General features: G+C 51.9%; 1 protein-coding gene across 1 annotated transcript; it reads left to right on the top strand.

The window, feature by feature from the left end:
* Positions 1–33,480: 33,480 nt before the first annotated feature.
* Positions 33,481–136,235, top strand: GALNT15 (polypeptide N-acetylgalactosaminyltransferase 15). Its single transcript, XM_086939921.1, has 6 exons — positions 33,481–33,676; positions 67,295–67,499; positions 99,132–99,299; positions 107,254–107,371; positions 109,566–109,760; positions 136,110–136,235. The coding sequence occupies exons 1-6, from the start codon at positions 33,481–33,483 to the stop codon at positions 136,233–136,235; spliced, it is 1,008 nt and encodes a 335-aa protein (XP_086796047.1).
* The last annotated feature ends 7,944 nt before the right edge of the window (positions 136,236–144,179 follow it).

Below are 144,179 nucleotides of genomic sequence, written 5' to 3'. Positions count from 1 at the left end.
GTGACACCAGGGCACTTGTGCAGGAGATGAAGCTGTGACACCAGGTCACTTGTGCAGGAGATGAGGCTGTGATACCAGGGTACTTGTGCAGGAGATGAGGCAGTGACACCAGGGCACTTGTGCAGGAGATGAAGCTGTGACACCTGAGCACTTGTACAGAAGATGAGGCTGTGACACCAGGGCACTTGTGCAGGAGATGAGGCTGTGACACCAGGGCACTTGTGCAGGAGATGAAGCTGTGACACCAGGGCACTTGTGCAGGAGATGAGGCTGTGATACCAGGGTACTTGTGCAGGAGATGAGGCAGTGACACCAGGGCACTTGTGCAGGAGATGAAGCTGTGACACCTGAGGACTTGTGCAGAAGATGAGGCTGTGACACCAGAGCACTTGTGCAGGAGATGAAGCTGTGACACCTGAGCACTTGTGCAGGAGATGAAGCTGTGACACCTGAGCACTTGTGCAGGAGATGAAGCTGTGACACCTGAGCACTTGTGCAGGAGATGAAGCTGTGACACCTGAGCACTTGTGCAGAAGATGAGGCTGTGACACCAGGGCACTTGTGCAGGAGATGAAGCTGTGACACCTGAGCACTTGTGCAGGAGATGAAGCTGTGACACCTGAGCACTTGTGCAGAAGATGGGGCTGTGACACCTGAGCACTTGTGCAGAAGATGAGGCTGTGACATCAGAGCACTTGTGCAGGAGATGAAGCTGTGACACCTGAGCACTTGTGCAGGAGATGAAGCTGTGACACCTGAGCACTTGTGCAGGAGATGAGGCTGTGACACCTGAGCACTTGTGCAGGAGATGAGGCTGTGACACCTGAGCACTTGTGCAGGAGATAAAGCTGTGACACCAGGGCACTTGTGCAGGAGATGAGGCTGTGACACCAGAGCATTTGTGCAGGAGATGAAGCTGTGACACCAGGGCACTTGTGCAGAAGATGAGGCTGTGACACCTGAGCACTTGTGCAGGAGATGAAGCTGTGACACCTGAGCACTTGTGCAGGAGATGAGGCTGTGACACCTGAGCACTTGTGCAGGAGATGAGGCTGTGACACCTGAGCACTTGTGCAGGAGATGAAGCTGTGACACCAGGGCACTTGTGCAGGAGATGAGGCTGTGACACCAGAGCATTTGTGCAGGAGATGAAGCTGTGACACCAGGGCACTTGTGCAGAAGATGAGGCTGTGACACCAGGGCACTTGTGCAGGAGATGAAGCTGTGACACCTGAGCACTTGTGCAGGAGATGAGGCTGTGACACCTGAGCACTTGTGCAGGAGATGAAGCTGTGACACCAGGGCACTTGTGCAGGAGATGAAGCTGTGACACCTGAGCACTTGTGCAGGAGAAGAAGCTGTGCCACCTGAGCACTTGTGCAGAAGATGAGGCTGTGACATCAGAGCACTTGTGCAGGAGATGATGCTGTGACACCAGGGCACTTGTGCAGGAGATGAAGCTGTGACACCTGAGCACTTGTGCAGAAGATGAGGCTGTGACACCAGGGCACTTGTGCAGGAGATGAAGCTGTGACACCTGAGCACTTGTGCAGGAGATGAAGCTGTGACACCTGAGCACTTGTGCAGAAGATGGGGCTGTGACACCTGAGCACTTGTGCAGAAGATGAGGCTGTGACATCAGAGCACTTGTGCAGGAGATGAAGCTGTGACACCAGGGCACTTGTGCAGAAGATGAGGCTGTGACACCTGAGCACTTGTGCAGGAGATGAGGCTGTGACACCTGAGCACTTGTGCAGGAGATGTAGCTGTGACACCAGGGCGCTTGTGCAGGAGATGAGGCTGTGACACCAGAGCATTTGTGCAGGAGATGAAGCTGTGACACCAGGGCACTTGTGCAGAAGATGAGGCTGTGACACCTGAGCACTTGTGCAGGAGATAAAGCTGTGACACCAGGGCACTTGTGCAGGAGATGAAGCTGTGACACCTGAGCACTTGTGCAGGAGATGAAGCTGTGACACCTGAGCACTTGTGCAGGAGATGAGGCTATGACACCAGGGCACTTGTGCAGGAGATGAGGCTGTGACACCAGGGCACTTGTGCAGGAGATGAGGCTGTGACAACAGGGCACTTTTGCAAAGATGAAGCTGTGACACCTGAGCACTTGTGCAGGAGATGAAGCTGTGACACCTGAGCACTTGTGCAGGAGATGAAGCTGTGACACCTGAGCACTTGTGCGGGAGATGAGGCTGTGACACCAGGGCACTTGTGCAGGAGATGAAGCTGTGACACCTGAGCACTTGTGCAGGAGATGAAGCTGTGACACCAGGGCACTTGTGCGGGAGATGAGGCTGTGACACCAGGGCACTTGTGCAGAAAATGAGGCTGTGACACCAGGGCACTTGTGCAGGAGATGAGGCTGTGACACCTGAGCACTTGTGCAGGAGATGAGGCTGTGACACCTGAGCACTTGTGCAGAAAATGAGGCTGTGACATCTGAGCACTTGTGCAGAAGATGAAGCTGTGACACCAGGGCACTTGTGCAGGAGATGAGGCTGTGACACCAGGGCACTTGTGCAGGAGATGAGGCTGTGACAACAGGGCACTTTTGCAAAGATGAAGCTGTGACACCTGAGCACTTGTGCAGAAGATGAGGCTGTGACACCAGGGCACTTGTGCAGGAGATGAAGCTGTGACACCTGAGCACTTGTGCAGGAGATGAAGCTGTGACACCTGAGCACTTGTGCAGGAGATGAGGCTGTGACACCTGAGCACTTGTGCAGGAGATGAAGCTGTGACACCAGGGCACTTGTGCAGGAGATGAAGCTGTGACACCTGAGCACTTGTGCAGGAGAAGAAGCTGTGCCACCTGAGCACTTGTGCAGAAGATGAGGCTGTGACATCAGAGCACTTGTGCAGGAGATGAAGCTGTGACACCAGGGCACTTGTGCAGGAGATGAAGCTGTGACACCTGAGCACTTGTGCAGAAGATGAGGCTGTGACACCAGGGCACTTGTGCAGGAGATGAAGCTGTGACACCTGAGCACTTGTGCAGGAGATGAAGCTGTGACACCTGAGCACTTGTGCAGAAGATGGGGCTGTGACACCTGAGCACTTGTGCAGAAGATGAGGCTGTGACATCAGAGCACTTGTGCAGGAGATGAAGCTGTGACACCAGGGCACTTGTGCAGGAGATGAAGCTGTGACACCAGGGCACTTGTGCAGGAGATGAGGCTGTGACACCTGAGCACTTGTGCAGGAGATGAAGCTGTGACACCAGGGCACTTGTGCAGGAGATGAGGCTGTGACACCAGAGCATTTGTGCAGGAGATGAGGCTGGGACACCTGAGCACTTGTGCAGGAGATGAGGCTGTGACAACAGGGCACTTTTGCAAAGATGAAGCTGTGACACCTGAGCACTTGTGCATAAGATGAGGCTGTGACACCAGGGCACTTGTGCAGGAGATGAAGCTGTGACACCTGAGCACTTGTGCAGGAGATGAAGCTGTGACACCTGAGCACTTGTGCAGAAGATGGGGCTGTGACACCTGAGCACTTGTGCAGAAGATGAGGCTGTGACATCAGAGCACTTGTGCAGGAGATGAAGCTGTGACACCTGAGCACTTGTGCAGGAGATGAAACTGTGACACCTGAGCACTTGTGCAGGAGATGAGGCTGTGACACCTGAGCACTTGTGCAGGAGATGAGGCTGTGACACCTGAGCACTTGTGCAGGAGATAAAGCTGTGACACCAGGGCACTTGTGCAGGTGATGAGGCTGTGACACCAGAGCATTTGTGCAGGAGATGAAGCTGTGACACCAGGGCACTTGTGCAGAAGATGAGGCTGTGACACCTGAGTACTTGTGCAGGAGATGAAGCTGTGACACCAGGGCACTTGTGCAGAAGATGGGGCTGTGACACCTGAGCACTTGTGCAGGAGATAAAGCTGTGACACCAGGGCACTTGTGCAGGAGATGAGGCTGTGACACCAGAGCATTTGTGCAGGAGATGAAGCTGTGACACCAGGGCACTTGTGCAGGAGATGGGGCTGTGACACCTGAGCACTTGTGCAGGAGATGAAGCTGTGACACCTGAGCACTTGTGCAGGAGATGAGGCTGTGACACCTGAGCACTTGTGCAGGAGATGAGGCTGTGACACCTGAGCACTTGTGCAGGAGATGAAGCTGTGACACCAGGGCACTTGTGCAGGAGATGAGGCTGTGACACCAGAGCATTTGTGCAGGAGATGAAGCTGTGACACCAGGGCACTTGTGCAGAAGATGAGGCTGTGACACCTGAGCACTTGTGCAGGAGATGAAGCTGTGACACCTGAGCACTTGTGCAGGAGATGAGGCTGTGACACCAGAGCATTTGTGCAGGAGATGAAGCTGTGACACCAGGGCACTTGTGCAGAAGATGAGGCTGTGACACCTGAGCACTTGTGCAGGAGATGAAGCTGTGACACCTGAGCACTTGTGCAGGAGATGAGGCTGTGACACCTGAGCACTTGTGCAGGAGATGAAGCTGTGACACCAGGGCACTTGTGCAGGAGATGAGGCTGTGACACCAGAGTGTAGGAAATGAGACCCCCGGCCGGCCAGGACTTGCACCCCAGCCAGTCAGAGACCACCACTCCTATGTAAAATCGACCCCTGCTCGCCCTCTAGGTAACGCGGCGCGGGCAGCCAGGCCTAACTCGGAGGACATGTGAAGCATTTGCGCACGCACCCACCAACAACAACATCCCCGGCCTCCCACAAAAGGGACTCCACACAATATATATATAAAAATAGTTTCTGTATTAAGCAGGACACATAGGAACATACATTGTACAAGGTGCCAGGGGCACGGGTAGGGGCTACAGGGAAGAAGGTACAGCGCAGGGCCAAGGGACCACTGCTATGAATCACATACAGGGGACATCTGGTATTCAGAGGGGGGGCGAAGGAGGTCAAGGTACACAACATACAGGAGCACCGGTAGAGGTGCAACATAGAATACTTGTAGGGATCACTTTAGTCTTAGTCCATAGCCATCCACAGGCCAGCGGACCTTTCTGGGGCAAGGGGCCCAGAGTCTCGATGTTCATGGCAGGGAGCCCAGGGCAAACCTAAACGTAGCAGTTGCCCACTAAGTGCTGGGCAACTGAGGGACGTCGTGTGGGCCTCGCCGACCCTGGGGACAAGGAGTGCCAACTGGAGGAGCCACTCGGGCTCGAGGACGAGGGGGGCATTGGCACGGTGGAGCCTCTCGGGCTCTGGGGTTGAGAGGGGACCACAGGTGGAGCCTCGCAGGGCTTGGAAGTAAAGGGGGGCCACAGGGGGAACCTCGCCGGGCTCAGAGATGAAGGGGGCCCAAGGCGGAGCCTCGCCGGGCTCAGAGATGAGGGGGGGCCCCAGGCGGAGCCTCGCCGGGCTCGGAAGTAAAGGGGGGGCCAAAGGGGGAGCCTCGCCGGGCTCAGGGATGAGGGGGGCCCCAGGCGGAGCCTCGCCGGGCTCGGAAGTAAAGGGGGCCAAAGGGGGAGCCTCGCCGGGCTCAGAGATGAGGGGGGCCAAGAGGGAGCCTCTCTGGGGCTCAAGGAAGGAGGAGCCGTATGCGGAGCATCGTGGGAGTCCTTCCGGACTCTGGGGCCCAGGGAGGAGGCCTCGCGGACCCACAACACTCCCCCTGGCAGAGGAGCGTCCGCACTCACCGGCTGATAGAGGCGGCGGCTTCACGGGGCCTCAGCTCCTTGGCGTGGCGATGGCGGCGCTCCCTCCTCCGGGAGAGCCATAGACTGCCGGGTGCGCCTGGGGAAGCCCTCCAAGGTCGGGCCAATCCCTGCGCGGCCCCGCAATGACGCGGTAGGAGTCCCGGCGGCCAGGACCAATGGCGGGGCGGCAATGCTTTCTCCGGGGCCGCCAATGGCAGCGCGGCCCTGGATAGGGAGGCGGGCACAGCGCCTCCACAGCCGACTCCGGGCTGCAGCGGTGAACTCGGGGAGGTAGCGAGGAGTAGGCTCCCTCGTAAACATGCCACGCAAGGGGGTAGGCGAGGTAGGCACTCGCTGGGCGTCTGGCAACTCCGTGGGGCAGGGCAAATGCCGGGTGGCACCGGCTCGATGAATCCAGCGCTCCCAAGCGCTAGGGTATAGATGCCGCGCTCTCAGCGCTAGGGATCAGGAGAAAAGCGCTCCCCAGAGGCCAGATGAAAGTAGCAAAGTCCATAGGGAGTCTAGGACCTCAGGTGGAGCGGAGCCGCTCCTAGGAGGGGGAAAACCATCAGGAGTCCAGGAGTAGGGCAGGGCCCAGGGAGGCAAACCAACCCTGAGCCCAAGCAGCAGCAGCTCCTGGTAGATTCAAGTTGAGAACAAGAACAAGTCCAGAGTGTCACAGCACCCTTTTTATACACACATTCTTGGTCTGAAGGGGCAGGCAGGGGGAGAACCAGCTGGAACTGGTTATGGGGGGATTCTTTACACTGGCCAGGCTAGGAACATCAGCCGCACCCCAGGGGGTGGAGCCAGCATTGTCTGGGGAAAACCCAGCCTCATTCATGACACTCAAACCAGACAGTCAATCCACAAGCAGACCCAGGCTCACTCCTCCCCTCACATCAGTATGCTAAACACTCCATTCACCACCGGGGCAGACCCTCCCAGATCCTGGGAGCCAGGCTCACCAGCCAGCCCCGGCCAATCATACGCCAGGCACATATTCCACAAATATGCCAACTTCCAAAAGGGGGACTTCTACACTAGACACACTCATACCTCATATACCGTTGCGCAGCATTCAATCTCACGAGTTCATACATACCAGACTTGACCCTGCACACCCTACGCATCGGGAACTACCGAGGACTCATCCATTCCCCATGCATTCCTATGGAAGGGTAGGTCGCTCTCTCCTCACACTCACTCAGAGGGGAAATCATCCTCCCCAGGTTACATATACCATAAAAACTTCAGGGGCGGACCTGCCAGATGGGCCACGTCCAACACATGCCCCTCCCAGCCCAAACGCGGGGTAGACCAATCACTACCGTGATGGACTTCCCTGCTGCAGGGCGGTAGAACATGGACGTGGCTCGCGCTACCGAGACACCCTCCAGTTCGACGCCTACTTGGGCCGATAGACACACACAGGCTAAAAATCAAGAAAAAAAAAAAAAAAAAAAAAATAATAAAGACATAGGTCCAACCAGGCCACCCCCCTGGCACGCCTTAGTTGTCCGTGACTAGGACCAGGCCCTAGGCCACCCAGATACCACTGGTCCCTGCAAATCCGAAGTGGGGGGTGGTAACCCCGGGCCCACAATAGCCCTTCTCCACTCCCTTTCTCAGGGTAGCCACGACTACCACTGTTCCTTCCACCTAGGGTCCACACCCTCAGGCTTGCCAGAGGTCACGGGCAAGAATGCCCCACCCTACCTCTACTTCTGAGGTTCCGCGTTCTCCCAGGAGAAACACCCTCAGAACACACTTTCCTAACAGTCTTGGAACTTCCTTCCTCCACTGGTCTTCCACCTGGGAACTAAGCGTTCAGCTCTCCCCAAGGCAAGCCGCGGCCGAGCCAGCAGGTCTTCCTTGTCCGGGATACAACTCAACATAAATTCGACAAAACGAGCCGTGGCAGTACTAGCCGGTCTCAAGGTTCAGCTCTCCCCAAGGCAAGCCGCGGCCGAGCCAGCAGGTCTTCCTTGTCTGGAATACAACTAACATGAATTCAACAAAACGAGCCGCGGCAGTGCCAGCAGGTCTCGAGGTTCAGCTTTCCCCAAGGCAAGCCGCGGCCGAGCCAGCAGGTCTTCCTTGTCCGGGATACAACTTAACATAAATTCAGCCAGGGCGACACCTGACGCCTAAACCACATTCAGTGGGGTACGGAACGCATGATGCATCAAACACAATTAGCAGGGCAAAAAGGGGGGGGGACACCTGACGCATCAACCACATTCAGCGGGGCACGGAACACATGCTGCCTCCAACACATTCATCAGGATAAGGAAGGACAAGATTAACGTTGATTCAGCAAGCTCCCCATCCCAGAGAACTTATACTCCATTACTCAGCATACCTCAACATTCATGCACATACCGTTCCCTAGACTGGTAGGACAGTTTTCCACCGCCCCTGATTCCTCAGCCTGACCCTCGGGGCACAGGTACCATTACTCTAGGGCAGGGACAAGGACCATACATATTTGAACACAATTTTGCAACCACCACTGGATCCCACCCTTCTGGTGAATCCAAAAAAAAACCATATTACACTAGGGAGATGATTTACCCTCCCAAGCTAGGGACACCTAACTCTCAGCATACATGTACATTTTTTTTCTACAGAACAGATATTTAAGTAACCCTTAAAACTTTCCACAGGACGGGTATTTCTAACAATCTTTAACATTTTTCACAGCCATTTTTTAGCAACCTGACCTGACCCTATGTGGCACAGGTATCATTATTCTAAGGAATGGACAGGGACCATATACGTTGAACATAATTATGCTGCCACCACTGGATCCCACCCTTCCGGTGAGTCCAGAAAACACATTGTACTAGGGAGTTGATCTACCCTCCCTAGCTAGGGCCATCTAACCAGAACACATCTTTCATAGGACGGACATTTACGTAAACTCTTAAAACAATAATCTCTTTTCTTTGCGACCATTTACAATACAGAGTTTTGTAGGGAGGCCAGTTATCATTGTGGTACTGCGCAAACACAAGTCCGGATCCCACCGCTAGCCACCAGTGTAGGAAATGAGACCCCCGGCCGGCCAGGACTTGCACCCCAGCCAGTCAGAGACCACCACTCCTATGTAAAATCGACCCCTGCTCGCCCTCTAGGTAACGCGGCGCGGGCAGCCAGGCCTAACTCGGAGGACATGTGAAGCATTTGCGCACGCACCCACCAACAACAACATCCCCGGCCTCCCACAAAAGGGACTCCACACAATATATATATAAAAATAGTTTCTGTATTAAGCAGGACACATAGGAACATACATTGTACAAGGTGCCAGGGGCACGGGTAGGGGCTACAGGGAAGAAGGTACAGCGCAGGGCCAAGGGACCACTGCTATGAATCACATACAGGGGACATCTGGTATTCAGAGGGGGGGCGAAGGAGGTCAAGGTACACAACATACAGGAGCACCGGTAGAGGTGCAACATAGAATACTTGTAGGGATCACTTTAGTCTTAGTCCATAGCCATCCACAGGCCAGCGGACCTTTCTGGGGCAAGGGGCCCAGAGTCTCGATGTTCATGGCAGGGAGCCCAGGGCAAACCTAAACGTAGCAGTTGCCCACTAAGTGCTGGGCAACTGAGGGACGTCGTGTGGGCCTCGCCGACCCTGGGGACAAGGAGTGCCAACTGGAGGAGCCACTCGGGCTCGAGGACGAGGGGGGCATTGGCACGGTGGAGCCTCTCGGGCTCTGGGGTTGAGAGGGGACCACAGGTGGAGCCTCGCAGGGCTTGGAAGTAAAGGGGGGCCACAGGGGGAACCTCGCCGGGCTCAGAGATGAAGGGGGCCCAAGGCGGAGCCTCGCCGGGCTCAGAGATGAGGGGGGGCCCCAGGCGGAGCCTCGCCGGGCTCGGAAGTAAAGGGGGGGCCAAAGGGGGAGCCTCGCCGGGCTCAGGGATGAGGGGGGCCCCAGGCGGAGCCTCGCCGGGCTCGGAAGTAAAGGGGGCCAAAGGGGGAGCCTCGCCGGGCTCAGAGATGAGGGGGGCCAAGAGGGAGCCTCTCTGGGGCTCAAGGAAGGAGGAGCCGTATGCGGAGCATCGTGGGAGTCCTTCCGGACTCTGGGGCCCAGGGAGGAGGCCTCGCGGACCCACAACACTCCCCCTGGCAGAGGAGCGTCCGCACTCACCGGCTGATAGAGGCGGCGGCTTCACGGGGCCTCAGCTCCTTGGCGTGGCGATGGCGGCGCTCCCTCCTCCGGGAGAGCCATAGACTGCCGGGTGCGCCTGGGGAAGCCCTCCAAGGTCGGGCCAATCCCTGCGCGGCCCCGCAATGACGCGGTAGGAGTCCCGGCGGCCAGGACCAATGGCGGGGCGGCAATGCTTTCTCCGGGGCCGCCAATGGCAGCGCGGCCCTGGATAGGGAGGCGGGCACAGCGCCTCCACAGCCGACTCCGGGCTGCAGCGGTGAACTCGGGGAGGTAGCGAGGAGTAGGCTCCCTCGTAAACATGCCACGCAAGGGGGTAGGCGAGGTAGGCACTCGCTGGGCGTCTGGCAACTCCGTGGGGCAGGGCAAATGCCGGGTGGCACCGGCTCGATGAATCCAGCGCTCCCAAGCGCTAGGGTATAGATGCCGCGCTCTCAGCGCTAGGGATCAGGAGAAAAGCGCTCCCCAGAGGCCAGATGAAAGTAGCAAAGTCCATAGGGAGTCTAGGACCTCAGGTGGAGCGGAGCCGCTCCTAGGAGGGGGAAAACCATCAGGAGTCCAGGAGTAGGGCAGGGCCCAGGGAGGCAAACCAACCCTGAGCCCAAGCAGCAGCAGCTCCTGGTAGATTCAAGTTGAGAACAAGAACAAGTCCAGAGTGTCACAGCACCCTTTTTATACACACATTCTTGGTCTGAAGGGGCAGGCAGGGGGAGAACCAGCTGGAACTGGTTATGGGGGGATTCTTTACACTGGCCAGGCTAGGAACATCAGCCGCACCCCAGGGGGTGGAGCCAGCATTGTCTGGGGAAAACCCAGCCTCATTCATGACACTCAAACCAGACAGTCAATCCACAAGCAGACCCAGGCTCACTCCTCCCCTCACATCAGTATGCTAAACACTCCATTCACCACCGGGGCAGACCCTCCCAGATCCTGGGAGCCAGGCTCACCAGCCAGCCCCGGCCAATCATACGCCAGGCACATATTCCACAAATATGCCAACTTCCAAAAGGGGGACTTCTACACTAGACACACTCATACCTCATATACCGTTGCGCAGCATTCAATCTCACGAGTTCATACATACCAGACTTGACCCTGCACACCCTACGCATCGGGAACTACCGAGGACTCATCCATTCCCCATGCATTCCTATGGAAGGGTAGGTCGCTCTCTCCTCACACTCACTCAGAGGGGAAATCATCCTCCCCAGGTTACATATACCATAAAAACTTCAGGGGCGGACCTGCCAGATGGGCCACGTCCAACACAGAGCATTTGTGCAGGAGATGAAGCTGTGACACCAGGGCACTTGTGCAGAAGATGAGGCTGTGACACCTGAGCACTTGTGCAGGAGATGAAGCTGTGACACCTGAGCACTTGTGCAGGAGATGAGGCTGTGACACCAGGGCACTTGTGTAGGAGATGAAGCTGTGACACCAGGGCACTTTTGCAGGAGATGAGGCTGTGACACCAGGGCACTTGTGCAGGAGATGAGGCTGTGACACCAGGGCTCTTGTGCAGAAGATGAGGCTGTGACACCAGGGCACTTGTGCAGAAGATGAAGCTGTGACACCTGAGCACTTGCGCAGGAGATGAAGCTGTGACACCTGACCACTTGTTCAGAACATGAGGCTGTGACACCAGGGCACTTGTGCAGGAGATGAGGCTGTGACACCTGAGCACTTGTGCAGGAGATGAAGCTGTGACACCAGGGCACTTGTGCAAGAGATGAGGCTGTGACACCAGGGCACTTGTGCAGGAGATGGAGCTGTGACACCAGGGCACTTGTGCAGAAGATGAGGCTGTGACACCTGAGCACTTGTGCAGGAGATGAAGCTGTGACACCTGAGCACTTGTGCAGGAGATGAGGCTGTGACACCAGGGCACTTGTGCAGGAGATGAAGCTGTGACACCAGGGCACTTGTGCAGGAGATGAGGCTGTGACACCAAGGCACTTGTGCAGGAGATGAAGCTGTGACACCCGAGCACTTGTGCAGGAGATAAAGCTGTGACACATGAGCACTTGTGCAGGAGATGAGGCTGTGACACCAGGGCACTTGTGCAGGAGATGAAGCTGTGACACCAGGGCACTTGTGCGGGAGATGAAGCTGTGACACCAGGGCACTTGTGCAGGAGATGAAGCTGTGACACCAGGGCACTTGTGCAGGAGATGAGGCTGTGACACCAGGGCACTTGTGCAGGAGATGAAGCTGTGACACCAGGTCACTTGTGCAGGAGATGAGGCTGTGATACCAGGGTACTTGTGCAGGAGATGAGGCAGTGACACCAGGGCACTTGTGCAGGAGATGAAGCTGTGACACCTGAGCACTTGTACAGAAGATGAGGCTGTGACACCAGGGCACTTGTGCAGGAGATGAGGCTGTGACACCAGGGCACTTGTGCAGGAGATGAAGCTGTGACACCAGGGCACTTGTGCAGGAGATGAGGCTGTGATACCAGGGTACTTGTGCAGGAGATGAGGCAGTGACACCAGGGCACTTGTGCAGGAGATGAAGCTGTGACACCTGAGGACTTGTGCAGAAGATGAGGCTGTGACACCACAGCACTTGTGCAGGAGATGAAGCTGTGACACCTGAGCACTTGTGCAGGGGATGAAGCTGTGACACCTGAGCACTTGTGCAGGAGATGAAGCTGTGACACCTGAGCACTTGTGCAGGAGATGAAGCTGTGACACCTGAGCACTTGTGCAGAAGATGAGGCTGTGACACCAGGGCACTTGTGCAGGAGATGAAGCTGTGACACCTGAGCACTTGTGCAGGAGATGAAGCTGTGACACCTGAGCACTTGTGCAGAAGATGGGGCTGTGACACCTGAGCACTTGTGCAGAAGATGAGGCTGTGACATCAGAGCACTTGTGCAGGAGATGAAGCTGTGACACCTGAGCACTTGTGCAAGAGATGAAGCTGTGACACCTGAGCACTTGTGCAGGAGATGAGGCTGTGACACCTGAGCACTTGTGCAGGAGATGAGGCTGTGACACCTGAGCACTTGTGCAGGAGATAAAGCTGTGACACCAGGGCACTTGTGCAGGAGATGAGGCTGTGACACCAGAGCATTTGTGCAGGAGATGAAGCTGTGACACCAGGGCACTTGTGCAGAAGATTAGGCTGTGACACCTGAGCACTTGTGCAGGAGATGAAGCTGTGACACCTGAGCACTTGTGCAGGACATGAGGCTGTGACACCTGAGCACTTGTGCAGGAGATGAGGCTGTGACACCTGAGCACTTGTGCAGGAGATGAAGCTGTGACACCAGGGCACTTGTGCAGGAGATGAGGCTGTGACACCAGAGCATTTGTGCAGGAGATGAAGCTGTGACACCAGGGCACTTGTGCAGAAGATGAGGCTGTGACACCTGAGCACTTGTGCAGGAGATGAAGCTGTGACACCTGAGCACTTGTGCAGGAGATGAGGCTGTGACACCAGAGCATTTGTGCAGGAGATGAAGCTGTGACACCGGGGCACGTGTGCAGAAGATGAGGCTGTGACACCTGAGCACTTGTGCAGGAGATGAAGCTGTGACACCTGAGCACTTGTGCAGGAGATGAGGCTGTGACACCTGAGCACTTGTGCAGGAGATGAAGCTGTGACACCAGGGCACTTGTGCAGGAGATGAGGCTGTGACACCAGAGCATTTGTGCAGGAGATGAAGCTGTGACACCGGGGCACTTGTGCAGAAGATGAGGCTGTGACACCTGAGCACTTGTGCAGGAGATGAAGCTGTGACACCTGAGCACTTGTGCAGGAGATGAGGCTGTGACACCAGGGCACTTGTGTAGGAGATGAAGCTGTGACACCAGGGCACTTTTGCAGGAGATGAGGCTGTGACACCAGGGCACTTGTGCAGGAGATGAGGCTGTGACACCAGGGCTCTTGTGCAGAAGATGAGGCTGTGACACCAGGGCACTTGTGCAGAAGATGAAGCTGTGACACCTGAGCACTTGCGCAGGAGATGAAGCTGTGACACCTGACCACTTGTGCAGAACATGAGGCTGTGACACCAGGGCACTTGTGCAGGAGATGAGGCTGTGACACCTGAGCACTTGTGCAGGAGATGAAGCTGTGACACCAGGGCACTTGTGCAAGAGATGAGGCTGTGACACCAGGGCACTTGTGCAGGAGATGGAGCTGTGACACCAGGGCACTTGTGCAGAAGATGAGGCTGTGACACCTGAGCACTTGTGCAGGAGATGAAGCTGTGACACCTGAGCACTTGTGCAGGAGATGAGGCTGTGACACCAGGGCACTTGTGCAGGAGATGAAGCTGTGACACCAGGGCACTTGTGCAGAAGATGAGGCTGTGACACCTGAGCACTTGTGCAGGAGATGACGCTGTGACACCTGAGCACTTGTGCAGGAGATGAAGCTGTGACACCTGAGCACTTGTGCAGGAGATGAAGCTGTGACACCTGAGCACTTGTGCAGAAGATGAGGCTGTGACACCTGAGCACTTGTGCAGGAGATGGGGCTGTGACACCTAAGCACTTGTGCAGGAGATGAGGCTGTGACTCCAGGGCACTTGTGCAGGAGATGAGGCTGTGACACCTGAGCACTTGTGCAGAAGATGAGGCTGTGACACCAGGGCACTTGTGCAGGAGATGAGGCTGTGACACCAGGGCACTTGTGCAGGAGATGAGGCTGTGACTCCAGGGCACTTGTGCAGGAGATGAGGCTGTGACACCTGAGCACTTGTGCAGAAGATGAGGCTGTGACACCAGGGCACTTGTGCAGGAGATGAAGCTGTGACACCTGAGCACTTGTGCAGGAGATGAGGCTGTGACACCTGAGCACTTGTGCAGGAGATGAGGCTGTGACACCTGAGCACTTGTGCAGGAGATGAGGCTGTGACACCAGGGCACTTGTGCAGGAGATGAAGCTGTGACACCTGAGCACTTGTGCAGGAGATGAAGCTGTGACACCTGAGCACTTGTGCAGGAGATGAAGCTGTGACACCAGGGCACTTGTGCAGTAGATGAGGCTGTGACACCAGGGCACTTGTGCAGGAGATGAAGCTGTGACACCTGAGCACTTGTGCAGGAGATGAGGCTGTGACACCAGAGCATTTGTGCAGGAGATGAAGCTGTGACACCAGGGCACTTGTGCAGGAGATGAGGCTGTGGCACCAGGGCACTTGTGCAGAAGATGAGGCTGTGACATCAGGGCCCTTGTGCAGGAGATGAGGCTGTGACACATGAGCACTTGTGCAGAAGATGAGGCTGTGACACCAGGGCACTTGTGCAGGAGATGAAGCTGTAACACCAAGGCACTTGTGCAGGAGATGAGGCTGTGACACCTGAGCACTTGTGCAGGAGATGAGGCTGTGACACCTGAGCACGTGTGCAGGAGATGAAGCTGTGACACCAGGGCACTTGTGCAGGAGATGAGGCTGTGACACCAGAGCATTTGTGCAGGAGATGAGGCTGTGACACCTGAGCACTTGTGCAGGAGATGAGGCTGTGACAACAGGGCACTTTTGCAAAGATGAAGCTGTGACACCTGAGCACTTGTGCAGAAGATGAGGCTGTGACACCAGGGCACTTGTGCAGGAGATGAAGCTGTGACACCTGAGCACTTGTGCAGGAGATGAAGCTGTGACACCTGAGCACTTGTGCAGAAGATGGGGCTGTGACACCTGAGCACTTGTGCAGAAGATGAGGCTGTGACATCAGAGCACTTGTGCAGGAGATGAAGCTGTGACACCTGAGCACTTGTGCAGGAGATGAAGCTGTGACACCTGAGCACTTGTGCAGGAGATGAGGCTGTGACACCTGAGCACTTGTGCAGGAGATGAGGCTGTGACAACTGAGCACTTGTGCAGGAGATAAAGCTGTGACACCAGGGCACTTGTGCAGGAGATGAGGCTGTGACACCAGAGCATTTGTGCAGGAGATGAAGCTGTGACACCAGGGCACTTGTGCAGAAGATGAGGCTGTGACACCTGAGCACTTGTGCAGGAGATGAAGCTGTGACACCAGGGCACTTGTGCAGAAGATGGGGCTGTGACACCTGAGCACTTGTGCAGGAGATAAAGCTGTGACACCAGGGCACTTGTGCAGGAGATGAGGCTGTGACACCAGAGCATTTGTGCAGGAGATGAAGCTGTGACACCAGGGCACTTGTGCAGAAGATGGGGCTGTGACACCTTGGCACTTGTGCAGGAGATGAAGCTGTGACACCTGAGCACTTGTGCAGGAGATGAGGCTGTGACACCTGAGCAGTTGTGCAGGAGATGAGGCTGTGACACCTGGGCACTTGTGCAGGAGATGAAGCTGTGACACCAGGGCACTTGTGCAGGAGATGAGGCTGTGACACCAGAGCATTTGTGCAGGAGATGAAGCTGTGACACCAGGGCACTTGTGCAGAAGATGAGGCTGTGACACCTGAGCACTTGTGCAGGAGATGAAGCTGTGACACCTGAGCACTTGTGCAGGAGATGAGGCTGTGACACCAGAGCATTTGTGCAGGAGATGAAGCTGTGACACCAGGGCACTTGTGCAGAAGATGAGGCTGTGACACCTGAGCACTTGTGCAGGAGATGAAGCTGTGACACCTGAGCACTTGTGCAGGAGATGAGGCTGTGACACCTGAGCACTTGTGCAGGAGATGAAGCTGTGACACCAGGGCACTTGTGCAGGAGATGAGGCTGTGACACCAGAGCATTTGTGCAGGAGATGAAGCTGTGACACCAGGGCACTTGTGCAGAAGATGAGGCTGTGACACCTGAGCACTTGTGCAGGAGATGAAGCTGTGACACCTGAGCACTTGTGCAGGAGATGAGGCTGTGACACCAGGGCACTTGTGTAGGAGATGAAGCTGTGACACCAGGGCACTTTTGCAGGAGATGAGGCTGTGACACCAGGGCACTTGTGCAGGAGATGAGGCTGTGACACCAGGGCTCTTGTGCAGAAGATGAGGCTGTGACACCAGGGCACTTGTGCAGAAGATGAAGCTGTGACACCTGAGCACTTGCGCAGGAGATGAAGCTGTGACACCTGACCACTTGTGCAGAACATGAGGCTGTGACACCAGGGCACTTGTGCAGGAGATGAGGCTGTGACACCTGAGCACTTGTGCAGGAGATGAAGCTGTGACACCAGGGCACTTGTGCAAGAGATGAGGCTGTGACACCAGGGCACTTGTGCAGGAGATGGAGCTGTGACACCAGGGCACTTGTGCAGAAGATGAGGCTCTGACACCTGAGCACTTGTGCAGGAGATGAAGCTGTGACACCTGAGCACTTGTGCAGGAGATGAGGCTGTGACACCAGGGCACTTGTGCAGGAGATGAAGCTGTGACACCAGGGCACTTGTGCAGGAGATGTGGCTGTGACACCAAGGCACTTGTGCAGGAGATGAAGCTGTGACACCCGAGCACTTGTGCAGGAGATAAAGCTGTGACACATGAGCACTCGTGCAGGAGATGAGGCTGTGACACCAGGGCACTTGTGCAGGAGATGAAGCTGTGACACCAGGGCACTTGTGCGGGAGATGAAGCTGTGACACCAGGGCACTTGTGCAGGAGATGAAGCTGTGACACCAGGGCACTTGTGCAGGAGATGAGGCTGTGACACCAGGGCACTTGTGCAGGAGATGAAGCTGTGACACCAGGTCACTTGTGCAGGAGATGAGGCTGTGATACCAGGGTACTTGTGCAGGAGATGAGGCAGTGACACCAGGGCACTTGTGCAGGAGATGAAGCTGTGACACCTGAGCACTTGTACAGAAGATGAGGCTGTGACACCAGGGCACTTGTGCAGGAGATGAGGCTGTGACACCAGGGCACTTGTGCAGGAGATGAAGCTGTGACACCAGGGCACTTGTGCAGGAGATGAGGCTGTGATACCAGGGTACTTGTGCAGGAGATGAGGCAGTGACACCAGGGCACTTGTGCAGGAGATGAAGCTGTGACACCTGAGGACTTGTGCAGAAGATGAGGCTGTGACACCAGAGCACTTGTGCAGGAGATGAAGCTGTGACACCTGAGCACTTGTGCAGGAGATGAAGCTGTGACACCTGAGCACTTGTGCTGGAGATGAAGCTGTGACACCTGAGCACTTGTGCAGGAGATGAAGCTTTGACACCTGAGCACTTGTGCAGGAGATGAAGCTGTGACACCTGAGCACTTGTGCAGAAGATGAGGCTGTGACACCAGGGCACTTGTGCAGGAGATGAAGCTGTGACACCTGAGCACTTGTGCAGGAGATGAAGCTGTGACACCAGGGCACTTGTGCAGGAGATGAGGCTGTGACACCAGAGCATTTGTGCAGGAGATGAAGCTGTGACACCAGGGCACTTGTGCAGAAGATGAGGCTGTGACACCTGAGCACTTGTGCAGGAGATGAAGCTGTGACACCTGAGCACTTGTGCAGGAGATGAGGCTGTGACACCAGGGCACTTGTGTAGGAGATGAAGCTGTGACACCAGGGCACTTTTGCAGGAGATGAGGCTGTGACACCAGGGCACTTGTGCAGGAGATGAGGCTGTGACACCAGGGCTCTTGTGCAGAAGATGAGGCTGTGACACCAGGGCACTTGTGCAGAAGATGAAGCTGTGACACCTGAGCACTTGCGCAGGAGATGAAGCTGTGACACCTGACCACTTGTGCAGAACATGAGGCTGTGACACCAGGGCACTTGTGCAGGAGATGAGGCTGTGACACCTGAGCACTTGTGCAGGAGATGAAGCTGTGACACCAGGGCACTTGTGCAAGAGATGAGGCTGTGACACCAGGGCACTTGTGCAGGAGATGGAGCTGTGACACCAGGGCACTTGTGCAGAAGATGAGGCTCTGACACCTGAGCACTTGTGCAGGAGATGAAGCTGTGACACCTGAGCACTTGTGCAGGAGATGAGGCTGTGACACCAGGGCACTTGTGCAGGAGATGAAGCTGTGACACCAGGGCACTTGTGCAGGAGATGTGGCTGTGACACCAAGGCACTTGTGCAGGAGATGAAGCTGTGACACCCGAGCACTTGTGCAGGAGATAAAGCTGTGACACATGAGCACTCGTGCAGGAGATGAGGCTGTGACACCAGGGCACTTGTGCAGGAGATGAAGCTGTGACACCAGGGCACTTGTGCGGGAGATGAAGCTGTGACACCAGGGCACTTGTGCAGGAGATGAAGCTGTGACACCAGGGCACTTGTGCAGGAGATGAGGCTGTGACACCAGGGCACTTGTGCAGGAGATGAAGCTGTGACACCAGGTCACTTGTGCAGGAGATGAGGCTGTGATACCAGGGTACTTGTGCAGGAGATGAGGCAGTGACACCAGGGCACTTGTGCAGGAGATGAAGCTGTGACACCTGAGCACTTGTACAGAAGATGAGGCTGTGACACCAGGGCACTTGTGCAGGAGATGAGGCTGTGACACCAGGGCACTTGTGCAGGAGATGAAGCTGTGACACCAGGGCACTTGTGCAGGAGATGAGGCTGTGATACCAGGGTACTTGTGCAGGAGATGAGGCAGTGACACCAGGGCACTTGTGCAGGAGATGAAGCTGTGACACCTGAGGACTTGTGCAGAAGATGAGGCTGTGACACCAGAGCACTTGTGCAGGAGATGAAGCTGTGACACCTGAGCACTTGTGCAGGAGATGAAGCTGTGACACCTGAGCACTTGTGCTGGAGATGAAGCTGTGACACCTGGGCACTTGTGCAGGAGATGAAGCTTTGACACCTGAGCACTTGTGCAGGAGATGAAGCTGTGACACCTGAGCACTTGTGCAGAAGATGAGGCTGTGACACCAGGGCACTTGTGCAGGAGATGAAGCTGTGACACCTGAGCACTTGTGCAGGAGATGAAGCTGTGACACCTGAGCACTTGTGCAGAAGATGGGGCTGTGACACCTGAGCACTTGTGCAGAAGATGAGGCTGTGACATCAGAGCACTTGTGCAGGAGATGAAGCTGTGACACCTGAGCACTTGTGCAGGAGATGAAGCTGTGACACCTGAGCACTTGTGCAGGAGATGAAGCTGTGACACCTGACCACTTGTGCAGAACATGAGGCTGTGACACCAGGGCACTTGTGCAGGAGATGAGGCTGTGACACCTGAGCACTTGTGCAGGAGATGAAGCTGTGACACCAGGGCACTTGTGCAAGAGATGAGGCTGTGACACCAGGGCACTTGTGCAGGAGATGGAGCTGTGACACCAGGGCACTTGTGCAGAAGATGAGGCTCTGACACCTGAGCACTTGTGCAGGAGATGAAGCTGTGACACCTGAGCACTTGTGCAGGAGATGAGGCTGTGACACCAGGGCACTTGTGCAGGAGATGAAGCTGTGACACCAGGGCACTTGTGCAGGAGATGTGGCTGTGACACCAAGAAACTTGTGCAGGAGATGAAGCTGTGACACCCGAGCACTTGTGCAGGAGATAAAGCTGTGACACATGAGCACTCGTGCAGGAGATGAGGCTGTGACACCAGGGCACTTGTGCAGGAGATGAAGCTGTGACACCAGGGCACTTGTGCGGGAGATGAAGCTGTGACACCAGGGCACTTGTGCAGGAGATGAAGCTGTGACACCAGGGCACTTGTGCAGGAGATGAGGCTGTGACACCAGGGCACTTGTGCAGGAGATGAAGCTGTGACACCAGGTCACTTGTGCAGGAGATGAGGCTGTGATACCAGGGTACTTGTGCAGGAGATGAGGCAGTGACACCAGGGCACTTGTGCAGGAGATGAAGCTGTGACACCTGAGCACTTGTACAGAAGATGAGGCTGTGACACCAGGGCACCTGTGCAGGAGATGAGGCTGTGACACCAGGGCACTTGTGCAGGAGATGAAGCTGTGACACCAGGGCACTTGTGCAGGAGATGAGGCTGTGATACCAGGGTACTTGTGCAGGAGATGAGGCAGTGACACCAGGGCACTTGTGCAGGAGATGAAGCTGTGACACCTGAGGACTTGTGCAGAAGATGAGGCTGTGAAACCAGAGCACTTGTGCAGGAGATGAAGCTGTGACACCTGAGCACTTGTGCAGGAGATGAAGCTGTGACACCTGAGCACTTGTGCTGGAGATGAAGCTGTGACACCTGAGCACTTGTGCAGGAGATGAAGCTGTGACACCTGAGCACTTGTGCAGGAGATGAAGCTGTGACACCTGAGCACTTGTGCAGAAGATGAGGCTGTGACACCAGGGCACTTGTGCAGGAGATGAAGCTGTGACACCTGAGCACTTGTGCAGGAGATGAAGCTGTGACACCTGAGCACTTGTGCAGAAGATGGGGCTGTGACACCTGAGCACTTGTGCAGAAGATGAGGCTGTGACATCAGAGCACTTGTGCAGGAGATGAAGCTGTGACACCTGAGCACTTGTGCAGGAGATGAAGCTGTGACACCTGAGCACTTGTGCAGGAGATGAGGCTGTGACACCTGAGCACTTCTGCAGGAGATGAGGCTGTGACACCTGAGCACTTGTGCAGGAGATAAAGCTGTGACACCAGGGCACTTGTGCAGGAGATGAGGCTGTGACACCAGAGCATTTGTGCAGGAGATGAAGCTGTGACACCAGGGCACTTGTGCAGAAGATGAGGCTGTGACACCTGAGCACTTGTGCAGGAGATGAAGCTGTGACACCTGAGCACTTGTGCAGGAGATGAGGCTGTGACACCTGAGCACTTGTGCAGGAGATGAGGCTGTGACACCTGAGCACTTGTGCAGGAGATGAAGCTGTGACACCAGGGCACTTGTGCAGGAGATGAGGCTGTGACACCAGAGCATTTGTGCAGGAGATGAAGCTGTGACACCAGGGCACTTGTGCAGAAGATGAGGCTGTGACACCAGAGCACTTGTGCAGGAGATGAAGCTGTGACACCTGAGCACTTGTGCAGGAGATGAAGCTGTGACACCTGAGCACTTGTGCTGGAGATGAAGCTGTGACACCTGAGCACTTGTGCAGGAGATGAAGCTGTGACACCTGAGCACTTGTGCAGGAGATGAAGCTGTGACACCTGAGCACTTGTGCAGAAGATGAGGCTGTGACACCAGGGCACTTGTGCAGGAGATGAAGCTGTGACACCTGAGCACTTGTGCAGGAGATGAGGCTGTGACACCAGAGCATTTGTGCAGGAGATGAAGCTGTGACACCAGGGCACTTGTGCAGAAGATGAGGCTGTGACACCTGAGCACTTGTGCAGGAGATGAAGCTGTGACACCTGAGCACTTGTGCAGGAGATGAGGCTGTGACACCTGAGCACTTGTGCAGGAGATGAAGCTGTGACACCAGGGCACTTGTGCAGGAGATGAAGCTGTGACACCAGAGCATTTGTGCAGGAGATGAAGCTGTGACACCGGGGCACTTGTGCAGAAGATGAGGCTGTGACACCTGAGCACTTGTGCAGGAGATGAAGCTGTGACACCTGAGCACTTGTGCAGGAGATGAGGCTGTGACACCAGGGCACTTGTGTAGGAGATGAAGCTGTGACACCAGGGCACTTTTGCAGGAGATGAGGCTGTGACACCAGGGCACTTGTGCAGGAGATGAGGCTGTGACACCAGGGCTCTTGTGCAGAAGATGAGGCTGTGACACCAGGGCACTTGTGCAGAAGATGAAGCTGTGACACCTGAGCACTTGCGCAGGAGATGAAGCTGTGACACCTGACCACTTGTGCAGAACATGAGGCTGTGACACCAGGGCACTTGTGCAGGAGATGAGGCTGTGACACCTGAGCACTTGTGCAGGAGATGAAGCTGTGACACCAGGGCACTTGTGCAAGAGATGAGGCTGTGACACCAGGCACTTGTGCAGGAGATGGAGCTGTGACACCAGGGCACTTGTGCAGAAGATGAGGCTATGACACCTGAGCACTTGTGCAGGAGATGAAGCTGTGACACCTGAGCACTTGTGCAGGAGATGAGGCTGTGACACCAGGGCACTTGTGCAGGAGATGAAGCTGTGACACCAGGGCACTTGTGCAGAAGATGAGGCTGTGACACCTGAGCACTTGTGCAGGAGATGACGCTGTGACACCTGAGCACTTGTGCAGGAGATGAAGCTGTGACACCTGAGCACTTGTGCAGGAGATGAAGCTGTGACACCTGAGCACTTGTGCAGAAGATGAGGCTGTGACACCTGAGCACTTGTGCAGGAGATGGGGCTGTGACACCTGAGCACTTGTGCAGGAGATGAAGCTGTGACACCAGGGCACTTGTGCAGGAGATGAGGCTGTGACACCAGAGCATTTGTGCAGGAGATGAAGCTGTGACACCAGGGCACTTGTGCAGGAGATGAAGCTGTGACACCTGAGCACTTGTGCAAAAGATGAGGCTGTGACACCTGAGCACTTGTGCAGGAGATGAGGCTGTGACACCAGGGCACTTGTGCAGAAGATGAGGCTGTGACACCAGAGCACTTGTGCAGGAGATGACGCTGTGACACCTGAGCACTTGTGCAGGAGATGAAGCTGTGACACCTGAGCACTTGTGCAGGAGATGAAGCTGTGACACCTGAGCACTTGTGCAGAAGATGAGGCTGTGACACCTGAGCACTTGTGCAGGAGATGGAGCTGTGACACCTGAGCACTTGTGCAGGAGATGAAGCTGTGACACCAGGGCACTTGTGCAGGAGATGAGGCTGTGACACCAGAGCACTTGTGCAGGAGATGAAGCTGTGACACCAGGGCACTTGTGCAGGAGATGAGGCTGTGACACCAGGGCACTTGTGCAGGAGATGAGGCTGTGACTCCAGGGCACTTGTGCAGGAGATGAGGCTGTGACACCTGAGCACTTGTGCAGAAGATGAGGCTGTGACACCAGGGCACTTGTGCAGGAGATGAAGCTGTGACACCTGAGCACTTGTGCAGGAGATGAGGCTGTGACACCTGAGCACTTGTGCAGGAGATGAGGCTGTGACACCAGGGCACTTGTGCAGGAGATGAAGCTGTGACACCTGAGCACTTGTGCAGGAGATGAAGCTGTGACACCTGAGCACTTGTGCAGGAGATGAAGCTGTGACACCAGGGCACTTGTGCAGGAGATGAGGCTGTGACACCAGGGCACTTGTGCAGGAGATGAAGCTGTGACACCTGAGCACTTGTGCAGGAGATGAGGCTGTGACACCAGAGCATTTGTGCAGGAGATGAAGCTGTGACACCAGGGCACTTGTGCAGGAGATGAGGCTGTGGCACCAGGGCACTTGTGCAGAAGATGAGGCTGTGACATCAGGGCCCTTATGCAGGAGATGAGGCTGTGACACATGAGCACTTGTGCAGAAGATGAGGCTGTGACACCAGGGCACTTGTGCAGGAGATGAAGCTGTAACACCAAGGCACTTGTGCAGGAGATGAGGCTGTGACACTAGGGCACTTGTGCAGGAGATGAGGCTGTGACACCAGGGCACTTGTGCAGGAGATGAAGCTGTGACACCTGAGCACTTGTGCAGAAGACGAGGCTGTGACACCAGGGCACTTGTGCAGGAGATGAAGCTGTGACACCAGGGCACTTGTGCAGGAGATGAGGCTTTGACACCAGGGCACTTGTGCAGGAGATGAAGCTGTGACACCTGAGCACTTGTGCAGAAGATGAGGCTGTGACACCTGAGCACTTGTGCAGGAGATGAGGCTGTGACATCCGTGCTCTTGTGCAGAAGATGAAGCTGTGACACCAGGGCACTTGTGCAGAAGATGAGGCTGTGACACCAGGGCTCTTGTGCATTTGAGCCTGGGCCGTGACACCTGAGCCCCAAGCTCCATCCGAGCATTGCTATGAAGACACTGAGGAATGACCGGGCTGTAGGCCTCGGGCCTGCTCCCTTTCCTCGCAGGCGGTCCCCCATCAGACCCTCCCTGCAACATGTTTGAATGCCTGAAGACCGCCCCTCTTACACAGCCCCTGGACCAGGAGCGTCCCCCGTCTCATCACCCCTGAGGCCTGCCTGTAGGGCGCCGCCGCTGCTGAGTGATGAGACGAGAGAGATGTCAGCCTCCAGGTCAGTGGAGGGACCCCAGGCCTGGCGGACTCCGCCTTTCATCCTTGTTAAGTCCCCTGTCTCATCACCCCTGGGCCCTACCTGTAGGGCACCGCCGCTGCTGAGTGATGAGACGAGAGAGATGTCAGCCTCCAGGTCAGTGGAGGGACCCCGGCCTGGCGGACTCCGCCTTTCATCCTTGTTAAGTCCCCTGTCTCATCACCCCTGAGGCCTGCCTGTAGGGCACCGCCGCTGCTGAGTGATGAGACGAGAGAGATGTCAGCCTCCAGGTCAGTGGAGGGACCCCTGGCCTGGCGGACTCCGCCTTTCATCCTTGTTAAGTCCCCTGTCTCATCACCCCTGAGCCCTGCCTGTAGGGCACCGCCGCTGCTGAGTGATGAGACGGGAGAGAGCTCAGCCTCCAGATCAGTGGAGGGACCCCAGGCCTGGCGGACTCCGCCTTTCATCCTTGTTAAGTCCCCTGTCTCATCACCCCTGGGCCCTACCTGTAGGGCACCGCCGCTGCTGAGTGATGAGACGAGAGAGATGTCAGCCTCCAGGTCAGTGGAGGGACCCCAGGCCTGGCGGACTCCGCCTTTCATCCTTGTTAAGTCCCCTGTCTCATCACCCCTGAGCCCTGCCTGTGGGGCACCGCCGCTGCTGAGTGATGAGACGAGAGAGATGTCAGCCTCCAGGTCAGTGGGGGGACCCCAGGCCTGGCGGACTCCGCCTTTCATCCTATTTAAGTCCCCTGTCTCATCACCCCTGAGCCCTGCCTGTGGGGCACCGCCGCTGCTGAGTGATGAGACGAGAGAGATGTCAGCCTCCAGGTCAGTGGAGGGACCCCAGGCCTGGCGGACTCCGCCTTTCATCCTTGTTAAGTCCCCTGTCTCATCACCCCTGAGCCCTGCCTGTAGGGCACCGCCGCTGCTGAGTGATGAGACGGGAGAGAGCTCAGCCTCCAGATCAGTGGAGGGACCCCAGGCCTGGCGGACTCCGCCTTTCATCCTTGTTAAGTCCCCTGTCTCGTCACCCCTGGGCCCTACCTGTAGGGCACCGCCGCTGCTGAGTGATGAGACGAGAGAGATGTCAGCCTCCAGGTCAGTGGAGGGACCCCAGGCCTGGCGGACTCCGCCTTTCATCCTTGTTAAGTCCCCTGTCTCATCACCCCTGAGCCCTGCCTGTGGGGCACCGCCGCTGCTGAGTGATGAGACGAGAGAGATGTCAGCCTCCAGGTCAGTGGAGGGACCCTAGGCCTGGCGGACTCCGCCTTTCATCCTTGTTAAGTCCCCTGTCTCATCACCCCTGGGCCCTACCTGTAGGGCACCGCCGCTGCTGAGTGATGAGACGAGAGAGATGTCAGCCTCCAGGTCAGTGGAGGGACCCCGGCCTTTCATCCTTGTTAAGTCCCCTGTCTCATCACCCCTGAGGCCTGCCTGTAGGGCACCGCCGCTGCTGAGTGATGAGACGAGAGAGATGTCAGCCTCCAGGTCAGTGGAGGGACCCCAGGCCTGGCGGACTCCGCCTTTCATCCTTGTTAAGTCCCCTGTCTCATCACCCCTGAGCCCTGCCTGTAGGGCACCGCCGCTGCTGAGTGATGAGACGAGAGAGATGTCAGCCTCCAGGTCAGTGGAGGGACCCCAGGCCCGGCGGACTCCGCCTTTCATCCTTGTTAAGTCCCCTGTCTCATCACCCCTGAGCCCTGCCTGTGGGGCACCGCCACTGCTGAGTGATGAGACGAGAGAGATGTCAGCCTCCAGGTCAGTGGAGGGACCCCAGGCCTGGCGGACTCCGCCTTTCATCCTTGTTAAGTCCCCTGTCTCATCACCCCTGGGCCCTACCTGTAGGGCACCGCCGCTGCTGAGTGATGAGACGAGAGAGATGTCAGCCTCCAGGTCAGTGGAGGGACCCCAGGCCTGGCGGACTCCGCCTTTCATCCTTGTTAAGTCCCCTGTCTCATCACCCCTGAGCCCTGCCTGTGGGGCACCGCCGCTGCTGAGTGATGAGACGAGAGAGATGTCAGCCTCCAGGTCAGTGGGGGGACCCCAGGCCTGGCGGACTCCGCCTTTCATCCTTGTTAAGTCCCCTGTCTCATCACCCCTGAGCCCTGCCTGTGGGGCACCGCCGCTGCTGAGTGATGAGACGAGAGAGATGTCAGCCTCCAGGTCAGTGGGGGGACCCCAGGCCTGGCGGACTCCGCCTTTCATCCTTGTTAAGTCCCCTGTCTCATCACCCTTGAGCCCTGCCTGTAGGGCACCGCCGCTGCTGAGTGATGAGACGAGAGAGATGTCAGCCTCCAGATCAGTGGAGGGACCCCAGGCCTGGCGGACTCCGCCTTTCATCCTTGTTAAGTGCCTGGACACTCACGAAGGAGCTTGGGATATAACTGACTCTGGCCCTACTGTCCCCTCTTTGTGACTAGCTCAACCCCAGCCCTGCCAGCCTGTCCGAAGCACTGGTTTGTTTGCTAGTTTCCTCTGGCCCTGGCCGCCTTTGCCTGCAGCCTGCGGGTACCAGCACCGCTGCCCCGGCCCAGTGACAGCGCCTGCGGTCTGGGGCAGATAGCATCACCCCTATCCGGCTGGAGCGGGGCCGCCCTCCTCTGGGATCCGATCTTTGAGGCGGGGGCATCTCCAGAGCGTGCTCTCTCCACCCTCCAGCGGGGCAGGGACCCAGGGCTCTTGGACAGACATCAAGCCAGCTGCTCATGGATAGAATACAGCCCAAGCACTCTCTCTGCAACAGCTGCACTCTGGGGTCTACGTTGAGTCCAGGGTAGTGCTTGGAAGGTCCGTGTGCGCAGAGTGGGCGCTCGATAGCACATCATTCAATGCAAGAAATCTGGCTTAGACTCTGCTGAGCACTGCATGGAGAACACACCTGAGCCCCGCTGCCTGATGGAGCGAGGACACTTCGAGGGGAGCGTCCGATTGGATGACTGCGCTCTCGGGTCTTCGGATCCGGTCTGAGGGTTTTCAGGTTTGGTTGCTCCTTACTGGTATTTGAACATGGATAGTTCAGAAGACCGTGTATGATTGGCTGACAGCGCTGTTGTGCCTTCTTTGGATCCAGTGTGAACGCTGTCAAGTCTGGTTGACCCGTGCTGTCGCTTGGACATGGATCTTTCGATAGACCGCTTTCCATTGGACGATGGGGCCGTTGTATCTCCTTCTGATCAAGTATGAGGCGCGTCAGGTCTGGCCTGCCCGTACACCCAATCGGACAAGGGTCATTTGATGGACACAGCGCAGTTGTGTCTTCTCCAGATGTTTGCACCTGGATAACTCAATGGGCAGCATGTTAGTGGATGATAGACCTGCCTGTGTTCTCTGGGCCGGGTGACCTCTACGGATGCTTGCAACCTTCGATGGACACCATATTCTTGGGTAACAGGATATTGCGTCTTCGGATCCAGGATGAGGGTCCTCAGGTCTGCTTTACTTCGTCGCACACTTAGACATGGATCATTCGATGGACAGTATATACTTGGATGACAGGGCTATTGTGTGTTTAGATCCAGCGTGAGGGTCCTCTGGTCTGGTTGACGTCTTAGGATAATAGAACATGGATCATTAGGTGGACAGCGTATCTTTGCGTCTTCAGATCTAGGATGAGGGTCCTCTGGTCTGGTTTAATTCTTCGGACACTTAGACATGGATCATTCGATGGACAGTTTATACTTGGATGACAGGGCTATTGTGTCTTTAGATCCAGTGTGAGGGTCTTCTGGTCTGGTTGACGTCTTAGGATAATAGAACATGGATCATTAGGTGGACAGTGTATCTTTGCGTCTTCGGATCCAGAATGAGGGTCTTTCGGTCTGGTTGACTTCTTTGGATGCTTGATGATGGATCGTTTGATGGACCGCCTTTTCTTGGATAAGTGGGATGTTGTGTCCGCTTGATATTTGATATTTGATATTTATTGGCTTTTGTAAAGCGCTGCTTTCGCTCCGGAGGGAGCATCTTGGCGCTGAGCCCACAGCAGATCTACTATGGATAGCATGGATCAAATAGCTGCGAGAACTGAGGAGTCGGATTGAGAGTAAATCCAAGTCTTCAGGGATTTCCTGAAAAGGCTTTCTGAGGGGGCATGCCTAAGATTGGGGGGGAGGCGATTCCATGCCTTGGCAGCAAGAAATGAAAAGGTCTTTCCGCCCTTGGTTTTTAATTTTATTCGAGGTTCAGAGATGAAATTAGCGCCTGATGACCTCAAGCAGCGGGTTGGAATATAACGCTGAAAGCGCTTGATCAGGTAGGATGGGCCCGTACACTTGTTGGCTTTGAAGACAGTGACTAGAAGTTTGAACAAGATTCTCTTATGGAGGGGCAGCCAATGGAGTGCGTTAAGGGCTGCAGAGGCCGAAGACCTGCGGGGGAGTTTCAGGACGAGCCTGGCCGCTGCGTGTTGAACACTTTGTAATTTTTTAAGAGAGGACTTCTTAATGCCTGCTAGGAGGCCATTACAATAATCCAGCCGGGAAAGGATGAGCGCAACCGCGACTGATTTCCTGGCTGAAATGGGCAAAAAATTAAAGAATTTCTTTAATTGCCTGATTAGGCTGAAACAGCGCCCTGCGGTGATACGCACATGTTCATCGATACGCCCAATTAGGATAGTTCGATGAACCTTAATTTCTCGAGGATGGCTTTGCACTGTCTCCAGGATGACGGATGGTTTCAGATGTATATTGATTTTGATCTGGAAATTTGGGTACAACAATGTTTTTGAACAATGTCTAATATGCAGGTTGTTAGGTCTAGCTGAGCTCTGTGGTTCTCTCTCTGCTGACCTGCAGGCAGTCACGAGAAAGGGACGATCAAGGGGGATTAGGGGGTGTCTTGTGCCCAGGAGCTTCTTTTTGATGGACTTGGCAGTGGCATCCCTGAAGACTGGTCCACAAGTAGCATGTTGCTGAGACGCAGGTGTAGGTGCCCGTGGGTGAGGATCAGGGGGCTGCTTCTCACCCCCCCTATGGTGGCGCTGGGGTTCCTCCTGTACACTGTGGTGATACCCGAACAACTTCCCTCAACGGAGGAGGGCCACCATGCGGGTACCCACCCAGAGGAGGGTGCCATGGGCTTGTCTGCGCCCAGGACTCTCACCATCTGGGCCAGAACGTTTGAGGCCCAGCAGGACCGGTTGGACCCACTGCTGCCTGGCAGTGCCCTTCCACTCAGCGAGGATGGCCTGTTAGCCATTTCTTGGCCCAGGATGGGTCTTGGTCAACGTAAGAGAACCAGGAGGGGCCACTACAGGGTGGTGAAGCGACGCCAGAGACAAGGAGGTCCAACAGCACCATCGGTTCAACAGGAAAACGTGCCATTGACCCCGTGGAAGGAGGCACCAGCACCGAGTGTTGAAACCTCAGTCCCGGGGGAGGTGCCGGAGTCGAGACATCCTCTGTAAGTACCACGAGCGACAGCTGAACTAGAGCCCTGGGTCCACCTAGAGAGGCTTCCTCCCTCCAAATCCCTGCTCATGGTGTCAGATGGGTCTTCCTTTGGGAGTCTCATCCTCCTCCTTCCCCTCAGCAGTCCAGTCCAGTCCTCCTCTTCCTCCAAGGTGGGCTCAATCTCCCTGTTCCTTGTGCCGATTTCATCCATCTCCTTCTTCCATCCATCTCCTCCTTTCATCCGTCTCCTTTCATCCGTCCCCTCCTTTCCTCTGTCTCCTTCTTACATCCTACTTCCTTGGAGGGTTTCATTCTCAGCTTCCACTGTGGTGGTTTCATGCCTCTCTTGAGCCGCAGCAGATTCTTAGGCTCTGGCAGCCAGAACAGTGGTGGGGGCGGGGGACAAGGGGGAGGGGGAAAGGCTTCACGTGGATTTGCTGGGATCCCACAACAGCTCAATCCAGTAGTTGACACATTGAGGCAACCGAATAGACATCTAGATGCACCCACGGCTCACCTCAGTGCATCATGGTAGATGCAGTGCATGCTAACACTTAATTCAGTGACAGTAGGAACACTTCGACAGGAGGAGGGTGGGAGCATGCAGACTCACATCCATCACTCAGCTGGCCCCAGTGCATCATGGTAAATGCAGTACAGTCCTTCAGTGACAGTAGGCACACTCCTCCCTGGCCTGAGCCTCTGGTCCTCAGTGGTGGCGGGGTCACGAGTTGGTGTGAATGTTGGCGATAGTGAACAGTGCCTGCCCCTGAGAATGGTGGGCTCTAGGCTCATGGCGGCCCTGGGCAGGGAGCGTAGGTAGGGGGCCCCGGAAGTGGGGGTATGCGGGGCGGAGCGCAGAGGCCAGTGAAGAGGGGGTGGGGGTCAGGGTGTTTGGAAGTGGAACAGAGCTGGAGGCCGCCAAATCCCTGCAGGGGCCACCAAGCAAATATGTATCCATCCTCAGAGGATTATTATATTAAGGATATATATTGGCGTGGCGACCCCTGGGGATTGGTGGCCCTGTGCAGGTGCACAGCTTGCACATGCCTAAGGCCGCCCCTGGTGCTCGGGGCTTGCAGTGCAGGTTTGGGGTTCTCTGCATGATCTCCATGTCCCTGCCTTCACGTGTCCTCCAGCACCGGTCAGAGAGCTGCTGCCTCTCTCCCCGGTGTAGTCATTCCTTGTTCTTGTGTTTATGGGGTGAGTTGTGGTGTGGGACCATATTTGCTGATATATCAGCACCCTTGGAGGGGTAGGGTGGGGAGGAGAGGGGCTCAGTTTTCGACGGTTCATCTCACAAATCTGAATGTTCTTCCTGGCACTCCCTCAGTTTTGGCCTTTTGGCCTTGCACATGTGTTGCCCTCACATTGCTTCGGTGGGATATTCATAATTGTCTGTCCTAGACCTTACAGGATGCCCTTTCGGCCCAGGGGTCATGCCAGCTGTGCCTGCCTCCGTAGGGGGAGTCACGTGGGACTTGAATCTAGAACTTCTATTGAACTAATGTTACATGTGTTTGTATGTCACACTATTGTGGGTAAAATATGGATGCGCAAAAATATCACCGCCTCCCACGGCATCGTGAGGGTGACCGCATAGACGAGAATACATGGAATATTCTTAACTTCACATCCAGGTACTTTGAAGATATATAAACTGCCAACAAACATTTATGAAGAGTGAAGTGTAGTAAACCTATCTTTCCTTGTGGATCCTTACACGACATTTTGGTCCTCAAATCTAAGCTGCAATATTTTAGCAGATCAGTATTTATCTTGACGTTCAGGCGGGATCCAGAGCATTCCACCTGCTGCAGGTACATCCGTTCCAGTTGGTTTGGACTCCTTGCTTCTGTTCTGGTCCATTATCATTCAGGCTTTTTTCGGTTTCATGTCATCTTCCATTTAAGTTTGCATAACCTGCTGCATGTATATTTGTTCACGTTGATATGGACTGGTGGCATTTGTTCCTTGGTTCTGTACTAGTCTTATATTATTCTGTTCTTTTTCAGCTTCAAGTCATCTTGAATTTAAGTTTTGTAACCCACTTTGGATAACAGCTCTAGAGTCAATAGATATATTAGCATCTCACATTAATTAACTAGAAGCCGCCAAAAGGACTGGAAATAGGAGCAATCAGAACTGAATTAGACCTAGCTACAATTAAAAAAAGATAAACTGTAGAAGAATCCACCGGCTTTAATAAACTTTAATTGGCTAAAGTGACCGGGGTGGGGGCGGGGGTCAGACTGCGGCCCTGGTTACAGGTTCGGGGTACATTTCAGATTCCGGTGCGAACAGGAGGTTGTACAGGGATTAAATGCATCCTTCGCACACAGCAGCATCCAATCTACTTAAAGCGGTTCCCGATAAGGGCTACGAACTACCCCTGCCCTGGAGAGCACGAAGGCCGGCCTCCTTCCATGGCCAGCTGACCCTCTGACACCCTGGACAGGGGTCATTGCACTGACCTTTGCCAGGACAGGGGGTGCAGAACCAGCACTGTCGAGGGAACCTCGGGGCACCTGATTGGCTTTCTCCCCTGGGTGCTCACATTGTGCTGGTAAAGATGTCTGTTTTATCCTGTCTTTTACAATATTTCTTTATTGTAATGTTGTTATAACGTGTTATTGATAGTTGCATGTCTGACAGTGAATGTGTCATCTGATGTCTTCACATTCCGCTGACCCTGCTGGGGCTCAGACCCTGGGGTGGGCTTGGGGGAGCACAGACTGCCCACCCTGCCCCCTGGCTGTCCCCTGGGGACAGGTCCCCAGGGGGGAGGGGGTGATAGGCAGATACAGAGGGCACATGCATCGAAGTGGGGGCAGTGAGAGGGGGTCTCCAGAGAGGCTTTGTGTGATGGATGAACAGAGAAGCAAAAAAGAATCACACAGCATATATATTATAGTTCACAGTAGATCTGTTTACAAGGTTGTTAAGTTCTGTGTCTGTGGCCAACTTTAAAGTTCTTATGTGAAGTTTAAAAATAAAGCTACATGTGCAGTCTATAGCAGACCCCTGAGAGCCTCATTCGCATTAAAGGGGGCTGCACCCCCACTGAAACAGAAATACATCAACATTGAGATAAAATACAGGCTTCTAAGCTCAATGGGGACCAAACCCCCCCCCCCCCCGATGCTCCAGATGAGAACAGATGTTTCCTACAGGGCTTGCAATCCTTCCATACACTGCTTTCCATTCTTCGATGGTGGGAGTTGGGTCTTAAGCGTGGTTTGTAAGCGCCAAGAGGAGGTTCACTTTGTGGTGAGCACTATTCCTGTGGCTCATAATGTAAGTGATATATGTCCAGGATGCCAAGATCTGGTCTCTGCCCCCACAGGTGCCTCCAGCTGTGGCATGGGACCCTCCTGCCCACCGCCAGCGTGGTCATCTCTTTCCGCGACGAGGCGTGGCCAGTGCTTCGAAGGACCATCCGCAGCGTGCTGGACACCGCGCCGCGACACCTACTGCAGGAGCTCGTGCTGGTCGATGACCTCAGCCAACCAGGTACACATGGAGGCCCTGCGACTAACAGGCATGCTTAAAACTGTGTTTACATGTACATGTAGAGCGTGCATGCGTACTAATACACTCTCAGAGCTCCATTTTAACATGGCCCAGCTGTCATACAGGCGCAAATGCACACAAGCCAGCATTACTGCGCACAGATCAAGTCAAGCATAAAGCAGAGGGCAGAATGACGTGCATTGAGGCAAACACGTGGCTTCGATGGAGAGGCACAGGATGGCGTGTGGCCAGGGCGGTCACCTGCGGCCAGGCCATCATCGACACTGCTTTCAGTCCTGGACTTTCATGTGATAACCTAATGCACTGCGGATGGTGATGAGAGGTTGTTTTCCTTCCTCTGACCTCGTCACACAGACACACCTGAGAATAAGAGTTTGTAGGTGAGAAGTTCAGGCCTGGACACAGTGCCCTAAATGACCCTGAGGTGGGTGCCCTCCGCGTGCCAGGGGGCACAGGGAGATGAGATCAGAGGAGCATGTATTTCAGTGCCCCAGGGCAGCAGACATGCCCTCATCAGAGACGTGTGTGATACAGCTCATCGAAGGCTAGAATAGCGTTTCCCAGACTGTGGGTCGACAGCCGATATTTGGGGGATCGCTAAAGTCAGCAGTAAATAAAGATGCCTTCCATTCTGTGTTTATCTTTCATATTTGGTGCTTTAAAGATAGAGGTCGAATGACGGGCTGTGTCCTCTGACAGATCCCAGCCTGTGGGACTGGTGTTTACCTTTCTTTCTCTGACTGCAAAGTGAGAGGAGTTTTTAACGTGAATTCTGTGACAATCTTGCTGGAGTACAGGAAAGTGTGATGTAATTTTCTGTGACATGCAACAAAATGTAGATGTCTATAAAAAATTGCATTGTTTCAGCAGTAAGAAAAAGCAAGAATGAAGCGCTTTTATTTTTGTAATTCTGAAGTATGCTAGAAACATGGGGCCTGATTCACAGAGGGCCACTACACTTGCAGTGGGGGCCCCACAGTCATGGGGGTGTCTCTGCCCTCGTGTAGGGGCCCCACAGTCATGGGGGTGTCTCTGCCCTTGTGTAGGGGCCCCGTAGTCATGGGGGAGTCTCTGCCCTGGTGTTGAGGCCTCGCAGTCGTGGGGGAGTCTCTGCTCTCATGGTGGAGGCCCCACAGACATGGGGGAGTCTCTGCCCTCGTGGCGGGAGCCCCACAGACATGGGGGAGTCTTTGCCCTCGTGGCGGGGGCCCCGCAGTCAAGGGGGAGTCTCTGCCCTCGTGGCGGGGCCCCCCGCAGTCATGGGGTAGTCTCCGTGTATTGAGAAGACTCCGCCGGAGTGAGGAGACTCCCCCATGACTGCGGCCCCCCCGCCGCGAGTGCGAAGGCCCTCTGTCAATCAGGCCCACAGATTTAGAAACAAAACAAATGAAGGCACTTTACTTGGTGATGCACAAATGATAAATATTCCCTGAACTCCGATTTCCCACAGTACCGTTTGCGTTGTGTAGTTTTATCAGTAAAGCCGCATCTGTGCAGTCAGGGGCCACTTCAAAATGTGCCCTCTGTAAAGGACCTCGGCTGCAACACGATGCTTCAGGTGCATTCAAATATCGCCGCCTGGTCCATTCAAGGGAGGCGGGTCGCAAACGTTGGTCTTTCTAAAAGGTAGGTAGTAGTTCATGAAAGTTTGGTCCCACTGAACTAGATGAATCTTCTCATGAAAGCCCTGGGCGTGGAGCTCAGGGGCCACCAAGGGATGTGCAGTTGAGGTACAAGCACTGTGTACACTCTGGAGGCATGGGGGGTGCTTACGAGGGGGTGTAAAGGGACGCACAATCTGGGCGCATGTCCATGTACAACACAGAGATGATACTGGAGGGGGCCATCTTTAAACAGTAATGGGGTTTCGGCCTCCAGCAAGATGCATGCTGGGATGTTAATCCCATTTATAATAGTAACAGCAAGACGACGAGGCCCAGAAAGGTGAACCCAATGACATAAGAAGTCAGAACTACTGGAAAGTGTCATGCATGAGAGGCCCCACTCGTCAGCCGTGATCTTGGGCACATTGGTCAAATGTAGGACTCGAACATTCGTTTTCTTTTTTTATGATGTTGACTATTAAACATATTTCGTTTTGTTGCTTTACAGTTTTTTTTCAATATCTCGAATTCAAACCAAAAAGTGTCTTAGGTAATAGTGATAATGATCAATTATAGTTGTGGGATGCACCCCTCTTAATCCAAAGGTTATCCATATGTATCCTCATCCTCCAAGAATGCCTGCTCACTGGAAACATGCCTCGCCCGAAGGACACGTCAATGAACAACCCCATGACGAGGGGCGATTTAACGCCCCGTCTCCAGTGCGCATGTTCGGCGCCTACTTATTTGTACAACCATTTAACTCCATGTATTCCATGTACTCCATATTTCTAATCCCACTTTTATTGCTCGATTCCTGTTCGGTCCACACGCAGGAATGTCATGCCATCGCCAAAGCTTCACATGTTTACGTTGTGCCCCTCATGACCTCTTACAAAAACACGCACTGATGCATGATTTGTCCAAGGCAGTGTTTATTAAAAAAAACAACGCATTTCAGGCTACCGGAGCCCGCCTTCAGGGGTCACTATAAACGACAATGAAACATTCACCATTATCTTGTTATTCATTATGATACAGCTTGCATAAATAAATCCTTGTTATTATGCCCTCTGCTTAATCAATCCTAAGGCTGCAGTGCTCAATTGGCCCACCCTTCATGTGTTTATTACTGCCCTATATATATATATCTCCACCCATAAGCCAATCCAAAAGCAGATCTAATGACAACCCGCCATTGCCATTTCAAAATGAACCACGCTGCCACTCCCTGCCCCCGGGTCCTGTATGAGACACACTCCCTGCTCCCAGGTCCTGTATGAGACACACTCCCTGCTCCCAGGTCCTGTATGAGACACACTCCCTGCTCCCAGGTCCTGTATGAGACACACTCCCTGCTCCCAGGTCCTGTATGAGACACACTCCCTGCTCCCAGGTCCTGTATGAGACACGCTCCCTACCCCCAGGTCCTGTATGAGACAGACCCCTGCCCCCAGGTCCTGTATGAGACACACTCCCTACCCCCAGGTCCTGTATGAGACAGACCCCTGCCCCCAGGTCCTGTATGAGACACACTCCCTACCCCCAGGTCCTGTATGAGACAGACCCCTGGCCCCAGGTCCTGTATGAGACACACCCCCTACCCCCAGGTCCTGTATGAGACACACTCCCTGCCCCAGGTCCTGTATGAGACAGACCCCTGGCCCCAGGTCCTGTATGAGACACACTCCCTGCTCCCAGGTCCTGTATGAGACACGCTCCCTACCCCCAGGTCCTGTATGAGACAGACCCCTGGCCCCAGGTCCTGTATGAGACACACTCCCTGCTCCCAGGTCCTGTATGAGACACGCTCCCTACCCCCAGGTCCTGTATGAGACAGACCCCTGGCCCCAGGTCCTGTATGAGACACACTCCCTGCTCCCAGGTCCTGTATGAGACACGCTCCCTACCCCCAGGTCCTGTATGAGACAGACCCCTGGCCCCAGGTCCTGTATGAGACACACTCCCTGCCCCCAGGTCCTGTATGAGACACACCCCCTGCTCCCGAGTCCTGTATGAGACACACTCCCTGCCCCCAGGTCCTGTATGAGACACACTCCCTGCCCCCAGGTCCTGTATGAAACACACTCCCTGCCCCCAGGTCCTGTATGAGAAACACTCCCTGCCCCCAGGTCCTGTATGAGACACAATCCCTGACCCTGGGTTCTGTATGAGACACACTCCCTGCCCCCAGGTCCTGTATGAGACACACTCCCTGACCCTGGGTTCTGTATGAGACACACTCCCTGCCCCCAGGTCCTGTATGAAACACACTCCCTGCCCCCAGGTCCCATATGAGAACCACTCCTTGCCCCCAGGTCCTGTATGAAACACACTCCGTGCTCCTAGGACCTGTATGAGACACTCTCCCTACCCCCAGGTCCTGTATGAGACAGACCCCTGGCCCCAGGTCCTGTATGAGACACACTCCCTGCCCCCAGGTCCTGTATGAAACCCACTCCCTGCTCCCAGGTCCTGTATGAGACACACTCCCTACCCCCAGGTCCTGTATGAGACAGACCCCTGGCCCCAGGTCCTGTATGAGACACACTACCTGCCGCCAGGTCCTGTATGAGACACACTCCCTGCCCCAGGTCCTGTATGAGAGACACTCTCTGCCCCCAGGTCCTGTATGAGACACACTCCCTGCCCCCAGGTCCTGTATGAGATACACTTCCTGCCCCCAGGTCCTGTATGAGACACACTCCCTTCCCCAGGTCCTGTATGAGACACACTCCCTGCCCCGGGGTCATGTATGAGACATACCCCCTGCCCCAGGGTCCTTTATGAGTCTCACACCCTGCCCCAGGTCCTGTATGAGACACACTCCCTGCCCCAGGTCCTGTAAGAGACAGACCCCTGCCCCCAGGTCCTGTATGAAACACACCCCCTGCCCCCAGGTCCTGTATGAGACACACTCCCTGCCCCAGGTCCTGTATGAGACACACTCCGTGCCCGCAGGTCCTGTATGAGACAGACCCCTGCCTCCAGGTCCTGTATGATACACACTCCTTGCCCCCAGGTCCTGTATGAGACACACTCCCTGCCCCCAGGTCCTGTATGAGACACTCTCCCTGCCCCCAGGTCCTGTATGAGACAGACCCCTGCCCCAGGTCCTGTGTGAGACGTACTCCCTGCCCCAGGTCCTGTATGAGACACACTCCCTGCCCCCAGGTCTTGTATGAGACACACTCCCTGCCCCCAGGTCCTGTATGAGACACACTCCCTGCCCCCAGGTCCTGTATGAGACACACTCCCTGCCCCCAGGCCCTGTATGAGACAGACCCCTGCCCCCAGGTCCTGTATGAAACACACCCCCTGCCCCCAGGTCCTGTATGAGACACACTCCCTGCCCCAGGTCCTGTATGAGACACACTCCGTGCCCTCAGGTCCTGTATGAGACAGACCCCTGCCCCCAGGTCCTGTATGAGACACACTCCCTGCCCCCATGTCCTGTATGAAACCCACTCCCTGCTCCCAGGTCCTGTATGGGACACACTCCCTACCCCCAGGTCCTGTATGAGACAGACCCCTGGCCCCAGGTCCTGTATGAGACACACTCCCTGCCCCCAGGTCCTGTATGAGACACACTCCCTGCCCCAGGTCCTGTATGAGACACACTCTCTGCCCCCAGGTCCTGTATGAGACACACTCCCTGCCCCCAGGTCCTGTATGAGACACACTTCCTGCCCCCAGGTCCTGTATGAGACACACTCCCTGCCCCCCGGGTCATGTATGAGACATACCCCCTGCCCCCGGGTCCTTTATGAGTCTCACACCCTGCCCCAGGTCCTATATGAGACACACTCCCTGCCTCAGGTCCTGTAAGAGACAGACCCCTGCCCCCAGGTCCTGTATGAAACACACCCCCTGCCCCCAGGTCCTGTATGAGACACACTCCCTGCCCCAGGTCCTGTATGAGACACACTCCGTGCCCGCAGGTCCTGTATGAGACAGACCCCTGCCCCCAGGTCCTGTATGATACACACTCCTTGCCCCCAGGTCCTGTATGAGACACACTCCCTGCCCCCAGGTCCTGTATGAGACACTCTCCCTGCCCCCAGGTCCTGTATGAGACAGACCCCTGCCCCAGGTCCTGTGTGAGACGTACTCCCTGCCCCAGGTCCTGTATGAGACACACTCTCTGCCCCCAGGTCTTGTATGAGACACACTCCCTGCCCCCAGGTCCTGTATGAGACACACTGCCTGCCCCTAGGTCCTGTATGAGACACACTCCCTGCCCCCAGGTCCTGTATGAAACCCACTCCCTACCCCCAGGCCCTGTATGAGACAGACCCCTGCCCCCAGGTCCTGTATGAAACACACCCCCTGCCCCCAGGTCCTGTATGAGACACACTCCCTGCCCCAGGTCCTGTATGAGACACACTCTGTGCCCGCAGGTCCTGTATGAGACAGACCCCTGCCCCCAGGTCCTGTATGATACACACTCCTTGCCCCCAGGTCCTGTATGAGACACACTCCCTGCCCCCAGGTCCTGTATGAGACACTCTCCCTGCCCCCAGGTCCTGTATGAGACAGACCCCTGCCCCAGGTGCTGTGTGAGACGTACTCCCTGCCCCAGGTCCTGTATGAGACACACTCCCTGCCCCCAGGTCTTGTATGAGACACACTCCCTGCCCCCAGGTCCTGTATGAGACACACTCCCTGCCCCCAGGTCCTGTATGAGACACACTCCCTGCCCCCAGGTCCTGTATGAAACCCACTCCCTACCCCCAGGCCCTGTATGAGACAGACCCCTGGCCCCAGGTCCTGTATGAGACACACTCCCTGCCCCCAGGTCCTGTATGAGACACACTCCCTGCCGCAGGTCCTGTATGAGACACACCCCCTGCCCCCGGGTGATGTATGAAACCCACTCCCTACCCCCAGGTCCTGTATGAGACAGACCCCTGGCCCCAGGTCCTGTATGAGACACAGTCCCTGCCCCCAGGTCCTGTATGAGACACACTCCCTGCCGCAGGTCCTGTATGAGACACACCCCCTGCCCCCGGGTGCTGTATGAGACACACTCCCTGCCCCCAGGTCTTGTATAAGAGACACTCCCTGACCCCAGGTCCTGTATGAGACACACTCCCTGACCCCAGGTCCTGTATGAGACACACTCCCTGCCCCCAGGTCCTGTATGAGACACACTCCCTGCCCCCAGGTCCTGTATGAGACACACTCCCTGCCCCCAGGTCCTGTATGAGACAGACCCCTGGCCCCAGGTCCTGTATGAGACACACTCCCTGCCCCCAGGTCCTGTATGAGACACACTCCCTGCCGCAGGTCCTGTATGAGACACACCCCCTGCCCCCGGGTGCTGTATGAGACACACTCCCTGCCCCCAGGTCTTGTATAAGAGACACTCCCTGCCCCCAGGTCCTGTATGAGACACACTCCCTGCCCCCAGGTCCTGTATGAGACACACTCCCTGCCCCCAGGTCCTGTATGAGACACACTTCCTGACCCTGGGTTCTGTATGAGACACACTCCCTGCCCCCAGGTCCTGTATGAGACACACTCCCTGACCCTGGGTTCTGTATGAGACACACTCCCTGCCCCCAGGTCCTGTATGAAACACACTCCCTGCCCCCAGGTCCCGTATGAGAACCACTCCTTGCCCCCAGGTCCTGTATGAGACACACTCCCTGCCCCCAGGTCCTGTATGAAACCCACTCCCTGCTCCCAGGTCCTGTATGAGACACGCTCCCTACCCCCAGGTCCTGTATGAGACAGACCCCTGGCCCCAGGTCCTGTATGAGACACACTCCCTGCCCCCAGGTCCTGTACGAGACACACTCCCTGCCCCAGGTCCTGTATGAGACACACTCCCTGCCCCCAGGTCCTGTATGAGACACACTCCCTGACCCTGGGTTCTGTATGAGACACACTCCCTGCCCCCAGGTCCTGTATGAGGCACACCCCCTGCCAGCGGGGCCCGTATGAGACACACTCCCTGCCCCCAGGTCCTGTATGAGACACACTCCCTGCCCCCAGGTCCTGTATGAAACACACTCCCTGCCCCGAGGTCCTGTATGAGACACACTCCCTGCCCCCAGGTCCTGTATGAGACACAATCCCTGACCCTGAGTTCTGTATGAGACACACTCCCTGCCCCCAGGTCCTGTATGAGACACACTCCCTGACCCTGGGTTCTGTATGAGACACACTCCCTGCCCCCAGGTCCTGTATGAAACACACTCCCTGCCCCCAGGTCCCGTATGAGAACCACTCCTTGCCCCCAGGTCCTGTATGAAACACACTCCCTGCTCCTAGGTCCTGTATGAGACACACTCCCTACCCCCAGGTCCTGTATGAGACAGACCCCTGGCCCCAGGTCCTGTATGAGACACACTCGCTGCCCCCAGGTCCTGTATGAAACCCACTCCCTGCTCCCAGGTCCTGTATGAGACACACTCCCTACCCCCAGGTCCTGTATGAGACAGACCCCTGGCCCCAGGTCCTGTCTGAGACACACTCCCTGCCCCCAGGTCCTGTATGAGACACACTCCCTGCCCCAGGTCCTGTATGAGACACACTCTCTGCCCCCAGGTCCTGTATGAGACACACTCCCTGCCCCCAGGTCCTGTATGAGACACACTTCCTGCCCCCAGGTCCTGTATGAGACACACTCCCTTCCCCAGGTCCTGTATGAGACACACTCCCTGCCCCCGGGTCATGTATGAGACATACCCCCTGTCCCCGGGTCCTTTATGAGTCACACACCCTGCCCCAGGTCCTGTATGAGACACACTCCCTGCCCCAGGTCCTGTAAGAGACAGACCCCTGCCCCCAGGTCCTGTATGAAACACACCCCCTGCCCCCAGGTCCTGTATGAGACACACTCCCTGCCCCAGGTCCTGTATGAGACACACTCCCTGCCCGCAGGTCCTGTATGAGACAGACCCCTGCCCCCAGGTCCTGTATGATACACACTCCTTGCCCCCAGGTCCTGTATGAGACACACTCCCTGCCCCCAGGTCCTGTATGAGACACTCTCCCTGCCCCCAGGTCCTGTATGAGACAGACCCCTGCCCCAGGTCCTGTGTGAGACACACTCCCTGCCCCAGGTCCTGTATGAGACACACTCCCTGCCCCCAGGTCCTGTATGAGACACACTCCCTGACCCTGGGTTCTGTATGAGACACACTCCCTGCCCCTGGGTCCTGTATGAGACACACTCCCTGCCCCCAGGTCCTGTATGAGGCACACTCCCTGCCCCCAGGTCCTGTATGAGACACACTCCCTGACCCCAGGTCCTGTATGAGACACACTCCCTGCCCCCAGGTCCTGTATGAGACACACTCCCTGCCCCCAGGTCCTGTATGAGACACACTCCCTGCCCCCAGGTCCTGTATGAGACACACTCCCTGCCCCCAGGTCCTGTATGAGACACACTCCCTGCCCCCAGGTCCTGTATGAAACACACTCCCTGCCCTCAGGTCCTTTATGAGACACACTCCCTGCCCCCAGGTCCTTTATGAAACACACTCCCTGCCCCCAGGTCCCGTATGAGAACCACTCCTTGCCCCCAGGTCCTGTATGAAACACACTCCCTGCCCCCAGGTCCTGTATGAGACACACTCCCTGCCCCCAGGTCCTGTATGAGACACACTCCCTGCCCTCGGTTCCTGTATGAGACACACTCCCTGCCCCCAGGTCCTGTATGAGACACACTCCCTGCCCCCAGGCCTGTATGAGACACACTCCCTGCAACCTGTATGAGACACACTCCCTGCACCCTGTATGAGACACACTTCCTGTCCCCTGGTCCTGTATGAGACACACTCCCTGCCCCCGTGTCCTGTATGAGACACACCCCCTGCCCCCGGGTCCTTCATGAGACACACTCCCTACCCCCAGGTCCTGTATGAGACACACTCCCTGCCCCCGGGTCCTGTATGAGACAGACCCCTGCCCCCTGGTCCTGTATGAAACACACTCCCTGCCCCAGGTCCTGTATGAGACACACTCCCTGCTCCCAGGTCCTGTATGAGACACACTCCCTGCTCCCAGGTCCTGTATGAGACACACTCCCAGCCCCCAAATCCTGTATGAGACACACTCCCTGCTCCCAGGTCCTGTATGAGACACACTCCCTGCTCCCAGGTCCTGTATGAGACACACTCCCTGGCCCCAGGTCCTGTATGAGACACACTCCCTGCCCCCAGGTCCTGAATGAGACACACTCTCTGCCCCTAGGTCCTGTATGAGATACACTCCATGCAACCTGTATGAGACACACTCCCTGCACCCTGTATGAGACACACTCCCTGTCCCCTGGTCCTGTATGAGACACACTCCCTGCCCCCGCGTCCTGTATGAGACACACTCCCTGCCCCTAGGTCCTGTATGAGACAGACCCCTGGCCCCTGGTCCTGTATGAGACACACTCCCTGCAACCTGTATGAGACACACTCCCTGCACCCTGTAGTGTGGCTCACTGGTTAGAGGCGGCAGACCCGAGAGCAGAGGACGGCCCGGGACCAGGGTTCGATTCCCGGCGCGGCAGGTTTCTGGACCAGGGTCAGCGGACTCGATAATTCTCTCGCCTCGGTGCCCACTCTGATCAGCGATCACACTCGGCAACTCTGGGCATTAGCTTGCCTCATCTTCACTAACGGCCCCACCAGACCGCCGGGGATGCCTGGTCTCACCCTGGAGATACCCATTAAGGGACCATCTCTCAGGGAAGCCAGGAAGGGTTTCGCAGCGGTCGAAGCGCCTTGGGACCCTCCGGGTAAGTAGTGCGCTATATAAATGCCTATACATTTACATTTACATTTACATTCGTATGAGACACACTCCCTGCCCCCGTGTCCTTTATGAGACACACCCCCTGCCCCCGGGTCCTTTATGAGACACACTCCCTGTCCTCGGTTCCTGTATGAGACACACTCCCTACTCCCAGGTCCTGTATGACACACACTCCCTGCCCCAGGTCCTGTATGAGACACACTCCCTGCCCCAGGTCCTGTATGAGACACACTCCCTGCTCCCAGGTCCTGTATGAGACACACTCCCTGCCCCCAGGTCCTGAATGAAACACACTCTCTGCCCCCAGGTCCTGTATGAGACACACTCCCTGCCCCCAGGTCCTGTGTGAGACACACTCCCTGTCCCCAGGTCCTGTATGAGACACACTCCCTGCCCCCCGGCCTGTATGAGACACACTCTGTGCCCCTAGGTCCTGTATGAGATACACTCCCTGCAACCTGTATTAGACACACTCCCTGCACCCTGTATGAGACACACTCCCTGTCCCCTGGTCCTGTATGAGACACACTCCCTACCCAAGGTCCTGTATGAGACACACCCCCTGCCCCCTAGTCCTGTATGAGACACACTCCCTGCCCCCGTGTTAGACGGGGACCTGGAGGGTCGGCCGAGGACAAGGGGAGAGGCCTCCGGTGAGGGCCGTCTCCAGCGATCGTCCAACAAGTAACTTCCCCCCCACAGATGGACACCACACAAGGATAAGGTTAACGCTTTTTATATGCAGTTCTTGCAGCAAAGATATCACGATACAGTGAGATCGGGACACGAGGGTCCTCTCAATTCTTGTCTCTGGAAGAGAAAGGGGGTAGCGGGACAGTCTTGGTACCGATCTGGTACTGAGGTGGTACGATGAATAGCTCACAATCCTCGAGCTCGGAGTTCTGGAAGGTCGGGCTGCGGCAGCGCCAGCAGGCTCGGATGATAAGTCTCACTTGAGGAGGGCCGCGGCAGCGCCAGCAGGTCCCGACGACGATGTGGGTTGCAGAGGGCCGCGGCAGGGCCAGCAGGTCCCGATGAGGATGAGGGTTGCAGGGGGTCGCGGCAGGGCTGCGGCAGCGCCAGCAGTCCGTCAAGGATGAGTTCTTCTAGGTGTCTCTCGACTCCAGGATACAACTGCCTTCCTGCTCTGGAGCTGCCCCAGTTATAGGTCTGGCCTCCTTTGATGTCCGGGCCCTCGCTCTGGGAGGTCGGGAGGTCCGGGAGGAGGGAGTCCAGACACCCAGCAGGGGGGTGGAGCCAGCGCCCGGGGAGGCTGGGGGCGATCGGCACCTTGCGGGGGAGAGCCATCGACACTCCTCTCTCCCATTGACCTGCCAAGTGGTCCGTTCACCTCCTGGGTGGATGGTGGTGCCGCGATGTCGGGGCCTGGCCAGGCCCAGGGTTGGGGTCAAGCTGAGGCCACGCGGCCTCGTGGTGCAGTGTCCAAGATGGCGGCTGGGTCGGGCAATGGTGCTGACGGGGGCCCGGGCCCGTGATACTGAGATGTTCGGGAGCAGGCGTCCCGTGGGGGACGGGTTGCGGGTTGCTTCTGTGGGTCATCGGGGTCGTTCTTTTGGTGACTCCGGGAGAGCCGGTGTTCGGGCTCTGTCATGTGCGGAGGGAGCGAGCCCTTCATGAGGCCTGTCCAACATGCGTCCCCCCCAGCTGAAGGCGGGGAGAGTCACCCATCCTCTTGTGGACTCTCCTCGTCGAGGCGGAAAAAGCGTGACAGGCCGTCCGCGTTGGCGTGGTCCTGGCCTGGACGATGCTCCACAGTGAAGTCCATCCCCTGCAGGGAGATGGACCCAACCATTGCAGGGGCCGATGATCTGTTTGTACCCGGAAGTAGGTACCGAAGAGGTAGGGCCGGAGCTTCTTGAGGGCCCACACTACGGCAAAGGCCTCCCGCTCGATGGTGCTCCAGCGCTGTTCTCGAGCTAGCAGGCGTCGGCTGATGAAGGCCACTGTCTTATCGACTCCCTCGGGGTTTAGTTGAGAGAGGACTGCCCCAATGCCATGATCTGAGGCGTCCGTCTGGATGATGAATTCCCGGCTGTAGTCGGGGGCCTGGAGTACAGGGGCGGTGCACATGGCGGCCTTCAGCTTCTCGAAGGCCGCTTGACAGTCCGGGGTCCAGTTGACTGTTTTGGGGTTTTTCTTGGATGTGAGTTCCGTGAGGGGCCCCACAATGCTGCCATAGTCTTTCACAAACCGCCGGTAGTATCCGGTGAGCCCCAAGAAGGCTCGGACCTCGGTTTGGGTGACGGGTGGCTGCCAGGACTGGATGGCAGCGATCTTGAGTTGGAGCGGGGCCACCAGACCGCTCCCCACTTGGTGCCCGAGGGAGGTCCCGGACCCCTGGCCAATCTGGCATTTGCTGGCCTTGATGGTGAGGCCGGCCTGTTGGAGGGCGTGCAGGACTTCTCGGAGGTGGTGAAGGTGTTCTGTCCAGTGGCGGCTGTACACAGCGATATCGTCCAGGTAGGCGGCGCTGAACTCTTCGAGGCCCGCCAATACCTGGTTCACGAGTCGCTGGAAAGTGGCGGGAGCGTTTTTCATGCCGAATGGCATCACTTTGAAATGGTAGTGACCATCCGGGGTAGAGAAGGCGGATCGTTCTTGGGCTCTGGGGGTGAGGCCGTTCTGCCAGTAGCCCGCTGTCAGATCGAAGATGCTCAGGTAGCGGGCAGCCCCCATACGGTCAACCAGTTCATCTGCCCGGGGAATGGGGTGAGCGTCGGTTCGGGTGACAGCGTTCAGGCCCCGATAGTCTACACAGAACCGGAGCTCGGGGGTGGTGCCCGGGGCAGCAGCTTTGGGGACCAGTACGACTGGGCTGGCCCAGGGGCTGTCGGATGGCTCGATGACTCCGAGTGTGAGCATTTTGGAGACTTCGTCTTGGATGCAGGCGCGCACCCGATCTGGCACTCGGTACGCCCGGTGTCGGATAGGGGGACTGTCCCCAGTATCCACGTCGTGAAGGCACCAGGGGGTGACCCCGGGGGTGAGGGAGAACAGGTTTGCAAATTGCAGCAGGAGAGCCCGACAGTCTTGGCGCTGCTCCGGGGTCAGGGCATCGGAGAGTCGGACCCCGTCCACCGAGCCATCTTTCTCACGGGTCCTCAGTAGGTCAGGGAGGGGCTCGGAGTCTTCTTCCGCCCCACTATCTGTGGCCATCAGTAGGCTGAGCTCCGAGCGTACGAAGTGTGGTTTGAGTCTGTTGGCGTGAAGGACCCGGAGGGGGTTCCGGGGGGACTCCATGTCTATTAGATAGGTGACAGGGCCCTTGCGCTCAATCACCTTGAAGGGCCCTGTCCATTTGTCCTGCAAGGCACAAGGTTCGACGGGAGACATCATCCATACTTGCTGACCGGGCTCGAACTCAATGGAGGAGGCATGTTGATCGTACCATTTCTTCATGTCCTCCTGACTGGCCTCGAGATTGGCTTTGGCGAGTTCCCTGAATCGCCGGGTCTGGTTGCGGAGGGTCAGGAGGTACTTATACACGTCCGGAGGGGTCTTCTGGGGGGCCATTTCCCATTCTTCTTTAACCAGGCTGAGGGGCCCCCGGACAGGATGTCCGTACAGGAGCTCGAAGGGGCTGAAACCGAGGGATTTCTGGGGAACTTCTGGGTAGGCGAAGAGGAGGCACGGGAGCAGCACGTCCCACTGGCGACGTAGGGGTTCCTCCAGCCCCATGATCATCCCCTTGAGAGTGCGGTTAAACCGTTCGACCAGTCCGTTTCCTTGCGGGTGATAGGGGGTCGTGAACCGGTACGTAACCCCGCACTGCTGCCAGAGAGATTTCATGTATTTGGAGATAAAGTTCGTGCCTCTGTCGCTGACGACTTCCCGGGGGAATCCCACTCGAGAGAAGATCCCATTAAGGCTCGGCCTACCACTGGTGCTGTTACGGTCCAAAGAGGAATGGCCTCGGGATAGCGGGTGTTGTGGTCCACCAGGACCAGGATGAATCGGTGCCCTTGTGCTGTTCGGGGGTCCAGGGGCCCCACAATGTCTATTCCCACCCGTTCGAACGGGGTGGTGACGACGGGGAATGGTTGCAAGGGTGCTTTGATTTTTCGGCCGCTCTTCCCGCTGGCCTGGCAGGTGGGGCAGGCCCGGCAGTGGTTGGAGACATCATTCCGCATTTTGGGCCAGTAAAAGTGGGTTACCAGGCGGTTGTACGTTTTATCTTGCCCCAAGTGCCCAGCAAGGGGGACATCGTGTGCCAAGTTCAAAAGGAAGTCTCTGAAGCGGAGGGGCACCACCAGCACCCGACTGGCCCCCAACTCCGCAATTCTTTGCTCGCTGTATAGTAGGTCATTGTCCCAATAGATCCAGTGGGCCCCTGCGGTGTCTCCTGCGCTCTGGGCGAGTGCTTGCTGTCGGAGTCCCTCGAGGGAGGGACAGGTCCTCTGCTCCTGCCGAAATTGTTCCTGGGGGGGTCCACCCTCTTGACGCCACTGGGCCAGTTCTGGAAGATCTTGGAGCTGAGTGGGCCCTTCTTGGTTTTGCTCTGGGGGATCAGTACTGAGGGTGTCTCCCTCTGGGATGATCGGGGGAGGAGGTGCTGGCCATTCGGGTTCTTCGGGTCTGGGGATGGCGCGGGTGGCCATGGACCGGGTCTTTACGCATGCCCAGTCCGGGAGGCCCAACATCCCCAGGTGCTCTCTTCTCTCAACGGCCGCCCACGGGAAATTCTCGAGGTCGTTTCCCAGGAGGCAGTCCACCGGGGCATCATCGCGGACAGTCACTTTTAGCATAACGGACACTCCTCCCCATTCGAAGGGGACGCAGGCCATCCGACACAGGGTCTCCGAATTGTCGGCTGATCGGACGGGGCAAAGAACGTTTGGCAAGATTTGTTCCGGGGTCACCAGGTGACAGCGGACTGCCGTCACACTGGCCCCGGTGTCACGCAGGGCTTCGGCCTTGCGCCCATTAATGTTCACCCACTGGCTGTATTTTCTGGTGTTGGCGGGTAGGGGAGCCCGTGGGATCATGTCTCTTTCCCCCAGGCAAGCCAGGATCATGGCGGCGGGTTCCCACCCGGGCTGCTCCTGCTCGTACTCTTCATAGTCTTCGGGGGTTTGCTCCTCCCCTAGGGCGGCGGCAGCGACCTGGCGGGGCACGGGACTCTGGTTCTTCGGGCAGCTAGGGTCGCTGGCATAGTGGCCGATCCGCTGGCACCGGTGGCAAGTAACGTTGGCTCTGAACCCTGAACGCATCGGGGGGTTTCCCCGACCGGCCGGGGGCGGGGTGTTGCTGGCGGGAGCTGCCGGGACGGCGTCTCTGCCCCGGCCCTGGCCTCCTCCTCCTCCTCGGGGGCGATGGGGACCTTGGTTGGTTCTGTTTTGTTCACTTGGCCCACTCCGGGCCACTCGAGTGCTTTCCCATCGGTCAGCTTCAGCGGCGAGCTGCCGAGGTTCAGTCAATTTACTGTCGAGGAGGTGCTGCCTGAGCTCGACGAAGCAATTGTTGGAGAGGTGCTCCCACACAATGAGGTTAAAGAGTTGCTCGTAGGTGGTTACGTGGCTGCCCTTGATCCACCCCTCGAAGGCTCGGCTGAAATAGTTCACATACTCCACCCAAGTTGTACCCGGGATCCGTTTGCAGTCGCGGAACCTCTGGCGGTACATCTCGGGCGTGAGTCCGTATCGAGTGAGGAGGGCGGCCTTCATGTGGTCATAGGATGTCATCTGATGGTCCGGGAGCTGTAGCAGGGCATTGCGGCCTTCATTGACGAACCTCCCCCATAGCCCGGCTCCCCAGTCACTTCGATCAATCCGGTGGGAGGTCATGGCGATCTCGTAGGCCTTGAACCACTGCTGGATGTCGTCGTTCCGATAATATTCTCTGACGACATCCTTGGGGATGTGGACCTTTGGTTCGGCAGTGCCCGGGGTGTGCGGGCGCTCGGGCACCCCTAGATCTTTGTTCTGTTTCCGCATTTCTATTTCTGCTAGCTTTCGCTCGTGTTCGTATGCCAGTTTTTTCTCTTCGAGTTCTCTCTGCCTTTGTTTCTCTTCCCGCTCCTCTCGGAGCTGTAAGTGTTCTAAGGTTATCTTTTGTTCCGCCAATTTCAGCTCTCCGTCCAGCCGGAGCCGTGCCAACTCTAATTCATGGAGTCTGCTTTTCTCTCGTTCTTGGATCTCTTCCAGGGAGAGACCCGCTCTCCTTCCTTCCGTCGGAGTGGTGTTTGTTTCTGGTGCCTCGAGGTTTTGGTTCCGGGGTACGGCCGCACCCGTTTCTGCCCAAGATTCTAGGGCGTGTTTGAAGTCCTCTTTCGTGCTCAGCCCGGTGGTAGCAATGCCTAGTTCCATGCAAAATTGCTTTAGCTCTCGGTGGTTGTACTCTTCTAGTTTCTCCATCTGGAATTTCTCTGTGGGTCCGCTCTCTTTTGTTGTCATTGTGGTTGAGTCGTGGGGAGAGTTACTCTCTGTACGATTACGCGTTGGTTCGGATCGCGCCGCTGGCCACCAATGTTAGACGGGGACCTGGAGGGTCGGCCGAGGACATGGGGAGAGGCCTCCGGTGAGGGCCGTCTCCAGCGATCGTACAGACAAGTAACTTCCCCCCCACAGATGGACACCACACAAGGATAAGGTTAACGCTTTTTATATGCAGTTCTTGCAGCAAAGATATCACGAAACAGTGAGATCGGGACACGAGGGTCCTCTCAATTCTAGTCTCTGGAAGAGAAAGGGGGTAGCGGGACAGTCTTGGTACCGATCTGGTACTGAGGTGGTACGATGAATAGCTCACAATCCTCGAGCTTGGAGTTCTGGAAGGTCAGGCTCGGATGATAAGTCTCACTTGAGGAGGGCCGCGGCAGCGCCAGCAGGTCCCGACGACGATGTGGGTTGCAGAGGGCTGCGGCAGCGCCAGCAGGTCCCGATGAGGATGAGGGTTGCAGGGGGCCACGGCAGCGCCAGCAGGTCCCGATGAGGATGAAGGTTGCAGAGGGCCGCGGCAGCGCCAGCAGGTCCCGATGAGGATGAAGGTAGCAGAGTGCCGCGGCAGCGCCAGCAGGCAGGACAATGGTTCACAAGGCAGGGCTGCGGCAGCGCCAGCAGTCCGTCAAGGATGAGTTCTTCTAGGTGTCTCTCGACTCCAGGATACAACTGCCTTCCTGCTCTGGAGCTGCCCCAGTTATAGGTCTGGCCTGCTTTCATGTCCGGGCCCTCGCTCTGGGAGGTCGGGAGGTCCGGGATGAGGGAGTCCAGACACCCAGCAGGGGGGTGGAGCCAGCGCCCGGGGAGGCTGGGGGCGATCGGCACCTGGCGGGGGAGAGCCATCGACACTCCTCTCTCCCATTGACCTGCCAAGTGGTCCGTTCACCTCCTGGGTGGATGGTGGTGCCGCGATGTCAGGGCCTGGCCTGGCCCAGGGTTGGGGTCGAGCTGAGGCCACGCGGCCTCATGGTGCAGTGTCCAAGATGGCGGCTGGGTCGGGCAATGGTGCTGACGGGGGCCCGGGCCCGTGATACTGAGATGTTCGGGAGCAGGCGTCCCGTGGGGGACGGGTTGCGGGTTGCTTCTGTGGGTCGTCGGGGTCGTTCTTCTGGTGACACCGGGAGAGCCGGTGTCCGGGCTCTGTCATGTGGGGAGGGAGCGAGCCCTTCATGAGGCCTGTCCAACACCCCGGGTCCTGTATGAGACACACTCCCTGCCCCCAGGTCCTGTATGAGACACACTCCCTGCCCACAGGTCCTGTATGAGACACACTCCCTGCCCCCAGGTCCTGTTTGAGACACACTCCCTGCCCCAGGTCCTGTATGAGACAGACCCTTGCCCCCAGGTCCTGTATGAGACACACTCCCTGCCCCCAGGTCCTGTATGAGACACGCTCCCTGCTCCCAGGTCCTGTATGAGACACACTCCCTGCTCCCAGGTCCTGTATGAGACACACTCCCTGCCCCAGGTCCTGTATGAGACACACTCCCTGCCCCAGGTCCTGTATGAGACACACTCCCTGCCCCCAGGTCCTGTATGAGACACACTCCCTGCCCCCAGGTCCTGTATGAGAAACACTCCCTGCCCCCAGGTCCTGTATGAGACAGACCCCTGCCCCCGGGTCCTGTATGAAACACACTCCCTGCTCCAAGGTCCTGCATGAGACACACTCCCTACCCCCAGGTCCTGTATGAGACACACTCCCTGCCCCCAGGCCTGTATGAGACACACTCTGTGCCCCAGGTCCTGTATGATAAACACTACCTGCAACCTGTATGAGACACACTCCCTGCACCCTGTATGAGACACACTCCCTGTCCCCTGGTCCTGTATGAGACACACTCCCTGCCCCCGGGTCCTGTATTAGACACACTCCCTGCCCATAGGTCCTGTATGAGACACACTCCCTGCCCCCAGGTCCTGTATGAGACACACCCCCTGCCCCCGGGTCCTGTATGAGACACACTCCCTGCCCCCAGGTCCTGTATGAGATAGAACCCTGCCCCAAGGGCTGTATGAGACACACTCCCTGCCCCAGGTCCTTTATGAGACACACCCCCTGCCCCCGGGTCCTTTATGAGACACACTCCCTGCCCTCGGTTCCTGTATGAGACACACTCCCTGCCCCCAGGTCCTGTATGAGACACACTCACTGCCCCCAGGTCCCGTATGAGACAGACCCCTGCCCCGGGTCCTTTATGAGACACACCCCCTGCCCCCGGGTCCTGTATGAGACACACTCCCTGCCCCCAGGTCCTGTATGAGACACACTCCCTGCCCCCTGGTCCTGTATGACACACACTCCCTACACCCTGTATGAGACACACTCCCTGCCCCAGGTCCTATATGAGACACACTCCCTGCCCCCAGGTCCTGTATGAGACACACCCCCTGCCCCCGGGTCCTGTATGAGACACACTCCCTGCCCCAGGTCCTGTATGAAACACACTCCCTGCCCCCAGGTCTTATATGAGACACACCCCCTGCCCCCAAGTCCTGCATGAGACACACTCCCTGCCCGCAGGTCCTGTATGAGACAGACCCCTGCCCCCAAGTCCTGTATGAGACACACTCCCTGCCCCCAGGTCCTGTATGAGACAGACCCCTGCCCCCAGGTCCTGTATGAAACACACTCCCTGCCCCCAGGTCCTGTATGAGACACACAGGTCCTTTATGAGACACACCCCCTGCCCCCAGGTCCAGTATGAGACACACTCCCTGCCCCCAGGTCCTGTATGAGACACACTCCCTTCCCCCAGGTCCTGTATGAGACACACTCCCTGCCCCCAGGTCCTGTATGAGACACGCTCCCTTCCCCCAGGCCTGTATGAGACACACTCTGTGCCCCAAGGTCCTCTATGAGACACACTCCCTACCCCCAGTCCTGTATGAGACACACTCCCTGCACCCTGTATGAGACACACTCCCTGCCGCAGGTCCTGTATGAGACACACTCCCTGCCCCCGGGTCCTGTATGAGACACACTCCCTGCCCCTAGGTCCTGTATGAGACAAACTCCCTGCCCCCGGGTCCTTTATGAGACACACCCCCTGCCCCCGGGTCCTATATGAGACACACTCCCTACCCCCAGTCATGTATGAGACACACTCCCTGCACCCTGTATGAGACACACTCCCTGCCCCAGGTCCTGTATGAGACACACTCCCTGCCCCTGGGTTCTGTATGAGACACACTCCCTGCCCCTGGGTTCTGTATGAGACACACTCACTGCTCCCAGGTCGTGTATGCGACACACTCCCTGCCCCAGGTCCTGTATGAGACACACTCCCTGCCCCCAGGTCCTGTATGAGACACGCTCCCTGCCCCCACGTCCTCTATGAGACACAGTCTCTGCCCCTAGGTCTTGTATGAGACACACTCCCTGACTTAGGTCCTGTATGAGACACACTCCCTGCCCCGGGTCCTGTATGAGACACACTCCCTGCCCCTAGGTCCTGTATGAGACAGACCCCTGCCGCCAGGTCCTGTATGAAACACACTCCCTGCCCTCGGGTCCTTTATGAGACACACCCCCTGCCCCCGGGTCCTGTATGAGACACACTCCCTACCCCCAGTCCTGTATGAGATACACTCCCTGCACCCTGTATGAGACACACTCCCTGTCCCCACGTCCTCTATGAGACACACTCCCTGCCCCTGGGTTCTGTATGAGACACACTCCCTGCCCCCGTGTCCTTTATGAGACAGACCCCTGCCCCAAGGTCCTGTATGAGACACACTCCCTGCCCCGGGTCCTTTATGAGACACACTCCCTGCCCCGGTTCCTGTATGAGACACACTCCCTGCCCCAGGTCCTGTATGAGACAGACCCCCTGGCCCCAGGGACTGTATGAGACACACTCCCTGCCCCCGGGTCCCGTATGAAACACACTCCCTGCCCCCGGGTCCTGTATGAGACACACTCCCTGCCCCCAGGTCTTGTATAAGAGACACTCCCTGCCCCCAGGTCCTGTATGAGACACACTCCCTGCCCCCAGGTCCTGTATGAGACACACTCTGTGCCCCCAGGTCCTCTATAAGACACACTCCCTGCCCCCAGATCCTGTATGAGACACACTCCCTGCCCCCAGGTCCTGTATGAGACACACTCCCTGCCCCCAGGTCCTGTATGAGACACACTCTGTGCCCCCAGGTCCTCTATAAGACACACTCTGTCACCTCCCCCTTTTGTACAGAGTCGCTTCATACCTCAGATTTCTTCAACCAGGAGTCTGGGTCTTCTTATTTGACGCTTGGGGCGGTTCTCTCGTTCCGGTACTTGGATGTGAAGATTGTCTCTGTCATTGACAATTCGCGGAGGGCTGTAACTGTCCTGATCAGCGTTTTCACTGTGACGCACCGAGTCACTTGAGGTCTGACTCGAGGAGACCCTCGGATAGTTGCGTGGGTGGTACTTTTTGAAGTATGACACGTTTCTCGTTATTTGCTTGTTGTCAGCTTTTGCGGTGATCATTGTTCCTTTCTTTTTGCTGACTTGTAGGGGAGTGTCGTGATATCGACTGTCTGCCTTCGTTCGCCGGTCCTTTCGAACTATCACCCAGTCTCCTTCTTGTATGTGAGAGTCCTTGGCATGCCTACGCCGATCAGCGTATGTCTTCATTCTGAGCTTTTTCTCTTGGTCTATGTTGACCAATGTGTCATGGTTGACGGTGATAGTCCGAGATTGTGAGGCGGTAGTCGCCATGGGTAGGCGAGTGCGAGGTGCTCTCCCTAGCATGAGGGTAGCTGGGCACTGATTTGTGGTATTATGTGGTGTGGTCCGGTATGCCCTTAATACCTCATTCAGAGTCTGTTGGATGTCTCGATGCATTAGTTCGGCTTGTTGAATGGCCTTTTTAAGAGTTCCCATAAATCGCTCCACCATGCCATTAGCTTGGGGCCATAGAGGTGTAATCTTTTGGTGCTTGAAATTGAGATGTGTCGCAAATTCTGTGAAGTCATGACTGTTGAACGGGGGTCCATTATCAGATTTGACTCGAGGGGGAATGCCCCATGCTGCAAATATTTCATCCAGAATTGGGATGACTGCTGTGGCCCTGGTTGACGATATTAGGTGTGCAAATGGGAATCTCGAGTATTCATCCATGACAACCATGATGTATTGTCCTGACTGTAGTGGTCCTAAGAAGTCGACTGCAACTTGTTGCCATACCCCATCGGGTAGTTCAGACATTCGGAGTGGGGCCGGCGGTTCATCTCGACTAACAAGTTGGCATGTCGTGCAGTCTCTTAGTGTTGTCTCTACCATTTGGTCCAAGGTGGGGAACCAGACGCGTTCCCTCAAAGCCTTCTTGGTGGCATTTATCCCTCTGTGGCCTTCGTGTGCCAAGTTGATGACTCCTTGACATAGCTTGTGTGGGATGACAATCCTCCCCCTCTCAGAAGGAGACCCGTGTCACTGATAGACAGTTCATCATGAACCCGTTGGAATGCGGTCAGGTCTCGAAGGAGTTGGTCAGACTCCTGAGCTGTGCTTTTCATGTGGCGCCAGGAGTTCGAGCGGACACGGGTTATGGCGGCTTGAATCAGAGGGTCACTAGCAGATGCGTCTTGTATGGCTTCCAGAGGAACAGTGGGGGGACATACCGCATCAATGACGAAATGGATGTAGTCGTCAGCCAAAGAGTGAGCAGGTTTCGTGGTGTCCAAGGGGTGGCGATACATATAGTCGGCCGGGTTTTCGGCCTTTCCAGGTTTGTGAACAATCGTGTATACATAGTCTTGAAGACGCAGTCCCCATCTCTCGATGCGAGGAGGCATCTTGGCGTTGGGATTTCCGAAGATCGTAATAAGTGCCTGGTGGTCGGTGACGATCGTGAAATGTTTGCCATACACGAACAGATGGAAGTGTTCGCATGCCCAAACTACAGCCAAGCATTCTTTCTCCAGCTGGGAGTAGGCTTTTTCAGTGTCTGTGAGGCTGCGGCTCGCATAGGCGATGATATGGCGTTGATCCGAGTTTTCACGATACTGTGCGAGAATGGCTCCCAGGCCTACTGGACTGGCGTCAACGGTGATTTCAGTCTTTTTGTTTGTGTCGAAGTAGGCAAGGTTTATGGCTGAGGTAACGGCTCGCTTGATGATGGTGAATGCCTGTTCGCATGCGTCTGTCCAGTTGAAAGGTTGACCTTGGTGTGTGAGTTCCCGTAGTGGATAGCTGATAGTGGCGTAGTCGCGGATATAACGCGCGCAGTAGCTCGCCATGCCGAGGAAGGAGCGAAGGTCGCTGACATCTCGGGGGGTTGGTGTGTCAACAAGCGCGACTACCTTTTCTGGGTCAGGCTTCATCCCTTCTCTGGAGAATATGTGCCCATAAAACTTCAGTGTGTCTTTGTGAAATTCGCATTTGGCTGCGTTGAGTGTTAAATTTGCATTCAGCAGGGCATGACATACTCTGTCCAGGGCTGTGTCGTGTTCGGTTTGATCTTTTCCAAAAACTAACAAATCATCACTGTAATTGAAGGCGTTTGGAATGCCTTGTATAACTCTCCGAATGGCCTCTTGGAAAATCTCGGCGGCCGACGAGATGCCAAAGTTTAGGCGCTTATAGCGGAAGAGGCCCTGATGTGTAGTGAATGTTGTGATGTACCTGGACTGTTCATGGAGTTCCAATTGATGATAGCCTTTATTGAGGTCAAGCTTGGAAAAGACGGTGGCACCATTGAGTCTTGTAATCATGTCGCTTATGTGCGGCCCAGGATGGCGTTCTCGCTCGATGGCGGTGTTGGGAGCACGCATGTCGACACACAGTCTAACTTTGTTGTCTTGTCCCTTTTTGGGGACAACTACCACCGGGGACACCCATGGGGTGGGTCCCGAGGTGCGTTCGATGATGTCGGTTTGTAAGAGTTCTTGTAATTCATCATCGACCGCTTGCTGTAGATGGAAAGGCACTTTCCGGTGATGTTGAGCGATGGGTGTCACACGTTCATCTATGTGTAGTTTCACCTTGAAGTGGTTCAACCTTCCGAGACCTTTAAAGAGTTTTGGAAATTTTGCCACGATGTCTGGGGCATCTTCGGTCATATATAGGAGTTCCACTAGTTTCAGCCTTTCCGCTGTGGGTAGACTGAGTAAACAGTCAGCTATGTCCGGTCCTTCTACGACATAAATGTAGGCTTGAATTTTCCGGTCCTTGAATGTTAGAGTCGTATGGAAACGACCGAGGCACGTGAGGGGTTTCCGCGCCATCCATGTGAAGATGCGAGCGGCCGCTGGCTCCAATTTGGGACGTTGCTTCATGCTGTTGTACTCCAACACGCATATGTAGTTTAATGACGCTCCTGAATCCAAGACGAACTTTGCTGGGTGTTCTCCTATCATAATGTCCAGTTTTGGATATCGTTTCAGGCGGTCTGGATCTGAGACCATGCAGATGAATTCATCACTGTCTTGTGATGTCGGTGTGTGTGATGAGGAATCACTGGACGTGGGTCTGTGTGATCTGTAGGAGCTCACAGTCTGATGTCGGGAGCGATGGGAGCTTACGGAGCGGCCTCTGATTTGGTATGGGCTCACTGATTGACAACTGGACCTTGAGGAGCTAGATGACTGATCTTCTCTTCCTCTGACAGCACGTGCATGATGTCGTGTGCTGCGGCGTGGAGGTGATGACTTGCGTGTAGATCGCCTGGCTTGACACGCCACCTCAAAGTGATTGTCTCTTCCGCAGCGATGGCATCACTGGCCAATGGCTGGGCATTGTCCTGAGTGTGGGTAGTCTTGTCCACACCTATAGCATGTGGGTGATGGCTTAGTTGACTTGTCCTGCCTCGAGTCTCGTCAGGACGGAGAGGCGCGAGAAGAGTGCTTTGACTTGTGGGACTTGTGTGAGCCTGTTGTGTGTCTTGTTGTTTGATGTGCCTGTATTCGAAGAGCGTGATCTTTCCGTTCAGATTTGTGTGTTCCCATTCGTTTGGCAAAGTTTTCAGCTTGGTCGTTAATCCTTGTCAGTTCCTCGATCTCTTCCAGGGTGTATGGTTTCTTTAAGAGTCTTCGACGCAGAGATTCGGATAAACAGCCATCAATGATGCGGAGACGTTAGAGCGTCTTCTGTTTTGAAATGTTCAAATTCGCAATACCGCGCCATTTTTTTGATGCGTATGATAAAGTCACTCATGCACTCATCCTTCTCTTGAGTTACCTGATTGAACGCATATCGTTCATAGTCGACGTTGCGTTTGTGAAGGAATCGTCTGTCGAGAGCTCCTTTGACCTCTTCATAGGTTGCAGTCGCTGCATTCGGTAGGTCTTTGATGAATTGCGCTATTTCTTGGCCTATTAGATTCCTCAAAGCCACCAGTTTTTGTTTAGGGTCTTGTACTGACGAGCCAATCATGTAATCTTCGAAAGCCTCGCTCCAATTTTTCCAGGCAGGTCCCATGGTGTTGCCCGGTGTTAGTACCAGAGGCTGTGGTTGTCTCATGAAGGGTGCCCCCAGGGACACATGAGGCGCCATGGTTGTGCCAGCTTGAAGTGCTGGACCTGCTGTAGTTGCTGGACTGGTTGTTGCGTTTCCGTCTGTCGTGCTGCTAGCAGAGGTGAGAGACATTTTCTGCGCTGTATTTTAAAGTTTTCCCGCTCTTTGTCACACACTTCGCTGTGTTCTTGGGGTTTGCCTGGTTTTAAGATGGCCGCCGCTCTTGTAACGTGGGTTAGCCAATGACCAGCGCCTGACTTTGCAATGGCCGCCGTGCGGGACGCTATGTCTTGGGTCTTGGTCGTACCACGTTTTCATTCACTCTTCGCTTTCACGCGGTCTCCACAGGACTCACCCCAACTTCTCCGCTATTCTTGATTCTCTTCTCGAGCGGATTTCCGGCGTCTCTCGTGGCACTGCTGCTCATGTATGTTCTCCGCCACATGTGCACACACGTTATATATTTCTCCTTGTTTTCTTCTTGTCGTCTGCTTCAGCGTTATACGCTCCGTATGTTTCGACAGGCTCGTGTGTTGGCTCCAGCAGTCACGGCGTCGGTTTCTGTTTCGCGCCTTTCACGCGCTGGTAGACGACGACGACTGCGGACTCGCTGGTCAGGCCGGCTGCATCCGGCTGGGCTGTGTGACCGTATGGGGATATTGTGATCCCACCCTCGTCGCCAATGTCACGCTGCGCCCGCATAAATAAGACACTGGAGTCGGAGCTGCACTGGTTCACGTCTTACTTTATTCCCTACCAGCACCTTACTGGCTTACAGACTAAAAACCTTTTCCTGTTCCTGTTTCCTGTTTCCTGTGTGGCTGCCTGTCCTGTCTGAACACAGGGTCAGGCGTTACGACACTACACACTCCCTGCCTCCAGGTCCTGTGTTAGACACACTCCCTGTCCCCAGGTCTTGTATAAGAGACACTCCCTGCCCCCAGATCCTGTATGAGACACACTCCCTGCCCCCAGGTCCTGTATGAGACACACTCCCTGCCCAAAGGTCCTGTATGAGACACACTCCCTGTCCCCAGGTCTTGTATAAGAGACACTCCCTGCCCCAGGTCCTGTATGAGACACACTCTGTCCCCCCAGGTCCTCTATAAGACACACTCCCTGCCCCCGGGTCCTGTATGAGACAGACCCCTGCCCCCGGGACCTGTATAAGACAGACCCCTGCCCCCAGGTCCTGTATGAAACACACTCCCTGCCCTCGGGTCCTTTATGAGACACACCCCCTGCCGCAGGTCCTGTATTTAATTTAAAGGAGTTTGTAGAGCGCCTGGTGACGCCTCCCGGCGTGTCCCCGCGCTGTGGAGAAAGTGTGAGATAGTGTAGAGAAAACCAATCACATGGTAAAGAGGCAGGTTTTCAACTTCTTCCTAAACATGATTTCATTATTCTCCATCCTGATATCCAAAGGAAGGAGGTTCCATTTCTTAGCAGCTAAAGTGCGGAATGTTCTGCCTCCCATTCTAGCTTTTTTGGGGCAGGTAGTTCTGAGTAGACCCGTTCCTTTAGATCTAAGCGACCTGCTAGGTTCATAAACAGATGCCAAATCCGACATATAAGCCGGTGCTCTGTGATGAATTATTTTATGGCACCATAGCATAGCTTTAAAAACAATCCTCTTCCTGATTGGTAACCAGTGGAGGGCTGCTAGAGAGGGACTTGATGGAGCTCGGCGGGGAAGCCTTAAGACCAGGCGAGCTGCCGAGTTTTGTAAAACCTGTAGCTTTTTGATGTTTTTCTCTGATGTCCCCATGAGCAGCACGTTTCCGTAATCAATACGGGACGTTATTAGTGCTTGCATCATGGTTCGCCTGGAATTGATGGGTAACAGGTCAAGGGTGCGGTTCAGAGTTTTCATCACCCCAAAGCATTTGCCTACAGTTTTCCTTATGTGGCTATCAAAGGACAGTTTATTATCCACCCATACACCCAAATTCTTCGCCTCTCGAGAGGGGGCGGGCAAAGGACCAAGGCAGCTGGGCCACCATTCTGTCGTCCATTTAACCTCATTGCCACCAATAATGAGGACCTCCGTCTTTGTCCCATTAAGTTTCAGGCAATGGTCATTCATCCATGTGGCAAGTTTGGTCATGCAGGCATTGAAGTTATCAGCTTCCTTAGAAGGGGCTTGGGTCAGAGATATAAGAAGTTGCGTGTCGTCGGCGTAGGAGACAAGCTCCACGCCGAACGACTGCACTACCTCTGCCAGTGGGGCCATGTATAGATTAAACAGGGTGGGACTCAGGGCAGAGCCCTGAGGAACCCCCTGCTCAAGCATCACCCTGTCGGAGAGAGAAGTCCCCCTTTGGACTTGGAAACTCCTGTTAAGCAAGAAAGCTTTCAGCCATCCCAGTGCCTTGTTGGTAACTCCCGCTTTATTTAGACACTGTAGCAAGATGGAGTGTGCTACAGTGTCAAAAGCGGCACTGAGATCAAGCATGATGAGGGCCATTGTCTTTCCCTCATCTGCTCCCTCACGTAAGGTTTCTGTGGCCCTCAGGAGAGCTGTCTCCGTAGAAAAACCAGATCTGAAACCCGACTGAGATTTATGGAAAACATTATGGGTCTCAAGATGTTCCATCAGTTGACTGTTAGCGATTTTCTCTGCTAACTTGGCCACATAGGGTAGCAAGGATATAGGTCGTAAGTTATCCATTATGTCCATACTGATGTTAGTTTTTTTCTTAATGGGTAGCACTATTGCCTGTTTCCATTCCTCCGGGAGGTAAGAGGTTGTAAAGGAGGTTTGTAGTAGGTGCCTCAGATGAGGTTCCAATACAGAAAAGGCTTCAGCTAAAACTTTTGGTGGTGCCGGGTCCCGGGGCGATCCTGATTTAATTTTATTGCACATTTTGGACAGAATCTCATGGGAGGGAACTACAAACGATTTGAGGCACACAGGAGTATTTACAATTTTATCATTTTCAGTAAAGTCCGTGGCCGGGGCAATCTGTTTAGAGAAACTAGTGTAGATTTTGTTAATTTTGCCTGCAAAAAACTGAGCAATGTTATTGCACGATTCCACAGAATCATTTTGGGTGGAGGAGGACACCTCCACTATGGATATCTCTTTGTATATTTGAAACAGTTCCCTAGAGGAGTTGCCTGCTTCCGTAATACGGGTGTGATAATGCTCAGCTTTGGCCAGGCGAACTGATTTGTAATATTCTCTCTGTGCTGTTTTATATTGTATTTTAGTGTCTGCACAGAAATTATGGCGCCAGGCTCTCTCAAGTTTCTTACAAGCCGTTTTCAAGGTCTGTAGTTCTTGGCTAAACCATGGAGCAGTTTTTTTCGGCCTCCTAACATTGGACATGGTACGGCTAGGGGCTGTGATGTCCAGGGCCTTAGTAATGATATTGTTTAGATTTTCATTAGCTGCCTCACAGTCAGCTCCTTTAGGAGGACCTTCGTCTTGAACAATTTGAGTGAAAGAATCTAAAGTAAAATTCTTCCATTTCCTGCGTTTGTATCGCAGGGATTGATGACGAAAGAGCTCCGCTTTGTCAAGTTGGACTGAAATGGGAATAATATAATGATCAGACCAGGGTATGGGTATAGGATCAGAAGTATGCACTCCCAGCCAGTTTCCAAAGACGGGGTCTAGCAAATGTCCTAGTTGGTGTGAGGGTTCTTTATTTTTTAGGTCAAGTTGAACCGATTGCAGTTCCATTCGAATATCAGCTGCATCTTTATCTAAATGATCCTCGAAATGAGCATTGAGATCTCCTAGAACTAACAATTTAGATTTCCTTAGTGCTAGATGAGTGACCGCCTCCATAAGGGTGGATGTGAAATCATATAATCTACCCGGTGGTCGGTATATCAAAATACCAGAGATCGAATGATTGGGACCAGTGTTGATTGTAAAGGTGCCAGCTTCACTATGATCAACCTGTATGAGACACACTCCCTGCCCCCAGGTTCTGTATGAGACACACTCCCTGCCCCCGTGTCCTTTATGAGACAGACCCCCTGCCCCCGGGTCCTGTATGAGACACACTCCCTGCCGCAGGTCCTGTATGAGACACACTCCCTGCCCCCTGGTCCTGTATGAGACACACTCCCTGCCCCCAGGTTCTGTATGAAACACACTCCCTGCCCCCGTGTCCTTTATGAGACAGACCCCTGCCCCAAGGTCCTGTATGAGACACACTCCCTTCCCTGGGTCCTTTATGAGACACACTCCCTGCCCCCAGGTCCTGTATGAAACATACTCCCTGCCCCAGGTCCTGTATGAGACACACTCCCTGACCCCAGGTCCTGTATGAGACAGACCCCCTGGCCCCAGGGACTGTATGAGACACACTCCCTGCCCCGGGTCCCGTATGAAACACACTCCCTGCCCCCAGGTCCCGTATGAAACACACTCCCTGCCCCCAGGTGCTGTATGAGACACACTCCCTGCACCCGGGTCCTGTATCAGACACACTCCCTGCCCCAGGTCCTGTATGAGACACACTCCCTGCCCCCAGGTCCTGTATGAGACAGACCCCCTGGCCCCAGGGACTGTATGAGACACACTCCCTGCCCCCGGGTCCCGTATGAAACACACTCCCTGCCCCCGGGTCCTGTATCAGACACACTCCCTGCCCCCGGGTCCTGTATGAGACACACTCCCTGCCCCCGGGTCCCGTATGAAACACACTCCCTGCCCCCGGGTCCTGTATCAGACACACTCCCTGCCCCAGGTCCTGTATGAGACACACTCCCTGCCCCCAGGTCCTGTATGAGACAGACCCCCTGGCCCCAGGGACTGTATGAGACACACTCCCTGCCCCCGGGTCCCGTATGAAACACACTCCCTGCCCCCAGGTCCTGTATGAGACACACTCCCTGCCCCCGGGTCCTGTATCAGACACACTCCCTGCCCCAGGTCCTGTATGAGACACACTCCCTGCCCCCAGGTCCTGTATGAGACAGACCCCCTGGCTCCAGGAACTGTATGAGACACACTCCCTGCCCCCGGGTCCCGTATGAAACACACTCCCTGCCCCCGGGTCCTGTATCAGACACACCCCCTGCCCCAAGGTCCTGTATGAGACACACTCCCTTCCCCGGGTCCTTTATGAGACACACTCCCTGCCCCCAGGTCCTGTATGAAACACACTCCCTGCCCCAGGTCCTGTATGAGACACACTCCCTGCCCCCAGGTCCTGTATGAGACAGACCCCCTGGCCCCAGGGACTGTATGAGACACACTCCCTGCCCCCGGGTCCCGTATGAAACACACTCCCTGCCCCCAGGTTCCGTATGAAACACACTCCCTGCCCCCAGGTCCTGTATGAGACATACTCCCTGCCCCCGGGTCCTGTATCAGACACACTCCCGGCCCCAGGTCCTGTATGAGACACACTCCCTGCCCTCAGGTCCTGTATGAGACAGACCCCCTGGCCCCAGGGACTGTATGAGACACACTCCCTGCCCCGGGTCCCGTATGAAACACACTCCCTGCCCCTGGGTCCTGTATCAGACACACTCCCTGCCCCCGGGTCCTGTATCAGACACACTCCCTGCTCCCTGTATGAGACACACTCCCCGACCCCGTGTCCTTTATGAGACAGACCACTGCCCCAAGGTCCTGTATGAGACACACTCCCTTCCCCTGGTCCTTTATGAGACACACTCCCTGCCCCCAGGTCCTGTATGAAACACACTCCCTGCTCCCAGGTCCTGTATGAGACACGCTCCCTACCCCCAGGTCCTGTATGAGACACACTCCCTGCCCCCAGGTCCTGTATGAGACAGACCCCCTGGCCCCAGGGACTGTATGAGACACACTCCCTGCCCCCGGGTCCCGTATGAAACACACTCCCTGCCCCCAGGTCCCGTATGAAACACACTCCCTGCCCCCAGGTCCTGTATGAGACACACTCCCTGCCCCCGGGTCCTGTATCAGACACACTCCCTTGCCCAGGTCCTGTATGAGACACACTCCCTGCCCCCAGGTCCTGTATGAGACAGACCCCCTGGCCCCAGGGACTGGATGAGACACACTCCCTGCCCCCGGGTCTTGTATGAAACACACTCCCTGCCCCCGGGTCCTGTATCAGACACACTCCCTGCCCCCGGGTCCTGTATGAGACACACTCCCTGCTCCCTGTACGAGACACACTCCATGACCCCGTGTCCTTTATGAGACAGACTCCTGCCCCAAGGTCCTGTATGAGACACACTCCCTTCCCCGGGTCCTTTATGAGACACACTCCCTGCCCCCACGTCCTGTATGAAACACACTCCCTGCCCCAGGTCCTGTATGAGACACACTCCCTGCCCCCAGGTCCTGTATGAGACAGACCCCCTGGCCCCAGGGACTGTATGAGACACACTCCCTACCCCCGGGTCCCGTATGAAACACACTCCCTGCCCCCAGGTCCCGTATGAAACACACTCCCTGCCCCCAGGTCCTGTATGAGACACACTCCCTGCCCCCGGGTCCTGTATCAGACACACTCCCTGCCCCAGGTCCTGTATGAGACACACTCCCTGCCCCCAGGTCCGGTATGAGACAGACCCCCTGGCCCCAGGGACTGTATGAGACACACTCCCTGCCCCCGGGTCCCGTATGAAACACACTCCCTGCCCCCGGGTCCTGTATCAGACACACTCCCCGCCCCCAGGTCCTGTATCAGACACACTCCCTGCTCCCTGTACGAGACACACTCCCTGACCTAGGGATGAGCGTCGGAAACTCATCTCCCCATCGAGTACCGGGGCAAGAGGATGCCTAAGAGCCTGCAAAGATGTTGCTCCCCAGCCAATGCCGCGCTCCGGTGCCGTCACTTCCACTTTGGGTCAAAGACAGAGCTTGGTGTCCTGCGAGTACTGCGTACTTATTTATGTGCAAACATCAGACTGGTGGTGGTGGAGACTGCACCCACGTGAAGCCCATGTATCTATGAATGTGTGAGAATTATAGGGCGCGCAGATAATGCAAAGGCCGTCCCAGTGCTAGTTCCAAGGCTAGCTCCATCTCACAGTCAATATATCACTCTTGTTGAAAGAGCCATGTTTTTCAACCTTCTCTTAAAGAGTGCTGGCTCGGTAGGGGTCTGTAACCTCAAAGGCAGCTTGTTCCAGGCAATAGCACCTAGGTAGGCAAAGGATGTACCTCCAATTCTTGCACAGTGGATCCAACCTGCCGTGGGAGGATCGAAGGTTTCTGGAGAGGGCATGATCTTTAATCCTGTCTCTCAGATAGCCAGCTCCGGCGGCATGAAATGCTTTGTGGACAAAGACTGGGGTTTTGAATCGAATACGTATTTTAATAGGAAGCCAATGGAGTGCCTTCAGATGTGGGGGCATGTGTGTTCATCTGGGGAGGTTCAGGAGAGTGCGGGCCAACAAATTCTGTACCACTTGGAGTCTGTTAGGAAGATAATCTGATAAACCCAAATGTAGGGTGTTGCCATAATCTAATCTGGATGTAATTAAGGCCACCGTTTTTCTAGCTTCCAAAGAGAGTAAGGGGAAACGTTTTTTCACAATGTGGAGTAACCCAAAACACATACCATTTACCGCCTGAACTTGAGGTTGACAGGTAAGGGCGCCATCAAATTTGATGCCTAAATTCTTAACTGTGCTCTGTTGAGGGCGTAGGTAGGGGGCATCCTTCGGCCAGAATCACCTCCATGAGTCTCGGGAGATGGAACTAAAGAATACAATCTCAGTCTTGTTTTGGTTACACTTCAAGTGCTTGGTGGACATCCAGTGGAACACATGTGAAAGGCAATTTCTAATTCCCCCTCCCGCAATCTCCTCACTCTCTCTAAACATAAACAGGAGCTGAGTGTCGTGAGCATAAGACATTACTTTAGCCTCAAATGTCTCGGCTAACAGCGCTAACGCCGTAAGATAGACATCGAATAATGTAGGGCTCAGAGCCCAGCCTTGGGGCGCTCCAACTACAACTCTTGTACTTTGGAGGAGAAAAGGGCATCAGGACTTTTTGCGTTCTTTGTTCCACAGAAGAAGTGAGACAATTCAGAGCTGTGCTGCCAATCCCTATTGATTGGAGTCAAACTAAAAGTCAAGAATGAGGGACTGTACCAATGGCCGTCAATACATCCAGCATAATCAGGACGGCCATTGGCATGAACTCCAAGGTATCTATGTCTCCAAAGTCCTGGGCTGAAGCGGACTGCTCCAGCCTTCCACTTGTTGCTCTTTGAGACACATTCATGTTTTTATGGTGATGGATAAACCATGGTTATTCAGTTCATCAACAATCAAACCTCCATCAAGCTTTGACTAGCTCTGACCAGGTTTGGTTCATGCTTTTGGTTCTGATGTTGGATGTCCTTTTACTGTCCTCCTGTAGGTCCTCTGAAGCTGGCCCTGAGCAGGTATGTCTCCGGAGTAGAAGGTGTGAGACTCATCAGAAGCAACAGGAGACTTGGGGTCCTTGGGGGACGCATGCTGGGAGCAGCAAGGTCAACGGGCCAGGTCCTCGTCTTCATGGACTCTGCCTGCCGATGCCACCCGGGCTGGCTGGAGCCACTGCTCAGCAGGATCGCCCAGGACAGGTGACGCCACCTCCAGTATTCTACCTTCTTAATAACTTGAAAGTGCTTTAATTTGAGAGAATATAATTGTGAAAAGCCCAAAGTAGGCATGACGTCCTCTTTTTTCTGACCCACTTTAACCTCTCCTTCAGGATTTGATACTGAATCATGCAGTGGGAAAATATCTCTAAGGTTGGGAGGTCTCTCAGCAGTTACTTTTTCCTTCTCAGCAGTCTCCTTCCAGCTACACAGGAGCATGAGAAGGGACAGGGGAGATGATGTGCTGCCCCCCCTTGCCCTCCCAGGTCACACTGTCTTACTGATGGGGAGAAGGCAAGAGTTGGAGATAGAAGCTGCACTGCTGTGTGTCTCCAGACCACGAGGCACCTAGACTGGAAGCCTCTCAGCCTCTCAGCGCTCCCGCTGCCTCCCAAGGCCATACTCACATGATCCTTACATCCATCATCATTTTGTCTATGGTATAGTGCCTTTAATCCTTTAGAAAATTCCAGCCCTCCAGCCCTGCCAGCTCTCCCACCCCTCCAGTCTGCATCTCTTAGGGCGCTCCATTTTATAGGTAGCAGAGGATAATCTGCTTAGATTTATGATATACTAATCTATGTGATATTGAAAAGCATCATAGCGAGCTACTAAAAGATGAGCTTGTGAATCCAGAAGAGATTCGTGGTGGCACGAGGCTCCCGAGAGAGCGAATTCAAGCCTTGGCTGTCATTATAGAGACGGCAGACTCGCCCAATGGACTCTGCCAAAGCAAGGGATTATGGGTAAGTGTATGCAATGTAATCTTAACTTGCTTATAAGGCAATGGAATTTAAACTAAAAGCAGTAGATATGCTGATGGCAAAGGCATGAAGCCTTGAAGAGGCAGGAGCCCAGGACCTTCCTTTTTTTTTATTTAATTTTTTTTACAGCATTTATTCCCCTAAATCCCCCCCCCCCCTGCACAGGACATGAAAAAAAACAAAAAATACAATCAACTTTCGATTTTCCAGGATATTTCTGTATCTCAGGTTACAATAATTCAACCTAGCAAATTATAATGGGTAACCAAGAGCATCAATCAAAACAGCTGGAAAAGAAAAACTGTGAAAAGAGGATCAAATAAACATAACCCCATGGATACAGCGTAGTTAATATTCCTGATTTACATTGCACACCCGCCTGAAAACCCTATAGAAGTTCTGTGTTTCCTGCCACCCTATTCTTCCAGTCTGTTATTGGTTTCCAGATCTGAAGACCAAGAGATCTGCCCTTCTTCCCTTTTCTAGCATATAGTGCTTTTTCCATGTTGTATATATACAAAAGCCTGGCCAACCATTGCTGCATAGTGGGGGGGAGCTTATCTCGCCATGCCGAAGCCATGCATAGACGAAATACGGCCATAGGTACAAACAAAAAGTTCTCCAACTGTGGTTGCTCTCCAGTACCATCCAATCCCATTAATATTACTTCGGTGTCATCGTTAACTTACAGTTCAGAGATCTATCTAAAAACCCTTCGATTTCTTTTATCAGGGGAGCCAGGTTGGGGCATTCGCCAAACATGTGCACTATGTCTCCCTCCTGGCTATCGCATCTTGGGCATGTTATCCCTTGTGTACCCCCCCACTGTGCAATTCTGGCTGGAGTATAGTATAGCTTATACAGGGTCTTATAGTGCTGGGCTTGCAATGAAGAAGAGCGGAGAACCTCCTGTGCTATCTGTAATGACTTCTCAAAGATCCCTTCCGTAATCCCCAACGCATCCATCCATTTTGCTTCAAATTTACCCAAGTTGTCTCCCCTGTGTGCTATAAGTTCGGCATAGAACCTTTTTAGCGTGCAGCCATGCCCCCCTTCTATTACTTGTAGTATTATATAATCTCCGAATCCTAAAGGTCCTCCTCTCTTTCCAGCCAATAAGCTTCTTATCTGTAAATACTTAAAAAAACATTCTTGTACTGACCCCAAATTTTCTCTGTATCTCTGAATATTGGCACACTCCTAACAGCCTATCAAATCCCCCATTCTTTTTACTCCTAACCATCCCCATTCCTTGAAAACAGTATCAGCAAAGATCTCTGGGGGTATTGTGGGGTCATTCCCTAATCTAGTATATGCATGATATCTACCCAGTCCAAAACTCTTTTTAAACGCCTTCCACACCTTATAAACTGCCTCCAGAGTCTTGAATCTGGTCCTCTTAAAGTAGCTCGGTTCAGTGTATCTCAGAAACACATTCTGTGCCTCCTTGCCTAAAATCAAACCGAAAATCTCTAATGAGCCGGTGTAGAATTCTACTTCCATCTCCGCCCCACCGATGAGGCCTGTTATTTGCTGCAACACTGCTGCCCAGTAATAGAGTCTCAGATCCGGTAGTGCCCACCCCCCCCTCTCTCTTGGTAATGCCATAAATTTTAATGCCCTTCTTGTTTTACCCTGTGACCAAATAAACCGGTTTATTATGAGCTCTATTCTACTAAACAAAAGTGGGCTAAAAAATAGAGGGATAGTTCTAAATATATATATAGAAATTTCGGGAGGAAATTCATTTTGATAAAATTTACCCTGCCAACTATGGACATGTGCAAATTATGTACCCTATTCAAATCCTTCTTCGCTTTCGAAATGATAGGAGAAATATTTAAGTCCACCAGATTACCTAGGTCAGCAGTGATAGTTATTCCTAAGTAAACCCCCTCAGCCACCACCCGTGAATCTGTGCATGTTGCTTATGTATTCTTTATAATTTGTGTCTTAGTTTTATTTAGTGCATACCCCGCAACCCGCCCAAATTGCTCCGCCTCCTGGTCTATTTTACTGATAGCCTCTGCCGGTGAGGGTGTGATAATCGCGATATCATCCGCGTATGCTAGTACCTTAATCGGTCCTATTTTAGTATCTAGCGGCCTAATTCGATCATTTAGCTCCAATTTCTTAATTAATGGGTCTATGTAAAGTGCAAAGAGCAGGGGTGAGCACGGGCACCCCTGTCGTGTGCCCCGTGTAATTCTAAATGGGATAGTGCGGCTTGCATTCACCCTTACACACGCCGTTGGTCCTACATACAATGATTGTATCGATTTTATAAATCCTTCCCCTATTCTCCCTTTCCTTAGCACTGCCCACAGAAATTTCCACGCCACACGGTCGAAGGCCTTTTCGGCCTCTAATAACATGGCTGCCATTTGTTTCTCCTCCGCCCCTTGTAAGTTAAATAGCGTGATTATCTTTCTAACATGCAATGTCGTTCCTCTTTGCGGGATAAATCGATGCTGGTTAATGCTTACTAGTTGCACTATTACCCTAGCAAGTCTGTTCGCTAATGTTTTAGAGAAGATTTTTAGTTCAGCATGAATCAATGTAATCGGGCGGTATGACCTGGGCTCTGCGGGAGGTTTCCCTTTTTTAAGGATTACGACACATCTGCCCCAGCCCAGCTGGCTGGTATAGAATGCCCTGCCTGTGCCCCCCTAAGTGTCCTGACTAACTCTGAGATGATTGATGCAAAAAACACTTTGTAAAATTCCCCGGGTATCAGGTCCGGCCCGGCAGGCTTGCCGGAAGGCAGGCTGAGCATAGCCTCTTTAATTTCTTCTGCCTCTAAACAAGTCTCGAGAGAGTCCCTATCTACCACCTGTAGGGCTTTACTTGGTAGTTCTTGCGAGTATCTCTGGATATCGGCAGGGCCCCTATCCTGCTCCTCCTCATAAAGGTTACTATAGAACTCCCTAAAGACCTCGAGGATTCCTTCCCTATCTGAAACCATATTGCCTCCGCTGTCTCTTATCTCTTTAATTTCACCTTTTGCCATCCTCTGTCTCGTGCGTGTTGCGAGTGTCCGCCCTACCCCTTCACTATATTCATAGCATTGCTCTCTCTCAGCATTGTATATTTTAGCTGATTTTATTGCTATACTCTCTTCTGCATCCGCTTTAGCCACCATGGTCTCCATTAGATATTGTTCCAGCTCCAGCCCCTCTGTGATGGCCTGTTCAAGTCTCTGCTCTGCTTTCAACAAATCACTGTTTACCTGATCTACCTTAGCTTCTTCCTTTTTCTGATTGGCTAGGCTAAAGCTCAGCGTCTCACCTCGCACCCTGGCTTTAAAAGTATCCCAATCATTTCCTGAATTAGTGCTCCCTCTGTTGATATCCCAGAAGCCCTTTATCCAAGCGTGCATGTGTGTAATATAGTCTATATCCATCAGAAGTTCTCTTTAAAATGTCCATGATTTAGCCTGTCTTTTAAGCCCACTACCCGTTATTGTCAATAATAGGGGGTTATGATCAGACAAAATACGGGGTAGCCTTGCTATCATGAGGGTATTTGAAAGTAACCCGGAGGTAAAGAAGTAATCCAAACGGACACACTTCCTATGGAGGGCCGAGTTGTAAGTAAAGCCGTCCTCGCCCACTTTAAGCTCTTCCCAGACATCAATAAAGGCGTTGTTACTGGCCATACTTCGGATTGCTCTGCACACCCTCTTTTTCCTTCCTTGGTATAGGCCCCTATTATTCAGTCCCAAATCTGATACCCCATCGATGTTGAAATCTCCTGCGAGGATTACTCTTGGTGCCCAGGTAGCTAGTTCTATATCCAAGAACTCGAATACTTCAGGGTCATCCTCTGTTGACCCATAGACGGACCTGAGTGTAATCCAGACGTCTCCAATAAGACACTCAATCAGGGCCCACCTACCCCAAGGATCTTCTAATTTCTTCCTAGTGCTAATGTTAAGTAGTTTAGTTAGAATGGCCACTCCCCTGACCTTAGCCCCTTGTTTTGAATATGCCAGCACGCGCAGTCCCAATTGTTCCAGCAAGAAAGGCTTGTTACCTTCTATATGTGTCTCTTGCAAACATATAAATTCCGCCTGAGTGTTTTTAATTAATAAAGCTACCTTTTGCCTTTTCAGCCTATCATTCAGCCCACATACATTCATTGTTAAAACCCTAACTTTTGAACTGATCATTAATCTTTATTGTTCCTGAGCCTTTTAAGCCAGAGAGATAGAGTTTCCTTTTCCTCCCTCAATACCACCCTTACTGCAAGTACCATTGTATTTGCCTTTAAGTTTTCGACTAGTTTTTGCCAAATCCAGCTGTTTAATCTAGCGAAAATTAACTCATTAAACATGAATGTAGCCCTTGTTTCCCTTACATGTATCCTGAGTTCCTTTTGCATAATTTCCTCGTTTTGATATGTCCCAGTCCTTTTCCCTATATTCTGCCCTGTGCCCCTTCCCCCTCCCCCCTCCCCTTGAGTCATCCTGGGTCCACCCCCCCTCTCCCCCCTCCCTCCCCCCACCACTTCTTGAGGCATCCTGGGACTTGAGTCCCTAGGTGTGGGCGGCTAAGTGATCCGATCATCACTGCTCGCTCGATCGCCTGATTTATCAAAAGACTTTAAGTGTATAGCAATTCAGATGGCTAGCTTTTCTCTTCCTTTTTTCTTGGTTCCGAGAGTTCGGGCAGGTAGGCCTCCGCTTGGATCTCACTTGTAAAGTTCCTTGAGGTTCCTTTATAAAGTACTCTTAAGCGTGCTGGGTTTAGCAGATGAACAGTTGCTCCAATCTTTTCAAATGGGGCAAAGAGTTGCCTCAGCCTCCACCGACGCTCGACCGTTGCGTGAGCAAAGTCCGGACAAACAAAGAACTTGTTCCCTTGATATTCTTTTTTGCTCGTTGGTCGGGCCAGGTCATATATTGCTTCTCGTAAAAGAAAGTTTCCAAAGCAGACCAAGATAGCTCTTAGATATTGGTTTTCTTTTAGAGGTCGCTTGGGGAGTGTGAGAGGAAAACGATGAGCGCGTTGCACTTCACAATCCAATTCCCATGTTTGAAGTTCAGGCATGGTAGACTTCAGAAGGTTGATAATATATCCCTTCGGATCGCTTCCCTCTACACCTTCTGCAATTCCCAGAAAGCGAGGTTATTTCTCCTCCCCCGATTTTCAAGATCCTCCCCCTTTGTCATTAAATCTTCGATGACGCCAGCTTGAACCTTTTCTCTACTTTGAAGTTTAATGACATCTGCTTCCAGATTTTCCGTGCGGCTCTCCACCGAGGCCTTTCTGTCTACTATCTCGGTGCAAGTATTATCCACCTTCTGGATAGAGCCTTGAAGTTGTTGAATAGCATTGTGGTTCCTTTGGCTGTCGGTTTTAACATCTAAGTGAAGATCCTTTATAGTCTTCAGGACCTCACTCAGCGATGGTTCCACAGAAGATCCTAGTTTGCCAGTATCGCAATGTTGTTTTTCCTTGGACTTTTCGGCTGCCCCACTGTTTGGGTTTTTTAATTTTATGTCTCCTATAAAAGCAGGAGTCAAGCTTTTCCGGATGAGTCTAGATTTTTTCTTTGTTTGATTCTGGTTGCTCCCCTGATCCGTTGTTTCATCATCCAAAGGTTTATGGAGTTTTCTATGTTTTGATTTTTTTTTCTACTCCGCTTTCTTTTTGTATACCGAGTCTCGGCCGGATCCATTATTGTTCTTTGTGTCTCTCTGGTATGTCTGATCGTATACTTCCAGGTTAGTAGTAGGTGAAATTTCGTCATCGCTGATCGCACTTGAGTCCCCAATTTCACGGGAGATCGATAGTCCAGTTTCATAAATTTCAGAGTTAGATTCCTCTGTCGATTCTTCACTCCCAATGTGTAGTTTTTTTATCTCCAGTTGTGTTTTGTCCAGTAGTGGGCATTTAGTCCATATCCCGTTCCAGATCTGTGGTCATTTCTGTGCTCCCGTTATATAAAGGTATTTCCTCATCGGGAGTCTAATTCTTCATTGCATCCTGTAGCGTCCCATTATTAATATTGTTACTATTGGTGCCATTCCCTTTATGGCCTTCTTTCAAGGGTTCTTTTGGGATCGGTTCGAATATAGTTGTGATCCTTGGTTGTGTTTCATCACATAATCCTGTTAATTTGGCTGCGGCCTTCAAATTTTTAATAGCTTGTAATCTCTTGGCCTTTTTAGCAAAAAGCTCCATCTTTTCATCTGCTTGGTCATCGGACTTTTCTTCGGGGTGACATTAATTTAACTGTTCTTGTTTCTTCTGTTTTCCCCTCTCAGTCCCAGGACCTTCCTTAGCAGCAGGAGCCCGGGCTCTCCTATAGCAGCAGAAGCCTGGGACCTACCTTAGCAGCAGGAGCCCAGGACCTTCCATACTAGCGGGAGCCCAGGACCTTCCACACCAGCAGTAACCCAAGACCTGCCATACTAGCAGGAGCCCGGGACCTGCCACACCAGCAGGAACCCAAGACCTGCCATACTAGCAGGAGCCCAGGACCTTCCATAGCAGCAGGAGTCCCGGACCTTCCATACTAGCAGGAGCCCAGGACCTTCCATACTAGCAGGAGCCCAGGACCTTCCATCGCAGCAGGAGCCCAGGACCTTCCATAGCAGCAGGAGCCCAGGACCTTCCATACTAGCAGGAGCCAGGACCTTCCATCGCAGCAGGAGCCCAGGACCTTCCATAGCAGCAGGAGCCCAGGACCTTCCATCGCAGCAGGAGCCCAAGACCTTCCATACCAGCAGGAGCCCAGGACCTTCCATAGCAGCAGGAGCCCAGGACCTTCCATAGCAGCAGGAGCCCAGGACCTACCATACTAGCAGGAGCCCAGGACCTTCCATAGCAGCAGGAGCCCAGGACCTTCCATAGCAGCAGGAGCCCAGGACCTACCATACTAGCAGGAGCCCAGGACCTTCCATAGCAGCAGGAGCCCAGGACCTTCCATCGCAGCAGGAGCCCAGGACCTTCCATCGCAGCAGGAGCCCAGGACCTTCCATCGCAGCAGGAGCCCAGGACCTTCCATACCAGCAGGAGCCCAGGACCTTCCATAGCAGCAGGATCCCAGGACCTTCCATAGCAGCAGGAGCCCAGGACCTACCATACTAGCAGGAGCCCAGGACCTTCCATACCAGCAGGAGCCCAGGACCTTCCATAGCAGCAGGAGCCCAGGACCTTCCATCGCAGCAGGAGCCCAGGACCTTCCATACCAGCAGGAGCCCAGGACCTTCCATAGCAGCAGGAGCCCAGGACCTTCCGTACTAGCAGGAGCCCAGGACCTTCTATAGCAGCAGGAGCCCAGGACCTTCCATAGCAGCAGGAGCCCAGGACCTTCCATAGCAGCAGGAGCCCAGGACCTTCCATCGCAGCAGGAGCCCAGGACCTTCCATCGCAGCAGGAGCCCAGGACCTTCCATAGCAGCAGGAGCCCAGGCTCTCCTATAGTAGCGGGAGCCCAGGATCTTCCATAGCAGCAGGAGCCCGGGCTCTCCTATAGCAACGGGAGCCCAGGACCTTCCATAGCAGCAGGAGCCCGGGCTCTCCTATAGCAGCGGGAGCCCAGGACCTTCCATAGCAGCAGGAGCCCGGGCTCTCCTATAGCAGCCGGAGCCCAGGACCTTCCATAGCAGCAGGAGCCCGGGCTCTCCTATAGCAGCAGGAGCCCAGGACCTTCCATAGCAGCAGGAGCCTGGGACCTACCTTAGCAGCAGGAGCACAGGACCTTCCATCGCAGCAGGAGCCCAGGACCTTCCATACCAGCAGGAACCGGGGATCTATCATAGGAGCAGGAGCCCAGGACCTTCCATACCAGCAGGAGTCCATGACCTGCATACCAGCAGGAACCAGGGACCTATCATAGCAGCAGGAGCCCAGGACCTCCCATCGCAGCAGGAGCCCGGGCTCTCCTATAGCAGCGGGAGCCCAGGACCTTCCATAGCAGCAGGAGCCCGGGCTCTCCTATAGCAGCGGGAGCCCAGGACCTTCCATAGCAGCAGGAGCCCGGGCTCTCCTATAGCAGCGGGAGCCCAGGACCTTCCATAGCAGCAGGAGCCCAGGCTCTCCTATAGCAGCGGGAGCCCAGGACCTTCCATAGCAGCAGGAGCCCGGGCTCTCCTATAGCAGCGGGAGCCCACACCTTCCATAGCAGCAGGAGCCCGGGCTCTCCTATAGCAGCGGGAGCCCAGGACCTTCCATAGCAGCAGGAGCCCGGGCTCTCCTATAGCAGCAGGAGCCCAGGACCTTCCATAGCAGCAGAAGCCTGGGACCTACCTTAGCAGCAGGAGCCTGGGACCTACCTTAGCAGCAGGAGCACAGGACCTTCCATCGCAGCAGGAGCCCAGGACCTTCCATACCAGCAGGAACCAGGGATCTATCATAGGAGCAGGAGCCCAGGACCTTCCATACCAGCAGGAGTCCATGACCTGCATACCAGCAGGAACCAGGGACCTATCATAGCAGCAGGAGCCCAGGACCTCCCATCGCAGCAGGAGCCCGGGCTCTCCTATAGCAGCAGGAGCCCAGGACCTATCATACCAGCAGGAGCCCAGGACCTTCCATCGCAGCAGGAGCCCAGGACCTTCCATACCAGCAGGAGTCCATGACCTGCATACCAGCAGGAACCAGGGACCTATCATAGCAGCAGGAGCCCAGGACCTCCCATCGCAGCAGGAGCCCAGACTCTCCTATAGCAGCGGGAGCCCAGGACCTTCCATAGCAGCAGGAGCCCGGGCTCTCCTATAGCAGCGGGAGCCCAGGACCTTCCATAGCAGCAGGAGCCCGGGCTCTCCTATAGCAGCGGGAGCCCAGGACCTTCCATAGCAGCAGGAGCCCGGGCTCTCCTATAGCAGCGGGAGCCCAGGACCTTCCATAGCAGCAGGAGCCCAGGACCTTCCATAGCAGCAGGAGCCTGGGACCTACCTTAGCAGCAGGAGCCTGGGACCTACCTTAGCAGCAAGAGCACAGGACCTTCCATCGCAGCAGGAGCCCAGGACCTTCCATACCAGCAGGAACCAGGGATCTATCATAGGAGCAGGAGCCCAGGACCTTCCATACCAGCAGGAGTCCATGACCTGCATACCAGCAGGAACCAGGGACCTATCATAGCAGCAGGAGCCCAGGACCTCCCATCGCAGCAGGAGCCCGGCTCTCCTATAGCAGCGGGAGCCCAGGACCTTCCATAGCAGCAGGAGCCCGGGCTCTCCTATAGCAGCGGGAGCCCAGGACCTTCCATAGCAGCAGGAGCCCGGGCTCTCCTATAGCAGCGGGAGCCCAGGACCTTCCATAGCAGCAGGAGCCCGGGCTCTCCTATAGCAGCGGGAGCCCAGGACCTTCCATAGCAGTAGGAGCCCGGGCTCTCCTATAGCAGCGGGAGCCCAGGACCTTCCATAGCAGCAGGAGCCCGGGCTCTCCTATAGCAGCGGGAGCCCAGGACCTTCCATAGCAGCAGGAGCCCGGGCTCTCCTATAGCAGCAGGAGCCCAGGACCTTCCATAGCAGCAGGAGCCTGGGACCTACCTTAGCAGCAGGAGCCTGGGGCCTACCTTAGCAGCAGGAGCCCAGGACCTTCCATCGCAGCAGGAGCCCAGGACCTTCCATACCAGCAGGAACCAGGGATCTATCATAGCAGCAGGAGCCCAGGACCTCCCATCGCAGCAGGAGCCCGGGCTCTCCTATAGCAGCAGGAGCCCAGGACCTATCATACCAGCAGGAGCCCAGGACCTTCCATAGCAGCAGGAGCCCGGGCTCTCCTATAGCAGCGGGAGCCCAGGACCTTCCATAGCAGCAGGAGCCCAGGCTCTCCTATAGCAGCGGGAGCCCAGGACCTTCCATAGCAGCAGGAGCCCGGGCTCTCCTATAGCAGCGGGAGCCCACACCTTCCATAGCAGCAGGAGCCCGGGCTCTCCTATAGCAGCGGGAGCCCAGGACCTTCCATAGCAGCAGGAGCCCGGGCTCTCCTATAGCAGCAGGAGCCCAGGACCTTCCATAGCAGCAGAAGCCTGGGACCTACCTTAGCAGCAGGAGCCTGGGACCTACCTTAGCAGCAGGAGCCCGGGCTCTCCTATAGCAGCAGGAGCCCAGGACCTATCATACCAGCAGGAGCCCAGGACCTTCGATCGCAGCAGGAGCCCAGGACCTTCCATACCAGCAGGAGTCCATGACCTGCATACCAGCAGGAACCAGGGACCTATCATAGCAGCAGGAGCCCAGGACCTCCCATCGCAGCAGGAGCCCAGACTCTCCTATAGCAGCGGGAGCCCAGGACCTTCCATAGCAGCAGGAGCCCGGGCTCTCCTATAGCAGCGGGAGCCCAGGACCTTCCATAGCAGCAGGAGCCCGGGCTCTCCTATAGCAGCAGGAGCCCAGGACCTTCCATAGCAGCAGGAGCCCGGGCTCTCCTATAGCAGCGGGAGCCCAGGACCTTCCATAGCAGCAGGAGCCCGGGCTCTCCTATAGCAGCAGGAGCCTAGGACCTCCCATCGCAGCAGAAGCCTGGGACCTTCCATAGCAGCAGGAGCCCGGGCTCTCCTATAGCAGCAGGAGCCCAGGACCTTCCATAGCAGCAGGAGCCCGGGCTCTCCTATAGCAGCAGGAGCCCAGGACCTTCCATAGCAGCAGGAGCCCGGGCTCTCCTATAGCAGCGGGAGCCCAGGACCTTCCATAGCAGCAGGAGCCCGGGCTCTCCTATAGCAGCAGGAGCCCAGGACCTTCCATAGCAGCAGGAGCCCGGGCTCTCCTATAGCAGCGGGAGCCCAGGACCTTCCATAGCAGCAGGAGCCTGGGACCTATCTTAGCAGCAGGAGCACAGGATCTTCCATCGCAGCAGGAGCCCGGGCTCTCCTATAGCAGCAGGAGCCCAGGACCTTCCATAGCAGCAGGAGCCCGGGCTCTCCTATAGCAGCGGGAGCACCTTTACTGGGCTTTTCCATCACTGCACAGAGGGCGCACGGGGCGCAGCCACACTCCGCCCCACAACACCAGGCCAAGGAATGGTAAAGCAGTAGCAGGATCTCCCCAAGCGGGGCGATACCGCGCCACGAGAGGAGGACGGTGTAGTTTGTTCCCTGCAGCAGGAATCAAAGGTAAAGTTACACTTTTCAAAGCTCCTCCTTAGAAAGAAGGAATCGTATTCGAACCAGTGGGGTCGCCCCTGTGTCTGGAATGGTTTGTGCACAGCAGCTAGTTATGAGTAGCAGGTGACACCCCATATTAACGGATATCCGCGACTCTTGCATGGCAGGGGCCAGGAAGCACGTGCCACGGGGGGTCCAGGTCTGGCTGAAGAAGTGCTTGACTGATAGAGCAACCAGAATGGGGGAAATGAACTGATGAAACTACATCTACCATGATGCATTGCGGAAAGGCTGATGCTGCATGGTGAGAGTGCAGTCAACACCTGTGCCACGCTCCACAAATGTTTCATCGCCTTTGATCCGAATGAGCCCCTCTTCTAACCCACAGCACCTGCCCTCCATGGAGACTCGGAGGGGGGAGGGGTGCCAGGGAGGAGTCTGATGAGAGAGAGCGGCTCTCTGTCGTGACTAGTTCCCGACTCTCTCATCAGGTACTAGGACTGCTGTCTCCCTCTTCTCAGGCATGAATGAGGGCGGCAGATGAAGGATAAAACCCAGACGAGCTTTACTGCCGGAGGCGTGGAAGTGAAAAGATGAAAAATAAGACATCTTCCATGTGAAACAAACACACAAAGACTGACACCACCCCAGCCCTGCCCGACACACTACCAACATCTTCACATGTGACTGACTCCGTTCCAGCCCTGTTGGCTCTATCGAAGGCCGGGTCCTGACACATGCCTGGCCCCCACGCTTTTCAGAAGATAAAGCACCCATGGAAAGAGGAACAAGCATTTACAATGCAATGGTTTCGCCTTTGTTAAAGTTTGAGCTTTTGGTATTGCTTTTGACAAATGGTCTTTTCTAACTTCTTTGAATTATGTGTAAAACGTTGATGTGTTTTACTTTACACAGAAATATGGATACATTTATAATGCAATTAGTTGCAGATGCACAGTGAATTAGAATACACGTTATTTCATAAAGCATGTTAGCATGTTAGTGAAGCCAGGAGTGTGAGAGAAGACAGGAGAGAGAGGGCAAGAAGGAGAGAGTGTAAGATAAAGAGAGAGGGCAAGAGGGAGAGAGATGGAGACTGAGTGCAAGAGAAGAAGTGATAGATATAGAAGTTAAGGAGAGCAGGAGTAAGAAGGAAGAAGGAAGAGAGGTCAAAAGGAAGAGAGGGCAGGAGAGAGAGGGAGGGCAGGAAGGAAAAGAGGGAGAAAGGAGAGGGCGGGCAAGAAGGAGTGGGAGGGCAGGAGGGAAGGTAGGAGTGTGTGAGAGAGGGCAGAAAGGAGAAAGGAGAGGGTGGCAGGTAGGAGAGGGAGGGCAGGAAGGAGAAGGAGGGCTAGAGGAGGAGAGGACAGGAAGGAGAGAGAACAAGAGAGAGATGGAGGACAAGACTCTATCTCCTCTCCAATCCCAGACAGGCAGGGCGGTGATTTAACCAAAGACCAACCACTCTGCACATGGCACAACGCCAAACCATGTGGCGTTGTCTCGGTGATGGAAGGACTTCACATCCCACGTCAGAGCAGGTACTGGCTGAAAGAAAGTGCAATCAGTAAATATATCCTGAGGGTGCACCTCTGGGAGGACCAGGCAAGAGCCAGAAGCATGAGAGGTTTGGTGACATCCAGCCATACCTCTTTCAGAGACTCCAGTCTCTTGAGAAATATTGTCTTTTCTTTCTAGACAGGCACCTTCACTCTAAAAATATAGTAACAGACTGCAAAATCCTGGAGGCAGAGAGAAGGGTAAAGGGGCTTTGCTTCAAACACATAAAAATAGCTGCATGTAGCCAATGCATCTTATTTATTCAATTATTTATTTATGGCGGTCCCTTTAAACAAAGCCATATCCCATCTTTGTAGCGGCTAGTGAGCTGCGACATTTCAGTGCGCTACAAAATATCACAAATAACCTATATTATACTCCTTTTTACTTTGCTTGCAGACATTTTGTTTTTAAAATAGTGTTATTGTACTTTTGAATACCTTTCTTAAAATATTGCGATTTTCATTAATTTTATCATAGTGATGTCTAAATTGGATGAACAGCATTTCACGTATTTTTCTTTTTAAACGAAAAAAATCCTGCCACCTTAAGCAAATGGACAACGAGGCTTGAACGTGAAGTTGACCTCGCCCCCCCCTCCAAACACACACACACACACACAATTAAAAGCACCGTCCAGCATGGTGAACACACACGCCCCAATGACTTTGGACAACTCGCATTCCCAAAGAGGGTGTGTCCCATGCTCCTGTCGGAACCGGACTGAAAACAATAAACAAGCATTGGTAAAGATGTTCCCGCAGCCCCACACTGGGACACCTTGAGTCTGGACTGGCTCTTTAACTCGTGCTGCTTTGCATGCAAGGACTCTGGAGCCCAGGCGGGCAATGTTTACAGTCAACATACATGTGTCAATAGTGTTACATTCAGTTGATTTATTTGACAGCAGGTGTCAAGTAAGACACAAGTGAAGCGGCCAGTTAGGGGTTAAGTGGCAAGTGAGACAATCCATTAGAAAGGCGCTAAAAATGGAAAGAAAGCGCTGTGAAACGGGGCACCACTGCCGCCGGACCAAAACTAGGTGAACAGTATTCCTATCGCCCCCCAGGGAAAAAAAATAGAAAGGGCTTTAAACCCCTTACGCAATGACCACCATGCAGAATCGAAACAAAGAAAAGCAACATTAAACACACGGGAAGCCCCTCATTTTATCACAACACAGGACCCCCAAAGCTTCACGAAGGGACCTTCTTTTCCAGGCTACTGGGGCAATGCATATCTATTTTTTCACAAGGGGAGGGGGCACAATTTATAAGTATCTGCTAGTTGCCCCAGCGTGCTTCTAAGCGCCTTCGACATATACGCAAGCATAAACCAACAGAAGTGGGGGTGACAACCTGAAGACGCAAAAAAGCGATTTGGCCAGGGTCCCGCTCGCTTATCTAAAAGCCATCAAAAGAACCTTGACAGCCCTGGTCAACAGCTAAGCGCCTTAAAGCGGCGGCGCTATCAGAAATACAGCGCTTTTTCACGATCTGGAAAAGGCAATGGACAGCTCTGTCATATCGCAAACTCACCATGAAGCAGCGGCGTCATACAAAGTACATGCATGAACATTCCGCAACATATTAACCATAAAAACAAACGCCATATACTTTCCAGAAACAACTGACGAAATGTCACTATTTACCCAAATGTCATGCCTGGGAGGAGGGGGCAATGAATTATCGCCCTCCGTAACAAGTTCTTCCCCCCAAGCAAGACTCTCCGGTTGTCCCATTTGCAGTGGGAGCTGTGCATCCTGGCCCGGATTTTAACAAGTGCATTCTGGGACTTGTGGTGTTGTTCTACGTTGCATATAGCGCGCACTACAAATCACGTAAGGCAGAGAACACTTAAGGAACGGGCGACTTACTCAAGCCCAACGCGGGACACATTACAAATCTACGTGAAGAGCAAAGGGCATTAAAGTTATACCCATCCCCACCCACCTAACGAATGAAAATAAATAAAATAACAAGAAGCCGCGTGGAGGGAACGGCTCCCAAACACCAGTGGGCCAGTCACGGAGCCCCCACCAGCCCTCCTTCACTTACCGGGCGGTTCGTGGGGGACTCCGGTCCTTTCTCCTGTGTGGCGGTAGCGCTTTGCGGGGCTCTCTCAGCACATGAGAGCCCCGCCTTCACAATGCTCCCGGCCCGCTACCTGTTCCCCCGGTCCCCCATCTCGGGACCGGGCCGTCAATGGCTCGCGCTGTTTGTTTCTTTTTCCCCGGCGGCAGCGAGCAGCCAATCGGTGCGCGGCGGCAGGCGGGACTTCCCTCCAAATGCGGAAGTCCCGCCCCGCGTCAGGCACCGTAGTGCCTGGCTTCCTGTTTTGCGGCGCTCGGGCCGCGGCGGTGATTCTCGGGCATTTAAGAGGGGTGGACACCCTCGAGACCAAAAGTAAACAGTGAAGCGAGGTGGGCACTCGCAAAGGGCGCCATAATCGGGGTGGCACCCGTCAATTAAGAATAAAGTGCAACGAAGCACTCGGGGGTACCAAATTACTGCAAACCCCGGAATCCAATCACCACACGGCAACAGTGGTGACGCTGCGCCGCACGGGCCAATCCCGTCGCGGCGTTTGGTGAGGGGGCTCGGCTCTCCCGTCCAATCGGAGAGCAGCGGGCTCGTTTTCGGTCGCGTTGCTACCGGCAAGGTACGGGGCCCTTCGTCGGGGGTTTACTGATCCCGGGTTGCGGTGGTGAAGCTGCACACAGGTTATTTTAGTGCGCTCTGCTCGGGGAAGGCTCACAAACCTTCAGTCTGCACCAAACACGTGTCGATGGATTCGGGGGCGTTCCCGGCGTCGCGTGACGTCGGCAAAAGCCAAAGAATCTCGGGAACGCCCCCGTGTCTGGTCCGGCATTGATGGACAGGCCCCTCGTCCAATGGCTAGGCTCCATTTATGGAGCTAGCCAATGGGACGGGGGGGCGTGTTCCATAGTGCTTACTGTACTCAATAGATTTCTCTGGAGGAGGAGCCTAACGGCTCCTTTCCCCAGCGAAACCTAAAAAACGAGGAGACCGTGGTGCAAGGGGGTCTGAGTTGTTGGCACAATTGTTTTTGTGCAGGAAGGGGCCCCTTCCTGCACAAAAAGCATCCTGAAAAGCGTTTCCTCAGTCGGCGTGGAGAGAGGAAAATACGGGGAAAAAAGAAAACATTTCTCCTTATTGCACCTGCTCTCGGGAGGCGCACGGTTTTGGCGCTGCTCCAGGGTTGGTTTGCCTAATGTTGTAAATTGGGGGCAGAGTCAAATTCCATGGGTGTTGAGTGGGAACACCCACCGCAGATCCATGGGACACTCCTTTCACGCAGACTAAGACGAGGCAGCGACTCGTGCTTCTTTGCCTTGCTCCATATCTACAAGGCCAGGAAAGCCACGCAGGGCGGCTTTATGGCCTTGTAGATATGGCGAAGCCCTGTGCGCCATCGGAACATCACAATAAGTACCGTTCCAGCGGCACACAGGGCTTGTAAATACGCCCCTAGGTTTAAGGAATGCAATTGATGCGCTAGCTGGAGCTTTTCTGACAGATGAGAAAGGAGACACGTCACCTGTGTGAGAAGACAGTCACAATTTTGGTTGTGTGTTCAGAGAAGGATTGTTTCAGGGCGCACTTCTTTTAGACCCCAAGTACACCAAGACACAAGAGGGATTTACTTCTCAGATCTCGAGTTTCCTCTAAAATGTTTGAGTTTGTGTGTGAGGTGTTTCAGGGTGGACACGTGACGCGCTTTATAGGTAGTAGATTGTGTCTTGTAAAGACTGCCTTAGTCCAGGCACTTCAAAGAGGCATTTGAGGGAGCCACGTGCAGGGGTGGTGTGTGCTAAATACTTACCTAACACCTTCCCGCAGACTGGTGAACACACAGTCAATCCATCCCACGGTCTGATCCACTCAGTCAAATCTTCTCCACAACTGGTGCAGATGTGGGCGTGGGGAACCCCACAAATTTGACCCCCCCCAAAATGTACCTACACAAAATACCCACAATATTGATGAATGAGAGGGAAACTCAATTTCATGAGGCGAAGTGTTCCTGAGGTAAGGCACCTCCCAACATATAAAAAAAAAACAGAAATACAATAAATTAACAAATAAGAAAAAGGGTCGGCGAATAACTGAGTTCCAGATCAATGGAATAGGTAAAGGGTTTTATTACAAAATTGAAAAGTAAGGCTATAAAGAGTCAATGCCATGAAGGCAGTCAGTAAATAGGGCAATTCAGAGAAATGCATGAGTATATATTGTGAGAAAAAAAATATTTTTAATAGATTAATGTCCTTTTATAGTCAGGGTTACTGGAATTATGCGGCATGGGAGGACCGTATAATGCTGAAAGGGTGACAAAATCATGCAGCAAGAAAAGGCAAATTATGCACCATAATGTGGCACATTTTGTTACAGTATTATTTCGTTATTTTGTCATGTTTAACCTCGTTAACATTGTATGGGCAAAGCTTTTACCTGATTAGTACCGGTTTAACACCCAAATATAGCAATAAGCAGCGGAAAGGTGACCAGTCAACGTTTGCGAGGGCCTTCCACTGCACGGCAACACATTGCCCATTTTTTAGTGACTTTTGATCTGTTTGAGCTAGAAACAAACTTTTTTTTGCTTGCATTTACAGATTATGCAGCAGATGATGGATTATGTGGCAAATGCAGCAATCCATAACTATGCAGAAACAGCCATGAATTCAGATATTTCCAGTGGCACTGCTAAAGGTTCACGATCTACTGAAAGTAAAGTGCATCTCTGCCAAGTACCACGCATTTTAGGTTATTATAACACATTTTAGAAACATTCACGCATTCCCACGAAGCCAGTCATTCGTCACACTATGCAGCTCTGTGCTGACCGCATGCCCTTAGGTTTCACAGACCTGAGGGTCCAAGAATCTGTCCTCCACTCCCTGACTACATGGGATTCATTGGAAGTGTAATAGGAAAATGGATCATAGATTATGTAAACAAGGCCGCAGGTGTCACTCTGAGCGGGTGGAAATACGTGTCCTCGCATTGGATTGGGCCATCTGCTTTTCCAGTGACTAGTTCCTGAGGCAAGGGGGCGCTCTACCTGCATGGACGGAGTGTCTGCCCTGATTTGTAAAACCTACAGTGAAGCCATTCAGTCCCACCGGAGAAGTGTTTGTGGGCTGCGGAGTACCGGAATCTGTCAGCAAGGTAGTGCTTAATTTGAGCTGGTGGTTGCCAGTGAGGGCCACTGGCACTTGTTTTTGGGGACTAGGACTTATGTTCCAGTGTCATACATTTACCAAGGAAAACCAAAGGGCACTGGAATCAAGCTATCCTGGCTGAAGAGGGGTGAAACCCCGAAACTGGTCCCAGGATGCTTGTTTGCAGTCAAGACGACCTGGCTTGGCTGTTCAGGCAGAACTGTTCCCATGAGGTACAGGGTCATGACTGATTTGCATATGGCCATGTCTGAACTGGGGTGGCGTGTTGAGCAAAATAACGATGGATTAAACCCAGATCTGTGACTGGGGGTGAATGTTTTGCCATTGTGCAACATTTCGTCCATCAAGTGTTGTTTTTGCATTTGTCACCCCGAGTGGGACGGGTATGCTCAGACGTGGGTCCCGTGCTCTCCACACCACTGGAGTCAAGCTATCCTGGCTGAAGACGGCTGATAGCCCGAAACCGGTCCTAGGATGCTTGATTCCAGTCCAGGGAGGACCTGGCTTGGCAGTTCGGGCTGGACTGTTCCCAAGAGGCACAGGGTCAGGACTGATTTCCATATGGCCGGTCCAAACTGGAATGGCATGCTCAGCAACAAAACGATGGACTTATGCCCAAATCTCTCATTGTTCTGCATTCTGTCCATCAATAGGTCTTTTTGCATACATTTACCGCAGAGGAAGAGAAAAATGGAAATCCTGTCACAAAGGGAGGAATCAGGAACCTACAAGAGTGAGATAAAGGGGCAGGAAGCGTGTGGCAGTGGATTAAGAAGGCATGAGGTGGGTTCAAGACTACCTCCCTTGGTATGTGCCACTCTGACATTTAATTGCACTAGCCGGGGGCTTCTGAGCAAAGTTTTAGTCACCGGCACTCCTTCATTTACAAATTAAGCACTGGAGCTCGGTATTCTGGAAGTGACTGTACTACGGCTAGGTGGGTTAGATACTCCACCGCCCTTTGCTCTGCCACCCTGCGGCTGATTTGGGAGCTCTTCACCACTGTAGACAACTGTTGATGACGTGTGACGGTAAATAGACCTGAGTGTACTCAACCTCAGACACCAAAGGTATACGCCAGACAGTGGCGGCTGTTCATTTTGGGAGGGATGGGGAGAACAGGACACAAACGCACACATTTACACTCACTCACACCTATGCATTCACACTTGCACACACACCAACCAACCAACGTCATTTACGACTGTTCAGAGAGCAGCAATAAACTGTCATGCACAGCACATGGGAATGTCCCCCATGAACACACCTCAAGCATGGCAATGTCACACAAAAGCAAAATGAATATTAGATAGCCCTGAAACTATGGTTCCTTTTTCAGAAGCTGTGTCGTATCCCCCGCACTGGATGTCGTGAGTCCGAGGACCGGTGACTACCGTCGAACCAGCGCCCTCCAGCGTGGCGTCTTTGACTGGAACCTCGCTGTTCATTGGGGAGCAGTTCCGGAGGATGGGGAGACGGGTACCAGGCACCCTACTAGTCCTGTCAGGTACATACGGTGAATCATACAACATTATTTACTAACAGGAAGCCCTGTTCATAGCTGATGTCACAACTTTAGAGCCAAGCTAAGGCTTTGTGGTGGCTGTTGGATCTGTCTGTGTTAACGCTCTTACTGTGCGAATCATGGGCCAGATGTACGATGCTTCTTTTAGCTCGTAAATGGCCCGAATCGTAGAATCAGGCCATTTGCACCTGAAGAAAGCATATTTAAATGTACAACGCAGTATTTACGATTTGGTAAGCTATTACCAAATTGCAAATTGGGTTTGCGAGTCGCTATTAGGAAGTGTTGTTTCAAGGACGTCCCTTTCAAATAGCAAGTCCCACTAGTATGGAAGAATGTTTTGCAACCACAATGCGTTCGCAATACATTTGCAGTTATCATCAACTTCAAGTTGGTGGTAAGCCGTTCGCAAACAGACCCTTTACCCTTTGTGAATGGGGGTGATAACACTTTTTCAGGTATGCAGTGGTCCCGTAGACCTCTGCCTGCCCTTAAAAAATGAATAGAAAACTTTTCATTTTTTTTATTTTAAACACATCCCTTGAAGGAAAACAGGCGGCATTTGAAAAAAAGTAGCTTTATTTAGAAAGCAAACACAGACATGGTGATCTGCTGTCCCCAGCAGGCCACTATGTTGGTGATTGTAGCCATTCACAATGGTTTGCAAATTGCGACCATCCTGATGAATATTAATGAGGCAGGTCCATTTGCGACCCCCTGCGAACAGTGGCAGCTGGCAGGGAACGGGGTGGCGGGCAGGGGGACGGGGGATAAAGGAAAAAACAAACACACCTACCTTTCCTCAGCTTCGGTCCCGGAAGCAGGAAGCACACAGGCCCCCCTAAGCTTATCACAATGCTGCAATGCAGCGTTGTGATTGCTCTGAGCGCCGTGGTTCGGCTCTCAGATGTGGACAGGGGACCTGGGCATGTTCCCCACCAGGCTGTGTATTACAGGCAGCCTGGTGGGGAACATGCGAAGTGCGCAAGATGGCCGGCCAAACAGCCATGCGCACTTAGAGTGCACAAACCACTCCTCCCCTGCTCTGGCCAGCACCGCCCCTCCCTAACCTAGCCCGCAGCGCAGGAAAATAAAATGATAACAACAATTTTATTATAATTTTCTTTTTTTTTTATCTGCTCTGAGAGCAGGGGGGCGACGCTCCTCTGCCTTAGTGGAGGAGCCGCTTCTGACTGTGAATCGCTAATAATGTCAAACACTCTGTTGTACATCGCAGTTTGCGATATCTTAATAGAGCATTGCTAAAGTTTGCTATTAGGAAATCGCAAACACACAACTTCGTACATCTAACCCCATATTTGCGATTTGAATGTATAAACAGCACCTTTATCCAGGGTATCAAGGCTCTCCCTGTATCCGTATTAAGACTCAGAGCAGAAAAAAAAACGACAAACTACTGGAAAGGAAAGATCCAGCTATTTACAACTTTTTAAAATGTCAATATGTTAAAGTTCTGACGACCAGCTAGTGGAAGTCGAATACAAAAAAGAGAAAAGGATGACAATTTAGCCTTTAGCGCCATCTTGAGGAAAGAGCCATTTTACCTGCCTTATCATTGATAATGTGGCAGCTTTATAAATATATATGTTACATCACGAGAGCGGGACTGGGAGGAGAGTAGGCTCTCACATACCCCCAGGAGCTGCTCCTCCATCATGGTAGAGGAGCGTCGCCCCACTTAGGTGGCAGCAGAGGTAAACACTTGAAAAATAAAATGAAAATAAACCAATTTTATGATCATTGTTTTTTTTTCTTCCTACCTGCGGCTGCCAGCGAGCGCGTCATAGGGCGGCCCATGCACTCTGGGTCCAACAGCAGTGGGGAAGAGGCGTCTTAGGCCAGTTAAACAGTCATGCGCACTTAGCATTTGTCCACCCGGCTTTGTTGTACAGCCGGGTGGAGAAAAGCCACAAGCTCCTAGTCCTTGTCTGAGCCCCGAACCACATCGATCAGACCAATCCCAGTGCTGCTTTCATGCTGGGAATGGCATTCTCAGCATGAAAGCAGCACCAGGAATTGGCATCTAGGAGCCAGTGCAGTGTGATCAGCCCAGGACTGGACCAACAGTAGGATCGGGAGAGGAGCAATTCGGCAGGTAAGTTCTATATTTTTAATTTTGACAACCCCCCCCCCCCCCCCCCCCCCCCCACTGCTTCTGATCCTGTGCAGCTGCCACTGCATACCCCTCCTCTCCCTCTTCTGCTGGTCCTGCAAATGATCCTACTTTGTTATTAACAAATACGGGGCCCTTCAATGGAGCCTGTCAGGCAGGTGCAGTGTTTCAGGTGCACCTGCAACTGCCTTGCCTGCAATTTCCACAAGTTTAAAATCAATGGAACAATCGTGCTGGCACTGTAGGAGGTGTGTGCTATATTCTCTTGTTGTTTCCCCAAGTTTTCCCTTTTTGCCAATCCCTCCCCCCCTGTTTCATCTCCTGTGGACCCTCTCAGAATGCTGACGAGTCAGAGGAGCCAGATACTTCAGTTAAGTACATCTCAGAGCTGTTGCTGGATGAGTCAGAAACATCATGAGAGAGGCACGTAACATGTCATCATAACTATCAACAGACAATCCCTCACTTGTTTTATTCTGGAAACTGGGTACATCACTTTTCTGAGTTGCAGTTGGATGTCTGCCTCAGACTCGCACTGGATCTGCAGCACAAGGGCTCAGTGTGATTTGTAGACATTTCTGATCTCTCCGTCCTAAAACGTTAGCGCCTCTGAGAGCTATGTAGATTTTGATTACTGCTGACCTGCCTTTGAATGTGATGTGAGCAGCAAAGTACCCCAAGAAGTGGATTCTGCATCCATTGAAAGTCAGAGCCTTTTGTCTGGATCTATCATGGCTTTCGCAGATGCAGCTAGCATAGAGTGAAAAATGTTGCTCTCAGATGAAGGTGAATGGCGATCCTTAATCTCCCATTATGGATAGATCAACACCATGTACATAAATACCACAAATTGGAGGTTTGAGGAATTCATATGCCTACTGCTCTCCCTAAACACAAACCATTAGAATCATATCCTTCCTTTCAGAGCTATCTTCTTAATTATGTTTGGCATTATATGGCATTTTTTCTACCATTCGAGCAATTCTTGTTTCCGATGAATTCTTAGAATCTCAGATAACTTTAGCGAAATGACCAGTTTCTTTGCGAATGCTGCTTTCTTTTTTGGACAGTTCTTGAAGGTGGCCATATGAAGTGGGATATTTTATTTCCAACACCACATCCAGAGGCTGGTCAGCATGAATACAAATCTACATAGCTGTCTGAGGAGCTAAGGTTTAGGATGGAGGGTTCAGAAAAGTCAACAAATCCCATTGAAACCTTATGATACAGATCCAGTACTAGTAGTTAAGGATGTTTTCATGAAAGAACATATTCTTAATCAGTCAGTCAAATTAGTCTTTATTCAAATTCAAATTCATAAAAGACATATATACATTTAAAACAAAAATCCAAACATTTAAAATCAATTTCATGATTCATGAGTTTACAGAGTTCAGAGGTCCCTTAAAAGCTCCAAAGATGCAGAGTGCATAAGTACTATGAATACATTAATTAGTAAATTATCGTAAAATCCAGGTTTAAAATATCGTCCATGCACCGAATTTTAAAAAACCTAGGGGCATATTATCAAGAAAGGGCGTTACATTATTGCCGCTTTTATCGGCAGGAAACTGCCGATAAAGCGGCGATAATGGGCTTGATAATATGCTTCAGGAATTCCAATCGAAGCCCATGTTAGATGTCAAGACATTTAACATGGGCTTCGATTGAAATTCAATAGAGCATATTATCAAGCCCATTATCGCCGCTTTTATCGGCAGTTTCCTGCCGATAAAAGCGGCGATAATGTAACGCCCTTTCTTGATAATATGCCCCTAGGTTCGTTAAAACAGATGAGTATATTCCTGTCTCATTATGCATCATGCAGTCAAACCCTGTGCTCGAAGGAACCACATGGCGTGTAGAAATTTTGATACAGCAATTATACAGAAATCGTTCCCATCCGTTCTTAAAATCCTAAGAGCTTCTGTACCAGAAGTAATACCCAAAAAATGGCATGTTGGCTTAATCCATTTATGTCTCAGGTTCTTGTATGTTGGGCAAATGAAAAAAACATGGGCAATGGATTCCACTTGTTCAGGACAAAACGGGCAATCCTTGCTTGACCCAGTGCCCTATTTGCTAGTAAACGATTTGATTGGAAGGGTACCTATCCTATATTGATGATACCATTTCCTATCACTTGGGACTGTAATAAGATTCCAGTATTTTTCGTATTCTGGAACGTGTTTGGTCTCTAAAAAGGCCTTAGACAGTGAATTACTCATCAAAGACGAGAATCGTTTACTTATCACCATGTTCCAGTACAATCCCTTAAATTCTTTACGTGATGGAAATGAGGAACTAGTTGGATTAAGCCACAGCTGGTTTAGTCCCATATCACTCAGGATTAACCTGACCTGCTTCAGCCAATGGATTTTTCCTGCCCCAAATGTGTCCCTGACCTCCAGAAGGGCATGGTCATACTCCGATAATTCCTCTGTGACCCAAAGCCTCCTCCAACATGCCACTGGTCTGAAACGGGCTATATCCTTCAGGAATTGGCTGCCCAGATCATAATAGAGTGGTATAAGAGGAGTAGATTGCGGTAAACCCGTTATTGACCGCATACATTTGTTCTGGGAGGTAGAGAAAGCGGAGATATTCTTAATCCTTATCTAAAGGAGTTTACGATAAAATGGGCATGCCTAAAGGATTTTAACATTGTATCAAACTAATGGACACATCTATGCCCAAAAGACAAAAAATGAGAGGGGTGACATTCAGTGTATGGTAAGACATACAAAAGTTATTGGACAAACTTTAGTCAAATTATATTATTAAGAAAACTGAATCCTCTAAATGGATTCCTCCAAGAGTCCCAACAAAGAAGACTAATGGAGACCTCAGGCTATGTGTGGACCTCAGGACACTAAATGATAACATCACAATTGATCACTTTCAGATGGAGCAACATCCTTTTCTACACTGGATATATGCAGTGCTTACAATCAAGTAGAATTATCAAAGGACTCAAACACTTAACAGCCTTTATTACTTTATTTGGAGTGTTTCAATACAAGAAGATGCTGTTCAGGTTTGCATTGGCTCCATATGCCTTTTATGACATAAAGTACCACATATTCAAGGACATAGAAGGCCAAGCAAGGTAAGTAGGTAAGGCAAAAACAAGCATTTCAAAATCCTAACGAAGTATGCAGAAGATTATAGACAGAGGGGCTAGTTCTCTATGCTTAAAAATGCTAATTCTGTGAGTCAGAAGATGATTACCTGGGGCACACAATTTCTCCCTAAACTTTTATTAGTGGTTGCCATAAAGAACGCTCCAGCTCCAGACAACAAAGAGAAATTAATGTCTTTTGCAGGACTGTGTGAAAATTATGGAAAATTTGTGAGGAATTTTGCTTCATAAATGGAACCTCTACATACCCTCTTCCACAATGGGTAGACTCTGAATGTGGGCAAGCACAAGAAAAAGCTTTCAAGTACATTAAATAACAAATTGTCAATGCACAATCCTTTCAACCATTTTCTTTTGGAAAACACTGCATCATTTCTGTTGATGCCAGTGGATATAGCTTGGTGACGAGTGCGTTTACAGAAACCTTGATCTGCAGAGTAGATTGTAGCCTTTGCATCAAATACCTTAAATGAAAAAATGAGAAAGTACTCAGTCATTGAAAGGGGGGGTTCTTGCTTGAGTTTTGGCTGCCAAAATTTTCAGACACTTTATTTGTGGCAACCAATTTACTTTGCATATGGACCACAAGCCTCAGTTCAAAGTTTGCTACCTGGAGGTGGTATGAATGTTACTGCTATATCCTGTGACTGAGTTCAAAACTTCAAAAGTACTGTTTTAACATTTTTTATGTTCCAGCAAATAACAATCAAACAGCAGACTATTTATCCAGGTCACTGTTACTAAGTGAGGAATCAGAAACTTTGGACAAGAGTGAAATTTATGTTGCTTATCTAAAAGATGTATGTGTTGTATCGGAAGGAAATGTTAATGAGGAACTTTGGATAGTGGAAGATTTTAGAGGTGATTAACTCAATCTTGCTTAAAAATATACTTGTGAAGGATGGCCATCTTCCAAGGGGATGGCAGAGTCTCTTCCTTCATTTTGACAGGTAGCCTCCGAATTGAGTGTGCAAGGTACTTTTGTCTTTCGAAATGACAAGTGGGTACCTACAGAACGAATTTGCTAGATCTTATTAGATATGCATCGTAAAGAACACATGGGAATGCCTACTTTGAAGAACTTATTGCACTCCTATTTTTGGTGGCCAGGAATGAATGATGCTGCAGATCCCTTGGTGAGGGAATGTGGTGTGTGTGCAAAAGCAGATTAAAACTGAAAGATAGCTACTAGCCCTTTGCATCCTGTTCAGTGACCAGAGTTCAACATTTGAAAGAAAGCATCCACCTTGCCATTGTTAGCACAATGCCCACTTTATTGCATAACTGCGCTAGATTGTGGGCCTATAGAATCACTCCTGATACTGTCATGGGCACAATGCCTTTCCGGTTGTTGAAAGGTAGACCACACTCACCCTTAATAAGTCCCTGGTGGCTTAAATTCAAGTTCCTCAAATCTAAGCAGAGGCTAGAGCAGCACCTCACCCGCCAAAAATGACGGGGGACGGGGAGGGGGAGGGGGCAAGGTCCCAGGTCCTAGGGTCCGCTAGGGCAGGACCTCCAACCCAAGAGCCACGGACCAGCTAGAGCAGGTCCCATTCTTACCTTACGGCGCTCTGGAGTAGAATGCGCAGAACAAAAAAAACAGGCTGTTGGTTGGGCCGGTCCGCCTTTTATAGAGGTCAGGTGGGACTGGTCGGCCATGTTGGGAGGGGGTTTCTTTTTGCTTTGGAGGGTTCTGTTGTGGAGCTAAAGCTCACTATGTAACTCAGGGGGCGAGGAAGACTTACGAGGAGGTAATGGAAGGATAAAACCCAGACGAGCTTTCCTGCCGGAGGCACGGAAGTGAAAACATTTAAAATAAGACAGCTTGCATGTGAAACAAACACACAAAGACTAAGACCACCCCAGCCCTGCGCGACACTAGCAACAACTTTACATGTGACTGACTCTGTTCCAGCCCTGTTGGCTCTATTAATGGCCACGTCTCTGATACATGCCTGGCACCCACGCTTTTCAGAAGATAAAGCACCCATGGAAAGAGGATAAAACGAGGAGACCGTGGTGCAAGGGGGTCTGTGTTGTTGGCACAATTGTTTTTGTGCAGGAAGGGGCCCCTTCCTGCACAAAAACCATCCCGAAAAGCGTTTCCTCAGTCGGTGTTCTGCAAAATGCAGCACACACGGAAAGAAGAAAATACGGGGAGAAAAGTAAACATTTCTCTGTTTGGTTTGCCTAATGTTGTAAATTGGAGGCAGCGTCACATTCCATGGGTGTTGAGTGGGAGCACCCACCGCAGATCCCTGGAACCCCTCTTTCACGCAGACTAAGGCGAGGCAGCAACTCGTGCTTCGTTGCCTCACTCCATATGTACAAGGCCATAAAAAGCCTCGCAGGGTGGCTTTATGGCCTTGTAGATATGGCGAAGCCCTGTGCGCCATCGGAACATCACAATATGTACCGTTCCAGCGGCACACAGGGCTTGTAAATACGCCCCTAGGTTTAAAGAATGCAGATTAGGCTCTAGCTGGAGCTTTTCTGACAGATTAGAAAGGAGACACGTCACCTGGGTGCGAAGACAGTCACAGTTTTGGTTGTGTGTCCAGAAAAGGATTGTTTGAGGGCGCACTTCTTTTAGAACCCAGGTACACCAAGACACAAGAGGGATTTACTTCTCATACCTTGTGTTTCCTCTAAAATGTTTGTGTTTGTGTGTGAGGTGTTTCAGGGTGGACATGTTTTTTGCTTTATAGGTAGTAGATTGTGTCTTGTAAAGCCTGCCATAGTCAAGGCACTTTAAAGAGGCATTTGAGGGAGCCACGTGCAGGGGTGATGTGTGCTAAATACTTACCTAACTCCTTCCCGCAGACTGGTGAACACACAGTCAATCCATCCCACGGTCTGATCCACTCAGTCAAATCTTCTCCACAACTGGTGCAGATGTGGGCGAGGGGGACCCCACAAATTTGACCCCCCTACCCCCAAAATGTACCTACACAAAATACCCACAATATTGATGAATGAGAGGGAAACTCAATTTCATGAATAAGTGTTCCTGAGGTAAGGCACCTCCCAACATATAAAAAAAAATCAGAAATACAATAAATTAACAAATAAGAAAAAAGGGTCCGCGAATAACTGAGTTCCAGATCAATGGAATAGGTAAAGGGTTTTATTACAAAATTCAAAAGTAAGGCTATAAAGAGTCAATGCCATGAAGGCAGTCAGTAAATAGGGCAATTCAGAGAAATGCATGAGTATATATTGTGAGAAAAAAATATTTTTAATAGATTAATGTCCTTTTATAGTCAGGGTTACTGGAATTATGCGGCATGGGAGGACCGTATAATGCTGAAAGGTTGACAAAATCATGCAGTAAGAAAAGGCAAATTATGCACCATAATGTGGCACATTTTGTTACAGTATTATTTCGTTATTTTGTCATGTTTAGACTTGTTAACATTGTATGGGCAAAGCTTTTACCTGATTAGTACCGGTTTAACACCCAAATATAGCAATAAGCAGCCGAAAGGTGACCAGTCAACGTTTGCGAGGGCCTTCCACTGCACGGCAACACATTGGCCATTTTTTTAGTGACTTTTGATCTGTTTGAGCTAGAAACAAACTTTTTTTTGCTTGCATTTACAGATTATGCAGCAGATGATGGATTATGTGGCAAATACAGCAATCCATAACTATGCAGAAACAGCCATGAATTTAGATATTTCCAGTGGCACTGCTAAAAGTTCACGATCTACTGAAAGTAAAGTGCATCTCTGCCAAGTACCACGCATTTTAGGTTATTATAACACATTTTAGAAACATTCACGCATTCCCACAAAGCCAGTCATACGCCACACTATGCAGCTGTGAGCTGACCGCATGCCCTTAGGTTTCACAGACCTGAGGGTCCAAGAATCTGTCCTCCGCTCCCTGACTACATGGGATTCATTGGAAGTGTAATAGGAAAATGGATCATAGATTATGTAAACAAGGCCGCAGGTGTCACTCTGAGCGGGTGGAAATATGTGTTCTCGCATTGGATTGGGTCATCTGCTTTTCCAGTGACTAGTTCCTGAGGCAAGGGGGCACTCTACCTGCATGGACGGAGTGTCTGCCCTGATTTGTAAAACCTACAGTGGAGCCATTCAGTCCCACCGGAGAAGTGTGCGTGGGCTGCGGAGTACCGGAATCTGTCAGCAAGGGAGTGCTTAATTTGAGCTGGTGGTTGCCAGTGAGGGCCATTGGCACTTGTTTTTGGGGACCAGGACATATGTTCCAGTGTCATACATTTACCAAGCAAAACCAAAGGGCTCTCCATGCCACTGGAATCAAGCTATCCTGGCTGAAGAGGGGTGAAACCCCGAAACTGGTCCCAGGATGCTTGTTTGCAGTCAAGAGGACCTAGCTTGGCAGTTCAGGCGGAACTGTTCCCATGAGGTACAGGGTCCTGGCTGATTTGCATATGGCCATGTCTGAACTGGGGTTGCCTGGTGAGCAAAATAACTATGGATTAAACCCAGATCTGTGACTGGGGGTGAATGTTTTGCCATTGTGCAACATTTCGTCCATCAAGTGTTGTTTTTGCATTTGTCACCCCGAGTGGGACGGGTATGCTCAGATGTGAGTCTCGTGCTCTCCATGCCACTGGAATCAAGTTATCCTGGCTGAAGAGGGGTGAAACCCCGAAACCGGTCCCAGGATGCTTGTTTGCAGTCAAGAGGACATGGCTTGGCAGTTCAGGTGGAACTGTTCCCATGAGGTACAGGGTCATGACTGATTTGCATATGGCCATGTCTGAACTGGGGTGGCGTGATGAGCAAAATAACGATGGATTAAACCCAGATCTGTGACTGGGGTTGAATATTTTGCCATTGTGCAACATTCCGTCCATCAAGTGTTGTTTTTGCATTTGTCACCCCAAGTGGGCTGGGTATGCTCAGACGTGAGTCCCGTGCTCTCCATGCCACTGGAGTCAAGCTATCCTGGCTGATGACGACTGATAGCCGGAAACCGGTCCTAGGATGCTTGTTTCCAGTCCAGGGAAGACATAGCTTGGCAGTTCGGGCTGGACTGTTACCAAGAGGCACAGGGTCAGGACTGATTTCCATATGGCCAGGTCCAAACTGGAATGGCATGGTCAGCAACAAAACGATGGACTTAGGCCCAAATCTCTCATTGTTCTGCATTCTGTCCATCAATAGGTCTTTTTGCATACATTTACCGCAGAGGAAGAGAAAAATGGAAATCCCGTCACAAAGGGAGGAATCAAGAACCTACAAGAGTGAGATAAAGGGGCAGTGTGGCAGTGGATTAAGAAGGCATGAGGTGGGTTCAAGACTACCTCCCTTGGTATGTGCCACTCTGACATTTAATTTAATAAAAGTGAAGTAGTGTGGCTCACTGGTTAGAGGCGGCAGACCCAAGAGCAGAGGACGGCTCGGGACCAGGGTTCGATTCCCGGCGCGGCAGGTTTCTGGACCAGGGTCAGCGGACTTGATAATTCTCTCGCCTCGGTGCCCACTCTGATCAGCGATCACACTCGGCAACTCTGGGCATTAGCTTGCCTCATCTTCACTAACGGCCCCACCAGACCGCCGGGGATGCCTGGTCTCACCCTGGAGATACCCATTAAGGGACCATCTCTCAGGGAAGCCAGGAAGGGTTTCGCAGCGGTCGAAGCGCCTTGGGACCCTACGGGTAAGTAGTGCGCTATATAAATGCCTATACATTTACATTTACATTTACATTTACATTTACAATTGCACTAGCCGGGGGCTTCTGAGCAAAGTTTTAGTCACCGGCACTCCTTCATTTACAAATTAAGCACTGGAGCTCGGTATTCCGGAAGTGACTGTACTACGGCCAGGTGGGTTAGATACTCCACCGCCCTATTGCTCTGCCACCCTGCGGCTGATTTGGGAGCTCTTCACCACTGTAGACAACTGTTGACGAAGTGTGACGGTAAATAGACCTGAGTGTACTCAACCTCAGACACCAAAGGTATATGCCAGACAGTGGCGGCTGTTCATTTTGGGAGGGATGGGGAGGACACGACACAAACGTACACATTTACACTCACACCCATGCATTCACACTTGCTCACACACCAACCAACCAACATCATTTACGACTGTTCAGAGAGCAGCAATAAACTGTCATGCACAGCACATGGGAATGTCCCCCATGAACACACCTCAAACATGGCAATGTCACACAAAAGCAAAATGAAAATTAGATAGCCCTGAAACTATGGTTCCTTTTTCAGAAGCTGTGTCGTATCCCCCGCACTGGATGTCGTGAGTCCGAGGACCGGTGACTACCGTCGAACCAGCGCCCTCCAGCGCGGCGTCTTCGACTGGAACCTCGATGTTCATTGGAGAGCAGTTCCGGAGGATGGGGAGATGGGTGCCAGGCACCCCACTAGTCCTGTCAGGTACATACGGTAAATCTTACAACATTATTTACTAACAGGAAGCCCTGTTCAAAGCTGATGTCACAACTTTAGAGCCACGCTAAGGCTTTGTGGTGGCTGTTGCATCTGTCTGTGTTAACGCTCTGATTGTGCGAATCATGGGCCAGATGTACGATGCTTCTTTCAGCTCGTAAATGTCCCGAATCGTAGAATCAGGCCGTTTGCACCTGAAAAAAGCATATTTAAATGTACAACGCCCTATTTGCGATTTGGTAAGCTATTACCAAATTTCAAATCGGGTTTGCGAGTCGCTATTAGGAAGTGTTGTTTCAAGGACGTCCCTTTCAAATAGCAAGTCCCACTAGTATGGAAGAATGTTTTGCAACCACAATGCGTTCGCAATACATTTGCAGTTATCATCAACTTCAAGTTGGTGGTAAGCCGTTCGCAAACAGACCCTTTACCCTTTGTGAATGGGGGTGATAACATTTTTTCAGGTATGCAGTGGTCCCGTAGACCTCTGCCTGCCCTTAAAAAATGAATAGAAAACTTTTATTTTTTTTATTTTAAACACATCCCTTGAAGGAAAACAGGCTGCATTTGAAAAAAATAGCTTTATTTAAAAAGCAAACACAGACATGGTGATCTGCTGTCCCCAGCAGGCCACCATCCCTGTGATTGTAGCCATTCACAATGGTTCGCAAATTGTGACCATCCTGATGAATATTAATGAGGAGGCAGGTCCATTTGCGACCCACTGCGAGCAGTGGCAGCTGGTAGGGAACGGGGTGGTGGGCAGTGGGACGGGGGATAAAGGACAAAAAAACACACCTACCTTTCCTCAGCTTCGGTCCCGGAAGCAGGAAGCACACCGGCTCCCCTAAGCTTATCACAATGCTGCAATGCAGCGTTGTGATTGCTCTGAGCGCCGTGGTTCGGCTCTCAGATGTGGACAGGGGACCTGGGCATGTTCCCCACCAGGCTGTGTATTACAGGCAGCCTGGTGGGGAACATGCGAAGTGCGCAAGATGGCCGGCCAAACAGCCATGCGCACTTAGAGTGCACAAACCACTCCTCCCCTGCTCTGGCCAGCACCGCCCCTCCCTAACCTAGCCCGCAGCGCAGGAAAATAAAATGATAACAACAATTTTATTATAATTTTCTTTTTTTTTTATCTGCTCTGAGAGCAGGGGGGCGACGCTCCTCTGCCTTAGTGGAGGAGCCGCTTCTGACTGTGAATCGCTAATAATGTCAAACACTCTGTTGTACATCGCAGTTTGCGATATCTTAATAGAGCATTGCTAAAGTTTGCTATTAGGAAATCGCAAACACACAACTTCGTACATCTAACCCCATATTTGCGATTTGAATGTATAAACAGCACCTTTATCCAGGGTATCAAGGCTCTCCCTGTATCCGTATTAAGACTCAGAGCAGAAAAAAAACGACAAACTACTGGAAAGGAAAGATCCAGCTATTTACAACTTTTTAAAATGTCAATATGTTAAAGTTCTGACGACCAGCTAGTGGAAGTCGAATACAAAAAAGAGAAAAGGATGACAATTTAGCCTTTAGCGCCATCTTGAGGAAAGAGCCATTTTACCTGCCTTATCATTGATAATGTGGCAGCTTTATAAATATATATGTTACATCACGAGAGCGGGACTGGGAGGAGAGTGGGCTCTCACATACCCCCAGGAGCGGCTCCTCCATTATGGCGTAGGAGCGTCGTCCCACTAGGTGGCAGCAGAGGTAAACACTTGAAAAATAAAATGAAAATAAACCAATTTTATGATCATTGTTTTTTTTCTTCCTACCTGCGGCTGCCAGCGAGCGCGTCATAGGGCGGCCCATGCACTCTGGGTCCAACAGCAGTGGGGAAGAGGCGTCTTAGGCCAGTTAAACAGTCATGCGCACTTAGCATTTGTCCACCCGGCTTTGTTGTACAGCCGGGTGGAGAAAAGCCACAAGCTCCTAGTCCTTGTCTGAGCCCCGAACCACATCGATCAGACCAATCCCAGTGCTGCTTTCATACTGGGAATGGCATTCTCAGCATGAAAGCAGCACCAGGAATTGGCATCTAGGAGCCAGTGCAGTGTGATCAGCCCAGGACTGGACCAACAGTAGGATCGGGAGAGGAGCAATTCGGCAGGTAAGTTCTATATTTTTAATTTTGACAACCCCCCCCCCCCACACTGCTTCAGATCCTGTGCAGCTGCCACTGCATATCCCTCCTCTCCCTCTTCTGCTGGTCCTGCAAATGATCCTACTTTGTTATTAACAAATACGGGGCCTTCAATGGAGCCTGTCAGGCAGGTGCAGTGTTTCACATGCACCTGCAACTGCCTTGCCTGTATTTTCCACACGTTTAAAATCAATGGAACAATCGTGCTGAGACTGTAGGAGGTGTGTGCTATATTCTCTTGTTGTTTCCCCAAGTTTTCCCTTTTTACTAATCCCTTCCCCCCTGTTTCATCTCATGTGGACCCTCTCAGAATGCTGACGAGTCAGAGGAGCCAGATACTTCAGTTAAGTTCATCTCAGAGCTGTTGCTGGATGAGTCAGAAACATCATGAGAGAGGCACGTAACATGTCATCATAACTATCATCAGACAATCCCTCACTTGTTTTATTCTGGAAACTTGGTACATCACTTTTCTGAGTTGCAGTTGGATGTCTGCCTCAGACTCGCACTTGATCGGCAGCACAGGGGCTCAGTGTGATTTGTAGACATTTCTGATCCCTCCGTCCTAAACCGTTAGCGCCTCTGAGAGCTGCGTATATTTTGATAATTGCTGACCTGCCTTTGAATGTTATGTGAGCAGCAAACTACCCCAAGAAGTGGATTCTGCATCCATTGAAAGTCAGAGCCTTTTGTCTGGATCTATCATGGCTTTCGCAGATGCAGCTAGCTTAGAGTGAAAAAAAATGCTTTCAGATGAAGGTGAATGGCGATCCTTAATCTCCCATTATGGATAGATCAACACCATGTACATAAATACCACAAATTGGAGGTTTGAGGAATTCATATGCCTACTGCTCTCCCTAAACACAAACCATTAGAATCATATCCTTCGTTTCAGAGCTATCTTCTTAATTATGTTTGGCATTATATGGCATTTTTTCTACCATTCGAGCAATTCTTGTTTCCGATGAATTCTTAGAATCTCAGATAACTTTAGCGAAATGACCAGTTTCTTTGCGAATGCTGCTTTCTTTTTTGGACAGTTCTTGAAGGTGGCCATATGAAGTGGGATATTTTATTTCCAACACCACATCCAGAGGCTGGTCAGCATGAATACAAATCTACATAGCTGTCTGAGGAGCTAAGGTTTAGGATGGAGGGTTCAGAAAAGTCAACAAATCCCATTGAAACCTTATGATACAGATCCAGTACTAGTAGTTAAGGATGTTTTCATGAAAGAACATATTCTTAATCAGTCAGTCAAATTAGTCTTTATTCAAATTCAAATTCATAAAAGACATATATACATTTAAAACAAAAATCCAAACATTTAAAATCAATTTCATGATTCATGAGTTTACAGAGTTCAGAGGTCCCTTAAAAGCTCCAAAGATGCAGAGTGCATAAGTACTATGAATACATTAATTAGTAAATTATCGTAAAATCCAGGTTTAAAATATCGTCCATGCACCGAATTTTAAAAAACCTAGGGGCATATTATCAAGAAAGGGCGTTACATTATTGCCGCTTTTATCGGCAGGAAACTGCCGATAAAGCGGCGATAATGGGCTTGATAATATGCTTTAGGAATTCCAATCGAAGCCCATGTTAGATGTCAAGACATTTAACATGGGCTTCGATTGAAATTCAATAGAGCATATTATCAAGCCCATTATCGCCGCTTTTATCGGCAGTTTCCTGCCGATAAAAGCGGCGATAATGTAACGCCCTTTCTTGATAATATGCCCCTAGGTTCGTTAAAACAGATGAGTATATTCCTGTCTCATTATGCATCATGCAGTCAAACCCTGTGCTCGAAGGAACCACATGGCGTGTAGAAATTTTGATACAGCAATTATACAGAAATCGTTCCCATCCGTTCTTAAAATCCTAAGAGCTTCTGTACCAGAAGTAATACCCAAAAAATGGCATGTTGGCTTAATCCATTTATGTCTCAGGTTCTTGTATGTTGGGCAAATGAAAAAAACATGGGCAATGGATTCCACTTGTTCAGGACAAAACGGGCAATCCTTGCTTGACCCAGTGCCCTATTTGCTAGTAAACGATTTGATTGGAAGGGTACCTATCCTATATTGATGATACCATTTCCTATCACTTGGGACTGTAATAAGATTCCAGTATTTTTCGTATTCTGGAACGTGTTTGGTCTCTAAAAAGGCCTTAGACAGTGAATTACTCATCAAAGACGAGAATCGTTTACTTATCACCATGTTCCAGTACAATCCCTTAAATTCTTTACGTGATGGAAATGAGGAACTAGTTGGATTAAGCCACAGCTGGTTTAGTCCCATATCACTCAGGATTAACCTGACCTGCTTCAGCCAATGGATTTTTCCTGCCCCAAATGTGTCCCTGACCTCCAGAAGGGCATGGTCATACTCCGATAATTCCTCTGTGACCCAAAGCCTCCTCCAACATGCCACTGGTCTGAAACGGGCTATATCCTTCAGGAATTGGCTGCCCAGATCATAATAGAGTGGTATAAGAGGAGTAGATTGCGGTAAACCCGTTATTGACCGCATACATTTGTTCTGGGAGGTAGAGAAAGCGGAGATATTCTTAATCCTTATCTAAAGGAGTTTACGATAAAATGGGCATGCCTAAAGGATTTTAACATTGTATCAAACTAATGGACACATCTATGCCCAAAAGACAAAAAATGAGAGGGGTGACATTCAGTGTATGGTAAGACATACAAAAGTTATTGGACAAACTTTAGTCAAATTATATTATTAAGAAAACTGAATCCTCTAAATGGATTCCTCCAAGAGTCCCAACAAAGAAGACTAATGGAGACCTCAGGCTATGTGTGGACCTCAGGACACTAAATGATAACATCACAATTGATCACTTTCAGATGGAGCAACATCCTTTTCTACACTGGATATATGCAGTGCTTACAATCAAGTAGAATTATCAAAGGACTCAAACACTTAACAGCCTTTATTACTTTATTTGGAGTGTTTCAATACAAGAAGATGCTGTTCAGGTTTGCATTGGCTCCATATGCCTTTTATGACATAAAGTACCACATATTCAAGGACATAGAAGGCCAAGCAAGGTAAGTAGGTAAGGCAAAAACAAGCATTTCAAAATCCTAACGAAGTATGCAGAAGATTATAGACAGAGGGGCTAGTTCTCTATGCTTAAAAATGCTAATTCTGTGAGTCAGAAGATGATTACCTGGGGCACACAATTTCTCCCTAAACTTTTATTAGTGGTTGCCATAAAGAACGCTCCAGCTCCAGACAACAAAGAGAAATTAATGTCTTTTGCAGGACTGTGTGAAAATTATGGAAAATTTGTGAGGAATTTTGCTTCATAAATGGAACCTCTACATACCCTCTTCCACAATGGGTAGACTCTGAATGTGGGCAAGCACAAGAAAAAGCTTTCAAGTACATTAAATAACAAATTGTCAATGCACAATCCTTTCAACCATTTTCTTTTGGAAAACACTGCATCATTTCTGTTGATGCCAGTGGATATAGCTTGGTGACGAGTGCGTTTACAGAAACCTTGATCTGCAGAGTAGATTGTAGCCTTTGCATCAAATACCTTAAATGAAAAAATGAGAAAGTACTCAGTCATTGAAAGGGGGGGTTCTTGCTTGAGTTTTGGCTGCCAAAATTTTCAGACACTTTATTTGTGGCAACCAATTTACTTTGCATATGGACCACAAGCCTCAGTTCAAAGTTTGCTACCTGGAGGTGGTATGAATGTTACTGCTATATCCTGTGACTGAGTTCAAAACTTCAAAAGTACTGTTTTAACATTTTTTATGTTCCAGCAAATAACAATCAAACAGCAGACTATTTATCCAGGTCACTGTTACTAAGTGAGGAATCAGAAACTTTGGACAAGAGTGAAATTTATGTTGCTTATCTAAAAGATGTATGTGTTGTATCGGAAGGAAATGTTAATGAGGAACTTTGGATAGTGGAAGATTTTAGAGGTGATTAACTCAATCTTGCTTAAAAATATACTTGTGAAGGATGGCCATCTTCCAAGGGGATGGCAGAGTCTCTTCCTTCATTTTGACAGGTAGCCTCCGAATTGAGTGTGCAAGGTACTTTTGTCTTTCGAAATGACAAGTGGGTACCTACAGAACGAATTTGCTAGATCTTATTAGATATGCATCGTAAAGAACACATGGGAATGCCTACTTTGAAGAACTTATTGCACTCCTATTTTTGGTGGCCAGGAATGAATGATGCTGCAGATCCCTTGGTGAGGGAATGTGGTGTGTGTGCAAAAGCAGATTAAAACTGAAAGATAGCTACTAGCCCTTTGCATCCTGTTCAGTGACCAGAGTTCAACATTTGAAAGAAAGCATCCACCTTGCCATTGTTAGCACAATGCCCACTTTATTGCATAACTGCGCTAGATTGTGGGCCTATAGAATCACTCCTGATACTGTCATGGGCACAATGCCTTTCCGGTTGTTGAAAGGTAGACCACACTCACCCTTAATAAGTCCCTGGTGGCTTAAATTCAAGTTCCTCAAATCTAAGCAGAGGGTCCCTGGGTTTAACCACAATGGAGTCAAAAAAACACTGCAAAAAGATGTTAGGATTCACTGCATAAAGTCGCCGATGCAGATATTTCTGTAGATGACTTGGTGAGAATTGTTTTGTCTAGGCATGTGGATAAGGGCAAGCGTGCATTTTCTTAACCCATCAAAGTGGTGAGGATCAATAAAGGAAATGTGATAGCTCAGGATGGTAAAGTGTTGGGACCTCAGTGTACTGTGGCAATGCCTTCCTACCTCCTTTGTACCCATGAGCCCGTGACCGACTAGCTATAGTGTCTCACTCCCTCTCTTATCCAAATACAGAGAAGCAAATGATTCACCAACTCAGAATACAACACTCCCTGATCTCTCAGAAATTGTGGGGACAAGACTCACCTTTTCGCTCACACTCTTCCACCTGTCCACAATAAGATCTGACTGAGACACAAATATAGTTTAAAAAGTTTATTTTGACTAACGTTCTCTTACATGCAGTATACGTGCCACAACAAACAGGAAAACGCATAACAATAATACAGTTAGCATAATAGCCAGTCCATACATTATGAAGGGAGATGTCATTGTATAAAGACAATGGAGAAAAAGAACTATAGTGTCTAAACTCCCATCCCTTGGATAGAATATGTATTATTATATAATAGAAGATCTCTGGGTTTTGTTAGCAGACCCCATACCTTAGAACATAGAGGAGATTTCTACATCGTAGCTGGGTGACGCTCATCTCCCTGGAAAGGTTCCTCTACAAGTGTATTCCCCAAACCCTGCATCCCTGTAATATCAAAACACAAGTCTTCCGCCGCAGCTGCCGCAATATGTTTTGTTTGTCTAGGTGCTAAGGCCTGACCAGAACAGAATAACAAGGGACCTTGTTTATTGACCTTGCTCACAGTGTTCAGACTAAACTCCAGGAAACAGCAAAGAACGAACACAGCCGACAGTTCTCACGCGAAAGGCATAAACAGAGTCATGCAAAAATTAAGTTATGTAGTAACGTGTGCAAAAGCAGTATCATGGCGGCACTAGCCATGCTAACTTAGAGACGCGGTTAATGGCATTCTGCTGATGCTGGCCCCCGCTGTAGTAAAGAAAGGCTCTCCTTACGGCTCCTCTGCGTGGCATCTTTCCTCCAGCCGTCAGTCTGGGTACCAGAATCTAGGCTGCTGTTCTAGAGACAATGCCCCTTTGATTCCTTTAACACTCAAATGCTGACTGCTTGTAATTTCTACTCTGTCTAGGAGCCCCGTGGCACCCGGGGGTGTCCTAGCAGTGGACAGACACTACTTTCAGAACATTGGAGGCTACAATACTGGTCTATCCACGTGGGGGGCAGAAAACCTGGAGCTGTCACTCAGGGTAAGTTTCTGAGCTGTTGTCACAAGATTACAAACAACAGCAATGCATGCAGGGAGAACAAGCACCCATTGTCCTTGTATTGGTGGATTATCTGGCATCTTAAGACCCCATTGTGGGCAGCTATTGGTGACAAGGATGTCACAGAGTGATAGCACTGTGAATGCGGCCAGAGCAGGTAAGCCTGTTGGGGAGGTGGGGCTGGCGGAGTGCTGTGAGGGGATGCCGACAGACGACGGAATAGGGCAAATTAAATAAATAAATAACTCCTATTCCGTCGTCTGTCAACATTCCCCTGTCCACAGCGCCCCGCCACACCGCGTTTACCTGTGCCGGCCGCTATCCTGGCTCTCTCTCCTGCTGCACTGATCTCACCAGCTGGCGCATTGACCAGCAGAGCTATCCCTCATTATCTACTGAGCTTAAACCCAATGCACCCGACAAAAGAAATACTTCTTATGGTCTGGCGGATTTAAGAGGGATGCATAGACTACAGACCACTTTCAGCACACACAGCTCAGGCAGCCAAGCTCTACATAGCAGAGACGTCACATATGGTATAGTGACACCCACAGGCTGGTGCAATGCACAGCAGAGGGTATTAGCACCTCAATATGTCACTGAAAGCAGGCAGGTAGATATATGAATATTTATTGACACTTTGTAGGGCACACAGAATAGGATGAGGGGTGGGTAGACTAGTGCACCCCCGCCAGATGATGTAGGTAGCTGATCCCCCGGGCAGCTTCTGCACATTATCACTGATGCACTCAGGGGCCTATTTACTAGCCCCCTACGCCGCAGGAGCTTTACCTTTATTGATACTCCAGTGGTGCAAACCTTGAAATCACATCTGTGAGGCCACGCAAAGCCACTTTTCGTGGCTTTGAATGGCCTCATAGATATATGTTAAAGCAAGGCAGCACAAATTGCTGTGTTGCCTTACTCTGTGCTCGGGAGGCGTTCCATGGGCGTTGAGGTGGGTGTTCGTTCCATGGGCGTTGAGGTGGGTGTTCAGTCCATGGGCGTTGAGGTGGGTGTTCGTTCCATGGGCGTTGAGGTGGGTGTTCCCACGCAACACCCGTGGATTTTGATGCTTCCACGGATTTAGAAAACCATGTAAACCTGGCAAATCGCCAAAACTTTACGGCTCCTGAGGAGAGGTGTTTTGTGAGAAATTACTTCATTTTTCCTTGTTTATTCCTCTTTCTGTGTGTGTTGCATTCTGGAGCACCGCTGGAAAGAGGAAACGCCTCTCAGGATTGCTTTTGTGCAGAAAGTCCCTGGACAAAAACAATCCTTGGTGCCAGGGGGCCTGCGTTGGTGCTAGACTGCTGAAATGGCGCCAGCGCAGGGAGAAAGGACAGGAATGCACCGTGTTGGGTAATTACGGTACATTTGTGCCCTTTCACTTTGGTGTAGGCTGGTCTATGCCAAATGTGAAAGCTATGGTACGGGTGGAGAATTGTAGGATGATGGCACTCCAAACAAATCCACAAAAAATATTAGCTAAACTCAAAATTAATGTGGTGCTCATGAGGTAAGGAGAACCACCCTATTCCCTAATATGGTGTCCTAGACAACATAATATTGCACAAGTCAATCTCTAGTACACGCTCAAAAGTATGTGTAGTCAAATGACATCAATTTAAAGAGTCATCTTCGTCTTTTTATTCTTTATTGATTCTTTATCCAGTGAGTTGTATCACCTTCTATCCAGTTGTGTAGCTTTCTAGCCAACACGTGTTTCGTCTCCTTAATGGAACGATGTCTCGCGACTTCTTCAGGGCTAATCTTCTCTTTTGAATTTCCTTATATCCGGTTGTAATTCCAACCCGAAAGTCATCTGCAATTTATCGTACCAAAATCAGAGAACTGAGCTTAACGTAGACGACTTGACGTATGGGGACATGCAGGCTCTGTATTTGGAGCACCCCACTGAGGTAATCGATTTAGATGCAACTTGCATAACATTGAATTTGTAACGATTAATTGCAGATGACTCTTGGGTTGAAATTGTTTGTTTAAATTGATGTCATTTGACTACATACTTTTGAGCGTGTGCTGGAGGTTGAAAATCAAAGAAAAGAGCTCATTCTTCTCAGGCAACTATTTGACTTCCATTTGCAACATGAACTTTTCTTAGTTGCACCCCTACTTATCTCCTCATCCTTCCCCTCCATGGATGTTCTTCCAGGTCTGGTTGTGCGGCGGGTCGGTGGAGATCATACCCTGCTCACGAGTGGGGCGAGTACCCCTGGACCGCGAACCTCAAACCTTCTCTGACCACCAGGCAGCCTTGAGGAGCAAGATGTGGGTCGCGGAGACCTGGCTGGACACCTACAGGGAGATCTTCTACAAGCACAACAGTGAGGCCTCCCTCCTGCGCAAGGTTAGACGGGAAACACCGTCTGCTTTTCATTGTTTCACTTTTTGACTAATTTTGAACACTATATATCACTTTACTATTTAAACTGCACAATTTTATCTGAGAATGTCAACATCTTCGGGCTCAAGATACTAACATAATTCTATGGTCTTACTCCTTGCTGGTCACAGGAACTGCACATGGTAAGAAGCCATGGTAATGACCTGGTAATGTCTTTGCTAGGGAGCCTCTCCTGCACTGAGCCTCTCCATCGCCTCGCCCCACTTTGCTGGATGCGGTGTCCTGGGAGCTGACTTTATACCTGGTTACCTTTGAGACTTATTGGAGACACATAGGGGCTCCCTGCACCTTTACCAATACTTCTTGACCACCTCTTGGTAGCTCCAATTTTATCTGCCACCCTAACATCCCAAAAGTTGCTCCCTCTGGCTGAAGAGCTTTCTGACTGTGAGCAATATTTTCCTCAAAAGACCGTGTCAACTTCTTCCAGTGTATTATATAACCTTATTGCCCGCTGCAGAGGGCTATACCGGTTGTTAAAGGCCCTGAATCAGATTTATAGGCCTGAGTGGCAGGAGAGGAGTATCACAAGGGAGAGGGCATTTAACATCTGAAGGACTATGAAGTTATTAGAACATTACACCCACTGAGAGTAGAATGTTATGAATTAAAAGGGGAGAAACGGTTTCGGTTTCAAAGCTTTATTCGACATTTGTCATAAAAGCATCCTACCTAGCCCTATTACAATAAATACTATAGCCAAAAAATAATTTTAAAACACGTATTAAACAATGACAGTCCAATGCTATACATGATAAAAATTTGACCTTAATTCATAAAAATTATTTTTTATAAAAAACATTTAAAAAAACAGAGTATTTAGGACAAGGCAACCATATTTCATTTTGTTACATTTGACAATAAAGTGCGAGTGCGGATAACCCAGGTCCAAGCAAGAAATTTTGCTACGGCAACTACAAATGGTGTAGAACTGTCAGATTCTAGTATTCTAAGAGCTATCGATTGGCTGCGGGTACCGATGTTTAAGCAAACTGGCTTTAGCCATTTGCGCCTAGGGCTGGTATATAATGGGCAGCAAAACAACAGATGGGAAATGTGTTCTATTTGGTCCTTGCAATGGTAACAATGTTCATCCCACGAAGCAGACCAATGCTTCTTAAAAGCATTCACTGGTAGTGTTCCAATGCGAAATTGAAAGTATAGTTTCCTGTCATGTGGGCGTTCAATTGTAGGAGAGTAGGGTCTGCAAACCTATGATCACCCAGATTTTTTGCTTTTGTTTCACTGGTTTACGACTTTCTCTGGCTGTGGGCCTGCCAATCAGACCCACAGCCTGGCTGTTCTCTTTCTAAATTACGATATGTACCCTAGGTGCATTTACCAATTGGTACTGGGCCACCTTATCAGACCCTGTAACTCAGGGCATAGGTGTACCCAGGGCCGCCAGAGGCTGCAGCATGTATTATGCCACCCCTGGCTGGCCTCCTAAATTTGACACAACTGGCTGCATGACAGCTGGGGCGAAGTCGTGTAATCACCCTTTGCTTTGGATATAGTAGCCTATATCTAACCATACAATGGACACCCGAGTTCCTATCAGTCACTCCTATGGCAGGCCTTGACAATCCTGAAGGCAGAGTGCATGGGCTCGTGTGAACTGTGTTCTGGCCCGAGCCGAGCCGGTTGCAGCTTGCGGAGAAAAGACCCAATGGCTGTTCCATGATAACGCGTACCACATCGGTAACTTCGGTGTCGCGTTATCAAGACATGTCGAGTAAGGTGTCATACGAATCGGGGTGCTGCCCTCTCACCAACCCTGGCGACGAGGTTAGCATTCCGCCCTTCTAGAGGGACACGACATGTACGTAACTGTGAACCCCGGTTAAAGTTAACGGAAGCCTCAGCTCCACAAAATGGAGGCTGCCACCACAGACACGAGTCTGACCTCCTGCTGCTGGGAGTCCTTCCAGCGAGGAGCACTTGGACAAAGGGTTTCCTGTCGAGGGCGGTGTTCGCACCGTCCCAGACAGGGTTTGTGTATTCTGGGTAGGTAGGGCTTTTGCGAGAAGGTGACTGCGGAGTGGCACCCCGGTGCTCACTACGCATCTGCCGGTCAGAACCAGTTCCAGGGGCGCCAGCCCTGGCCTGGGGAAAGTCCGGCAGGGGAGAGGGGTGTAACTACCCCCCTTCCTGCTCCCACCCTTAGGGCAGGACCTAGTCATGTACCCACCCCTTTCTTTAGAATAAAGGCCGGAGCGGGGACCCTTCCAAATTAGATCATCTTTGAATCAAGAATACTTTCTACGAAAGGACTTCAAGACTCTTCTCAAGATTTCTCCCTTGTGGCTAAGGAGTAGTCACCCTGCATCAGCGGGCACCATCTAAGAACTCTGCGGTTTGCTGTAAGTCCTTCCTCAAGGAATCCGACGGCCCAGCTCGACGAGAACCGGCTTCCCTGGCACCTCTGACCTCTACCCACGTCATCAGCTCAGCTGTGATCTGTGGGTGCGACGAGACCTCGAGGGACCGGCCATCATCAGAACCTGCACGCTCTTAAAACCAGCACGACCATCGAGGTAACTCTCTGGTGAGTGCTCTGGGGTCCGAGAAGCCCCGACCCTGAGCCGCTCCAGCACCGAAGTGCAGTCTCCCAGCATCTCCACGATCTGCGTGGGGCCCTTCTGCTCGCTGCTCAGCACGTTGTCTGGTCACTAGCCGCTGGCTTGTGCCCTTCTGTGACGACATCCGAGAATCATCACTGCTGGTCTGGTTGCTCCAGACTGGCCCTTGCTTCCATCTTTGCGAGAAGCACCCCGGACCCTCCTGGTCCACTCAAGACGCCATCTTAGGCCCACCACGTGGCCCTGAGATCTGCCAAGGCTTGTTGCCCCATTCTGGGCCCAGCGACGCCGACAGCATCATCCTTCGTGGGACAGCTCGCACCTCCACCGTGGTCGCCGACAACGCCTCCTGGTCCGTGAGACTGCAGAGCCTAGCGTCGCCCACTCACCTGGTCGAGGTGACGGCCAACCGGTGCCTTCCTGGTACCCTCTGACTACTGGCTAGTAGTACGAACTTGGTCCCCTCTGCTTTCAGGTTTCTTCAATCTCCGATCCAGGCTTGGATCTCTACGAACTATTCAGCACTGGTCGCCGACCAGCAACTCCTTTTCTTCCGGCTCCTGGCTCGTCAGCGAAGACCCCGACGCCTGTAAGACTTGTGCAGCCGCAGCCCTCGTGGCTAGGTAACTCGGCATTTCGGTGCCTGCATAGCCTCCTTACTCTAGGGTCCCGAGTCCCTCGCTTCCGACTTGCCTTATCGGGTCCGCCCGAAACCTTAACCTTCCCGTGTCCTCGGACACTTGTCTTTAAATTGTGCACTTGAAGTATTTGCTAAAGAGATTTGGTTTGTGCTTAGTACCCTGTCCTCATAAAGAGTACAGGGCTGTTGTGATTCTTAATAAATATCCTGTTTATTTTCATAACACTTGTGTGGTGTCCTTTCACTGGGTGTTCAAGGGGTACATGTGTGGTAAACAGCTGGCTTAACACGCCCTCTCGAGTCTTTAGCCTTAGACTGCTCGTATCCACGCTACTAGGATAGCTGGTCTATAGGTTGACTTACAACCAAACACCATAAGGGTCGTTGGTACGATACATAGCGGTCGCTAGAATAGCGAACGTTGCATATCGGGCCAACTTCTCACATTGGTGAGCAGCGGTTGGGATTTGAGCTTGCTGTTGTTTTACCACACGTATCCTAAGAATATCTTGTTGAAAGATCGCACAAGTACTGTCAGTACATATAACTAAAAGCTTAGAATACTCTGAGTTCTACTGAACCAGCTGTTGTAGCTCCTCAAGGCTTAGCACACCTTGGCTACAACTCTTAGCAAGGGAACAGTAGGAAAACACATAGTGTAGGTAGGTGCATCACTTACACCACACTAGAAACAGTATGTCGGGCCAGGGAGGAAACTCTGAGTCTCCCCTTGTGTCAGTTGACCCTCCACAGGTCATCCCTTCAGGATATACTGTGCTGAGCTTCAAGGAGTTAAGACGATTGTGTCACTCCCGGAAGATTCAGCAGGGGTCTAACCCCACAACGTCCTTTCTGATTGGTCTCTTGGAGACTTATGATGCCAGGAGAGCTGAGAAACTTCGTAGCTCTTCTAATCCAGAAGGAGACATGCCTCCCCTCGAGGGAACCCGGGATGATCCTGACCTCATACACCTCGCAACTGAGAACGAAGATGGCGAGGAGGATGAGGATGAGGATCTCTCTGGGGATGAGGCAGATAAGGGACAGGTAGAAGTCGTCAGACTAAGCAGGTCCAACTTAAGCAAACATGATAGCGGTACTGGGGAACCCCTGGGGCCATTATCAGGTCAGCTTAACATTGGGAATGGACGAGCCCGATCTCTGTCAAGAGACTCTGGCGGATCCCTTCGAACCAATGGCTCTCACAACTCTTCTCAAAGAGGGATGACATCCCCTCAGAGGAGAGTGTACGAAGCTAAGGAAAGGGCAGCCAATCTGAGGATCGAAAGGGAAGAACTTGCCCTGGCCAAAGAAAGGCTTGCCTTTGCTAGAGAGCAACAGTTAAGTGGGGTAGTCCCCACTGGTGGCAGCAATGTACCTAGTAATAGGGAAAAGAGTTTCGATACGAAACACCTTGGGAAGATAGTGCCCCCCTTTAAACAAGGGGACGACATCCACAAATGGATTACTGCTTTGGAGAGGGCCTGCACTGTGCAGGGTGTTCCCCAGAGTCAGTGGGCAGCTATCTTGTGGCTCTCCTTTGAAGGAAAAGGAAGAGACAAGCTCCTCACCACAAGGGTGGAGGACGCTAACAATTACCAAGTCTTGAAGAATACACTCGTTGAAGGGTTCGGCCTAACCACTGAGCAGTACAGGGTGCTGTTCAGGGATACCCAGAAAACGCAGTCTCAAGATTGGTCTGATTTCGTCGATTGTGCCACTAAGGCTTTTGAGGGCTGGTTGCTGGGCAGTAAGGTTACTGATTATCAAGGATTGTATAATTTGATGATGAGAGAACAAATTTTAAACAATTGTCAGAACCAGTTGTTGCATCAGCACCTTGTCGACTCGGATCTGACCTCTCCCCAAGAATTGGGAAAGAAGGCAGACAGATGGGTTCGTACAAGAGTTAAGCAGAACCAGGGCCAGAATCAAGGTGGTCAGAAGAAAGCAGACCAGAAGGGTAAAGATTCTAAAGGGGAACAAAATGACCAGAAGTCTTCGACAGGTCCCCAACAACCCAAAGAGGGTGGGGGTCAGGCTCCCCAAAAGAAGAAAGAAGGCCAATCCAAAAGGTGGTGCCAGTACTGTAAAAGTAAATCTCACTGGTTTAGTGAGTGCACCAAGAAAGGAGGAGGGCAGACTCCTGCCACTGCAGCCCCTAAGGCACCTGTGCCCCCTAGTACAGTCAGCAGTGGTAGTGCGCCTCCCAAGGGTTTAGTAGGGTTAACCCTGGGTTCTGAGGGGCGTGACAACTTAGTTGGCACACTCACTCAGGCTGTCCTTGTCAGTACAGGGGACGCAGACGTATCCCCTGACGTAAGCCCCAATACTTTGGGCAAATACCGACAGACGCCTTTCATAAATGGAAAGATGGCTCAGGCCTATAGGGACACTTGTGCCAGCGTCACCATGGTGACGCCTAACTTTGTGGACCCTGGACAAATCATGCCAGGTACAGAATTCCTGGTGACCAATGCAAGCAATGTCACTACCAATCACAGTATGGCAATTGTAGCTTTCTCCTGGGGAGGGGTAACTGGCCAAAAGAAGGTTGTAGTTAGTCCAGACCTCCCAGTGGATTGTTTGTTGGGCAATGATTTGGAGTCGTCACAATGGTCAGAAGTGGAGCACCGGACTCACATGGAAATGTTAGGTTTGCCAGCACATGTGTTCGCTGTGACTAGGTCACAGGTCAGGAAATGCCCCACTGAACAGGTGCTGGATCCTGGAACAACGGACCAGACACCTCCCAAGAAAAAGAGCAGTAGGGTTAAGGCTGCGCCTTCCCCCTTGCCCCAGGTCGTGGATCAAGTCTCAGAGGAGGCTGACCTACGAGAATTGAGGGAAACTGAGCCTAGGGAGTTCGAACTTGATCAAGTTGAATTCTTGGGTTCAGGGGGACCCTCAAGGGAGGACCTGGGGAAGGAACAATTAGACTGCCCTTCTCTTGAACCCCTCAGACAGCAGGCTGCTGCTGAGGCTGCTGGGAACGCCACAGGTACCCACAAGGTATACTGGGAAGATGGACTCCTGTACACTGAGTCGAGAGACCCCAAGCCTGGCATGACCAGGAGGCTGGTCGTACCCTTGTCTCAGCGTGGTTTCCTACTTACCTTGGCCCACGAGATTCCCTTAGCAGGTCACTTAGGTCAGACGAAAACGTGGGACAGGCTTGTCTCGCACTTTCACTGGCCTCACATGAACGAAGATACCAAGGAGTTTTGCCGCTCCTGTGTCACTTGCCAAGCCAGTGGTAAGTCAGGTGGCACGACAAAGGCCCCCCTTATACCAATGCCTGTGGTGGGGGTGCCCTTTGAACGGGTGGGGATCGACATCGTCGGTCCCATGGAACCACCTACAGCATCAGGGCACAAGTTTATACTGGTGGTAGTGGATCATGCCACCAGGTATCCTGAAGCTATTCCCCTTAGGACCACTACAGCACCTGTTGTGGCAAGAGCCCTAGTTGGAGTATTCTCCAGAGTGGGCTTCCCTAAGGAGGTCGTCTCCGACAGAGGTGCAAACTTTATGTCGAGCTACTTAACTGCTATGTGGAAGGAATGTGGTGTCAACTACAAGTTCACTACACCCTATCATCCACAATGCAATGGGCTTGTTGAGAGATTCAACAGGACCCTAAAAGGGATGATTCACGGACTACCGGAAAAGCTTCGGCGTAGATGGGATGTCCTGATCCCCTGCCTCTTGTTCGCCTACAGAGAAGTCCCACAGAAGGGGGTTGGCTACAGCCCTTTTGAACTTCTGTACGGGCATCCTGTAAGGGGACCCCTGTGTTTGGTGAAGGAAGGATGGGAGAGACCTCTCAAAAAGCCTGCAGCCAACATAGTGGACTATGTGCTTGGCCTCCGCTCGCGGATGGCTGAGTACATGGAAAAGGCATCGGAAAACCTTAAGGCCAGCCAAGACCTCCAAAAAGCTTGGCATGACCAAAAGGCTGTCTTGACTGTTTACCAGCCCGGACAGAAGGTGTGGGTGTTGGAGCCAGTGGCCCCAGCAGCACTCAAGGACAAATGGTCCGGGCCCCACACCATCCTGGAGAAAAAGGGAGAGGTCACCTACCTGGTCGACCTGGGAACTCCCCGGAGCCCCCACAGGGTGCTTCATGTCAACAGGATAAAAGCATATGTCGACAGGAAGGACATGAGTTTGCTCATGGCCCTAGATGAGGGACAGGAAGAGGAGAGTGACCCTCTCCCCGACCTGCTCACTCAGAATCCTGACGATGGCTCGGTAGATGGTGTTGTCTTTTGTGGCAGCCTCTCCGAACATCAACAGAGCGACTGTAAACAGGTTCTTCAGTCGTTCCGACATATGTTTTCTCTAACACCCAGTCAGACCGATTGGTGCACCCATGAGGTCGACACTGGCGACAGCTTGCCCGTAAAGAGTAAAATCTACAGGCAGCCTGATCACGTTAGAGACTGCATCAAAAGTGAAGTGCAGAAAATGTTGGAGCTGGGAGTCATTGAACCCTCGGATAGCCCTAGGGCTAGTCCCGTAGTTCTAGTGCCGAAACCTCACACCCAGGGTGGTAAGAGAGAGATGAGGTTTTGCGTAGACTACAGGGGTCTCAATGCAGTCACTAAGACTGACGCCCACCCAATACCAAGGGCAGACAAGCTTATCGATAGATTGGCTTCGGCCAACTACTTAAGTACGTTTGACCTGACAGCTGGGTACTGGCAAATCAGGTTAGCTGAGGACGCCAAGCCTAAAACCGCATTTTCAACCCCTGGTGGGCATTATCAGTTCGTGGTGATGCCCTTTGGTCTGAAAAATGCACCTGCCACCTTCCAACGGTTGGTGAATCAAGTCCTTACTGGGCTGGATGACTTCTGTGCGGCGTATCTTGACGATATTGCTGTCTTTAGCTCCACCTGGGAGGATCACCTGGTCCACCTGCGGAAGACGTTAGAGGCACTGCAAGCAGCAGGTCTCACTATCAAGGCCACCAAGTGCCAGATAGGGCAGACACAGGTTGTATACCTGGGCCACCTTGTAGGTGGGGGTCAGGTTCAGCCACTGGAGAGCAAGATACAGTCAATCAGGGACTGGGCTCCTCCAACCACCCAGACTCAGGTTCGAGCTTTCTTGGGCCTGACTGGTTACTATAGGAAGTTTGTCAGGAACTATGGTTCAATTGTGACACCATTAAACGAACTGACGAGTAAGAAAATGCCAAAAAAGGTTCAGTGGACAGCGAGCTGTCAAAAAGCATTCGATGACCTAAAGCAGGCCATGTGAACGGCGCCTATCCTCAAGAGTCCGGACTACTCCAAACCATTCATTGTCCAAACAGATGCTTCTGAGTTGGGTGTGGGAGCTGTTCTTTCTCAACTGAATTTTGATGGTCAAGACCAGCCCATTGCTTTTATAAGCAGAAGGCTGACCCCTAGAGAGAAGAATTGGTCAGCTATTGAGAGGGAGGCCTTTGCTGTGGTTTGGGCCCTGAAGAAGCTGAGGCCATACTTGTTTGGCACTCACTTCAAGATTCAGACCGACCATAAGCCCCTCTTGTGGCTAAATCAGATGAAGGGTGAAAACCCCAAACTGCTTAGGTGGTCCATTTCCCTACAGGGGATGGACTTTACAGTGGAACATAGACCTGGTACTGATCATGGCAATGCCGATGGGCTCTCCAGATATTTCCACTTAGAACAAGAAGACTCACCTGGTCAAGGTTAGTTAGTTGTTCCGACGTTTGGGGGGGGGTCATGTAGGAGAGTAGGGTCTGCAATCCTATGATCACCCAGATTTTTTGCTTTTGTTTCACTGGTTTACGACTTTCTCTGGCTGTGGGCCTGCCAATCAGACCCACAGCCTGGCTGTTCTCTTTCTAAATTACGATATGTACCCTAGGTGCATTTACCAATTGGTACTGGGCCACCTTATCAGACCCTGTAACTCAGGGCATAGGTGTACCCAGGGCCGCCAGAGGCTGCAGCATGTATTATGCCACCCCTGGCTGGCCTCCTAAATTTGACACAACTGGCTGCATGACAGCTGGGGCGAAGTCGTGTAATCACCCTTTGCTTTGGATATAGTAGCCTATATCTAACCATACAATGGACACCCGAGTTCCTATCAGTCACTCCTATGGCAGGCCTTGACAATCCTGAAGGCAGAGTGCATGGGCTCGTGTGAACTGTGTTCTGGCCCGAGCCGAGCCGGTTGCAGCTTGCGGAGAAAAGACCCAATGGCTGTTCCATGATAACGCGTACCACATCGGTAACTTCGGTGTCGCGTTATCAAGACATGTCGAGTAAGGTGTCATACGAATCGGGGTGCTGCCCTCTCACCAACCCTAGCGACGAGGTTAGCATTCCGCCCTTCTAGAGGGACACGACATGTACGTAACTATGAACCCCGGTTAAAGTTAACGGAAGCCTCAGCTCCACAAAATGGAGGCTGCCACCACAGACACGAGTCTGACCTCCTGCTGCTGGGAGTCCTTCCAGCGAGGAGCACTTGGACAAAGGGTTTCCTGTCGAGGGCGGTGTTCGCACCGTCCCAGACAGGGTTTGTGTATTCTGGGTAGGTAGGGCTTTTGCGAGAAGGTGACTGCGGAGTGGCACCCCGGTGCTCACTACGCATCTGCCGGTCAGAACCAGTTCCAGGGGCGCCAGCCCTGGCCTGGGGAAAGTCCGGCAGGGGAGAGGGGTGTAACTACCCCCCTTCCTGGTCCCACCCTTAGGGCAGGACCTAGTCATGTACCCACCCCTTTCTTTAGAATAAAGGCCGGAGCGGGGACCCTTCCAAATTAGATCATCTTTGAATCAAGAATACTTTCTACGAAAGGACTTCAAGACTCTTCTCAAGATTTCTCCCTTGTGGCTAAGGAGTAGTCACCCTGCATCAGCGGGCACCATCTAAGAACTCTGCGGTTTGCTGTAAGTCCTTCCTCAAGGAATCCGACGGCCCAGCTCGATGAGAACCGGCTTCCCTGGCACCTCTGACCTCTACCCACGTCATCAGCTCAGCTGTGATCTGTGGGTGCGACGAGACCTCGAGGGACCGGCCATCATCAGAACCTGCACGCTCTTAAAACCAGCACGACCATCGAGGTAACTCTCTGGTGAGTGCTCTGGGGTCCGAGAAGCCCCGACCCTGAGCCGCTCCAGCACCGAAGTGCAGTCTCCCAGCATCTCCACGATCTGCGTGGGGCCCTTCTGCTCGCTGCTCAGCACGTTGTCTGGTCACTAGCCGCTGGCTTGTGCCCTTCTGTGACGACATCCGAGAATCATCACTGCTGGTCTGGTTGCTCCAGACTGGCCCTTGCTTCCATCTTTGCGAGAAGCACCCCGGACCCTCCTGGTCCACTCAAGACGCCATCTTAGGCCCACCACGTGGCCCTGAGATCTGCCAAGGCTTGTTGCCCCATTCTGGGCCCAGCGACGCCGACAGCATCATCCTTCGTGGGACAGCTCGCACCTCCACCGTGGTCGCCGACAACGCCTCCTGGTCCGTGAGACTGCAGAGCCTAGCGTCGCCCACTCACCTGGTCGAGGTGACGGCCAACCGGTGCCTTCCTGGTACCCTCTGACTACTGGCTAGTAGTACGAACTTGGTCCCCTCTGCTTTCAGGTTTCTTCAATCTCCGATCCAGGCTTGGATCTCTACGAACTATTCAGCACTGGTCGCCGGCCAGCAACTCCTTTTCTTCCGGCTCCTGGCTCGTCAGCGAAGACCCCGACGCCTGTAAGACTTGTGCAGCCGCAGCCCTCGTGGCTAGGTAACTCGGCATTTCGGTGCCTGCATAGCCTCCTTACTCTAGGGTCCCGAGTCCCTCGCTTCCGACTTGCCTTATCGGGTCCGCCCGAAACCTTAACCTTCCCGTGTCCTCGGACACTTGTCTTTAAATTGTGCACTTGAAGTATTTGCTAAAGAGATTTGGTTTGTGCTTAGTACCCTGTCCTCATAAAGAGTACAGGGCTGTTGTGATTCTTAATAAATATCCTGTTTATTTTCATAACACTTGTGTGGTGTCCTTTCACTGGGTGTTCAAGGGGTACATGTGTGGTAAACAGCTGGCTTAACACGCCCTCTCGAGTCTTTAGCCTTAGACTGCTCGTATCCACGCTACTAGGATAGCTGGTCTATAGGTTGACTTACAACCAAACACCATAAGGGTCGTTGGTACGATACATAGCGGTCGCTAGAATAGCGAACGTTGCATATCGGGCCAACTTCTCACATCAATTATATCCCAATATGGTTCACATGACGGATACATTTTTATGTCCAAAAAGCGGGATGACAAGTTTGATTGGGATCCTTTACAAAACATTGTTAGATACACCATTTCCCAATATAATTCTTTCAATTTCGCTTTCGATGGGAAACTAGCCACATCATTGTTGCCCCATAGGTATTCCAGTTTCAACTTTGCAAGAAGGCCCCGTAGTTCTTTTAGCCATACAATACCATGAAAACGATCACACTTGACAACATCTGACAAGGCTATCGCATAATGTCTTAACTCTGGGGTCACCATCAGACGTCGCCAATATAGAAGTGGCCGTAGCCTAGCTATGTCCTCAATATTTTTTCTGCCAAGGTCCAGTTTTAATGGGATTATGGGTGTGCTTTGGGGGGCCATTACAAGCCCTTGCAGGAATCTATTTTCTGCCCGCCCCAACTCTCCCAGATTTGAAAACCCCCATAGTTCGGACCCATATAAACAGGCGCTCAATACTTTCATGTTGTAAATCTCAAGGGCACAATTTATTGGTTTTGTCAGCGAGGCTCTATGTTTTAGGGCAACTACGCCTGCAAGCTGGCTAAACTTCAATACTGCCGTGTTAATGTGCGATTTCCATTTCATATTGCCCTGTAAAATAATACCTAAGTAGGAAAAAGCATCTACTTTCTCTAGCGGAGTGCCTTTGTATTTTATTACACCTTTAAAAGTGGACTGATGGTTTAGGCACATGAATTTAGTTTTGGTAGTGTTCAATTCAAGGCCCCTGCTATCACAAAATTCACCAAAGGCATCAACCACTTTTTGGAGACCGCTCGGTGTGCGTGAAAGTAAAAGCGTGTCGTCCGCAAACATTAGGACGGGGACGTGGGAACCTGCTATAATTGGGGCGTCGCTTGGGGATTTCTTTAAATGATCAACAATGCCATTCATATAGATTGAAAATAAAGTTGGCGCCAGGACACACCCTTGCCTTACCCCTCGCTCCACCGGGAAGGGCTCTGTTACTTCTCCCTGCTTGCCCCACCTAATTTTAGCAAAATTGATTTCATGAAGGCAGACTACTAGGGTAAGTAATTCCTGGCTTAATCCTACATCAGCCAAGGTCTGCCACAGTTTTTCTCTTGGGACCAGGTCGAAAGCTGCTTTTAGATCCACAAAAACAGCATACAATGTCCCCTTTATTAGTGTGACATTTCTCCAATAGATGGCTATGAAGTAGAAGACTTGGTCAACACTACTAGTCAAGGGACTAAACCCTGCTTGATAGGGTGACGGTATGTTTTTTTCCTCGATCCATTGTTGCAGTTTGTTCTGGACTAAGCGCCCCATAAGTTTTTGTGCTGTATCAATAAGACTGATGGGTCTATAGTTTTTAGCCAGGGTTTTATCGCCTTTTTTAAATATGGGGATGATTTCCGCTCCCTTCCAGGAAGCGGGCACTTCCCCTCCCATAGCCACTACATTAGCCAACCATTTAAAATAAGTTCACCATGAATTCCGGTCAGATAGAAATACATCTGCCGGAATTCCGTCCATGCCAGGGGCTTTTCCCCCCCGCTACACAATCCAAGGCCTTGCTAACCTCTTTTTCATTGAATATTTGTTCTTTGAAAAAGACGGGTAGGGGGGATGGGTCGAAGGTGTAGGCTGGATTTCGGGCATACTGTGGTTGAAAAAACTCAGTCCATTTATTTTTAGCAACATAGTTTTGTGGCTGCGCAGCTATCCCTCCCCTTTCCCACTTTACTGTGGCCCAAAATAACTTAGAATCCTTAGCTGCACAAGCCTCTTTCAATTCATGCCAGCATTCCTCATCCCAGCGTTTCCTCGCTTGTTTTTGAGTCTGTCTATAGTTATCTCTCGCCTTCCTGACTGCTATGGCATTGCCTGTTCTCAGTTCAGTACTTAAGTTAAGTCGTGCCAACCTACAACTCTTGTCATACCAACCTTGCCTTGGCTGTTCTTTTTTGATCTTATTTGAGTCTACAGTTTTAATAAAGAAGCTTTGAAGTTTGCTAAAGAGCTTTTTATGAGCCTCCATCATATAGTCCTGGAACTTAAGCTTCCCATAATGGGACGTGATGTTGTTTACTTCATCTACTACTAATTTTTTAAGGGCCTCTAGTTTTGCTACATCTTCTATCAGCATTCTCCATTTCAGGTGGCGATGATTGTTTGAACATACAACATCTTGCGTCATTTTTATTGGTATGCTCTATAGTCTCATAGTAGGAATAAAGGGTCATGCGTAGGGGGTTGTGATCGCTTTCCAATCTTTCTTCCACAACCATGTCTAACAATTTGTTCCAAGCCCTTACATCTAATAACAGGTAGTCAATTCTGCTAGCCGCTCGACCATTGTCAAACATATTGCTCCCTTTTAAATCTGAAGGCGAGCGCCCATTTACCGCTCTCAATCCTCTTGCTAAACAGAGACTCTTTAGCTGGATTGCCACAGCACTCCATTTTTTAATAACAGGCACCTCCAACTGGGGTATTCCCCACTTGGAGTCCTCCTCCTCAGACAGAATCCTATCCTCGTCTCCCAAGGGTTCAAATGTGGCATTAAAATCCCCGCCCACTATAATGTGGGATTGGAGTGTTAACATTTCAATATTCTGTTCTAGAATGGTTACAACCTCTGAGGATTTACCCACACCCACCCCCTGGCATAAACATTAAACAGGGCGAGTTATTGACCATTTTCCCATCCAATGTTAAGTGCCAGAATGTCATTGGTTGGTACAGATCTTTGTGTTATTGAGCAATTCAGTGATTGACGGATCCAGATTAATAAGCCTCCAGAGGGGCGTCCTAAACGGTTTCTAGTTGCCGGTATATAGAAATTTAGGTACCCCTGGCGAAAAGTTGGGTTCAGTGACCAAGTTTCTTGTAACATAATAATGTCTTGTTGGTCAATGAAATCAACCCATTCTGGTGTGGTTATCTTATTTGCTACGCTTGCTATATTCCATGAGACAAGGGACAGAAATTATGTTTCTTGATATGGCAAAATCTCGCCCTTCTCCACGTAATTTACATTTACGTCAGGCTCAGCAATTATTATTTCTCCATCCGTCAATACCATCTCGCTCCCTGTCGCTTCCCTATTTCTATTTATACCCTCTGTTTCTTTGTCTTTCTCTCCAGAATTAGAGGTTCGAATTTCCCTGAAACCTATTATCTGCTTGTTAGGTTGTGTGCATGCCATGTTATCTACCCAGCTATTAGTTTGCATTTTCAGCATTTTGGGGGACAAGGGTTTGAAGCTTGCGAGTCAATCGCAATCGTTTAGATTGGATAAGGCCGAGAAACGATTTTCCAAATTTAGCCCACAATCGCAGATCGGGACATCCCTAGACCTTCTATTTCCCACGACTGACCACTTGGTCCTTAATATGCTTGGCTTCGCCACAAGTCCTCTTCTACTATAGAAGAAGTCCAAAGTGAGTGGTATTATTTCTGCCGTTCTGCGTTGGGGGGGGGGAAATGTTGAGCAGGATGTCCGGTTCTACTTCTGGACCCTTAAAGTTTAGTACCACACAGTCTCCTGCAAATTTCTTAGCTTTGTTCCCTATCCACTTTACCCGTCTTGCTGTTGACAAATCTTCTGACAGCTTTTGTTTGCCCCAGGGAGATATGTGCATGTTGTTGGTCAACCATTGCAGTACTTTATTTATTAGGGACTCTGGTGGCTCGATCTGGCCTACATTCAGTGGTGGCACATTGGCAAGAACGAGAATCAGGGGTGAGGCTTCTACAATTAGCTCCACAGGGTTTGTTTCTAGATTAAAGTCAGGAACTGTAGTATTCCCTGGGGTTATTGGGGGGCCCATAACTGCAGGGATGTTTGGTTGCATACTAGGTTTTGGCTGGATGGGGGCTGGTGTGTTTCCCGTCAAATGTTTTTCATCGAGTTTGCCTATTATCAGATTCGGTATTTCCCCTACATTGTCATTAGTCATTTTTAAGAGGGTCTCCAATTTATTGACTTTATCAGTAAGATGATCAATTTTAGATAGGAGAGGTTTAATTATCCGGGTTAGCTTGGTATCCAGCATACCCATGAGCTTGTTCATAATGACATCATCCCATCCTATACTGCCATCCCCTTCCTCCCCTTTTCCTTCGGACACACTTTTTTTGGGGGGGATGCTGGCCTTTTCCTACTAGACCGCAATCCTTCTCTTTTAGGGGGAATCTTAGTGGCTCCTCTTGCTGCTCTTGGGGCGGGGATGGGCGTTGGTGGAGAGATGCATTCCTCCACTATCTCTAGGTCATGTTGGGAGATATTTAGGTCATCCCCCGCTATTATGTCAACATTTGTTTCTAAATTAGAAACCATGGATACCGTGGAGACATTTAACACTGAACTGTCAACATTGAAGTGTGTAGGTAATTCTATGACATTTATAGTATCAGAATCCACTACAGACAAACCCGATTTCTCTCTTTGAGAACATGTTGGTGAAACACTAAGTCCCAAGGAGGACCTCCGTTCATTATTTATTTTAGCCACCACCTGAACTAAATAGTTGTCCATGGTGTTGGCAGGGGTAATGGGCGTTTTTTGTTTCGACATGACTGAGCTAAACAATCCTGGTAAGCTACAACAAGCTAATGCAGTTTGCAGATATCAAAGTGTGAACCCTTTGACCCTTAGGCAGTCAATGACAAAGACATCAAAGATCAATAACTCACGGCACAGATTTGTTAGAGTCCTGGTCCAGTCCAGTCGTGGCCAGTCTTGGACTGTCTTAGACTGTCCGCCCTTTGCCCGGGCTTAGTCCGGCGCGTCCCGCGCGCGTCCTCGCAGGACGAGGGACCTGACGTTGCTTTATGCGCCGCCTGGCGCGCTGCTTCAGGTGTCGTCACTTCCCTCTGTGGAATCCTGGGGGATGTAGGCAGACCGGCGGAGCCAAGCCGGTCGCTGCAGTCAGAGGAATGGCGGAGCAAAGCCCGGCCGCTGGTCAAGGGGGTCAGCGCTGGCAACAGGAGACAACTTGGCAAGTACTGGAACACGGGGAACTCGGCCCCTGACGATGCTTTATGCGCCGCCTGGCGCGCTGCTTCAGGGGTCGTCACTTCCCCCTGTGGAATCCTGGGGGATGAAGCCAGACCGGCGGAGCCAAGCCCGGCCGGTCGCTGCAGTCAGAGGAATGGCGGAGCAAAGCCCGGCTGGTCAAGGGGGTCAGCGCTGGCAACAGGAGACAACTTGGCAAGTACTGGAGGAGAAACAGAAAAACATACATTGGAATGTTAGAGCAGAGTGCTCCTATTTTTTTTTTTTTAACATCATTTTTATTGCATCACCAATATGAATGTACAGACAAGATATTCAGCAAAAATAGCACGACATGAGCTGATTCATTTGAAGACATTCGATCTTCATCCGGAGGGATCACCCCGCTCTTGACGCGGGTGGCTTCATCTCTGTCTTGGTCTCGTACTTCTTACATTGTCCGACCGCTTCATTTTGCACATAACCCTGGAATGCTTTTGTGATTTACGCCCCTCCCCCTCCCCAAATTTCGGTGCCCCAACATCCCTCCAAACCAGCTTCCTACCCGCTCTCCCCCGTGGTCGCGCTGCGCTTGAGTAACCATGTATTAGTGCCCGGTGTGTTGTAGGAGGAAGCAAACAATCGCTAAGGTGTGTTCTCCTGTATAGTGTTAGGGTCTGCTCCAGCTAGTTCGCTCTCGCCATCCTGCCCCTCGTCGTCCACATCCCTGAGCGCCTGCACCATCACCTCCCATGCAGTCGCCCTTTCCAGTGCTTTCTCGTCATTCGACCTCCAGGCCATCTGGTATCGTAGGGTACTATCACACGCGGCCCATCTCAGACACTCCCCATACCATCTTTTATACGTGGGCCCCACTCTGGACTTCCAATTTCGTGTGATCTCCCGCTTGGCCAAGATAAGCCCTAAATCTATAAATTTACTTGACATCGTATTTCTAGGTGTGTGTGGGAACCAGTGTAGGATGCCAACTGCTTTAGTATACTGGATATCCCTGTCCGTCGCGCCGTTAAGGGCCCGCCCAACTTCCTGCCAATAGTCGCCTAAAGAGGGGCAATCCCACAGCATATGACATAGATCCGCCCCCGCTGTATTACATCTGGGGCAAGCAGCGTCGGTCGCCCCAAAGTACTGTTGGATTTTCCCGGGCGTGAGGTATGCCCTGTGGATAACATAAAAGTGGATCAATTGGAACCTGGCATTCCTCGAGCTCTTCCGCGCCCGCCTCAGCAGTTGGCCCCAGGTCGTGTCTGGTATCTCCACCTGGAGGTCCAGCTCCCACTTGGCCTTCAGGGCTGCCAAAGGTTGCAAGGCCTCCCGCTGCATCCTCGAGTACAGGCACGTGACGGCCTTAAAGGTTCCCGCCGCCATCATGGCGTACTGGCAAGCCATCGAGGTGCCTGGTTCCTGCAGCCCTTCCCCCCAGTGGGCTCGCATGGCGCCCGTGACTGCCGCGTGCAGCAGGTAGTCACCCCTCGGTAGGTCAAATCTCTCCTGCAGGTCCCGAAACGGCAGCAACACCCCATCTTCGTAGAGGTCACCCAGCACGTGTATTCCCGCCTCCTCCCACCCTAGCAAGCGTGACCAGTCACCTCCATGTGGGAGGGCAGTGACCATTCCCAGCGGTATTTCGGGGGCATACATAAGGCGGACACCCGCCCGCTTACGGGCCCGGTCCCAACATAGCCGGAAAGTCTGCTCCTCGACCGTCAGGTCTCCCACTCGGAGTTTCTGGTGCAGCGTAATATAGGCCAGAACGTGTCGCGGGGTGCCTTCGACTCTCGCGTCCTCGGGACCTCTATATACTCTCGCCACCTCCTGAGTAAAAGTCTGCAGCTGCGCGGCTAGGTAATATCCTTCGAAGTCCGGCACTGCCATACCTCCCTCATCTTTGGGGCGTAACAGCGTGTCGAGCGCTATGCGCCTCCTACCCGTGCCCCACAGGAACGCTATGATCAGTGACCTCAGGCGTTTGAAAACCGAGCTCGGGATCCATACCGGCAGTGTCCTAAAATAATACAAAAGCCTGGGCAGGGCTATCATTTTAAGCAGGGAAATTCTACCAGCCAGGGAGAGCGGTAGAGTCGCCCAGAAGTCCATAGATCCACGCAGGGCGTTAATACAGCGAGTTATGTTGCCATCCAGCAGGTCGGACGGGGCGTGGTAAACATAAACCCCTAGATAATGTAGGCAGCGCGGCTCCCACCGGAGTTCCTGAGCAGTGAGTGGGCACGGTTCTCCCGGCCTCAGGGGAAACAGACAGGATTTAGGCCAGTTGACCCTCAGGCCCGATAACCTACCGAACTGCTCCAGTAGCCTCCGCGCCCCCTGAAGTTCGGCGCCGGCATCGGCCAAAAACATCAACAAGTCATCCGCATATAGGGAGATGAGGTGTGGCCTCCCCCTAAAAGGCAAACCTGCGTAGTGGCGGCCCAGTCTGGCTACCGCAGCGAAGGGTTCCATTGCCAATGCAAACAGTAGCGGGGATAGGGAACAACCCTGTCTAGTGCCACGCCTAATCGGGTATTGTCTTGAGATCAGTGCACCCACCCGGACCCTCGCTACCGCCTCAGTGTAGAGGACCTTGGTCCACTGTATATATCCGTCTCCCAACCCGAAGCGACGCATCACCTCATACAGGTATCCCCATTCGAGGCTGTCAAATGCCTTCTCAATGTCAATGGACAGGACAAATGGGGAGACGGTGTCTGGCCAGTCCGCACCCATCAGTCTCGTGAGTCTACGGATGTTATGAGTGGTATTGCGTGTCGGTATGAAACCGCACTGGTCACCATGAACCAGGCCCGTCATGTGCACTAGCAATCTGTTGGCCAGAATTTTACTAAGGATCTTGTAGTCCGTCGTCAACATAGACAACGGACGATACGAGGACAGCGCCGCACCCTCTCTGCCCGGCTTCAAGAGTGGGATCATAAGGGCCTCGCACATAGAGCCCGGGAGTCGGCCCTTCTCCTGCGCCTCATTGTATACCTCGCGCAGCCGCGGAGCAAGATGCTCTAGGTATTTGCCATAAAATTCGATCGGTAGACCGTCAAGGCCCGGGGTCTTGTTTCTAGCCATCTGTTTTACAGCACAACCTATTTCTCCGAGGGAGATGGGCCGCCCTAACTCTTCTGCCTCCGAGTCCTCCACTCGCGGCAACTCTAGCCCGTCCAAGAACTCCTCAAGCTCCTCCGTCCCTCCCGTATCACCACTCAGATAGAGCCCCTCATAATAAGCTCGGAACTTGTTCAGGATCCCGGGTTGGGAGTGGCAAGGCTCCTCCCCTGGCTCCTGGATCCTCATGATCGGCCCTCCCCCCCGGATAGGGTTAGCAAGCCAAGCCAACATCGCCCCCGCCTTATCACCTTCCGCATGCGCCCTCGTCACGTACGCCTTATGGTCGAAGCTACGCAGCCGCACTAGCTCTACCGCCAGCCCCTCCCGCGCCCCGCTAAGCCCCTCCTGCAGTTCAGGGTGATTCGGGCGCCTCTTCTCGAGATCCCTCAGCCGTGTCTCAGCCTTATCTAAGTCATCCAACAGAGTCTTCCGCGCCCCTGCCGTGTGCCCAATACAGTGTCCCCGCACCACCACCTTGAAAGCATCCCATTCAACCGCCCTCGTGGAAGCCGAGCCACTGTTCTCCTCAAAATACCTCTCAATACGTTCACTCAGGGCCTCCCTGAACAACAAGTCGTCCAGGGTGTCAGGTTGCAGGCGCCATGTTGGCACGCAGTTAACAGTCACCATCCATTCCAGAGACATCAACAAGGGGTTGTGGTCCGATATCGTCCTGGCCAAGTATTCCGCCCCTCCCACCGCGGGGAGCACACATTCCGAACAAAGAAACGCATCCAGCCTCACATGTAAATCATGCAGGTGCGAGTGAAAGGAGTAGTCCCTAGTGGTGGGGTGCATCGCCCTCCATGCATCCGTGAGGGCCCAGCTCTCCTGCCATTCTAATCTACGCTTGGCGATCCTATGTACTGGGGACGCGCGCAGCGGGGGATGGGACCTATCTAGTAGCACATCCTCAACTGAGTTGAAGTCCCCCCCCAAGAGGACCGGCCCTGCCAAATAACCCGCCAATTTGCCCGAGATGTTAGACAAGAAAGCGGGCAGGTCTACATTAGGAGCATACACATTACAGAGAGAGATCATCCTGCCTCTCAGCCTTCCTTCCACCGCCACATACCTGCCCTCTGGGTCTATCGACGACTTTGAGACTTGGAAGGGGACCCCCGCCCGTATCCAAATCAATGTCCCCCTCGCAAATGCTGAAAATGTCGTGTAGAATAACTGCCCCCTCCAGCGCCTTTGTAGAGCCGCCCCTTCCTGCTTATTTAGGTGCGTCTCCTGCAGAAACGCTATATGAACCCCCCTACGCTTGAGGTACGCCTGAACCTTATGTCTGCGCGTCATGGACTGCATACCCCGCACATTCCAGGTCACACATTTCAACGCTCCAGTACTAGCCATTCCCCCCTACACAACCAGACCATACAGCAAAGAACAGTGTTCGCATAAGTCCCGCGACCACGGGCCCCCCCCCCACCCTCTCCAAACAGGAAGCCAAACCCCTCCAACAACTACAACCCCCTGAGCAACCCCAACTGCTCGCAACTCCCACCCCCCCAGGACAGGCCCCCCCGCAACTGGAAGTACCCCCATCCAAACCAACACTCCCGACTACCCCTCAAGGAAAGGTGGTAATATTCGCAGTCCCCACTGCGATGACCTTAGGGGCCAGTAAGGCGCGGCTCAATGCTATAAGACCTCCAACAAATCAGCCCCGCGCGCTCCACCCCACAATCCCCACATTACAGCTCCCCAAAACCTCAATCAATATTGTTCCACTGCTGCGGGTCCATCGCCCCGGTGTCCAACCAGCGAGTCCATTCCGCCAAACCAGTTCAACACGCCTCCAGTATCTCTCCCGAGGTCTGCGGCGTCACAATAGGGCCCCGGGCTCCACCAAATTCCGATTGTCCTGTCTCTGAGCCCGTGCCCGGGTCCTCCGAATCCGTACCCTTCCCAGATTGAGTCCTGGCGGTTCTAGATAAGTCCACCACCGCCTGTAGGGCCGCCTGCCTCTCCGCCTCCGTCTGCGACATCGAAGGTTTCCCGGTCCTCTTGCGGTTCCTTCTGATCCGTTGGGACTGCCTGATCGGCTTCGCCACCTTAGCCTCTTCCTCCCTGGCCTTAGCACCGTCCGTTCCCGCCTTATAAGTGTCCCACCAGTCCCATGCATCCGCGGAGGTCGTGAAGAATAAAGACTTCTCATCCACCACCACTCTTAGCTTGGCAGGAAACAACAGGGAGTACTTGATGCCTTCCTGGCGGAGCTCCCGCTTGAGGGACAGGAAGTTTGCCCGGAGTCGCTGAGTCTCAAACGTGTAGTCCGGGAACATGGTGACTCTGTTGTTTTCCACTTGAAAGGGCCCTGCCTCTCTCGCCCTCTGCAAAAGCCAGTCTCTGTCCCGGTAATGGAGCAACTTGAACACCACCGGGCGAGGAGGAAGGCCCAAGGCTGGCGGACGCGCCGGAACTCTATGTGCCCGCTCCAGGGAGAAGAAGGGGGACAGACCTTCTGGTGCCACCTCCGTCCGCAGCCAGTTATCCAAGTAGCCCACCATGTCGTCGCCTTCAATTTTCTCCGGCAGGCCCACTAGGCGTACGTTGTTGCGCCTGTTCCTGTTTTCTGCATCCTCGGCCCTCCTTTCCAGCACCTTCAGACGGTCCATCACGTCGGCCATCTGGGCCTTCACCGTTGCCTGGGCCGGGGCTAAGTCCTTAACCGTGGTCTCCACGGATTTCACCCTGTCCTTAAGTTTGTCGTGGTCGGCCTTCAAGAGGCCCAAGCCCGTCGCCACCTGAGCTATATCTTGCTGCAGGGCATCCTTTGTGGTGGCGATGGCTTCCAGGATACGATCCTGCATCCGTTGTAACGCCGCTTGGTCTCTCTCCGCTCCTTCCGCCGCCTCAGTGTCGGTCGCGCCATCTCCCTTCCCCTTCGGCTTCCCCATCTGGGCCGGGATGGGCGGTGGTCCTCAAGTGTGTTCTTGGTCGCCCTCCGAGCGTCGCCGGACACCGTCCTCCGGCCGGGTTCTCAGGCCCAGAAATGTCACCAAGAAGCAGGAAGCACCGAGCGGTCGCGGCCCGGCCAGCGCCAGATGCGCCAGAGGTCCGGGGTTCTCGTCTCCGGGTCACTGTCGCACCGTTGTCGCCCCAATCAGGAGACGGTCCTCAACCACCGCCCAAGGGCGCGCCCAACGTCCATCCGGCACCTGGGGAGAGGCGCGACGCGGCCGCCAACACCTCTAGCGTGTCCGGGAGCGGTCTTCAGTGGGTCTCCGGGCAGATGTCTCCGTCACAAGCGATCTCATGCCCTCGCCGCCATTTTGGGGTCCGCGACTTCTCGGCTGAGTTCAGCTTTCAAAGTTGAGATACTGCTGTGGGAAGGCTCGGTGTCGTCCTCCGTGGGTCCCGGACCCTCCGCAGTACCGTCCAGTACCGGATAGTGTCCTTTATCTCGGGGTTCGAATGAATTTTCAGGATATTTTCCGGGATCGGGCACGGAGCTCCGAGCTCACGCTGCCTACCTCCTCGGCATCCAAGCCACGCCCCGAGCAGAGTGCTCCTATACCAGTCATTATAACCCCTGGCCTGCTTCAATGTCGCCAATGGAGCTGCAAACTTTCCAGTGTTCTAATGACCCTTAAGCACCCTGGAGATTTACCTTCTACCTTGAGCTGCTGGCTTCAAGGTAAAGGTCCAGGGCCTTGGGAGAACAAGTAAAGAGAAAGCGCAACTAACCTGCTTTAAAATACTGGGTGCACAGGCCATTTGGTGGCGCTGTGGTACTAGTGAGCCAAGGGAGGTACTCAAGGTACTGGGGAACCTTTAGGAAAGGTTACTCTGCAGCTGTTGAGAAGAACCTCTACCAGTTCTGATTTCCCAGTTGTGCACCAAACATGTCATTTTCCAAGCAGCATGAGCATAAGTCTTCTGAAGAACTCAAAACATATCCAAAGAGGAGGTCATGACGCATCCAAGATTTACAAATTACTCAGCAGTACATGGAACCAATAAATCTCTTTCCTTGTAGTAAAGGGTCCACCTATTTTTCTGGTAAGGGCATATCACCACCCAGAAATGAGTCCAAAAGTTAGGAGTCCTAACTTTACTACTACTAAATTGAGAAAATCCTAATTTTAAGACTTTCGGTATTCACAGAAGGCATTTAGGAGTCCTAAAGTTAGGACTACTAACTTCTGTGAATACCGAAATGAGTAAGTGCCTTCTGTGAATACCGAAATGAGTAAGTGCATTCTGTGAATACCAAAATAGTAGTAAGTTCAGGATTGAGTCTTAAATTCATTCTGTGAATCGGGCCCATAGTCATTATTACTTACAATTTAAGCTCTTCTCTGCTTTGTGTTTGGTGTTTGTTCGTTTACAGTTAGTTCAGGTGGTGTATAACTGCTTTCTGAATGTTTTCTTCCTGCTAATAATCCTTCTTTGCTGTGTCTGTGTCTAGACAATGGCTGCCTCGTGCTTAGTTCTTGCCATCTCCAATGGTTGCCCTGTATGTGCAGTTGGAGTATCACTGTCTGGTCCTTGCATTTAGTTTTCTGAAATAATCCCTCTTTGTTATACCTGCAGTTTGACAGTCGCTGCCTTGTGTTTGCTTTTGGCTCTCTCAGTGCTATGCCTACAGTTGGTGCCTTGCATGTCACTTTAACTCTCTCTCAATAATCCCTCTTTCCCATGTCTGCAGTTGGGTTTATGCTGCTTAGTGCAAGGGGTTTTGTTCTCCCTCTTTGTGCACCTGCAACTCAACTGTTGCAGGTTACTTTGTTTTTTACTCTCACCAATAATTCTTCTTTGCTATATCTGCGTTTGTACAATTGCTGCCTTGTGTTTGGTTTCTGTTCTCTTGAATAACACCCCCCTTTGCTATGCCTGCAGTTGGATGGTTGTTTCCTTGTGTTCGGATTTTGCTCTCTCTAATAGTGCATCCTTGCTTTGCCTGAAGTTGGACGGTTGGTGCCTTGTGTTTGACTTTTATGCTCTGTAAATACTCCCTCCTTTCTATGTCTGCATTTGGTTATGTGTTGCCTTGTGTCTGTTTTAATCTCCCTCTTTGCAATACCTGCAGTTGGACAGTTGCTGGGTTGTTTGTTTTGAGCTCTCTCTTATAATCCCTCTTTGTGTACCTGCAACTGAACTGTAGATAATTTGTTTGGTTTTTGTTCTCTCTAATTCTTCTACTTTGCTGTGCCTGTTTTGGGATGGTAGCTGCCTTTGCGTTTTTGTTGTCCCTCTAATTGTGTCTGCAGTTGTACGGTTCCTGCCTTGTGTTTGGTTTTCTCTCTCTAATCGTGACTCTTTGCTATGTCTGCAGTTGTACGGTTCCTGCCTTGTGTTTGGTTTTCTCTCTCTAATCATGACTCTTTGCTATGTCTGCAGTTATACGGTTCCTGCCTCGTGTTTGGTGTTCTCTCTCCAATCATGACTCTTTGCTATGTCTGTGGTTGTACGGTTCTGGCCTTGTGTTTGGTTTTCTCTCTCTAATCGTGACTCTTTGCTATGTCTGCAGTTGTACGGTTCCTGCCTTGTGTTTGGTTTTCTCTCTCTAATCATGACTCTATGCTATGTCTGCAGTTGTACGGTTCCTGCCTCGTGTTTGGTGTTCTCTCTCTAATCATGACTCTTTGCTATGTCTGCAGTTATACGGTTCCTGCCTCGTGTTTGGTGTTCTCTCTCTAATCATGACTCTTTGCTATGTCTGTGGTTGTACGGTTCTGGCCTTGTGTTTGGTTTTCTCTCTCTAATCGTGACTCTTTGCTATGTCTGCAGTTGTACGGTTCCTGCCTTGTGTTTGGTTTTCTCTCTCTAATCGTGACACTTTGCTATGTCTGCAGTCGTACGGTTCCTGCCTTGTGTTTGGTTTTCTCTCTCTAATCATGACTCTTTGCTATGTCTGCGGTTGTACGGTTCCTGCCTTGTGTTTGGTTTTCTCTCTCTAATCGTGACTCTTTGCTATGTCTGCATTTGTACGGTTCCTGCCTCGTGTTTGGTGTTCTCTCTCTAATCATGACTCTTTGCTATGTCTGCAGTTGTACGGTTCCTGCCTTGTGTTTGGTTTTCTCTCTCTAATCATGACTCTTTGCTATGTCTGCAATTGTGCGGTTCCGGCCTTGTGTTTGGTTTTCTCTCTCTAATTGTGACTCTTTGCTATGTCTGAAGTCGTATGGTTCCTGCCTCGTGTTTGGTGTTCTCTCTCTAATCATGACTCTTTGCTATGTCTGCAGTTGTACGGTTCCTGCCTTGTGTTTGGTTTTCTCTCTCTAATCATGACTCTTTGCTATGTCTGCAGTTGTACGGTTCCGGCCTTGTGTTTGGTTTTCTCTTTCTAATCATGACTCTTTGCTATGTCTGCGGTTGTACGGTTCCTGCCTTGTGTTTGGTTTTCTCTCTCTAATCATGACTCTTTGCTATGTCTGCAGTTCTACGGTTCCGGCCTTGTGTTTGGTTTTCTCTCTCTAATCATGACTCTTTGCTATGTCAGCGGTTGCACGGTTCCGGCCTTGTGTTTGGTTTTCTCTCTCTAATCATGACTCTATGCTATGTCTGCATTGTGTTTTTTCTCTCGTGTAAGGTCGCTTTTCTGTCTGCAATTTGAAAGTTTCTGCTTTATGTCTAGTTTTTGCTCTCGCTCATGGCGCCTCTTTGTGATACCTGAAGGAGAATTGCTGCTTTCTGTTTAGTTTTTCAAGTAATTGCTTGACATCTTATCTGAACCATTTCTCTCCTCCAGACGGACCCACAGACTGCGGACTGGACCCAGCACCAACAGCTCCTGAAGAGGCCGGGCTGCAGGCCCTTCAAGTGGTTTCTGTCCACCATTGTCCCTGAGCTGAGGCCTCCTGAGAACAGGATCTGACCTCTGCAAGGTGAGGAAGGAGATCCTGCCAACTGCTCCACCCTGTAGATGCTTGACCAGCACCACATGCCTGCAGTGTATACTTTTACTCCAGACCTTCAGGTTGTATGCTAGCATGGAATACAAGTGGGCTGATTATGCCCTAGGTGGGAGTGGCGCTCACTCTTACCGGTGTATCTAATATTACCTATCTTAGGTATATGGTGCTCAGGGAGGGGGTAATCACCCAACACCCCACAATACAGATGTCAGGATCTGTGCAACAATATATATATCAAGCCCTGGCGCACATATAAACAGAGTTCAAAGTCAATCACTTATAGTAAAGAAACAATCATGCTGTATATGGATCAGTTTAATGTTCTCTTGTAGTAGCTCCAGCCAACACATGTTTCGTCGATTAGGACAAGAGACCCACAACTTCCTCAGGGCAGTTTGTATACCGGAAAATGTTATGAGCCTTCTGGCTGGTTACAATTCCGTATCTCCCACACGGCCATACCGAGGTGACATGGTCGGATGATATCGGAGACGCTGCCACACACAGCGCACTGCGACCTTCCAGAATACGCCGCCTAAAAACTGACGTAAGGACACAACATGAATACGTGTGTGTTGGATATATTGAGGACTGAAACAATTACTCATCTTTGGATGTATCCCGCCGCAATTAGGCTGGGACGGAATTATAACCAGCCAGAAGGCTCATAACATTTTCCGGTATACAAACAGCCCCGAGGAAGTTGCGGTTCTCTTGTCCCAATCGAAGAAACATGTGTCAGCTGGAGCTACTACAAGAGAACATTAAACTCATCCATATGCACCATGATTGTTTCTTTACTATAAATGATTGACTCTGAACTCTGATTATATGTGTGCCAAGGCTTGATATATATTGTATGCTAGCATGTCTTCTAGAGTATGGGGTCTGAATGGTAGGTGACACCATAAGATAAAAGTCTTATTTGGTATCACATTCTTCCTACTGTTGTCAATTCTTAGGTTATCATTGAGTCTAATTGTTTACCTGTAATCATGTACGAAAGAGCCAGCTCGTGGCCAGTCTTTGGAAGGTCACATGCGTCTCAGTAGTCCATGTCTTTGCTGGGAGATAGTTCTACAGTTACTCCAGTATTGGAACTTTCATAGATTCCCATTGCTTGTATCATTCCCCGTCGTCGGAATGGGAGCCTCAGTAATAATATATATATATATATATACCTAGGTAAATACACCCTAATAGGTGTAAAAAAGTAAAAAATTAGGCCTAGGCCTCATTATCTTTTGTAGCCTATTGGTGTCATTATGTAAAAAGACCCAAAGTCACCTTAGCAACCAATCAGATCAGCCTCACCCTGTAGAACCTTCCTGAGAAAGCTCAGAGCCTCAGATTTTCTACCGCTTCGTTGGTGACAGGGAGTCTCCTTAGAGCTCTGCTCTAACTTCAACTTGAGGTACTGTTTAAACAGTTTTTCTGAAAGGATTTCTTTCAGCTTTGTCATGGCTGATAAGGAAAAGAAGAGCCTTTTCAGGTCTTGTGCCACTTGTGGCAAAAAACGACTTTATGCTGAAGATCAACATAATGACTGTATATACTGTCTATACCCAGATCATAAGGTTGAGGGGTGTAGTATATGCAGGAGAATGTCAGTGAAAACCCTCTGTGATCGTGAAGGACGGCTGCTTCTGTGGCTTAGGAAATTGGAAAGGAGGGATGAAGTGGTTTCTGGTGATGATGAAGATGCCAGATCTTCATCTTCAAAGACTTCGTTGAAGAGGGGTGGATCGTCTGTGGAGATTTCAACTGAACCCCCCTCAAAGGCTATGCGTGGGACCTCTGATAGGTCTGGCAAGCCAGGGCCTATTGAATCTCCTCACGTGAGTGTAAAGGAGAGGGAAAGGCATGCACTGCAGGTGCAAAAGGCTAAACTGGATGAGAGCTCGGCTGGGCCTTCCCACCAGGTTAAAGTAGCCAAGTCCGTCAAAAAACCGACTGTAGAGGCCTCTACAGGGGTCAAGAAGGACTCTAAAGCATCTGAGGTGATTTTTTCTCCTCAGTCGTCGACGAGCCATCCAGCAACGACGAGGACGACGACGAGAGCGTCGACGAAGACCTCGATGTCGATTCCGTCGACGAAGACTGGATCGACGACGGCGTCGACGACGATAACCACGTCGACGGTTACCACCGCGTCGACGAAGACCATCCCGTCGACGATGACTATTCCGTCGACGGTGGCAATCTCGACGTCGACGAGCCCGTCGACGATGACGGTTCCGTCGACGATCCCGTCGACGATGGTGAGCCCGTCGACGATGACAGGTCCGTCGACGATCCCGTCGACGATGATGAGTCCGTCGACGATGACGGTTCCGTCGACGATGCCGTCGACGGTGAAGGGACTCTCGTCGACGGTCCCGTCGACGACAATTCAGAATAAGGAAACGGTGGAGTTGTTTTCAACGCCGTCGACGACAGGGGCTACAGAAAACAGCAGAAGGAGGAGGATAACTCCAGATATGACTTCTCCAAGGAAAGTGCCTTCATTACCTCCAGCCCTTTTGTTGGATGAAGAGGACTACTCAGAGGAGGAGAATGAGATGTATGGGGATGCATACAGTCCATCTCAATTGAATCTAAAGTACCATGATTCGGACTTAGATGAGGAGTATTATTATCAAAAGGAACAGCGACCACAAAGACAAGTCGCATACCAGGAAACCCAACCACAGCAGGGCATGGTAACGATGCCTATGAGTCTTTTGACAGACTTAAGGGCAATGCTGGAGGAATATAGGAGCAGACAAGGGTCGCAACCAGTGGAAGGTCAAGCGCAGGTTCAACCGCAGGTGGTGGCAGCGCAGTCAGTACGGCCTGCACAGGAGGAACATGAGAGGGAATATCCTCGGCAAGTCCAAGTGGATACCTCGGATGAGGATGAAACGGGGCAGAACCAGGATCAAGACCAGGATAGTGAATGGAACCAGTATATAGCTCCGGATCCGGCTTCACCAGTGCCAGACCCGGTCGACTCGCCTCCGGCGGATGTAGGAGGTTTCTTCAGTCTGATGGAAAGAGCCACAGCGCGCTTTAAGTTAGCAATGCCTACAACATCTACGGATTGTTTCTTGTACGATTTTAAAGAGGCATACCGTAAGGCGGTGCGCTCGATTCCCATTGTAGAGCACATATGGGAGGAAGGAAAGAAGGTGATGCAGACCCCAGCGACGGTCATTCCAACTCTTCCGCGCTTGGAGAAAAAATATAAAGCTCCTGATGACAGTCCCGCCTGCTTGATTGGACAACCTAGACCAGACTCGGTCATATCGCAGGCGGCGCAGAAGAAGTTGCGGAATCCTTCGGCCACCCTCACAACTCCACCAGACAAGGAGGGTAGGAGGTTGGACAACGCGGGGAAGCGTTTTTCGTCGATGGCTAGCTTGCTGGTCAGAGCGGCGAATGCCTTGGCGATCCTAGCAAGATACGACCGCCAGATGTGGAGTGATGTGGCACACTATGTGGATCTGCTAGCGGATGACCAGAAAGCGGAAGCACAGAAACTTCTGGAGGAAGGGCAACGTTCGTCTTCGGAGATGATTGACTGCGCGATGGACATCGCCACCATCTCTTTCCGTGCTCTGGGCAGTGCAGCGGTTCTTCGGCAACAAGGGTGGCTGCGAGCGACATACTTCCGGCCAGAGGTCCAGAATAGGATTTTGGACTTGCCCTTTGATGGGGACATGTTATTTGGGAAACATGTCGACGAAACCCTGCAGGGTATAAAGAAAGACACAGAGACAGCAAGGGCTCTGGGGAACCTACAATATAGGAAGACACCGTTCCGTGGAGCACGAGGAAGAGGCTTCACTTCACCAAGAGGAGGTTATCAGCAGCAGCGATATTCACAGCAGTCGCAGTCGTACAGACCTCAGTACGGCAATCAGTATTATCAGAGGCAGTCGCAATCCCAGTCTTTCTCTCGCCAGAACGCTCGTGGACGGCAGGGGCGTCAGGGCAAGGACGCTGGCAAGCGTCAATAGCGGCCTCCTGACTCTGCCAACTGTTCCTCCGCTTCTGGGATCTCCAGTGGGCGGCAGGATATCACAACATCTGAGCAGCTGGGAAGATATTACATCGGATCAGTGGGTATTGAACATCATCCGAAATGGGCATACTCTAGAATTCCAGGAATTTCCACCTACAAGAGCTCCCCATGCCACTACTTCGAAACATCTAAACCTTCTACAAGAGGAAGCTCAACAAATGCTTCAAAAAGGGGCGATCCAACGTGTGCCCCTATCACAAAGGGGAGAAGGTTTCTATTCAAGATTTTTTCTGATCCGCAAAACAAAGCAAAAGTGGCGTCCTATCCTGGACTTGAGGGAGCTCAACACCTATCTCACGAAACTGTCGTTTCGGATGATTTCACTCCAGGACATACTGCGCCTCTTGAACCCAGGCGACTACATGGCAACATTAGACCTGGAAGATGCCTATTTTCATATCCCGATCCATCCAGCTCACAGACGTTTCCTTCGCTTTACAGTAGGCAAGAGTCACTTCCAGTTCATGGTGCTCCCATTTGGATTAAAGTCCGCTCCTCGGATATTCACAAAGGTGCTGGCCCCGGTAGCAGCATTTCTGAGGAGACAGTCGCTGGAAGTATTTCCGTACTTAGACGACTGGCTGCTGAAGGCTCCAAGCTTACAAGAGGCATCAGAAGCAGTGAGCACATGCCTGAACCTCTTTATTCATCTGGGTTTACAACTCAACAAGGAAAAATCAGTTCTTCAGCCGGCAGGTACGGTGAAGTTCTTGGGAGCGATACTCGATACTCAGGTGTGCAAAGCCTTCCCATCGGAAGAGAGACAGATGAAACTCATATCGTCAGCCACTCGTTTGCAAAAGAGAAGTTGGATAACAGTCAGGATGTACAAATCTCTTCTAGGGTTGATTTCATCCTGTATTCAATTGATTCCGCACTGCAGGCTGCGAATGCGCCCCTTGCAGGAGGAACTGGACCTTCAGTGGAGACAAGTGGAAGGTTCGTTCGACGACAGGGTGACGATTACCCAGCGGATGAAACGGTCGGTTTCATGGTGGATGAAAAGATCTCACCTCACTGTGGGACTCAGTTTCAAGGCTGCACGGGCTCCTCACGTCATTACCACGGACGCTTCTCTTCAAGGTTGGGGAGCGGTCATGCAAGACCTCCAGGTTAGTGGTCACTGGACTCCGGAGGAACGTCGCTTACATATCAACGTTCTGGAGCTAAGAGCTATTCGATTGGCAATGTTGGCCTTCCTCCCAAGGATTACAGATTCGGCAATCCTGGTGCGGACGGACAACACCACCGCAATGCATTACGTCAACAAGCAGGGAGGCACAAGATCGCCACTGCTTTCACAGGAAGCCTAAATACTGTGGGAATGGGCGATATCGCAGAACATCACACTCGTGGCAGAACACCTTCCAGGAGTATGCAACACGAAGGCGGATACACTAAGCCGTCTGAGAGCAGTCTCGCACGAGTGGGAATTGGAGAGCACAGTGGTCAAGGACATCTTCTTCCGTTGGGGGACCCCAGCGATCGACCCGTTTGCAACACCAGGAAACAAGAAATGCCGGTGTTACGCAAGCAGGGAACACCATCGAGGGTCACTCGGGAATGCCCTTTCGATGTCCTGGTCAGGCGCGTTTGTTTACGCCTTTCCGCCATTTCCCCTGATTCCTCGAGTCCTCAAAAAACTCAAGATGGACAGGTGCAGGATGATACTAATAGCGCCTGCCTGGGCTCGCCAGTTTTGGTACACAGAGTTGCTTCTTCTATCAGAGACACAGCCCATTCATCTGCAACCCAAACAGACACTTCTATCAATGTACAACGGCCAGGTTCTTCACCCGAACCCGAGCTCGCTTCAATTGACGGCTTGGCTCCTGAATACAGAGAGTTTAAGGATTTAAACATCTCAGAGGAATGCAGGACCATCTTGGCACAGGCACGAATCCCTAGCACTAATAAGACATATAGAGCGAAATGGAAGAGGTTCCATTTGTGGTGTCAGAGGGAAAAAGTACATCCTTTCTCGTCAGCTCCGCACCAACTCTTACCATACATTCTATCGTTGGCACAAGCAGGTCTGGCTCATGCTTCTATCAAGGTCCACTTGGCAGCTATTTCCAGGTATAGAAGAACAAGATCGGGCCCCTCTCTATTGTCAGCAAGAGTAATAAAACAATTCCTGAAAGGACTGTTTAGAGTTTTTCCACCAGTTAGGCCCCCACCTCCGGTGTGGCACTTGAATGTGGTCCTGGCTCAGCTGATGAGACCGCCATTTGAGCCAATACATAAGGCGAACCTAAAGTTTCTATCATGGAAAGTGGCGCTTCTTCTGGCACTCACCTCTGCAAGGAGAGTAGGAGAGCTTCAGGCTTTAACTATCAAAGAACCCTTCTTGCAGTTCAAGAATGATACATTGATCCTACGGATGAACCCCAAGTTCATTCCGAAGGTACCGACAGACTTTCATCTTAACGAACCAGTGGTTTTGAAATCTTTTTTTCCTCGACCTTCAACCCAGGCTGAGAGGACACTTCATTCTCTGGACGTTCAGAGATGTTTGAAGTTCTATCTACAACGCACAGCTGGATTTCGAAAAACACCCCAGCTGTTTGTGGCTTTCGGAGCCCCAAGGAAAGGATTTCCATTGTCAAAACAAGGGATTTCTAGATGGATAACAAGTGCGATCCGGTTCTGCCTCCAGGCGGCAGGCAAGCCTTTGCAAGGACAGGTGAAGGCACATTCCACAAGGTCAATCTCAGCATCAACAGCGCTGTTTGCTGGAGTATCCATAAAGGATATTTGCAGAGCAGCCACCTGGAGCAGTACGCACTCATTCACGAGACACTACTGCCTGGAGGCGGCTGCAAAGGAGGATTCGGCTGTAGGACAGGCAGTCCTGAGAAATCTCTTCCAATAAGAGGTGAGCTTTCCTCTCTTCCCTCCTCCTGTTTTTTCAAACATTTCGTTTCTTATGCTTTTGTTACTGTGATATCATTGGTTTGTAATGATGCTGTAACTGTGCACGAAATGTTTGAGGAATGCTAACTGCTATCTACTCTGATACAAGCAATGGGAATCTATGAAAGTTCAAATACTGGAGTAAGAAACAAGTTACTTACCTGTAACTTTAGTTCTCCAGTATTGGTAACTTTCATAGATTCCCATGCGCCCACCCGCCTCCCCTGGGAAAGCTCACTTTAGGGCTAAGTGATTATGTGGCAAGACAACGGCTACGAAAATCTGAGGCTCTGAGCTTTCTCAGGAAGGTTCTACAGGGTGAGGCTGATCTGATTGGTTGCTAAGGTGACTTTGGGTCTTTTTACATAATGACACCAATAGGCTACAAAAGATAATGAGGCCTGGGCCTAATTTTTTACTTTTTTACACCTATTAGGGTGTATTTACCTAGGTATATATATATATATATATTATTACCGAGGCTCCCATTCTGACGACGGGGAATGATACAAGCAATGGGAATCTATGAAAGTTACCAATACTGGAGAACTAAAGTTACAGGTAAGTAACTTGTTTCTTTGACTACTTGTACTAAGAAAGACATACTGCCAATGTTTGTTTTCTTTTAGGCTGGGATTTTGAAACCAGATGCTAGCTTGGAGCAAAAGAGCCTGGGTTGGAAGTGTTTGCTGGTTTTAACACTGAGGAATACAAGGACTTTACCATTTAATGCCTCGTGGGTGATACAAAGCAGCTTGAAGGTAGATCTTCTAGCAGCTGGTAGCCAGTGGAGAGCATTCATGCGAGATCTGGGCTCATTCCTTTACATATAGGAGTAGTCCAACAGAATCAGGATCAGCTCTTTTCAGTCATTGGCTTCAGGTACTGACAATCACATCTTAGATCAGGCCAGATTAGTATT

This window comes from Lissotriton vulgaris, chromosome 10, assembly GCF_964263255.1.
Source record: "Lissotriton vulgaris chromosome 10, aLisVul1.2, whole genome shotgun sequence".
In the NCBI taxonomy this organism is placed as follows: Eukaryota; Metazoa; Chordata; class Amphibia; order Caudata; family Salamandridae; genus Lissotriton; species Lissotriton vulgaris.
Note: the sequence above shows the minus strand (reverse complement) of the source record. Positions and strands in the feature narration are given on the sequence as shown.

Excerpts from the sequence above, each read along its gene's own strand:
- GALNT15 (XM_086939921.1), top strand. The coding sequence starts at position 33,481 with ATGCCAAGATCTGGTCTCTGCCCCCACAGGTGCCTCCAGCTGTGGCAT. Across the intron at positions 67,500-99,131 it reads AGCAGGATCGCCCAGGACAG|AAGCTGTGTCGTATCCCCCG; the intron begins GTGACGCCACCT and ends TTCCTTTTTCAG. Across the intron at positions 107,372-109,565 it reads ACCTGGAGCTGTCACTCAGG|GTCTGGTTGTGCGGCGGGTC; the intron begins GTAAGTTTCTGA and ends ATGTTCTTCCAG.